Source organism: Numenius arquata, chromosome 16 (genome assembly GCF_964106895.1).
Source record: "Numenius arquata chromosome 16, bNumArq3.hap1.1, whole genome shotgun sequence".
NCBI lineage: Eukaryota > Metazoa > Chordata > Aves > Charadriiformes > Scolopacidae > Numenius > Numenius arquata.
Genome location: NC_133591.1, coordinates 12,934,318 through 13,074,573, shown reverse-complemented (window position 1 = coordinate 13,074,573; position 140,256 = coordinate 12,934,318). Strand labels below are relative to the sequence as shown.

Below are 140,256 nucleotides of genomic sequence, written 5' to 3'. Positions count from 1 at the left end.
GCCTTATGGAATGGCACTGCTCTATTTCTTTACTTAGAAAGCAAGCTTTTAGTAACCAAAATATCGATGTGTTATTTCTATGCAAAAGTCTTGTGCTAAAGAAAAGTGTGCCTCTAATGAGCCAGCTCTAGCTTGAAATTGGTAATGAATATAATCTTCACCACAGTGTCTGAGTACAATCACCTCTCCCAGTCTCTCTGCTATTTACAGACAATGATGGCAGCATTGACCTTGGTCCACGAGGTCCTTTGACCTGAAACCTTGATGGAGTTGGGTGAGAAGAGCTCTCTGAGGGCACAGGTTTAGGGACGTGGAGCAGGATAAGGTGTCTCACCTTCTGGAATTGCCTGTTTCTCTTCTTGGAGCAGCTAACGTGGAGATCTCCATAAAGTCAGGTGAATTCATATGTTTCTGCTTTTTTTTGGTCCTTTTCCAATGCACTAAGCACCAGTCCCACTGGTGCCAGTTTCTCAGTTTTGAGCCGTGTTGTCATTGCAGCAATGGCTGGGAACCTCTCCATTCCCAGACCTTCATGAGCACGGTGTCGTGCTTAGATGCATCTGATTCAACAGCATCCAGAAATGTCGTATCTAGGGTAGCTTTGTGGTTTCACGTAGCGGTAATGATAACACAATAATGAAAAAGTGACCCTCCAAAGAAATCCTGTATCTTTTCTGACAGCCACCCACAGAAAGAACATTAATTCCCAACCTGTTTCTAAACATACTGACAGTGGGTGATCCTGGGAACAAGGGAAGCAATAAACTGGGTAGTTGGCCATAAATGAGGAATTAATTGAACACTTTCTTTTAATTTCCCCCCCTTACCCAAGGGTGAACCAAACTTGCATCTCTTTGCCTGATAATGTGCTTCCTGGTGGAGGAAAGGTGAGCAGTGATTCTTTTTCCTTGTTGGTTGGTGCTTCCATCACTTTCTGCTTGGTTTGGACAGTTCTTTGCCAGTTCTTTGCTCCTTTCACACCAGCTCTGGCTTCCTCGTGCTCCTTTTCCAAGTACGGTAGAGCTAGGAGGAAGGTTTGAGTGTCTTACAGTTAGCGGTGATGGTGTAAAAGATGTTTTATTCATGGTATCGGCTCCAGGTAATGGCAACGTTTAGTCAGTACTATGCCTTGTTGTCCAAGGCATAGTATCCTTGTTACCAGCTGTCCGCATCCTGTGTGATACCTGGAGACCATGGGCTGCAGCAGCCCTGATTCTGGAGGGTTGCCTCTCCCATATCTCCCATCACATCCCTTCTTTCAGCTGTGGATGCTCCTGGTCTGGACCTTGGTGTGACTTTGGAGAGATGCTGTCATCCTTGAGCTTGGTAGCAGGTAACTTGCAAGTTAAGCTCCTTTCCCCAGGGGATGCAGGCAACTACAAAAATGTATTTGCTGCTGTGAAAAAAATTAGCTTCTTAATGTCCCTGAGACTGGGAATCTCCTGGCAGCAGAGCAGTGTTCCTGGCTGGCTCTGCAGCATCTTTGTCACCTGCATGTTGGGGAGAAACTCAGAAGCAAATATAAATAACTGGTTTTGGGAAAAGTTCTCCTGAAAACGATGGGAAAAATGAATACATGTCCAAGGAGAAACAGAAACAAAGTGTGACCAGCTTAGGTGTTTTTCCTCCCCCTTTTCTCCCCACGTATTGGTAAAAAGGACCCATGGACACCTCTGGGTCTCTCCCATGGGTCTTCCCTTCCAGCTCAGATCTTTTCAGCTGAATTAGTCTCTTTGCCCTCAGTCCTGGGCTTTCCTGGTGTGACCTCGAACACCTCTCCCAGAGCAGTGGGTACCATCCCTCAGCCTGAGCACTAGGCAGGATTTGACCCTCCTTTACCACTAAGGAGATCCACGGCCTGATACTCACCATGTTGCTCCTGATTATCGGCAGCACACAGGACCAGCTGCCCAGTAGCGCATTTTGCAGCAGAATGCGGATTTAGGGAGGAGATCTGTCTTTGTGCAGCGTTGGGAGACATGAAGCTTTCCTTTCCCTTTTTGTCCCTCCCTCTGGTCCCCTGACCATTGCCTGGCCCCAATTACAGCCTGGGTGCTCTCGCAGGAGGCGCAACAAAGCCCCATCGTGCACCGTCCCGCCAGCCCCACAAAGGCGACATCTCCTGGACTTCTGCCCTAATGAGAGCAAATTTTTTGTCCAAACATTTGAAGTGAGGAGGTGCCTTCTCTTGCCACCCCCTGCCGGGATTAATGTTATTATCCAGTTCGCTCTGGTTAGAAATTAAAACAAGGGCATTTGCTTCTTTTAATGAGAGGTGACAGTGGCTCCAGCACTTCAGAAGGGAATTAGGAAAGGAGGGATGGCTGCGGAGCCCGTCTCCACAGAGTCTTATCCACCAGCCCTTCTGCCCCGGGTGGCATGTGGGATCAAAGGCCATCTACCTGCTGCTGAGCACAAAATCCCCCTGGACACCCCCTCCGGCAGCCCTGCCCCACGCTGGAAATAACGGCTTTAAAGGGCAGCGTAACGCTGGGCTTCGCTTCCCTGGGGAGGACGGGGCAAGAAGGCAAAGAGCACCCCGTGGAGCTTCTGGGCATCACAGAAGTGACTGCTGAAGTGGGTTTTTTTCAGTGCTAAACCTGGCCAGGTTTTGGCTTAGGACTTTGGTGGAGGAGAGAGGTGTTGGAATAGCTGGACTTCAGGTAAAACTGGTAAAAATGCAGCAATTGAAGTGTTGTGGAGAGAATTTAATTTTTTTTTTTTAATGAAAAGCTTTGAAATTTAAGTTTTCAATGGGACCTTTTGACTTTAGATAAGTGTTTCAGATAAAGGGTTGGGGTTTTTTTTTTTAAGGAATTTAAAAAATGCTTATTAGAAATACCCACCAAAGGCTCCCCATGACTGACAGTCTTATCGCTGGAAAAAATAGCGAGGTAAACCCATTCTTATATCTCTCTCAGGATAGGTTTGATTAGAAATGTCAAAAAAATATGGGGAAAAAAAGTGAATTTTTAATCCCATTTTAAAGGACCTTTACCCATGCGTGAACTTTTCTTTTGAAGTGCTGCAGTCGGCTCTTCCCCAATCTGCTCGGAGAAATGCCGGCTTGCAGGGGAAGATGGCCCGCGAGCCCAAACAAAAGGTTTCTTGCCAAACCCTCAAAACAGACGGCATTGATCACTACTTGTGGCAGGACGCCGGAGCGCCAGCTCCTTCTGCTGAGCCAGGCTGGGCACTGGGACACAGCCAGTAAATCCGCTGGCTGGAATGCCAGGGAGGTTGCTGGTGCTCTGGAGGTGGAGAGGGATGGTGGGGAGCAGACACTGAACCACGTAACACAGACCCCAGGGTGCAAAAACGGATGGAACAGCCTGTGATTGCAACGAATTTTCCTGGGTGTTTTTTTTAGGTGCTGAAACAGCTTATAGTTGTCATAGGGAAGGGAACAGAAGGGGAAAATAATTCCCCATGCGCAGATCACACAGAGGATGCTTTTTGTGCCCCTCTGCTGTGGGGCTGGAGTTCCATGTGCCTTGACCATGTCTAAATGACTTCAGTAGCTGATACAGAATGAGTTCAGCCCAAATCCCACCCTGTCTCATGTGATGGTGTTCTCCTTGGGAGCACCCCAACTTAAAATCCATGCGTTGTATTTATTAGCATGAACCTGGGGAGGCGGGATGTTTGATGGAAGTAAATTGGAGAGAGCAGTCAATGGTCGTGTGGATATTCCCTTTCCCAAAGAGTTGGGTCAGAGGAGCTGTTGCCGGTGGCGGGGGACCTGCTGGTTATTGCTGTCCCCTTGGTGGCACTGGGAGCCAAGGGACAGCAAATAACAGCTTCACCAGGACATTCACCACATCGGGAAAACATGAACAAATATGTCACAGCTGAAGTTGCTGGGGGGAAAAAATATCCCTTTCCCTCCATCGCCACTACAGAGGAAAATTTCTACTTTTTTTTTTTTTCTTCTTTGATTGGAAAGCTGAAAATGGATGCAGTTTTAGGTTTCTGAATGAGAAATTTTCAGTTTTCAATGGATATGTGACATAGCTTAGGGAAAGCTGACCCTCTTAGGTAGAAATCAGCCTATTTTGGTGCTCAGCTCTGGAGTGGGGCAGGACCACGCTGCCAGGAAAAGGCAGAACTAATGGTGTGAACTCTCCTGTCCATCTCCATCAGGGCTGGGGGCTGCCAAGAGCAGTGGAAGCGGATGGGGCCATCATCCTCACTGACGGCTGGGAAGGGGGAGCAACCCCCAGGGAGCAGAAACATCGCAGCTCTCCAGCACAGGTACGCTCAATAAATAGAAGCGATAAAACAGCCGTCTCCATCAGGAAATCAATTAGATGTGAAGCCTTTGGGCTGGGTGGTTTTTTTTTTTCCTCCCTTTTTTCCCTCCTCCCTTCCCCTGCTCTTTTTCCATTTTTCAGGCAGATGTCTAAGGTGAGGGTTGTGGAAGCAATTGCTTCTCGAGGCAGTTGCTTTTCTGTTCTCTCCATTCACAGCTAAAGTGCAGCAAAGCCCATCGCTCTGGGGCTTCGTGCTTCTTCCCCGTCCCCCCCCCTCCATCCACTGGGAAGTTGGGCGGAGAGAGGCTGGAGCTGGGGAGGTTGCTGGGGTCGTGCATGTGAGATGCTCGCGACTTGGAGGAGATGCATCAGCCTTGGAGCCAGGCCCAGCCGGCAAGACCCGGAGCGAGGGAGAGGAGGGCTTGGAAGCATTAGTTGCAATGTGTTTACTCTGTGTTTGGATTTTGAGCTTGCTCAGAGATGAGGAGAGGCTGAGAAGGGGGTTCAATCCAGCTCTGCTCAGGGTAAAACAGCAGGGTTAGCTGCTGGTCCTGGGGATGTGCTGGAACACAAGGTCTTTGGCAATAAGAGACTGAGCAGAGCGGCTCGGGTGAGATGGGCCAGTGACTGGGGAGACGCAGGTTTCCCCTTGACATGTCAAAGCTTCCTTGTGGCCCATCAGCCCAGCCCTGGGGCACCGGATGGCTTCTCCGGGGCTTTTCCTCTCTGCCAGGGACTCCAGGACCTAAGCTCCCATCCCCTCCCAGGCAAAGATGTTGCATCTGCATTTTAGCAGTGATGCTCTAAACCCCACCATGTTCCTTCCCCAGGCCTTCTCCTCACCTCACATTTACAAGCATTTCTGCCCTCTCGGCTGATGTCTTGGTCTCCCTCGTGCATTCACAACATCCACCCAAACTGCTTGTGGTGCCCTCTCCAGCGCGGCGAGAACCACCAAAACCCTGGTGTGCATGTTGGGATAGAACTGGAGCTCCCCCTCACCCCTAAAATATCCAAACAGATATTTCTTGTAAGCATAACGAATGAAGATTTTACAATTAGTATGATGTGTCTGAAATAGCTCACTTTTTTTTTTTTTTTTCAGGCAGTAACAGATGTTACAGAAACCTCAGCCCCTGAGTTCATCCCACCTTGAGAGCATCCACTTGTGTCCTGGATGAATTCGTAACTGCAATAAACAGGTATTCGAAGCTCTGCTTTGTTCCTTACGCTTTCCTGACTTGTTCCTTACACTTTCCTCATTTTACCAGAGTTGCAAAGTCCTTGAGGAATTTTAACTTGTTGAAATAGTCCTGGGTTAATTTCTTTAATTTGGATTAAAGAGGAGTTGGAGATGGAGTTCCAGAACATGCCCTTAATGACAGAAAGAAAATCCAGTCTATAGAGGTGGAACCCAGAGGTCCTGGGTTTTTGGAACTAGAAGTTCAGGTTGAAGAAGGGTGACCCAACTTTGAGACACCGGCTATGAGACCAAGTCTTGATTTTCTTGGTTATTAATTGTCCTCTTTGTAACTTGTCCTTCTCAGTGGTTTATGACCTTTTTGCCTGGCTTCTCACTTAACTGTCAGAAGCTCAAAGCTGCCCAACCCTTTCTGCGGCTGGTTGCACAGAGACCTGAGCATGTGAGGAAGCGATGGTGTTGGCTTAGCTGAGGAGAGTCAAGCTGCTTTATTTTCAGGTCTGTATTCTTTGCAAAAATGGAGATGAATCTAAGAGATCAAACACTGCCATGCAGTTGAATTTTGAGAAACTTCCCGCTTTGACAACATCCAAATATTTGGTGGGCTGGGTTTTAACGACATGCTTTCATAAGTCAAAATATAAGCTCCTGAATAGCTACTTTGCTAACCTAATTGTCAGTGGAAAGGGTAATTCAGCCTAAGAAGTCATAATGAAGGGAAATGAAAGAGCAAGGGCAAAGAGAAAGGCTGCTTGGCTGCTTGAACCAAAGCATTTTGCTGTTATTTGAAAGAAACAAATTTCTCCTGGTGAAAATTTCGCCAGCACTTCTGTGAAATATTGTGACTTCTGCAAATCTGCTTTTTCTGCTGGTAATCTGTGTCACGGAACAAGCAGCAGCCTCCTCCCGCTCCAGCGGAGGGTGAAGGGGGTTTTTCCCGGAGAACAGAGGATGCTCTCCTGGTGCTGCCTCTTGCCAGGGACCAAGAAGAGGACAGATTGCCTCGAGACTGAGATGTGGGGAGCGGGAGAGACCTTGATATATCATCTGTCCCTTTGAACAATCTCAGGTCGGCCGGGCGGGTTCATTCATCTTGTTTCCCAGAGGAGGAAAGGAGTAAATTCTCTCTGGTCTGGATTCCAGATGTTTGGGGGGGTGGGGGGGGAAGTTGGTCAGTCGTGGCAGTACCTGGGGTGCAGAGACAGTGTGTTGTATCCGAGTCCTCGGATCTGAAGAGCACTGGGTGCTCCAGCAGCAGCATGTATGTGTTCACGGGCAGATGATGTGCGCAGGCAGACCTTCTCCACCCGCCAGAGCATCATGGAGGGGATCTGTCCTGTCTCCTGGTGGGTCACCACCCATCAGCTGAGCAGACATTGCTGGCTGCATGTGTATTCCTTACCTGTTGCAAATATAAAGTATTATTTAAATGATTTCTCCGACCGGATGGCTTAAGCTGATGGAGTTAACTTCCAAGCCTCGTCATTAAGGCTCAGCTACCAAGAGATGCCTCAGCTGCTTTTAATCGTATGGACATCCCCTGAGCTCCCAGATGCCAGACTCAGGCTTATTACCTTGCAGGAACTTGTTAGGCTGTCAGCCCTAAATGTTCAAATATCCCAGGTGAACCACCTCCCATATTCATTTAATTATCTATCTACACTCATACAGTCTTGTAGATTGTAGGTTAAAATAGATGACTTTGAAAGGACAGGATGAAAGAGTATGTTTACTTTGCCTTTCTTTAACCATCAAACGTAGGTTTTTAAACCACATGTAGACAAAGAGTTTTAGGATTCAGTAACAGGGGCTCATACATTTGCTGCTTGCAGGTCTGACCCGAGGAGAAGTGTTGAGCTGGTTAAGATGTGCAGTTTTTTGCTTGCTCTGTTACCAGGTTTGATGTTGGGAAAGAGAATGTCATTCAGGTTCATAATTTCAGTGAAGGCTTTGGGAAGGGGATAAGAGGGAATCGAGGGCGATGAATGTCACCTGGTTTGGGCAGGGGGATATCTTTCACACTCCTTTTCTGGAATTCATTGGGATTCTGCAATTAGCACAAGGGAACTCTGTGGTTCTGTTCAAACCAAAAGCAAATGGAAATAGTATCATTGGAAAGCTTCAGAATGGCTTGGGTTGGGGTTTTTTTGTTTGCACGTATGTGATGTAACCTTTTAAAACTTGTTTGTGTAAAGCACCGTGTCTGCAGTCACTCAGCCCGTTGGGGCTGTGTTGTAGCTCATGTTCAGCTCACTGGGTCCTCAGGTTCGTCCCCGCGAAGGAAAGATAAGACCATGAGTTATGTTCCTACCTCTCAACCGTGTTTCCTGTTCACCCCAAATTAGCTGAAAACACCTGGGAAGACTTCTCCTGGGGTTTTTCTCCAGCTGGTTGTGAGCAGAGACTCTGCCCAGGCTTGAACGCTTGGAGCATCGTTGCTCATCACTGCGAAGGTGCCCCTGGCTCTTACGGGGGATCGAGGGCTGGCTGGAGAAAGGGGAGGGGGGCTTGGAAACCAAGCACACTTCTTTTAACACTGGCTGCCTCCGTCGCGGGTCGTTCCCTCCCAGCCCATCCTGTTTCAATCGCGCCAGCCCGGCAATGTTATTTCAGCAATCAGCTGCAAGACAAACCAGCTGGCCCCGTCAGCCGGCGTGCGGAGGTGTGGAAAGTCCACTGGGGGATTAAGCTGGTCTTACCATCAGTCCTCACTTGTGAAAATACAACCTACTAAGTTTTCCTAGATGATGCAGTTTTCAATTGCTTTTGTTTGCTTTTCAGACAGGTCTTAAATCAGGCTGTCAGTCAGCCTCCCTTCCTCCCCCCGCCTCGCCTCCGAGGCGGCTTCCAGGCACTTTCTGGGAGGACCTGTAATATCTTTCCTATCGCCATTTATTTATGGGGCTTTCTCTTCCTCCCGGTAGGAAGGGAGGTGCTGTGTCTCACACGGTGAAGCGTGTGCTCTGTAACTCATTGTTCAGAGCCCCCAAATTGCCATCAGCCTCGGGGTACCCGGCAGTGATGCTGCAGGGGGGCAACATCTGTGGGGAAGGACTAGGGGACACCCTGCCCTGGTGCTCGGTGTCTTTGCATCATAAATCCAACCTGCCCTCCAACTTTCTGCTTTTCCGTGTGCGACGCAGCAGACTCGGGAGGGCGGGGAAGTTGTTATCGGTGTCCGAGGAACCTCTCACCCCTCTCCTCACGCCTGCCATGGGGGATTTCCCATGAAGGGCTAGGTTTATCTGCGTTTCCTCTCCTTCCTCTCCTCCCTCGGCTGTTACATCCATCTTCTTGGCTGCAAAAGGTATTTGCGTAGTGTCCCGCGGGTAGAGTGGAGCTGAAGGCTCATTAGAGCTCATTGCCAGGGTTTTCTATCCTGGCCAAAAAGGGTGCCATGGTTTTTCGGAGGATGAAGTACTGGCTGAGATGTGGAGGAAGCAGGTCTGCAAGGTGCAAGCCTGCAAGTTCAGGGGGAGTCAACCGCTCCATCCCGCTCTGTCCCACCAGGCACATTTTTATATATCTTTAGGTGCTTGAGTACAGTCCTGTCAACACATGGGGAAGGAGGTGGTCCTGTCTGCGTGTACACAGCAAATCCAACACAACCCAGGCAGAGATTGACTCTGCTTGACATATGGAGCAGGTCAGTGCCTTCGGGACACGGCAGCCCCGTGGCAAATGTAACACTGAGCTGCTCCGCATGTGTCCAGGGGAGGTTGGTCCAGGATTTCTGACCATCTGGAAGCAAGCCCCGATCCAGGTCTCTGGGCATCAAGTGACTGCTCCAAGCCATGGTGCGCAGGTCCTGCTGGCAGAGGTGGCTGATCTCCAAGGACCTCCTCAAATCTGGCCCAAATCTCCTAAGCAGCCGTGGCAACATCTCTTCCCCCCACCCCGGCCTCAACGTTCCAGGTGTTTTCTTCCGCCTTTGTCTCATAACACAATACACAAAGGACAGGCCTCTTCCAGATATGGGAATCTGTGCGCCAAGTCCACTCCCAGCAGCCCACTAAATCCTACCCCTCCATGTAATTTAAATCGCAGTGGTTGTGCCTAGAGGAAGGTGGGGGAGGTTGCTGGATTTGAATGTCACCTGGTTAATGAATGCACTGTGATACCTTTTTCCCCCCTTGTATCTACAGCAAAAGTCCCGGGGATGGAGGGGTTTTGATCAGTGCTGCTGGCTGAAGGAGCTGATTCCTCTGGCGAAGCTGCTGTGGCTGGTATAACGCAGACCCAGCGAGCCGGGATGACGTGAGCAGACGGGGCTTGCGGCTCTCCCTGAGCTCCTGGGGGAGCGCAGTGCTGAGCTGCTGGCAACTCTCATCTCAGATAAGGAAAAAGGCAGAGAAAACCCAGGGCACATCCCCGTCCTGGAGGGGCTAAGGGCAAGCGACTGGGTTTCTGCATGGTGCAGATGCAGGAGAACAGTCCCTTCCTGGCAGAGATGTGTCCTCCCACCTAACCTACAAAAAAATGGAAATGCTGGTCCTACATGCCCCACTGCTGCCAAAGCCATGCAGGGAATCATCCCCAAGTATATTTGTTAGTGAAAAGGGTGGATAGCAGGGCAGATCAGCAAGTCAAGGAACCCTAAAGCTGTTTGAGGATAGGGGAAGAGCTGGGTGTGATTTGGGGGTGCATGACAACCAAGTGAGCGGTGATACTGTCTGCCTGCTTGGTACTGCAGGACGAAGGAAGGGGCTTCACAGGCTTTCCCTCTGCTCTTGTTGGTGTGTTAAAGGCTTGGGGAATTGGAAGGCCCCTGAGAGTCATTGTGCAGACATGTGGTCCCCTCAAGAAGGGGACAAAAGGTGGCCACCTCTTTGATTTGTGCAGCTAAATCCACAGGAGCTCCTCGCACAAAGGCTTGAACTGGTTTTACGTCTGATTTTTAGACAAGCCAGAAGAATGCTGGCATCTAGAAAAAGGCTTTAGTTTTCTTCTCCTCTTTGCATCTCCTGCCAAGCAGCCTGGAGACACTTGGAGAAAACTACATCTTCCAGTACTCTGGTGAGGCAAGAAGGTCCCAAATTCCTGTTCTTAATGTTAAGTAGCCAATCATAAATCAGGCTGGTCTTGATCTGAGCAGCAGCAAGAAGAAAGAGCTGGACAGAAATGTGAAAGTGTCTGTGCTGTTAAAGGGTCCAGCCCGTGGAGTGAGGGGAAATATGTTTTCACTTGGGCCAAAGCAAGCTGAAGGACCGAAAAATCCCTCGCCTCGCAAGCCTGATGTGAAATCCAGGTTGCCTTCCCTGCACACATCTGCAGTGCTGTTTCTTCTGGTGCCTCCGGGAGAAAACAAGGCAGGAACAAGCCATGGCAGATGGTCTCCAGCACAGCGTGGTGCCAGGGCCTCAGGTGCTTTGCAGGTGAGGAAGGCAGGCTGTGGTGCACAGCACGGTTTGAAAGCCTTTGAGGGATGGTCTGGATGAGAGTCACCTTGCTGTCCTGCTAGCAGCATTGCTTGAATAGCGTCATCACCAGCAGCTTCAGTAGGGGCTTATCCAACTCCTGAGCTCCCCAGGGCCATGGCGCACTCCTCTGTCTCAGCTGGAGGAAGGAAAAGCATCTGGCTGGTGTCAGGGTTGTTTGTGGCTGATAGAGCAATGAGAAGTCACTGCACTGTTCTTTGAACCGTGCTCTGCTGGATCTGGGACCTCCTGGATTCATTGACATTCTGTCTGCTCTTGGACTGTACTCCCAAGATGTCCCCCAGCCACTGCCGCTGGGCAAGGAGAGGATCAAAGAACGTCCTTCAGGCTCAAGTGATGGGAATCCATGGCCCTCTCTTGTCCTGACCTGGCTCCTTCCCCTTTGCATCTTGCCCCGGGGGTTTTAAAGATGCCCAACTGGCAGCCCTTCAGCGCATCTCTGCAGAGACAGGAGTGAGCTACAGAGCGAGGCATCAGACCAAGAGCTCCCCGCAACCCAAGATCATGAGTGTGCATCAGCCTAATGGAGAGGAACAGTATCCCCCCTCTCCCAGGGCTCCCGGAGGAAGGATACTCAATTGGATATCTGTGTGTCCATCTCTGGAGACTTCACTCCTGGCATTAGTGAAGACCTGGTGTTGGAGAGCATGGCACAGAGATCTGAGCAGAAGATCTCACAGCACCTGGAGCCATTTGGGTGTCTCTGCACAACTGGCGTTGCTGCTAACTTGGAAGCTCTACCTGGTAAAGATAGTGGCTGTTCTCATTTGCTCTGCCTTGTCTAGGGAGAAAATTATGTTTGTACCTGGGAGTGGGGTTTTTGGGCTTGTTTCATCCTTCCCTCTTGCAGTCCAGGAAGCAGAATAGCTGGGTGGTACCCTTGCAAAACTACTGGATTCATGAACAATGTGTTGCTTGGAAAATGCTGCTCAGGAGTCTTTATGTGTGAGCTTGGCTGGGGTTAAAATAGAAGCATCTCAAGTAAAAAAAAGATTCCTCAAGGGATTCCAAAATACCTGCCATCAGATGTCAAAGGGCTAATGTTTTAGCTGAACTCCTCCTCTTTCCATGCACCAACCTCCCCGGGAAACAGTTGTTTTTTTTTTTAACCCGATAGAGAAAAATTTAGAAAATGGCACACGCTTTATATTTGAGTGGGATTAATCTAGCTGGGAGCATCCAAAGCCAGCACCTTTTCTCAGAGGGGTTCTGGTGGGGAGAGCTGGAGGGAAACCAGGCTGTGATATGTGCTACAGATGGCATTGCTATCTTGCCTGCTGGAGCAGGTCCTGCAAGGGGATTTTGGAGCAACTGGAAGCAGATCTGGCTGAGAACATTTTTGTTAAAACATGTGCTGGGGTTTCTTGGTCAGATGAAACTTCTCATAGCTACATGTGGTGCCTGCCAAAGCTGAAGCTGGGAATGGTTTCCTCCAAAAAATGGGGATCCAGGCTTTGTGCAAGTATGTCCAGGCTGAGAATGTTGGCTTCAGTGGTCAGAAGAACAAGGCATGGCTGCCACTGACACCGGGGATGTTGGACCTCTTTCCGCACCCTGATGTGATACCAGGACCCACCATGTACTGCTTGAGGGTGTGTATTTCTCAGCAATGTGATGCATGCCAGAGCCTCTTGTCCTGTGCATGGTGTCTTGGATGAGCCACCAGTGGACAATGCTCCAAATCCCCACCTCAAAGCAAACTCTTCAGCCCGAGCCAGGGGATGGTCCGAATCCCTGAAGCTCTTCCTTCACCTTTCTGTTTTCAGTGCTAACAGAAAAAAGTTGGAGGTGGCCCCTTCCACGTAGTGGGAAATAGGAAATTCTTGAAAATGTCCCTTGAAAATGTCGGCAGCGTTTCTGCTGCTCTCGGCACACCGACGCCAGCCCGGAGAGGCCGCAGCGATGGTGAGCTCCTTACAGCTGCTCCTCTGGTATAAATCTGAACCGCGAGCTTACCCAATTCATTAGACACTGCCTGTTGAAAAGGCAGTAAATCAGCTAAAACCTCAGTCAGAACTGGCTTTGGCATGTTTTATGGTGGAATTAGAATAATGAATGAGGAGCCGGCTGTTTATGTTAGTTTTGGCTTCCAAGCTGAAGAAAAATTCTGGTGTTGAACTTCATGATAAACTCTCCACACCAGCGGGCTCTGAGGTTGGAAACAACTTTTAAAAGCCTCAAGGGCCCAAGAGGGTGAGAGGCTGGCACATCACAAGCTGAATGATCACTAAGGGCTTAGATAAGAGGCATGGGCTTCTTTTGGGATGTGGGGCAGGATGAGACCTTGCTGCTGGAGGGGCTCTCCAAAGCTTGGGCACCTGCAGTTTCTGCTCCTTGGGGTTGGTCTCCACACCACATGCTTGAAGAGCAAAGTGAATTAGCCAAACCTGCAAGTGTCCAGCTATTTCCATGCTCTGACTACCTTGTTTATCCCTCACTTGGATGCTTTGGGACTCCTCCACACCTTGTGATTGGTCACCTGTCATCTGTCCTTGGTGGGGTTTTTTCCCAGTGTTGCTCTTGTACCCTTCCTTACTTGAGCTCATCTGCATAAAATGGGCTTCGTGCTCTGAATCTGCCAGAGCTGCAGGAAAACTGGAGTTGAACTTCACTGTGGTTTTCTCCGAGCTTCAACATGGGCCCGGATGGTTCATGGTGGAGCTGGTCTCATTTTCCTCTGGCTGAGGAAAGATACTCTGGAAAACCTGATGCGTGGTTAATGGGACACAGTCCAGTTTGATGGACAAATGGGGAGCATTTCTGTATCAGTATTGATAACCTAATGATGCAATTACAATGCCTTATCCATAATCCAGGCCTGCTGCAGCACATTCCCAATTTTTTTGAGCACTCTGTGTCCAGGCAGCCCCTCTGAGGCTACTGGGAGGAGTGAGTATCTTGATGTGCTGAGCTCCCTCCATCCCATGACTCAGCAGAGCTCTCCAAACAGCATAACCTCCCACTGCTGAATCCAGGGTTTCATTTCCTGATGGTCCTCTTCTTATCTCTGATGATTCTTGCTGTTTGGCTCAGAGTAGGACACTCCTTTCACCAAACTTTAGAGGACCTCTCTGTAGCAACCCTTCTTCCTCAGCCAGCAAACAGTGAGCAGATGGACCCAAATCTCTGTTTCCACAATTTCACTAGTGGACAAAACTTGGCAGTGTTTGTGGTCTTGTTTTTGCTTCAGCAGTTGATTGATGTCTTTCCAAGGGCTGGAACACACATCACCTTTCCAGCAGAGGAACCCAGGTCTTGTCATTGTTCATCTTGTTGTTTTTCCTGGATTTTTGAATTTTCCTGTCTCAAATTGTCTAAAAAGAAGGTGCTTGGCTTTGCCATGGGAAATTAGAGTTGCACAAAAGTCTCTTCCACCAGGTGAACAATGAAATGCAATTTGTAGATGGAGTTTACCTCATTTGTACGTGCTGCTTGGGCAGGCTGAAGGCTTTGTGGAGGGCTGCTTAGGACATGGAATTTGAAGCATCCTCTGTCTGAATCCAAGCTACAAAATTTGTAAAGGGGGGGAAATCTGCCTACAGCTTTCTACCATGCTGCATCTTCTATAAGTAGTCCAGTGCAAACAGTCCAGTCATGGACTTTCACGGCAGCTATCACAAGATCCAAGGATAAGATAGTTCTCTCCCCATCTAAGAGATGATTATGGTCTTTGCACGCCCATTTTGTGCTCAGAAGCGTAAGGCATGTACCATCTCAGCTCACCTCTCTTCCATCCCTTGACTGTCATCCCCTGGCAGCAGAGTGCCCTGAGGACTTAATCTGAACTCAGCTGGAGACCATTGACTTCAGGGGGCTGTGGATGTTACTGCAGGTCCAACCACAGCTGGTCATTGGCAGTCACAATTTTTTGTCTTCTAAGCTGTTTTGAAGTCCAACCGGGCATATGCCTGGCAGGAGAAGCAGGGCTTGGAGGGAGAAAAAACGCAATGAGGCTTCTTTTCATGCCCCTTGGTGCCACCACAAAGCCCGGGGCTCTACCAACAGCCCCACAGGCTGTCATCCACCATGTCCTTCTGTCCCCTTTTTCCTCCTTTCCCGCTGAACCCAACCACGCCCAGTTCAAGTTTATCTCAGGCATATTTTGTGGCTGGATTCGCCTCCCTGATCGCCGGGACCACGGCTGCCTCCTGCCGGAGCGGCTCGCTCAAGGGCAGCCGCCCTCCTTTATCTCTTTGAAGATTAGGGGGCCTTAACGTGTCTTTAAAGTGAATTTCTTTCCCCCCTCCCTCCTCTGTTTTATTATTATAATTGATGACCAGCAAACTTTTCTTTTCCTTTATCTCTTAAATATGTTTCTTTACCCTTAAAAACGCAATATTTCTTTTAACTCGGAATATGGATGGGTCTGTGCGTAGCGGGGCCGCCTTTGAATCATCTGTCAATTTGATCGTGTAAAGCCTCTGTTTTCAGCTGGCATCCAGCGCAGATTTCAAAGCCGTGACTCACCCCTTCTTGCAGAGTTAGGACCAAAAGGGAAGGTAAAATTAAAAAAAAAAATAAAAAATAAAAAAAAATTTAAAAACAAAATGAGCCTTTTCCAAGCAGTTAATAACTAAGTTTTATTTTGTCAGGTCTCTGTATTGGGGAGTTGTGCGTGTGCAAGTGCAGGAAGGATTAAAAGCGTTGCAGGATTTCAGTAGCGAGGACACCGAAATGAATGGTTGCCCCTTGGAAAGAGTAGGTTGGATGAAATTAAATGGTCATAAATGAAGCCGGGAGGCCAAAATGCAAACTTTTCATGAAGCGTAAGGCGGGAGAAGGGGGAAGGCACTTGAATCGTTTTATATATAGTCAAGACATTGCACTTACGTATAACGTCTATGTGCTTATGTAGCAAATGCTTGAAACTGAAACTGCTTTTTCTCCCCATGCACATGTGTATAAATAGCTAAAACAATTCCCCTTTCAGAATGAGACGATCTGCTGAACTGAAAAGCAGAAATTCCCTTTCCTCTGAAAATGTGAACATGATTAATTTTTTTTTTAAAGAAAAATCCACACACATTTATATTGTTTTACCAAAAAGCTCTTTTCTTCTAAATGCTATTTTTATCAGTGTGATTGCAGCCCGACATACCTGCAGCTGGGACCCGGCCTGTATTTTCTGGGCCTGATCCCCCAGCCCAGGGTTACGAGGCACCATGCCCCCCCCGGGAGGTGACAGGGTGCTGTGCTCCTGCCACCGGCAGCTTCTGTTACAGAATCCCAGGCTTTCACCGAGACAACTCTGCAAATACTGTCAAAAGAATATGCCTGTAGCAGCTCAGTGTTTCCTCTCTTGTCAGATATTTTTATGACACCTTATCGTATGCATCTTAAATCCACGTGTAGAGAAAGCAGGCATTAAAAATGAACATTTGTAACCGCCTGACGAGCGCTGGTGCTGTCTCTGGGTCAGCGGCAGGATGCTACCAGCAGAGGGGACGTCTCCTGAGGGCAGTCCCCGCTCGGAGGTAGGGCAGGATTCACCACACTGTGCCTGACGGTGCCAGCTTCCAACCCTGCTTATTTTAAAACATCACACTCCAGGATGGGGTGAACCCAACTCTCCGCAGGCTTTACCCCATTGGCTTTGGAGATGGGGGACAGGGTGGTGGTGTTGGTGAGCGTGCAATGTGGGTCCCATGGATGTCTGTGCACCCGGAATGCTCTGAGGCTCCCGACGGGACCACCCTGCACTGGGAGCACATGGCACCCATTAAGGGAGAGTGATCTCATGGTTAAATGCCACCTTATAATGCCACTGGGCACCCCAGAGAGGCTGAGTGTGGCAGCAGGGCCATGGTGGAGCTGGGTAGTCAGGAGGTGGGTGGATCATGGAGGCTCTTAAAGCACGGGTTAGTACCTTTCCATCTTTACAATGCTTTTTCTTGTGCTGTAGTGGAGCCTGGGAAGAGGGTCATGGTATTGCCCAAGGCACTGGTTCAGTACATTGTCTAACAAAGGGGGATGTAGAGAGGCGGGGGGGTCGGTCTCTTCTCCCAAGTCACAGGTGATAGGACAAGAGGAAATGGCCTCAAGTTGCACCTCAAGGAGAGGTTCAGATTGGATATTAGGAAAAACTTTTACACTGAAAGGGTTATTAAGCATTGGAATGGGCTGCCCAGGGAAGTGGTTGAGGCACCATCCCTGGAGGTATTCAAAAGACAGGTTTGCATAGTGTTTAGTGACATGGTTTAGTGATGTTTTTTTTTTCTATCAGAGTTGGGTTGATAGTTGGACTAGGTGATCTTAAAGGTCCCTTCCAACCCAGACAATTCTATGATTCTAACTCCTTGTTCTTTTGTTCCTCATTCCCAGTGCGATCCCAAGCAAGCTGGGTTTGAGGTGATGGCTGCTACAGCATCTTGTGGAACACAACACAGTTTTAAAACAAAATTTGCAAGCAGCTGCTGGAAGAAAGCACTTCATGATCTCAGGCACTGAAGAAAAACTGGCGTTTGATGGTAGCTCATCTTTTGTAGGTGAGAGTAACGCAGCAGCACAGGAGGGGCATGAAGCACAGAGCCCACGTGTGTCCAATCTCATCTACTGAACTCACTTTTCCTTGCACCAGCCAGTTTCTGTAATTATTCCTTTCCTCAACTGTCAATATTCTCCAAAGTGTTTTGCATATTGGCACCTCCAGCCTCTCTTCTGGCCCCGTGTGGGAAGTGCTACCTGACCAATTCCACTGGGTCTTCAGCCCACCATTACCATGTGAGATGGGCCACATTCACCCTTCCTTTGGCAAGTGACTGACGCTGTTTCATTGTTAAAGACCCTTTGGTCAAAACTTGTTCAGCACCAAGTTCCACTTGAAAGTGGCCTCAATGTTTTCTTAGCCTCTGAAGACCAACAGCTGGCCACCGGGAAAGGTGTGCCAGGGGCACTTAAACCATCCGAATGTGGCCTTGCAGGTCAGCCTGGAGCAGTTGGCAGCTTGAAATTAGCACTTCTCAAAACCTCATCGTTCATCACGTGGTTGTAAAAAGTATGAGAAAGGGAAGGGAATGTTGGAAGGAGGCGGTGGGGCAGACAGGAAGGAGGCCACTGGCGCTCGGTGGCCATTGACTATCTTCCTCTCCAGAAATACAAGTGTAATCCCAGAATTTAGGTTGTTTTCCTGGTTTCAGGCTTTGAGAACAGGAGCTTTGTGGTGACTCCAAGTTCTCCAGCTGCTCCCAACTCGCAAAACTGAACTGGTAGTGCTGACATGGTCCTCCATGATGTGGTCCTCCTGCAGACGCCTATCTGCTCCTGGGAGAGGCAACAAGGATGGAAGGAGACAGTTTTAAAAACAGAGCGTGAGTCACTTGGAGCTGGGGAAAAGCTCTAAGCAGAGGAGTCCTTGCCCCACCAGGCACCTACTGCTATGGGGAGGCTTTTAGGGGCATCACCAGCGGTAGCAGCTGGCTCAGGCTGGATCTGAGCCTGTGAACCGAGAGATGAAAAGCTGCGTTACAGGTCCGGGGAGCCCACCCAGGGCCCTGCAGCCGGCCAAGCGCCAGGCGTGAGGATGGATATGGGGGCCATTGAAAGACCTCATCCAGCGTATATTTGGTTTGTCTTGTGTGACACAGAGAACCTGAGTTATTATTTGATCCTGCTCTGAGTAATAACCAGATAAATGGGCCTGTGGATTTCCAAATAAACATTTTAATAAATGATGGGTGAATTAAAGGAGAGCTGCTCCCCCCCACCCCTCCCCTGCTCCCAATATTAATGTTCAAATGAAGGCAGGCAGTGTCTAACAGAGCCCCGTGTACTGTAAATACATTTCTTGCACTGTCACACATAAACACTGGGGAGACGGAGATCAAAAGGTCTCGCTGTGCCGAGCAGAGCCGTGTGATGAAGTGAACATGTTGCTTTGTGGCTGGGGTGGGGTGATGGGACGCCTGAGAATAACAGACTGGCTGGAGACGTAGGAACCCAGAAGGCCTGGGGGGCCTCAAAAGGGGGGAAAAAAAAAAAAAATCCCCTCTAGCAGCAGGAAAAATAAATAATTCCGTTATCTCTGATGAATTTCTGCCTTTGATCTAGTTTTTCCTCTCCCTCGCGCTGCCTTTTCGTTCCCTCTTCTCCCCCCAGCTCGTGGCCCCCCCCACACCTCCCCCTCGGACACTTTTTCCCCCCCCTTCTCTTTCTCCTCTTGCGGTTTGATTTATCCCACGGCCAGCTCGGGGAGCCTGACGGGCCCTGATGAATGGGCAGAGCTCGTCTGCCCGTAGCCCTGCCCCGGCGTCTGCCAGGACATCCCTGGCTTCTTTTCATTCTTCGAAACCCGGCGTCCCGCCGGGCCAGCCCTCTGCAATATATTTGGTTCGCGGGTTCTGCTTTCCTCGGCCGCTTCGGGGAAGATGCTTTCTGCCTCTCTTCCTCGTACACACACAAGAGCCCAGCCTTCCCCATCCCCTGGGGTTATTTAGCTTATCCTTGACAGCTGCTAAATAATTGGGTGTTTCTTCCACAGCCAGTACCTCCTTTCTGAGCCAGTGGAGGCCACATGGGTGCCTCTGATATTTCCCTGCAGCATTGCCAGAAAAAAGGAAAAAAAGAAAAAAAAAAAAAAGACGGGGTTTTTGGAAACAGAGCAGAGTGGAGTGGAAGTGGTCTGAGTTGGGATGGTGGCACGGGAGGGGGAACAGCCCCCCAGGGGGAGCTGAACAGGGAGCTGTGATGGGAGGCAGTGGGTTTCCTCCTCTTCCTCCTCCTCCTCCTCTGGGCTGGCAGAGACACTGGGCTTACCCTTGAGAGGAAAGGAGAGAGAAATAACACCAAAATGAGCTTATTCTCAGCTCGGCTCTGAAATTCTGGTCCTAGAAAGGACCCAAGTCATGACACAGGTCAGCACAAGCGACCAACTTGGGGCGCTTCCGTTTCAGTGCCCAGATGAAGATGTCTTTGAAAAAAACCACCCTGCTTTTCTGACTCTCCGTGCTCGACAACACCGTGAAAATGCATCAAAACCATACCATGGGCCTTTTGTAGACCACCGCCTGCTCCCCGCAACCACTTCAGCATAGTCTACACAATTTTGTAGCTCAAACTAGAATAAGAGGCCAGTGAGATGCCGTGTAACAACCTGCCCGGGCTGACAGACCCCTGGGTTGATGCATCAACCCTTTCCCATGGCTTGAAGCCAACACTCATACAGTAGCTTGACCATTGGCTTGTTAAAAGGTCCATTAAAAAACGTCTGGCAACTCTGCTTTGACATGTCCTCTCTCCCAGTCCGGCTGGTTAAAACTTTTGCTTCCATATGACATTTAATATTAATGATTTCCATAAAAATCACAGTGAAATACATGATATTTCTGCCTGATTCAAGCCCACAGATCCAGCCCAGCTTCTCAGTCAGATTCCACCACCCTCCCCTTCCCCCCGCCTCTATTTCTTTGTGCCTGCAGTGCTGTTCTGGTTGATGGTTCCTGATTTTCCATCCCCTGGAGATGTCTCAGTAATGGCAACCTCCCCCTTTGGGCTTCTTGGCCCTGAATGAACTCATCCTTCTCCCAGACGATGTTAGCTTAAACATTCATGCTCTACCCTTGCTGATGCACATTTGAAGCTGTTTGTATATTGATGCCGAGGTCTGCTCTCTCCTATACTCTGTTCACTGATACACTTCCTTCTTCAAAGTCCTCTGTCCTCTAAACCTTTTCTTTATCTAATTTCCTAATTTTTTTTTCCCCATGAAAACAAGTTTTTGCAGGAAAGAATTTTAAGAGTTTTTATTCAGTCAACATGTTCATGAAGCAATGAAATACCTCCAGGCTTCTAATCCCCACCAAAAGGTGTGTGACCCTTGAAAATACGTATAGAAAACATGTCTTAGGGCCCTAAAATCAAACCCACCCATCAATCTGAGCACGATACAACCCGTTGTGCAAGGCATTCTTGCCCCAAACACTCCCTGCCAGGGTGAGGAGCTGACAGCCAAAAAGCACAGAGAGATGAAATAACTCTGAGAAAGTCACAGAGCGGGTCAGAGGCAGAGCTGGGAGGAGAAATTGGGTCTCTAAGTCTGAGTTTCTTTCCCTAACCTGTTACCCAGCCCGTGTCACCAATGGATCTTGATGAGGAACCGGCCTCTGATAATTATGCATTTGTATATTGAGTAATCAGGAGCTCATACACCTCCCGGCGGTGTTTTTTGGGGGCTGTAAGGCCAACAGTAGCAATTGCGATGCCAGGGAAGGTGACATCCAGCCCCTGGGCTGGGTTTCGGGATGGGGCTCCCAGGGAGCATCCAGCCGCCGTTTGAAGACATCCAGAGATGGCAAATCCATCACTTCCCATGGTGGGCCGTGCCAGCGGTTAATCACCCTCACTTAAATATGCATGCCTCGTTTCTCACTGGAATTTGCAGAGCTTCAGCTTTTGAGTTGTCTTTTGCTTTTCCTTGCAGAGACGCAGACCCTTCCGTGGCCAGAATTTTTCTACAGCTCAATACCAAGCTCTGTCCTCCCATTATGATCTCCTCATATTAATAAGGAATAAACAAATATGTTTCTATTATAAATAAATAGATATATTTCCTTATCCATGGATAGGAATTTTAAAAAAATATTCTCACTTTGAACGGATTTTTTTCCCCGGCTATATTTCCCTAAAATGGTCATTTACAAAAACGATCAACAATCAAAAGGTTGCACAAGAAATAAGGTGCCCTCTGTGTTTCTGTAGCATCACTTTCGTTCTTTAGTTTTTCATTTGTCTGTGCTATTTAAACGTAATATGCTATAATATCTATGATAAATACTACGTCATTTAAGGAAACACTTTTAAAGTGTCATTTTGTTCCCAACCACAGACCGCAAACACGCTGCGGGGCTCCACACAGCAGAGACACAAGTAAGAAGATTTCCACTCTGATTTTCACAAGGATTGGGATGTCCTTGTCAGCACAGCTGGCAAAGACTCAGGAGTGAAGAAAAGAAAGCTAATTAGCTGAACAACCTGCCGTTAATTAGAGAAAGGGCAGGACTTTCCCTCCCTGGGGCGGCAAACCCTATATAAGCTCCAGCACTGGGAGGGTTGTGTTAATGCTGGTGGTGTTTGGGTGGTGGCAGGATGTGCTTTCTGCAAGGTATGTGGAGCTTTTCCATATGGGGAGAAGGGTACATAGGGTGGGAAGGTGTTGTTTGCTTATTTGCATTATTTGGGGGGGCATAAATGTTCTGCTCTGGGTGCTGCTGGTGTTCAGGGAGCGGTGTTTGGAGGGGATGTCCTGCCATGCAGATATGGTGGTCCAGGATGCACCTAGGGGTGTGGAGCTCTGGGGCACTGAGGGGCAGGATTAAATCTCTCCCCAGCCTCTAGAGATGAAGATTGCACTGAGTCCCATCATCAGATAGAGGTGGTTTCATGCTTTTTAAAGGGAAGAGCTCCTGTTCCAGCTCCAGTTTTGGAGCTAACACAGTAAACCTGGTAGATAACCTCTAAAACTCTGAAGAGCATCTAACTTGGGGCTTGGCTGTCTCTAAAAGTGGAAGAAGGAAGGAGAAATGGATGTGTTGAGTTCTGGCTTCTGGTTTTTTCCTTTCCTCTTTCTCCGGAAGTGCAGTGGATAGAAAGCTTTCAGGTGGCCTTACTGTAGAAGTGAGAGGTGAGGCAACTTCTCTGCTGGAGTGGTGTTAAATAAGGAGGGGTGAGGGCTCACATGAGCCTGGTGCAGCTCAAGCTCTGGTCACTGGGTGCCCTGTGCCCTGACTGGGGACAGGGAGCGATGGACACTGGGGTAACAACTTGTACCTTCTCTCCTGGCCTGAAGAGCGCTTCTTCTGGCCCCAAGAGGGATACTGGCTTTGGGGAAAGCTCTCAGATGTTTCAGGTGAAGCAGCCCTTGATGAGCAGAACAGTAGCAGAAGCTACTGCCTGGTCTATAAAATTTAAACTCCTTTGTTGCAGATTTCTTGGGTATTGACTTGAAGTAAGTGGAGTTTTAACTCTGTAGAGTTTTTTTTTTGCTGTGTGCTTCATCTCTCTGCTTTTAACCGAGGGTTTGTTGCCTCCACACTCGCCTGCCTGGGCTCTCTGATGTTCTGCCCAGCCCTGCATGTGGGGTGAAGATGGACGGGGAAGGCTTTGGGAGACGCTGGGGACCGGCAGCCTTGAGCTGGGCGGGCTGGAGCTCACCTCCCAGCACGGGGTGACTGGCTTGTGAGCAGCAATATGAGGAGGAGGCCGTTGATCAAACATTTCTGGGAGACCAGATTTGTGTGTGCTTTTGCTGAGTGACTCACAGAAACAGCCCAGGCTGCCGTCCCTCCCGGGGAGCGGCTGCGGCCGGCGATCGCCCCGTAGCCTTATCTTTCCCCCAAACATCAGAGAACCGATCTTGCTCCCAAGGCCGGGACCTGACAGCCTTGTACATTAGCACTTTTTTAAAGTGATGTCCACTTTTGAAATAGTACCTGTCCCGAGAGTGGTCACTTCATTTGACAAATGCCAGTGATGACAGCTGGACGCCACTTTACAAACTCCAGCCTTCTGCTCGCCCTCGCTCCAGCCCTGCTTGCAGCTTGCCCGCCCCAGGAGAGGCGAGGGAGGAGAGCTGTGTTTCCCTCTGCCTTGTCCAGATATTTGTACGTAGTGTCCTCTCTGAGCTTCCAGCCACAGGCTGATGTCTTTTGGGACCTTGGCTGCTCCCCGTGGGACATGTGCCCAGCTGCCACCAGCAGCATGGTGCCCTGAGCATCACCAAACGGGGCAGCTGAAGGCAGCGACCAGGTAGATGCCAAAAGGTTGGTGGGGTTTTGTCACCCTCTAATGTCTGCCCGGTGCAAGGAGGCAGAGAAACCAGTTGTCTCTTCACTATGCAGAAAGATTTTTGGCTGAAAACTTCTGGCTGAGGCTCCTGGACTCTTTGTGTCCCTGCTTGGCTCAAAAGCTGTCCTTTAAAGCTGTGGTTTTTTGCCCTGGAGAGACCTCGCTCTGGTGCCCAAAGGGACTTGTCTGGCTTGATATGATTGCTGTAGGCACCATGCTGAAGAGCTGAGGCAGCCTGGGAAAGAGGAGAGAGGGCTGAGGCTCCTGGTGACCACACAGAGGAGGGAGAAGGGAATTAAATCCCTGCTCTGCTTAGCCTGGGCTGTCACTAGAGCATTACCCAGCAGGACAAGTCACCCTTAAAACCTGCACTGAAACAACGTTACTGAAGTGACAAATCAAGGAAGATGGGGAAACATTAGAATTTGGGTTGCTTGAGTGATCCTCTGCCCTTATATTTAAGCAGAATACAGGTGCATAAGGAAATGCACCCATTTCCTTAGATTGGGGTGTCCTGTTGAGGACTTCCCTGGCGGATGCCCGGTGGTGCCCAAGTGATGTGTGTGTGGGCAGTGCAGGTGTGTGGCACTTACTGTCCATGGGCTATTTGCAGCACCAATGTGAGGATGTAGGGGAGCAGCTGGGATACAGTGGCAGCTTCCCTGCGCTTCTGGATGCCCACCTGCTGCTGGAATGACAGCGGGCTGCAAAATTTAAATCTCAGCCCTGTAATTCAATGGGGATAACCTGTGGGTAGGAGCAGAGGGAGCACCAGGGAAGGCTGGGTGCCAGCTGTGCTCATCGTGGTCTTCACTGTCTTCTGTGGTTCAGTGAGGCTTTCGAGTGGCTCCCAAAGTTGTGTTTTGAGTGTTTCCCCAAAGTTTTGTGCTCGGCAGGATTTCCCAGAGAGCAGCGAGTGCACGTGGGCAGCATGGTGAGCATGTGTTGAATGCTCTGCTCTGGGAAATACCAGCTTTGCTGCCTGTGCCTGACATGCTTCATTCTAAAGCATCTTGCACGCAGCAGTGTGTTTGGATCATTGCTGTGGTTCACAGCTAGTGCCCAGGTGGGCATTCAAGACCTCAGGGCAGTCAGCCAGGCACCCAGAAATCCCTGAGCCTGGTAAAATTTTGAAGCAGAGAAAATGTATTCGGGAAACTCGGGCATAGCTGAACTCTTCTGCTGATGTATGGAAGTAAAAGCTCTTAAGTGCTCTTCAGGTATCTCCTTGGCCACTCTCTCTGCTCGATAGGTTGGTGTGTGTTGGCTTTCTTCTCTTCCTTAACTCTGTGGTTCTCCATCACTTGGTCCCGCCTCTCCATGTGCTTCTGCCCCCCTTCCCCTGCACATCATCTCCTCTGCCAGCCCTCACTCTCTACTTTTCATGTAAATCCTGTTGGACAGGGAAGGCCTGGCTAGACCAGCTTGATGGGGAGCCGGTCCCTGCAGGAGGATGGTTGTCTCCTGTTAAATGGCACAGGGAAGTGCTCCAGGCTCATTCATGCTCCTAGAAAATGGAGGGTCTCTGCAGCTGGTTCCCAATTAATCAACTTTTTGGTAATTGTGGGGGCTGGGTGGATGGGGAAAATAATTCAGATGAATTCTCCTTTTTCTCCCTTGACTGGTTTTTGGACGTTTTCTTTAACCACCACCCGATCTCTTTCTGGCCATTGCTCTGAGCCATATCTTGGTGCCCACCTCTTGATGGGGGTGACTGTCTCCTGCGGCTGCCATCTGTCCCCATATACATCTCCCTCCATGACTCCACTGAGACCCCAGTTACGACGTGAAACTTGGACATGTATGGACAACTGGCACAGCCCAAGCTGAGCCTGTAATTTCCTGGCTCATAAAAACATGAGCTTCCTTCAGGCCCAGGTCCCCACCAGGTCATGCTGATCAGAGTCCCACACCTCCTCCCCAAGGCTCCCCCACCCCCAAAATATTTTGTGACACCAGCTAGGAGTTAGATTTTATTTTTTTTTATTGCTCCATATGTTGGAGACACATGGAAAAACGCATAGGAGAAATCCCCTTAGCGAGGGAGTGAGAAGCCACCGAGTTTACAGGGTGTTGCAAATAATCTGAGGCAAAACAAATGTTTTAGGCTGACTTGACTGCCAATTTTGAGCACATTGTTTTAAATCCGGAAAAACAGGCCAAGGGGCAGTTGTTAATGGGCCAGTAATTTTCTTCCTTTCTGGACACCCCAGAGCAACAAATATCAAATATTCCTTGGGAAAGAAATCAAGTGTGGGGAGGCTTTTTATTCAACGTATCAAAAGGCATCATTGACTCGCCCTCATAGGGCGCCGCTCCTTCCAGCGAGGGGCTTTTACAAGCAATAACCTGTTTGCAAAGCGGAGCGGTGAAGCCACACGGCCAAGCTGGCGGCTTATTGTTGGTGCTGACTTTTATAAGACACTGTGGGGGCTTACAACAGACGTGCTTTTTGTAAAACCAGTCCATTAAACAACGCAACCCGAGCTAAACGGCAGTGGGGGACGGAGCCTCCGGGGACCTTGCCGAGCCGACCCCTCTGCTTCTGTAATAAACTCAGCAGCATCCCACTTATGGCTCGAGCAGCAAAGAGCCTGTACAGAGAGGCTAATGTATTGCTGCGGAGAAGGTCAAGTATGAAAAGACCCAGGTTGGGGTTTTTCCAGAGCGTTTGGCCGTTGCTATGGGATCACTTGGCCAAAACGCTGCTGCTCCATGTAGTTTTACTGCTGGTGGTGTTTTGAGGCTTCTGGGATCCCTGTTGGGAAGGTTTCTCTCTCTCTCTCTCTCCAGGTGTTGGTGTGATCTTGTGGGTGTTATACTGGTCTGCAGCCCAGGAGAAGGGGCTGTGTGCTGGGCAATGGTCCCCAGCCTGCCAGGGGACCACGGGTTTCTCTCTGCAGCTTCATGTTCCATCTCTTACTGGGCATGGTGTGGCTGCAGTGGCTCTGGGCACCCCAGGTAGATGGCTTACAGTGTCTCCTGTTACCAGGGATGGGATCACTTCCTGGGAAATACCTCAAACAGAACCAGCACGAATTTTGATGATAAATTGTCTCTCTCCTGGCCTGTGAGAGAAGGAAGGACCTGTTGCCTTTTATTATTGAGTGCAGGACTTGTACTCCTCTGGAGTGAGAGCATGGTGGCACAGGAGCTCCAGCAGCAATGGCTGGGGTCTCTGCTGACACTGGGGAGGTGTCTGGGTGCTCACTCGAACAGCAGGGGTGAGAGCAGGGGCTAGCACAATGATGCCATATGGTTTGGGTGAAAAATTCAGTTCTGAGAGTGCAGTCTAAAAGTACCCAAGTCAAAAGTCCCCATGGTCTTGTTTGGACCAAGGAGACTGAGGAACCCCAAAGCTCGCTGCGGTCAGTGTGTCTTGTACCAGTCAGCAGCTCCTGAGCAGGAGGGGAAAGAGTCAGGGAGGGTGTTTGGTGTATCATTTGTAATTAGCACTAATGAGCACGTTGCTGAGCTCAGCCTCCTCTCCCCCTCGCTGCCCACGAGCCCCTGATGCTGTGGGTGGTGATGGTCCCAAGTGCAGCCCTGCTGGGGGTTGTGTGGGTACTGTTCCCTGGCTTAAGCTCCTCTGAAAACCCATCGCTCTTGGGTGTTCCTCTTGGTCCTGGTACAGTCACCACCTGGTTCTGCCGAGGTAGGCTCTGGCCACAAGGCAAAGCCTGTGATGCTGGAAGAGCAGCAGCTGCTGTGGGAAAGCTGCAGCTCTGTGGGGCATAGGGAGGGACAGTGTGTTCTGGAGGGATTCAGGGAGGAGGAGGGGGGGGGTCACCTTCCTGGAGGCATCACCGAAAAGGGGCTGTGCCTGCTGTCTGGGCAGGGACCACAGCTAGCAGCATGAGACCGATCTGCAGCCAGTCTCTGCAGACCCTGGTGGCACGTGGCTGGGGACATCAGCGGATGGATGTCCCAAGCTGGAGAGGGAAGCCAGCCCTTCTTTGAAATTCTCAAATCTTTCTGAGCTCTCTGTGTCCATGGCTTGTGGCAGGGTGTTCTCCAGCTGGATTACAGGTTTAAAAGAGAAAAAAATATTTCTCTCCTGTTCAGAATCTACCACTGGATCAGCAGCTTGAGGTCCTCTTCTTGCACTGGGAGAGAGGATGAGCGGGTGCGCCATCTGCTCTGGCTGCCCATGACATTGCTGGGGGGGATGCTGCTGGGGGTGGTAGAGCAGCAAGAGCAACTCTGGGTGAAAATGTGACCTTCTGAAAGCTGGAGACCCGAGGAGGGGTTGGGCTCCAGGTTTGAAACCGGGCTTGGTGGTTGTGAGGTGGGAAACAACCACCCGGCATCTCTGCCCCATCTGCTTTTCCCCGCCCATCTGGGTTTGCTACGGATGAAGAGGAGAAGGGATGAAGCACTCGCTGTTCCCAGCAGCCAGGAGAAGGTGTTGATGGGCAAAGCCCCCTTGAGCGCAGCCCCTGGCTGCATGCAAAGGGTGCAGGCACTTGCTGCTGCCTTCTCTTTCTCAATCTGCTGGTGTTTTCTCCAGAAAAAGCCATGCAGAGCACTTAAACAAGCTCTCCCCTCCCCTCCAGCCCTTCCCCTTGCAGGCAGCGGGGTGGAAATCCTGGGGTGCAAAATGATGCAAAGCTCAGGGTGGATTTAAACTGAGGGGGCGGGGGGGGGAAACAAACAAACAAATCAATAATTCTCGTTAAATTTTGGCCTTGCTGAACCCCACTGGTGTCCTTTCACTGCAACGGCTGCCCTTGGTCCTCGGCTGCTGTCACTTGCTGTGGTCTGAGCAGCTTCAGGCCAACCGGGGAGGCTGGAGGCAGCGAGGGAAGACCCGTGGCTGCTTCTCCTTCCCTGGATGCTTTCAGAATTTCACTTTGAACTTTAGGCTTTTACCTGTTGGCAGGTCTTCTATTCCCTACCAGGGCTGGGGGAGGAAAAGGGGTCACCATAGAAAACGCTTGAGCCTTCCTGCTGATCTGAGGCGGAGGGTGGTACTGGTTGCCCTTCTCAACAATATTTTTAGCTGGAAAAAATACAGACGTGGCAATATGGGGGTGTTGTTGTGGCAGTTCCAGGCTCTCTGTCACGTTGCTTTAGAAAACTCAATTTCCCCTCAAGCCAAAACTGCTCACCTCTTTGTATTTGCAGAATAGCCCTGTCATCTGTCTGGTTTGGAGCAATCTTTCTTTTTAATTTTGAGGTTTTTTTGTTCAAACTGAATGAATTATTTTGGAGCAAAGTATCTTGATGAGTCCATGCTTTAAAGAAATTTCCAATTCACTTGCAAACTCAGGGTGTTTTGCTCTGAATCAGGATAATACAAGTCAAACCCTCTCTGTAGTAATTCGGCTGAACGTTTTCTTGCGGGGATACCTACTATTGTGCTCCAGAGCCAGAGAGATTATAATTATGAGTTTGAAAGAAATTTATTCTACTAGGTTTTGATCTAAAAAGTCTGGGTTGCAGGTTTCTGGATGGATTAACAATTTAGGGACAAACAATTCCAGTTTACGAAGGGGTTCAGGACAGGGACGGTGGGGGCTGGACCTGCTGTACTGTGCTGAGCATCCCCTGGTCCAGCGCCGGTCGCTGGGGGGATGCTGCAGCCAGGCGGTTTCCATGGAAACGGCGAGATGCTGAGCTTGAGATGCAGTTTGGTCCCCATTGATGTCGCAGGGGACGAGGCGGCATCCCGGGGGTGGGGGACCCCTCGGGGTAGGCTGCCCCCAGCCCGGCGGGGGCTTTCGGGGGGCTTCGGCCGAAGGGTGCGGGTGACATCTTGTGGCGACGGCTCCTCGCCGGGGCTCTGCAGCGATGGGGACGGCAACGGCAGAGGCTGCCCGGTCATTCCGGCCCAGATCCCGAAGCCTGGGGCGGGGAGAGCTCCTCCGTTCCCCGGGGCTGCGCTGCCGGCTCCTTCCCGAAGCTCCCGCACAGCTCGGCCTCGGTCGGGGCGAGAGGATGAAGATGATGGCGAGGCAGCCCCGGTGCCTTGCAGGAGGCTAAAACCTCCCCTTCCCCCCCCCCCCCCCCCCCCTTGCCAATCAGCATCTGTGCTGGCGAGTGACGATCTCAGCCATGCTAATACGCACAGATGTGGCCAGACTTTCCCGGGTTCGTGCCTTGATGGGGAGGGACATGGGGCGCTCCGTTTAGTCTGTCCTGATGCTCTGAAACAAAACCTCATCCTACCCAGCGGAGAGTCTGTAATCAAATGAGAACTCACTGCTGTGAGATGCTGTGGAAGCCAGAAATATCAGGGAGTTCAAAAGGGGTGCGAAACCTTTGGAAAAAAGAGGGCTGTCTATCAGGGGATGTTAAACACCACGGTTTGGAGATAATTTGGGATGTCCCTAGACCACTGACAGCTGAGGTAGGAGTAACTCCATGGATATGTTGCTTCCATGCCTGATGCTGACTGGTGTGAGGAGGATGAGCCAACTGGGTGTTTGGACTGGCGCCTTGTGGCTGATTTTGACAGACTTCTTGTATTTTGGAAACTTGTTTCAGTCCCACACATTGAGATGTAACATCTGGGCAGAGCTCTGAAAACTCATCCCATCCCAAACTGCAGCCAGTGCCTGTCCTTGCGCTCTGCCGTGCGGAGGAGGGACCAGCACCCTATTTTCTTGGGAGATGGGGAGGGTTTAGAAGTGTTTGGCTCTCTAGGGCTTTGCTCTTGTTAATTATTCTGTGGAAGAAAAGGTTAACCCCTGAGCAGAAGTGATGGTTGGGACTGTGCTACTGCTGAGCAGCTTGTGGATTTTCTTATTCCCCTTGAGAGCGGTTTGTCCCCTGGCTCCCAGCCCCCTCCTGCCACTGTCCTGGTCCCTGTGAGTGACAGGACTTGCCTCCTCCGAGCTGTTGTGAGAGAAGCCTCGACCTTTGCAGCCAGCAATACCCAGCATGTCCTTGGCCTGTCCGTGTCCCCGGGCACCCAATTCTGCAGAGCAGCTCCGGCAGCAAGCAAGGAATAAAGTCACCCTGGGGGGTTTGGTACCTGTAGGTCACTGAGAACCTGCTCTTTGGCTTGAACACCCCTTCCAACATGAAGCAGGGTCCATCTCCTGCTCTGTGTCTGTATTTTTGATGGCACGAGGTCCTTGGGTTTGAGTCCCCATGACTTTTTGGGGTAGGACCTCGGTTTATACAGCTCCGAGTGGAAGCAGGACACAAGGTGCAGCTGGGATTTTGCATATGATGGGGGGGCTGTAGGTATTTCGATGTTGTAAAGTGGATTTTGTAGTGCTGTAGGGAAGGAGGTGTGGGGTGAGCCCCCATTTTGGGGGTCATGGCTCTCTTCTGCCCCCATGGACCCACGTGGGGGGTGGGTACTTCCCATGGCGGCTTTTGAGAGCCCCTCTTTGGGCGGCTGAGTTGATGGAGGGTTAATGAGTCGAGAAGGCCCCCCGCTTCCTTGCTGGATGGAAAGGTTTAACTCTACCCTGCCTCAGCCACCACTTTTCTGGTCGGGTGGGCAGGCAGCTTAAAATGCCACTTTGGCTGGCAGAAAGATGGGGGCCAGGGGCAGGGTGAAGAAAAAAAAAGCTTTTACTTCCAAAAATAACTCTGGAACAAAATGGAGAGGTCGGAGGGTGAACAGGAAAACGGAGAAGTACCTTCCCCAGGGGCCAGCACTGAAGTTTTCATCCTCTGAGTACCCCAGGAAGGAGAGCTCGGCTCTATTAAAGACCATTCCTTGCTGCCAGGGCTAAAAGAAGCTGTGGCACGGTGAGCACGGGCACGTGTGAGAGCAGCTGGGTGATGGTGGCACAGGGCATCTTACTGCCCTTCCTCCCCATCAGCTGTTTGCAGTCGAGCCTCCCCCAGCCTATCTTCTAACCAAATCTTTCTCCTCTGTGCAGAGCTGGGACAAAACGGGGCATGGTGTGGGCAGATAAGGTAGTGGTGGCATCACAGTGTTGGCCATGTCTCTGCTGGTGGGACCCCTTGCTGCCTGGGTCTCTGGTTTTGCAGGGTGATGTTGCAGCTGCTTCCCAACCCTAGGACTGTGGCGTGGGGGCAGGAGGGGGGACCAAAGGGTTCCTCTGCTTCGCTGGTCCCTTACCCACATGTGTCCATGCCCAGGCACAGGGCTGGCTGTCCTTGAGATGAAGGTGGGACAGGATGGGGTTGCCCAGAGAGTGGAAGCGTTTGTGGTGTTTCACCAGCTCTGCCCACACTGGAGAGGAGATCAGCAGAGAGGGAGAAAGGATTGGGGTCTGCTGTGCATGAACCCAGGCAGAGGCATGAGGACATCTGACATCTCCTCACTGGGGAACGACCTCCAGCTTCCCAGGAATTCATTCAGACAGAGGGAGGTGCTGAGACCACATCTCTGCTGGTCATGGGGGAGCTCTGGCTGGAAGAGTTACAGGTGGTGCAAGGAGGAACTTGCTGCTCTGCTGGCTTTCCTCCCCTGACTTGATCTAAACACCAGTGTTCCACCCTGACACCAAGCTCAGGGCTCCTTGAAGAAGCCGTTCCCTCCAGCTTGGTGCTGAGTTGGTCAGAGGGAGCGCCTCTGCCACCAGTCCATGAGAGCCAGGAGCTGGTACAGACCTTGAGCACCAGGACGCAGGGAAATCCTGTACCAAAGTGAAAAAAAATTCCAAAATAACTCTCAAAAGGGTGTCTCCTGGCCAAGAGCAGGCCATCCTGCAACATCCTCACAGGGCACTGTGACCTTGCTGCCCAGGGCAAGGTGACCACAGGGGCTGTCCTTGCTCCCCACCCTGGCACCCATCCCTGGACCCAGCACCCATCCCTGCCCCATGCAAGGAGCTTAACCTCTGGGTCCCAGCACCTGCAAAAGCCACCTCTAGTGCATGGGTCCCTCCCCAATAAAAAGGGATTTAGAAAAGAAGATGATGCAGAGGGTATTTCCCAAAGCAAGTGTTGGGTGCGCATTTTATCGCTGGTGGTGGCCGGTGTGCCAGGAAATATTGTTATTTCTTCCCTTTCCGAAGCTGGGAGATGATAAACACTGGGGTCTGCCTCCATTCAGCTGTGATCCATCAAGGCTGGGGGGGAGACTCGCACCAGAGAGCGGGTGAAGGGAGGTCAGTGATTGTGTAAACAGGCACTTTAGAGTTCACCCCGAGCTGGTATTACTGTAATTCATTAGAGGTGTCAGCCCTCTTTGTAGTTCCATGCTTGGAGAGCCCCCTTGCCTTGCCTGGCAGCTTCTAACAGCCAGCCTTGCCAGCAGGAAAATAAACGGCACGAGATGGCTTTGCAGGAGGCGAAGTTGCAGCTTCGCCCTGAAGAAAAAAAGGAAAAAAAAAAAGGTGAGATTTAGCATCTCTGCATGTTTTCAGGCCAGGCTGTGTTGCTCTAATGAAGGCTCCTCCTCCACTGGGGCACCTGGTGTTGAGGAAGCCCTATTTGCTCCTGCTAAGTGAGATGCAGGGTGGTGCCTGAGCACACCCGCAGCCGAAATTACAGAAATTGCTTGGGGAGGGGGAAGAATTACAGAAATTGCTTGGGGGAAGACATTAGGGCACCGAATGCACTGTGTTTTCCTGCGGTCATGATGTGGATTTGCTTTGAGGGACCCCAAAGTTTGGGGAGCACAGGAGCCTCTCCCTGCATGCTGGGACTTCAGAGGCTGATTGGCCTCTGCGGAGCATCCTTTCCCGCTCGGATCAAGCCCCTTGCACAGAACCCCCACCAAATAGATAACCCCATTCTGCCCAGGGTGGTGTGGGGTTCGGGGAGCCTGCGCTCTCATCCACGGGCTGCCGTGCTCGGTGTGAAGCTTGGTACCTCTTGTCAGCATCCAGGGATGGATGCAGGGAACCTGCCGAGCCTGTGTGCTGGAGGAGGAGGAGGGCTGCATCGTTCTCCTGCATCAGAACAGCTTGTTCCCATCCCCTCACCAGCTTTCTCTGCTGCAACACTTCACCCAACTTAAAAGGGCACTAAAATTCCCCCTCCCAGCAGCAGAGAAGCCCACTATACAAACTGCTGGAGGTGTCCGGTGAGCGGTTCATGCAGTGGCTTTCGGGGCTGTAGACACCGAGGAGGATGAAGGACTGCGAAGGGCAGCCCTGGGGCTACAGGAGCTCTGGTGGGTGCTCTGCCATGGTGGTGGTGATGCCGAAGACTGATCTGCAGGGAAAGGAGGGAGCGATGTGGTGTTTTGGTCTGTCTGGGAGATGTTAATACTCTCTGGGCAGGACGAAAACTGCTCCTTTCAACCAAAATATCCCTGCAGGTGCAGATGAAAACCTCAGACGGCTGCTCCTGCACTGGCTCCGGCACATTGCGGTACCCAGGAGATGCAGCACACTCTCCTAAGAAGAGTTATGGGCTCAGCTGTGTGTTGACAGGAGATGAGCTGAAGATTGTGAGTCCTCTGCAGGCAGGGCTGAGCCTTTCTGTGCTCTCTGCCTCAGTGGGGCTGCTTGGGGGTGACCCTGTGTGGGACCACAGCATCCTGGTCAAGTCCAAGGTCGCCTCCTGGTGCTGTCCTCGGGGGATGTGACAGCAACAGGCAGATAAATGCAGAGAATTCAAATCTGCTGCCAGATCTGGGTACCCGCTGAACCCCTCCAGGGAACTGGGCTGCTTTGTCACCAGCCTGTAGGTGACACAAAAGCTGGGTTTTCTGGCTTTTTCAGCATCAGGGGGTTGGAAGTAACTTTTCTATTTGATGGTTGAGATGTGCAAGACGTCAACAGTTGGGGCTTAAAAAAGGGATACACAGGAGTGAAATCACTGGCAAAAAAAAAAAAGTGAGATTTTTTTTTTTGCATCTCTGCAAAGCCTAATAGGTCTGAAGCTGCAGGAGAGGAGCTGGTGTGGGGAGACAAGCTAATGGCCTTAAACATGCAATGCCCCCTAAATGTTTTGTATATTCGGTGTGAAAATCTTCTCGTAGGATTACCATGTCTCTTTTTTATTTAATGCTTCAGATTGGCATATTTTCTGGCAAGGCTCTGTTGCACTAACGAAGGCTCCTCCTCCACTGGGGCACCTGCTGTTGAGGTCCTATTTGCTCCCACTGAACCGATGTTAAATGAGATGCAATGTGGTGCCTGACCATGCCGGTTGGGCAGAGCCCACCCACCGCTGTAATTCCAGGATTTCCTTAGGAAAAAGAGCGTGAGGGCACTGGATGTGCTTTGGGTTTGGCGAGGATGTTTGACTTTGCTGCAAGTCTGTTGAGAACCCAATGGTTTGGTGTCGCCTGCTAGAGCACAGCTGACTCCCTAGGGATGGGACATGTGCTTTGGATGGGACGGGAGGAAGAAATGACCCTGGGATGCGATGGAGCTGACATCACTAGTGGGCTTTGCATCAAGCTCTGATGCTCTGCTCGGTGAGGAGGGGGAGCGATGGGTCGGGGGCAGCCTGTGGTTCATCACCTCATTTGGCCTTTCACGCTATGAACAAATGATTATTAACCCAGGTGACAATTTCCATTTCTCCCTTCTCTGCCCCCCTCAATGCCACGACCTAATCGAATCCCATCTCTCCACTGGCTGAACTCATTACTGCCATATCAGGGTGCCGCGTTTCCAAATAAATCCAACCTCTCCTGCCCCTTTGTAAAGGGAGGAGGGGTACTGAGGGGGGGAACATGGCAGTGATAGACCCGCTTCTGATGCCTTCGCGCTGGAACAAGAAAACAAGTGTCGGCGCCCAGCTCTGTAGTCGCTAATAAACCATCTGGCATTGCTTATTTTAATTGCATTGTGCTCCGATGGAGGGTCGGCGAGGAGAGAGGGTGCCCTACATTCCCGCACGCGGCATTTGGTCGGGGATAATTGTGCTGCGCGAGCGGCAGGATCCCAGCACCGGGGCCTTTGATTCCTGGCCAAGGGAGGCAGGTGCTTTCAATATTCACCCTGCTAAGCCTCTCTGATAGGGAAAAGTGTTTGCAAGATGCATATGGTAAAGGAGAGGCCGAGGAGGGAGTTCAGCCCGGGTAGGCAGCGAGTCCTTGGTCTGGGCTGCCCCATGGCCCCGTGCCACTGCTGTCCCTTCTTGTCACGTTTTGCCCTTCCCGTTGTGCCTGGTGACGTGCTTGCTGTGTGTGGCTCTCCCTGGTGGCCTGTCACCCCACACTGCCTCTGAGCAGCTTGAAGAGTGCCCGATGCTTTTCCCCTCCCTGCCCCTTGCTGCTGCCTCTCTGCTCTCCCAAATCCTCCCTCCATCCATACCCAGGCACCGGATCTGGTTTGCCTGTTCGGGATGGGATGGAGCAGCTGCATCCCTGCACCAAGGGCTGTTTCTGCAGCTCATGGAGCCTCCGCCCACCTCTGTAACCCACACAAAAGTGAGCATCTTGGCGTGGTCCTTGGGTTGCTCCCAGTGCTGGAGCAGAAACAAGCCAGATATGGTAAGGGGAGGCTGCGGCTGCATCCCTGGCTGCACCACCGGGCTTTCCCCTCCCTGTGCCTCGGTTTCCCTTTCTGCTCTTCAGTTTTCATGCTCAGTTTCAGAGTGCTGGGATGCAGGACTCCGTGCAGGCATGGCTGTGGAGGATGTGGGTCTTTGGTTTGTTACCAGGTGGGGAAAAAAGAACTTTTTGGCCTCTGGGATATTTTGCCCCTTAAATCCTTTGGTCTGAGGCTTGTATGATGTGACGATGTCTGTGAGGATGTGGCAGTACTGATCAGGCCATCCCTCCTGCCTGATTTCTCCCTGCTATGGACCTTGTTTTTCTTGCAAACCTTTCCTAGGGGTTTCAGCTTCACTTGCTCCTCGGGGACACCCAGCACCCCCCAGATCTATGTTGTGCAGGCACCAGCAGGGAGAATAAAGCAGGTCTGGCACGGGGTGTCGCATGGGGCATGGCACTGCCTTGTCCCATCAGTGCAGAACTGGGGCTGGTCCCCCCTCTCCCTGGCTGCCGTCCATCCTGGTCTGGAGTGGGACATTTCAGTTGCCCCTGCTTCCCACAGCAGCTCCTCCATGTGTCTGGGGCTTGCTGTGGGGATGGCCAGTAGCACCATGGCACAGAGCATCACCGCTCTGGGAGTAAACTGGGATCATAACCCTTGAGCTGCTGGTCCATTCCTGCTGCTCTTTGCCTCCTAAGTCCCCTCTCCCTTCTGCTGTGCCAGATCCATCAGCTCTTTAGCCCAAACCCCTCCATCCACACAAAAAAGGCTGGTCCCTGCTGGATCCCCCAGCCTGCTGCGTAAGCAGACATTTTCATGCCTTTATTTTCCCAGGGTTTGCTGATAAATCCTGTCTCCATAACCCCGGCCGTGATTGACTCATTATCAGGCAATATGTGGTGAGGAAGCGACCCGTGACCCTGCCTGGGGAGATGGGGTGACCCCGCAGGAGTAACCCTTATCGGCCCTTTTTAAAAGCTTCCCTTTTTAACATGCCAGAGGAACCTCGGCCGAGCCAAGCAATACCTAAATAGTGATGGGGTGTGGAAGGTGTGTGGAGGGTGAGGACAAGGGGGTGCAGGAAGCATCAGGCATGTGAGGTGGGATTATTTCTGCAGGCAGAGCCTGAGGGTGTTTGCTGAGGTTGGGGAGAGCCTCTGCCTGGGTGGAAACATCCCAGTTCCCATTGAAAGAGCTGAGCATCGTGGTGGAGGGGGGCTAGATGCAGCTCAGGGTGGGGGCTGAGCTCACCCAAGGCCTTGCCTGGGTCCACCTGCTCCATGTGGATGGGCTTCCCAGCTTCCCATCAGGGTTATCAGGAGAATTCCCACAGATGCTCTTACCTCCTCGTGGGCTAAGGTGGTGTGGGACAGTCTCGGTGTTGGGGCCAAGCCCCCAAATCAGGCTGTCACTCACCCTGCCACCTGTGTTCCTGGGATGGAGGGGAGGCTGTGAGCTGCATCCTTGCTGTCCCCAAACCCCGGGTGTGTATCAGGAGGGGGCTAATTTATCTTCCCTTTTAGTCCCAGCTGTTTTTATAGGGAGCGACCTTTCAACCCTTGCCTCATCTTTACAGAGGCGATAAAAGGCGATAAATGTTAGGGCATTACTGACCCGATTTCCCTTTGGAATCCCCTCCTGGGGGGCGCAGGAGCTGCAGGGTTCAGTGTGTGCTGGGCTGGTGGAGATGCTGGCAGGGGGAGGCAGGGATGCTCAGAGTGTGGAAGCAGGAATGAAGCCACAGAGGGCAAAAGAAGAGGTTGAAATCCCATTTCTTGCCTTGTTGCAAAGAGCACAACACCTTGCTCGGGACAGAGCCCCCCTGAGGCAGACAGCAGTGACCCTCCTGCCCCTCACCCTGCATCAGGGCTTGGGTCGCTCCTTTCGGTGGGCTGCAGGCCGGCTTGCCTGTGTGGGTCGCTGATCCGACCCCCCAGCTCCCTGGCAGGGATTAGCGGGGATGGGTTTTTGCCAAGTCCTGGCTGTCACTGTGTTCCCACCTTTGATCAGGAGTCGGCATTCCTGAAGTGCTCCATCTCCCACATGTTGCGCTGATCAAAGGCAGCTGTTGCCTGGACCCTCCCCTGAGTCCATTTACACACACACACACACCCCAAAATACAGAAATACAAAGGAAACTGAAGGAGGTGGAAGGGGTGATGGATGGAGGAGAGACCAGGCAAGGGGCAGCAGCCGGCAAAATCCTTCTCCCTGGTCTCCTCACGGAGGGTCCCATCCACAGCCATCGGGAAGGCTGGTGGGGAATCTGTCATGGTCTAAAGAGAGATGCTGGAGGCTGGCTCGGGGCACCCGGGGAAAGAGTCAGACCTTATCTGTCATCTGGAGGAAATGGTGTCATTTGGGGGGTGACAGCACTTGCCTGGGCCAGATGCAGCTGTGGCAGAGCATAGTCAACATCTCCCATGACTTTAGGTGGCATCAAGATGGAAACTGGAAACCTCTCTTTGAAAGCCTCTCTGATCCCAGCAGCTTGCGTGTGCTCAACGCCAAGGTCCACGTGGTCCCCTCTGGATGGCTCTGATAGGGAGAGAGGTTGCTGAAGGCATGTGGGCTAGTGGTGATGTTCCTCACCAGCCCATGGGCAGAGAAATGCCATGAGGGGTTTGACCTTATGGACCACCTCCAGCCACCAGCATCAGCTGCTTCGGAGGGAGAGGAAGGAGGTCTGAGACCTGCTCTGGTGGTGGCTCCTCTCCAGGGCAAGTGTGGCTCCGTTGATTGTGTTCTGGCAGATGATTTATTGTTCATGCACACGATTTATCTCAGCTCAGGTAATGCTAAGGACTTGGACTATCTGGGTTTCCAAGTCCTTTCTGAACCCTTCTCCACAGCAAGCCTAGCTGACATCAGAGACACTTTTGTGCTCAGAAACCTGATGGAGGAAATCTCCCCTGCCCTTCCTCATCCCCACACCCATCTGCTTGTTACTCAGCATTACAGTTTAGCTTCAAGGCATTGAAAAGACGCAATCTCGGCACCAAAACTGCATATACAAAGAGGACAGAGAGCAGGACCACGGGACACGCTTCCAGGCTGTTTCCTTACCTGAGGCAGGCAGGTTCAGGTGAGGGTTTATCTGGTTGAAAGCCAGATTCTGCTGCCCATAGAGACGCTGCAGCAATCACATCCCCCAGGCAAGGACAAAAGCATCCTTCTCCCTTGAGCAGAGGGTCCGGCAGACCAGGCTGGGCAGAGTCCAGGGATGAAGCCCTTCAGAAGGACAATTTGTCCTCCTGCTCCTCCCTTGACCCCATCTGGTTGTGCAGCACACGAGGGGTAGGTGTATCAGGCGCTGCATTCCCGAGCACCAGCTATATCATTAAAGGAAGCCTTTTCTTTCCTTCCTCCAAGACTGGGCAGGACAATTTGCTCATACAAGGAGGGTCCATCCATCTCTGCTCCCAAAACCTAACGTCTCCAGCAGCAAAACCGAGGAGGTTCAGGCAGCATTTCCAAATGTTATTAATATAATGTTATCCTCATAAAGAGAGTGCCTTGGTGGGGTGTCAGCACACCAAAAAGATGCAGTGAGAGTTGCTGGGTCACATCCATCCCTGTCCTTGTTGGCATCTGTAGGTTAATTGAATCAGCTGGAGAAGGTCCTCAGCCAGGTTACAGACCTCTGCGGTAATCCCCTGAGGCTGCATTTTGCTCATGATCCACATCTAAAAGAGAAGAGAAGGACTCAAGGTCTGAGTGTCAAGGAAACTAAGCATCATCTACTGCCATCGAGAGATGTGCTCAACCCCTAAAACCCCCAAACCTGCTCAGCAGCATCCCACAGACACTAGAACAGCTGCCTGACAAGGCGGCACAGGGGATGCTGTCCCAGCAAGGGTGACCCCGGCTCAGACAGATCTTACCTTTCCTGTTCACCTTGAGCAGGGTCCAGCGGTGGCCGAGGCACTCCCAATCAGACAGGCATGAAGGGCTCCTTGGGGCTGTGCTTGTCCTTCTTGGGCAGGGCTGGTAGCGCCTGCTTCCAGCCTGGGGCAGTGGAGGGCAGCCTGGCTTGTCACCACAGCAGCCATCCCGGCTCGGGGTCACAGCTCTGCCTGCCTGGGATGGCAGGAGTGACAGGCTGTGCTGTGGCACCTGGGGAAATTGGGGAGAAACCTCTGGTGGCTCTTTTGGAGATCACAGGGGTATAGACCAAGAGGAGCATCTCTCCAAACGATGGCAGTAGACTTTGCATCTGACCTCTCTCTTGTCATACCTAGGGATAGATGGGATCTGTGGCAGCTTCTTTCTTTCTCTCCTTCTCAGGAGCACTTTACCCCCGGTTCACCTCCCAGAACTCAATGTCAGGGACCCTTTGCCCCTCCACCCACACCAGCCTCTCCCCACTGAGAGATGCCCCTGACACTGCGGTCCCTTGCCCTAACCCTGCTTTCCAAAGTTCAGCTGCTTGGCTGCAGGCAGCCCATAATACCCTTTTACAGCAAGGTGACCCCTGCTCTTTAGCGCTGTGCAACCCCCTGTCCGGCCGACCGACGAGCCGGCCACCTAACGCGTTGTGACAGCTCGACTGGAGGGAGCTCGCGTGGGGACCACATCTTCCCCCTCCTCTCGGCGGTGGGGTTGGCAGAGCGGTGGGGTTGGCAGAGCGTTGGGTCCCCCCCTCTGCTGATCATGGACTGGGGGAGGATTTGGAGGAGTGAGGGCAAAGGGACAGTCATCGCCTGGACCCCCACCACCGGCCCATCAGACACCCCGATACGGAGCTAACTGCGGTGACAGGAAGGCAAACCTGGTGGGCTGGTGTTGTGTCACCTTTGTCAGGCACGTCACCTCCCAGTTACCCTCTGCCTCGCGTGGCTATAAGCCAGTATAAGACAGAAAACTTGGGCAAAGTTGCTGTTTCTTCCATTTCCCCACCCAGTTCCCAACACGGCTGCCCGCATGCATCCCATCCGCTGCTGGGGACCCCTCACCGGGAGCAGGTCTGGCACTGTTGCGGGGACAGTTGGTGGCACAGGGACAGGAGTATCTCACACCGTCATCATCAAAGGCAATAGTTTCCGTGGGGAAAAAAACACCCCAAAACCAATTTATTCAGTCTCTGCTTTGGAGTGCGGGCTGTTTGACCCGCACCCAGTGAGCCACCCAAACTGCCTGTACAATACCCTGTCTGTTCCTTACACGCTCCCTGTGCCAGCAGCGGAAGGGTTAAGGATGATCTTTGGGATGGATATTCAAGCACTGGGAGCTGCTTTCCAAAACCTCTTTGGACCCTCCTCAGGACAGGGCCTCCATTTCCCTCTTATCTGCCCAGGACTGGGATCCCTGATTAGAAATGAGTCTACCTTGAGGAAGGACCTTCCACGGCACGGCAGAACCACCGGCTGAAGGAGCAGCTCCCTTATCTCTCTGATGCCCCCAAAATCTCCAGTTATGCCAGAAAATCAGGATGTTCCAACTCTCACGTTTGTAAACCTAAGATCGTGACCCACCCCTGGGAGCAGAAACCACGAAGGAAGTAAAGTCTGAAGTTGGTATTTGTAAAGCTTGTACTTCTGTATTGCATCTGGGGAGGGCTAAAATACGTTGTTTTCAAAGAAGCGAGATTAGCAAAGCCGAGCATCTCCATGGGCTTTGCAAAACTCAAATCCCTCCACGGACACTGAGGCTTCTTTGCTGGGATCGAGACTCAGCTTGGCTACCCGGCGCAGAGCCTGGCTTGGTCGAGCACCTTCCTCCCAAGCTTCAGAGGAGAGCTGGCTCTTTCTGGTCCCAGGCACCCTCAGAGGACACGGCCTCAGCAACCGAGAGCTGGGGCCAAGCTCCTATCTCAGGAAAATCAACCCCAATGGCGGGAGAGAGAGGTTGTTCAGAGGGAAATTGCAGCCCCAGGTGAAGTCATGGCTGGAGGTGAGGACCTTCTGAGAGCAGGATGGGTGTTTATGGCCAGGGTTCACCTCTGTCCCTACTGTCCCAGCAGTGCCCGATTAGGAGGCAGGGACAGGCAAGGACAGTGCTGCCTGGCCAGCGTGGGCAGGAGCTGGGCAGCGCTGCCGGCTGCCAGCAGCAGGTGAGGAGGAGATGGGGAGGGAGAGAGGGGGGCAAGTGTCTTGGAGAGGACGAGAGTGACAAGGGCAAGGTCTGGATGTGTTAGTGATGGTGCGAATGTGGTCCTGTCAGTGCCAACCTTCATCCCAAGTGACAGCCCTGACAGCCTGGCCAAGGACAAGGCAGGAACAGAGGGCAAGGGGGGGTGGGGGAGCTGGGTCCCTGGTACCGTGACACCTCAAGGAGACCCCTTTGAAATGCCAGGTGAATGGGAGCAGAAGCATCTCCCCCTGCATGCCCTCAGTCGGGGCTGTGGGGTGAGAGGGGTTTGTGCTGCATGTTTTTCCCTCAAGCAGAGTCCTGGCAGCATCCCACCCTCTCCTGTTTCTTGTGTGCTGAGCCCAGGCATTGCCCTGGCTCTCCTTCCCTGGAAAATGCAAGTATTTCCCTTGCTGCTCTCTTGGGAGAAGAACGTAGGCTCAGGCTGGGCTCTCCAGTTAACAAGCCTGCATCCCAGTCCCACCAAGACACTGGGATGTAGCAGTGTCTCCTCCAAACATCTTTCTCCACGTGCTCCCTGCTGCCTTGAGCCATCAGGATGGGCACAGCCAGCTGGACCAGCCTCAAAGGGGCATCAGGGGAGTGTGCCCCTGGCCATGCTGTTTGCGGGGTGGAAGAGCTCCGTGCCAGGGTGGCTTGGGCTGGGCAGAGGCAGCCTCCACCCCTGGGGTAAATCAGGCGTGGAGCCCAGCTGGGGCTGGAAAAACTAATGAGGGCTGTGGTGAAGCTGAGAGCTGTCCTGAGCATCTTCCTCTGGGAATGAAGGTGTAAAGCCAGATTTTGGGTCCAGACCACTGCCCCTCCTGTAAGAGAGGCAGAGCTGGACTGAAGGGCTGTGAGCAAGAGGAGATCATAGAATGGTTAGAGTCGGAAGGCACTTTAAAGATCATGTAGTTTCAACCCCCCTGCCCTGGGCAGGGACACCTGCCACCGGCTCAAAGCCCCGTCCAACCTGGCCTTGAACCCCTCCAGGGAGAATAGTTCTGCTTCCCCAAACATACTAGCCCTCGAGCAATGGATGTTGAGGGCAGGATAGGACCCTCAGTGTTTAATACCCCTCAAGGGATTTTTCTTCCATGATTTTTGGCCCTTTTTTCCTGTGAGAGCTCCTGCAACCACAACATCCACAGGTTCGGGGGTTCCTGGGAGAGAAGTCGCTTTTCCTTGCCCCCGTTTCCTTTCCCTCGCTGCTCCTGCTCCAGCTGTGGGACAGCAGGACGGGGGGCATACGGGGGGTTTCCCCCGTGTTAAGCCCCACTCCTCGACAGCTCCCCCCCCGCGGGAGCTGTGCTTCGGTGGGCGCCGCCGTGCCCGGCTGGGGGCTGCGGAGCGGGCAGCGGCGGGCGCCGAGCTCCCTCCTCCGGCCCCGCGGAGCAGCGCGGCCGGGCCGGGGGGGGGGCTGCAGCCGCACATCCCGGAGGAACGCGAGGGTGGGCAGAGGGGTCCCCTCTGATGGGGGCACACACACACACACACGGCATCACCGAGGGGGTTCCAACGGCGGCCGGGGGGGGACGCGGGGTGACTCCCCCGGGGAGGCGCTGCCGGCTCTCCCCGCGGGGGGGCCCCTAGTCCCCCTCCCTGCCACCCCCCCCGCCCCATTCTCCCCCCTGCACTGCCGGTCCCTGCCCGCTTGATGCTCCGGTGATGCTCCCCGTTGTCCCCCCCGGGGGGGTCCTCCCGTTGCTAGGGGCCCGTTGCTAGGGGCCCGTTGCCAGGATGCGGGCCCCGCCCCTGGCGCCTGCGCGCGGCAGCCCCGCGCCCACGTGACTCGGGAGGAAAGATGGCGGCGCCCTCCGAGCGGCGTGTACGGCGCTGAGCGCGGCGGGGTCTTGCGCTGTCTCGGCTGGTTTACTGTCGCCGCCTGGGGTCTGTCGCCGCCATGTCGCGGCTTATCGTGAAGAACCTCCCCAATGGGGTGAGGCCGCCGCACGGTTGGGGCGTCTGCGGGGTGGAAGGGGCCTGACGGGCCTAGAGATGGGTCTGAGGGGACGCCCCGGGGAGACGCGGGCTCCTGGGCGGGGAGAGGCCCCGAGAGGGGATGGGAGGGGGTCCTCGGTGTGTTGGGGACGGGGGTGAGGGGGGAGATTCCCTGGGGGAGTCCTCGGTTCGTGGTGTGTGGGAGGAAGGTGTGTTGGGGGAGGGGAAGGTGTGTTGTGGGGGGACCCGGGAGGTGTCCCGGGGGAAGAGGCTCTAATGGGGACACGTACTGGGGGGGGTTGACCTTGTGGGAGAGCGGGGAGGCACCCCTGGGGGTCGGCTGGTGAGGGACTCTGGGCAGGGAGGTGCGCCGGGGCGGAGGGGGCAGAGTGGGCTGGGGAGGTGGCCCAGGGGAGGGGAGCTGGCAGCCCCTCAGGGTGGGGGAGCAGAGCTTGTTGTGGTCACTGCCCTCGTCTCGCTCTCCAGGAGCTGGACACAGGTGTGCACCGTGCTGCTCTGCTGCCATCTGGGTCCCCCGTGAGCATGTCACCATGCCTGTGGTTGACCTGGGGGCTTGGCTGTGGCAGGACAGTGCTGCGGGGCCCTGGGCTCCCGGAGAGCTGGGTGCAGCCTTTAGCTGTGGGGACACTGCGGCCAGAGATTTGTACATGTAGTGGATTCATGGAGGAGGTCATAGAATCATGGAATGGCTTGGGCTGGAAAGGACCCTAAAGACCACCCAGTTCCACCCCCTTGCCCTGGGCAGGGACACCTCCCACCACACCAGGTTGGTCAAAGCCCCCTCCAACCTGGCTTTGAACCCCTCCAGGGATGGGGCAGCCACAGCTTCTCTGGGCAACCCGGGCCAGGGTCTCACCACCCTCACAGCAAAGAATTTTTTCCTAAGATCTCATCTAAGTCTCCCGTCTTTCAGTTTAAAACTATTCCCCCTCTTGTATTGCTACAGTCCCCGATGATGGGGATGGGATGAAAATGAAGGGGTTTGGTAGCTGATGTGTGGGGTTTTTTCATCAGCGTTGCTACAATACGGTGTGGTTCCTGCAGCACTTGGGAAGCCCTCTGGTAGCAAATGCTTTGCTTTGGATGCGAAACGTCTCTCCCTGCGTTGCTGATTTGCCTTCCTGTTGTCCTTCCTCGTTTCCCAGATGAAGGAAGATCGCTTTCGGAAATTGTTTGCCGCCTTCGGCACGCTGACCGATTGTTGCTTGAAGTTCACCAAAGATGGCAAGTTCCGGAAATTCGGCTTCATTGGCTACAAGTCTGAAGATGAAGCTCAAGCAGCACTGAACCATTTCAACAGGAGTTTCATAGACACCTCCAGAGTCACAGTGAGTTGATATTTTAAAATATCTCCTTTTGATTCTTCAGAAATCTCATTGGAGATTTTGGTGGTCTGAGAGGTGAACAGCCAGGGGCCAGGAAAGCCTAAAGGTTAAGTCCTTTGCGGAAAAACAGCAAAGCTCGATGCCAGACCTCATTGCTGGAGTTAGATGGGCTGCGTTTGTGCACTAGCAGTGATTTCAGTGCTGGCTGGAACAACATTGTCAGGGTTTGAGCTGTCTTAATCTGAACTTCTGAACTTGAGCTCACTTTTTCATTTCAAGTCATTCTTCTGTTGTTCTGGGCAGAGAATGATTCACGATAAACAGGACAACTTACTTGACTGTGCTTAAATAAGCACAACGGACTTCCCCATGATGAGTGAAAATGTAGCTCTGTGCTTTTAAAATGAGTGTCTGTGTATGAAGTTGCCTGTTCTTCTCCTGCACATCCCGCCTCCGTCCTGTCAGGGTTCTAAGAAACGTTCCTGAACGTGGTTTATCCAGCAATTACAGAACCAGACTGTTGAATGTATGTTTAAGTAAAGATCTGATTGATTTTTTTCAGGTCGAGTTATGCAAGTCTTTTGGTGACCCTTCAAAACCCAAAGCATGGAGTAAGCACTCTCAGAAGGCTCCTGCCTCAGAAAAACAGCCTGAGAAACCTGTGGCAAGTGCAGCTCCTGCAGGCACAAAGAAAGTGAGTTTTGCTTGTTTCCTGAAGGCCCTGGTGCGTGACAGTGACTTGGCAGAGAGAAGCGTAGCCTGGTGTGTGGAGAAGGGGACAGAGTAGTTGGGACAGCGGATGTTGGAGTCTTGGTTCTGGTATTTTCTGCCTTAGGATCTGTGTTACTTCTCTACCTGAGAAATGATCCTGGCTGCGCTTCTAATAAGCCTTTCTAAAAATGATTTCTCTTCCTAGGATAAAAAGAAGAAAGATCCAGCGGAAAACTTAAAGGAGGTGAGTTGAGGCTGAATTGCAGTCCCATCAAGAGCTGAATAACTTTCCTGTACTGCTTCCAGTGCTGTTAATTCAGGCAAGGTGTGTGATTTAACCAGCTCTGTGACAGCCCAATTTCACTGTAAGAAACTCTGATTTTTAACAACCCCAACACTGGGGACCAGTTTTTTTAGTTGTCAGCTGCTCCTCTGTGACCACACACTGGGTCCAGGACAACCCCGTTTCAGCAGTTCTGGTTTTTAACCATATGTACGTTTTGTCACGCTTAATTTTTTAATGTTTTGTTTTCTTTAAAGTGCTTTCTAAGCATAAATTACAAAAAAATAAAGAGTAGGACTAGGAGATCTTGAGATCTTTACTCACTTTAGGTGGTCTCCTCGTGAGTGTAAAGTGGATCTTAGGGATTTTGGGGAAAGAATCTTAGGGATTTTAGGATCTTAAGGATTTTTTGACATTGCTGGAAATGAGATGATATCTTTGTATTAAAACTTACTACTAGCTCTCCTGTGTCTGTCTTCACCGCTTCTCTGCTTGGTTTCTTTTTCAACAGCTGGAAGAAGATAAGAAATTCCAGGAGTTCTTGGTGGTTCACCAGAAACGGTCTCAGGTGGCCACTTGGGCTAATGACACTTTGGCAGAGGAGCCCAAGAAGGGAAAATCAAAGCCAGCAGCTGATTATCTCAACTTTGATTCAGATGAGTCTGAGGAGCTGAGCGAGGGGGAGGATGGGGATGAACCCTCTGAAGATGAGGAGGAAATGAAAGGTACCGAAAGGAACTGTCACCCTTTGCTTGTCTTTGTCATGGTGAATGCAGGAGCAGGTGTGATCGGACTTGACCCAGAGTCCCGCCTCCAAATGGAGACGGTGTAATCCGGAAGGTGGTTTCTCAACCATGAGACTCATTCTGTGTGCTGTGGATGTATATGTTGTTTTCCCAAATTTGGGGAAACATGGGAAACGCAGTTTCTGATATTAAGGGGATGGCATTTATGCTTTTCCCTGGGTCCTTAAGTCAGTGTCTAGGGAAGAGTAACAGGGCAAACATTTGCTTCTTTCCCTTAAATGCTCTCCTAGCCTGCAGCCGCTTTCATCGCCAGGATTTCCAGAGCTGGATGAGGTTTCTGTTTATTTAGTAACCTGTAGCTGATGTCTGTGAACTTGTCTGCTCTGCCCTTAATGCTTATTCCTGGAAACGTCGTTGTGTCCTTGGGCCTTGTGTCAGGGTTGATGGGAAGGGACAGAGTTCAGTGTCTTGGATCCTGAAAGGAAAACCGTATCCAGTGGAGTAGGGGGTTAACTTAGACTGAGAACTCTGGGCTGCAGTCTGGTGTATGTCTTTTTAGAACCCAGTGGTGGTTTTGGAGCCTTTCTCCCTCCTTGTATGGTGTTTCCTTATGCTGTTCTTTTGGAGTAAATAGCATTTCCCTACTGCTTTTCACTCTGTTTGGGTAATTAAAATGATCTTTGGTGGGGAGGAGTGTTTTGGAGAAACAGCTTCCTCTGTCCTTTACCTTGCAAAACAAAACTGAACAACTGAAAACCTTCTCTGGGGCCTATTTGAAGTGTTTGGTTAAAATTGAGACAAAATGCTCTGTCATGGAGTTCCTTGAAGTTCTTTCTAATTTGTTTGATATGTGAACTGTTGCTTTGAAAAATAATCATCCAGACATGTCAGTCTGGAATTGCTGAGTTAAAATTGCTCTGCTCTTCTCAAGCCTTTCTTCGGGGAGACGAGAGGGAAGTGGTTCTTGTGATTGTGCCTGTTCTCAGCTTTTACCTGTCTGGGAGAAGAGCAGTGGCTTCTGTCTGCAAAACTTCTCTGGTCTCTCCTCTCTGACAGCAAAGAAAGGAGGGAAGAAGGCAGCTACCAGCAAAGAGCTCTCGGATATGGATTACCTGAAATCTAAAGTGGTGAAGGATTCTTCCTCCTCATCCAGTTCAGAGGAAGAAACAGAGAGTGAGGAGGTGGAAGAGGAAAGTGAGAGCGAGGAGGATTCGGGCATTGCAGAAACCATTGGTACCCACACAGATAAAAGGGGGAAGCCAAAAGCCCAACAAACACAGCAAGAGACGCCAGCGGAGAAGAAGAAGAAGAAGAAGAAAGGCTCCACGCTAGAGGTATAGCAGAATTAGACTTCTGTCTTATGTAGAGCAGGAGCTTTATGGGATAGTGTGTGTCTGTCGGTCACTCCAGGGGTGAGCTGAAAGCTTGATGTCTGTGGGACCCCATAGGTACCAGCTTTCTTGGTTCGCTGGGCAGGAGCCATGAAAAAAGTTTGCTGGATCTCCTCTTAGTGCTGATTGAATTCACGGAAGAAGGGGCTTCCAAACCAGTGCTGCCAGTGCCCTTTCCAGAGGCTTTGCTGGTTTTCCCGTGTCTGTCTGTCTCTGCAGCAAAGGCTGTTCTGCAGAACTCAGTTTTTTAGCAACTGGATTTGACTCCCCCAGCCAAACCTTGTACCTTCATTGGCATCTTCTGCCCAGGCTCATGCAGTTGGGAGAATCTCTTGATATTCTCTCCCCTTTTTCAGCCTCCTGTTTGTTGGACAAGACCAGCTTGTTGTGCTCTGATTTTTTTTTTTGTTGTTGTTGTTTTACACTCAACTTTTCTCCTTTTTTTCACTTTTTTCCCCGATCCTTCTGGCCAGAACCAAGGCGGTTCAGCAGAAGCCAGCACACCACACACGGTGAAACTTCGTGGTGCTCCCTTTAACATCACCGAGGCAAGTTTTGGTACCGAGCTGGGAAGGGAGGCTCGAGAGTGTTCTCGGGGTGTAACTCGGCACGATCTTTTCCAGAGGCTTCTCTCTTCACTTACGGAGCTGTTTTGAGGGTTGTATGGGTGCTGGGGGAAACTTTTCAACTGCCTTGTGCAGAGATGTCGTATGTTGCTTGTAGTGTTTTTATAGTGTACATAAAAAGCAGAAGTCTGAAATGTGCTGCTTCCTCTATCTGAGAACTCATTTAAACAATTATAATTCTTCCTACAGGAAAAGATTCATGAATTCTTCTTGCCTCTGAAGCCAGTGGCAATCCGGATAGGAAAAAACGCCCAGGGGAAGAATACAGGTAATGTCCAGGTGTAGAAAGGGGGTTGGATCTGTGAGTTAGAGGAGCTCTCAGTCACACCCTGGCTCTTTCCGTCTGCAATTCCAAATTGCTGGCTCGCCGCCCGATTCTTGCAGACCTTTCTGTGACTTTGCAGCTCTCCTGCCCTAGTTCCCGTCCGGGGCAGAGTAATGTTGGCTGAACTCCCTTAGGAGTAGCAGCAGGAGCCTTTTCTTTGATCTGCCTCCAGAACTTTGCTAAACATCCCAAAATCATTCCAAGAAAAGGCCTCTTCCTCTGGGATAGCTGCAGCAGCACCCAGGGGCTTTGCTGACCTGTGCCTCTCAGCTGCAGAGCAGTTTTTAGCCAGGGTGGGTCTCCTGATAGGCTGTGGTTACTGGAGGTACCCAGCAGAAGGAGTTGGAGCAGGTCCTCAGAGCTGGCAGGGAACTTGGCTATATGCTCTTTTCTTTTCACAGCCTGACAGCGGATGCACCTTTTATTTGCTCTTGGAGACACCTGTGAAAGCCTACTTCAGCTGTTAAGTCAGGCTTCTTTGGTTTGCACATAGAGAATAAGCTTTTAAAAGGCAGCCTTCCTGTCTGACTTGGCCATTTTCAGCCTGGATTTAAGCTATAATGGGAGTTGAATACTTTATCTATAGGAATCTATATTAAAGAACGCCTGATTCACCCATAATTAGCCAATTAGTGGTTGTGCGCTCCCCACATGATGCTCGGTTGAACCTTTTCCTTCCTCCAAGGTTGTATCTTTGTTGACTTGAAGAGCGAAGCAGAAGTGCAAAGGGCCTTGAAGCGAAAAAAAGAATACATAGGTAAGGGCTGTTTGTTCCTCCTTGTTGTGGCTGATGTCTGTGGCAGGGAGCTCAGCTGCTGAAGTGCTCGCTGCAGAAATACCTCCCCTTGTTCTAGTTTTTCCCAGGCAGATGGTAGGGGTGGTTTTCTTCCACTCAGCTGATGGGGGATAAGCCAGGTGCTGTGTCAGGAGCAGCACAGAACTGGCAAGTGACTGAGCTCTGTGTCTTGCTTTTTGGCCCTCGTTTTTTTGTTGTGTGCTGCAAGTGTGTCTTGCTCTCGGTATAAAAATGATATTGTTTAAATCTGGTTGGGACAGCGTAAGGGATTTGTACAAATGATTCTGTAAGCCTGTGTTTGAAACCTGTTCTCAGCCTAGACCTTCGCTGAACTGCTAGAATTACATTCGCAAAAATCCCACACAGAATGGGGGTATCTGCTTGGAAGCCTGTGGACTAGGTTGGCACAGGCAGAAAAGCTGGAGCTCTCTGTGGAGCTGTCGAACAAATGTTACCCTGGTTTTTATGACGACTGATCTCTTGCAGCCCCCACCTCCTCTTTCTTTTTTTTAAATCAGGCAGAAATCTGCTCAAAGCTTGTGCGATTGTAATTGCCTGTGTCACTGCTGTAAGCCCAGGCTCTTTGCGCATTGATATTGATTGCTCGTGTCCTTGGGAAGCATCTAATGTGCCTCTCTGTGTGTTTGTGGATTAGGTGGACGATGTGTTGAGATATTCCGATGCAGGAATAACCCAAAAGAAGCTGTTACAGCAAAACCTGATAACCAGCCATGGCAAAGAAGGAAGAGGGACGATGAGGAAGAAGAGGACTTGTCTGAATCGGGGAGACTCTTTGTCAGGAATCTTCCCTTTACCTCCACTGAGGAGGACCTGGAGAAGATCTTTTCCAAGTATGGTAAGTATTTGCTGCAGGACTAGGATTTGCAGGGCTACGTCTTTCCTTTGTGCATGCAGAGGTTTTCCTGCTGGGTGGGAATGGACAAAACTCTGTGTCCCACAGCTCTTGAATGTGTCCCATCACATTCCGTGTCCCATCATCTTTATCACCTGGTGTGGTGGTGTGAGATACTAATCACACAGATTCCTAGGTGCTGTAGGTAAGAGGTGAATCATAGAATGGTTTGGGTTGGAAGGGACCTTAAAGAATGTACAGTTCCAACCCCCCTGCCCTGGGCAGGGACACCTCCCACCAGACCAGGTCGCTCAAAGCCCTGTCCAGCCTGGTCTTGAACCCCTCCAGAGATGGGCCAGTGTCTTGCCACCCTCAGAGTGAAAAATTTCTTCCTGATATCCAACCTAAATCTACCCTCTTCTAGTTTTAAGCCATTTCCCCTTGTCCTGTCGCTCCACTCCCTCATTGAGAGTCCCTCCCCAGCTTTCCTGTAACCCCTTTAGGGACTGGAAGGCCACTGTAAGGTCTCCCCAGAGCCTTCTCTTCTCCAGGCTGAATCTCCCCAACTCTCTCAGCCTGTCCTTACGGCAGAGGGACTCCGGCCCTCGGAGCATCTTTGTGGTCTCCTCTGGCCCCGCTCCAACTGGTCCGTGTCCTTTTTGTGCTGAAGACTCCAGAGCTGGACACAGTATGGCAGCTGGAGCAGAGGGGAAGAATCGCCTCCCTTGCCCTGCTAGCCACACTTCTGAGATACACCCCAAATTCATGTTCATGTTTGGCATGTCAGGTGGAAGCTTGAAGCTTCCCTTTTGTAGTTGAAACTTAAAACAGATTTAAGGTTGTCTTGGCATTGGTGTCCTGGGGGGTAGAGAGGGTTAGGTTGTGGAAATCTTTATTCCTTTGGGCCAGGAGGTGCCAGTTCAGGGCGTGTGCTGGCTGTGTGAGGACATCTTTCACGGAAAGGCCTTGCCTTCTGCAGGACCCCTCTCGGAGATCCATTTCCCTATAGACAGACTGACCAAGAAATCCAAAGGATTTGCTTTCATCACCTACATGATTCCTGAGCATGCGGTGAAGGCCTACGCAGAAATGGATGGGCAGGTGTTCCAGGTATGGTGACTGATGGCTTTCCTGTGCTCTTCGACTGCTGCTGGTCGGAATATTTCTTAGTAACACGGCCAAGAGTTTGCTTCTGTGCTTTGCTGAAAAGGTTGAGTTTCTTCTGCTTTGTTGTATGGGAACAGAGTTGCTTTTGGTAGACCAGTCTGGCAGGTACCAAAGCCTGAGCTAGAGGTGGAGAAGACCTGAGTCTCAGTCTCTCACATTGTGTGGCTACTCTGACTTGTGATGATGTCTCCTTTGGGAAGGAAGGTTCACTCCTTCCACCACAGCTGCTTGACTAGGAAAGGTGCCAGAAAATTTCCTTCACTCTGCTTAGTTCATGAACTTCTGTGGGTTATTTCAGAGCTGCTGGACCTGTCCTTCCTTTCTTCCAGGGTAGAATGATGCATCTTTTACCGTCCACAATCAAAAAGGAAAAAATTGAAGACGTAGATGCAGAAGAGTCATCCTCCTACAAAAAGCAGAAAGAGGCCAAGGACAAAGCCAACAGTGCCAGGTATGGAGGTGTCTTGTACTGGAGCAAGACAGCACAACCTCCCAGATTCCCAAGGGGCAGGAACACGTGTAGGGTCTTTGCAGGGGCTGCATAGGTTACCAGAGTCAATAAAGCACTTGCTGTGCAGCCTCCGTTTCCTTTATCTCTTACCTTCTTGATTCGTCTGTCCAAGTGGCTCTCATAGTTGTGAGCAGCAGAAATTGAGAGAAATGTGATTTTGAATGGCTTTGTGTATGAGTTTATTTCTTTGGTGTCTAATCAAAGTTGGTCTGATGCTGTGATTCTTTAGGGTATTGGTTTCAGGTCAGTTGGGTCTTTCTCCTTTACTTGGCCACCTGTATTTCTGAAACTTGTAGGAACTTTATCTTTCTATGTGACAAATTAGTTTGAAAGAAGTGGCTGATACTTTCTAACTGGAAGGGAAAGGAATGCGACCTTGCTTGCGTGGGCTTTGTGCTTTTAGGAAACCAGTTGAAAAACTCGTGTGTTCCTCTGAGCCAACATCTGAACTTCCAGCTGTAACCTCTGGGGAAGGAGAGCTCAGCTGCCCACACTGTGGCCTTTCTGTTTGCCCTCCAGTCATGTCTCCCTCATCCTGTCCCTTCTCTAAGGGTATTCCACCCTTCTTTCCCTCTGACTCTTCACTCTGGCTGCTAATGGTGGCATTCAAAGCTGTTTTTTCCCAGGGCCATTGACTAGAGAGACAAAGTGGAAGAAGGGATCACACAACTCTGAACCTGGCTCTTCTTTCTCTTTCTAGCTCTCACAACTGGAACACCTTGTTTGTGGGGACAAATGCCGTGGCTGATGCCATTGCTCAGAAGTACAACGCTTCCAAAAGCCAAGTGCTGGATCATGTGAGTTGGGTTATTGGTGGGCTGGGCTGGGAGATCACTTTCTTCTCCGTTTCCTCATGCCCAGGGCCTTCCTTTGTGCATGAACAAGCACCACGTAAGCTGGGAGATTGTTGGTGCTGTAGCTTCTCTGTGGGATCTGAGCCTGACAATCCCTTTGTCTCTAAAAGGCAAAGTGACACTCCCAGCCCGCTTTCCCACTCTGCTTTTCTGTGGCTGAATTTTGCGTTTCTCCATAACTAGAAGTTGATGGGAATTTACCTTCTAAAGCTCAGATCCTTCTTGGAAACTTTGCCTTGGGAAGCGCCCTGACTTCAACAGCAAGAGTCTTGGCAGCTTCAGAGGAGCTGGAGCATTTTACCTTCAAGCTTTCTACCAAATTCCCTTTGCATCTGCTTCCGAGAGCAGCAGAAACAACACATGACTGACATATTCTTGCCTGCAGGAGAGCAAAGACAGCGTGGCAGTGAGGGTCGCTCTGGGAGAAACCGAGCTGGTCCAGGAAATTCGACGGTTCCTCATTGAAAACGGAGTCAGCCTGGATTCCTTCAGTCAGGTGAGATGCCCAGCTGGAGGCAGCGGTGTGAACCTACCTCTTCTAGATGATGGCCTAGTCCTAGTGTCCACAGCTCTCTTTGAAATTAGTAATTAAATCCTCAGCATCTTGCAGGATTGAACCCTTTCATGGGTTAAGAAACGTTCTGTCCATTTGAAAATGTGACTGCCCTTGGGGTGGTTGAAATACATAGTATAATAGCCTATAGTATGACTTGTCAGCTTGCTGTAGGCAAAGGAGGAGTCCTGGGTAGATCTGGAGCTCCTGTTTGTGGAACAGGGAGGTTGTACGGGGGTGTGGATCGTATAAGAAGTGTTTTCTAAATTGCTTTTGGCCTTCTTGGGTCCTGGAAAGGAGTGATGTGGAGTGAGAGGGCATGGCGTGTTGGATCTTCAGTTAATAAGATACTGGGTTTTGGTTTTTTAAATCCCATCTCCCCGTTCTTCCCCCACCGAATGTGACAGGCTGCTGGTGAGCGGAGTAAAACGGTGATCCTGGTAAAGAACCTCCCGGCCAGCACGAGTGTAACGGAGCTGGAGGATGTCTTTGGCAAACACGGCAGCCTGGGCCGGGTGCTGCTGCCAGAAGGAGGCATCACGGCCATTGTGGAGTTCCTGGAGCCAACTGAGGCCAAGCAAGCGTTCACCAAGCTGGCCTACTCCAAGGTGAGCATGGCAAGGGGTAGGCAGCTGCCCGGCTCATTGTGAAGCTGCAGAAAGGAGTGCTTGTTACATATGTGGGGGGCAGAGGACTTTTGAGGGAAGTGAGTTATCCCAGAGCCACTGTTGTTACTCTGTCCCTTGGATTTAGGGAGATGCCTGCTGCATCCTTTTGCAGCAGGGGCTGAGTAGGGCTCTCAACCTGCAAGGGATGGCTGGAGGAGGGGACTGTGACACATCTAGAAAAGCCTCGGTGGCCTGGAGAGGGTTTCTTTTACCTTTTGTGATACAGGAGTGTGGTACAGGGTCGACTGTTGTCCTGTGTGAGACTGGATACAGACTCTGCTTTGGTGAAAGAGAGTTTAGCTGGCTGAAAAAGGTGCTCAGCTTCTCCACTGCTGTTATTTTCCATTACAGAGCGAGAGGAAAATAAAGCTGAGAGCAGAGCTTTCTCTTCAGGCCTTGCCCTCCGCTCTTCATTTCTCCCCTGTGTTCTCTTTACAGTTTCATTCTGTGCCGCTATATCTGGAATGGGCTCCAATGGGTGTCTTCTTCAGCTCAGCCCCTCAGAAAAAAAACCTCGAGGCTCCAGAAAAGGAGGACAAAGCAAGGCTGGCACCTGGTAAGAACTTTGACTTGGGGACAGAGGTATCTCTGGTTGTTCCGCCTCTCCTTTATGTGTAAAGCAGCAATGCTGATATTCCTGACCCTTTGGGGATGGAACCAGCCTCACAAAGTCGTCTGCACGGCCCTTATGTGGGTCCCTGTGCATATATTTCTTTTGTGTCGAGCTCCACTCTATGCTTTGTCTGGATGATTTCCCATTGTGAAGATGTGACATTCCCTCCCTGAATATAACCTCTTTCTCCCCGTCCCAGAGGCTTTAAAAATTAAATCTAGCCTATATATTTAAAACCTCTGAAGATCCTTTTTAAAAAACAAAAAGAAGTGTGGCTTTATGTAGTTTTTGCTAGGTGATATTTCAGGGCTCTGAGCTTTGGGGAGGGGGGAGAAAAGCTGATGAAAAGCCTCTTCCCGGGCTGCCATTCTGCACCTCGGATGCAGTGGGAGGCTGGAGCCAGGGGGAGGTCGGGGCCGCTTTATCTCCCCATAACTGAGACCCTTACCTGGAGATAAAGGGCTTTAAGCGCAGGAGCTCCTGGAAGGCTGCTCCGGGCTGGTAATGGTCTTTGCTGCCAATCTCTGGATCCGAGAGAGGGAAAGGAGGAGATGTGCAGTGAACACCTTGCTCACAGAAGGGCTCTGGGCAGCAGCGTGTGGCTGTGTCACCCTGTGCCGGCCACAGACGGAGGCACCTCTTCGTCCCCCCCTGTCTCACTGAATATCTTACCTCAAACGAGCCTTCTTCAAAGGTGAGGGGCTTTTTCTGGTCGCTGTTGGCAAATACCCCCCTGGCTGGAGCAAGGAGGGTCAGACCATCTGAATAAAAAAGGCTTGGGCTGGGTGCTGGGGCAGGGAGGGTACCCAGATGGAGCTGCGTGGGGAAAGACGGGCCTTGGGATGCAGCTGCAGGCGGGCCTCTGTGCAGCCCTGGTCCAATGCAGGTTCTCCTCGTACCAAATGAGGGAGAATTAAGCCTAGAAAAATCACCGAGGGGGATGTTAATGCCAAAGGGAGATGTGTGGTTTGCCCCTTCCGAGCACAGCAAAAGCTGGGCTGTAGAGGACGAAGCTGCTCTAAAAGACAAGCGGTCTGCTGAGGAAAGGGGTTGGTGGGTCAATGGATGAGAGGGAGAGAGAGCACAAGCATGCGCTTGTGTGTGTATTCTCTGATGGCTAATAAGAGCCTAGTCCCACTGCAGCCTCTGCTTCCAGTGGATCCAACAGATCTCTCCCCACGCTTCTGCGTGTGCCAAAGCTTGGTAGCTTTGAGGCCTCTTAATTGCGTTAAATATACTAATTTTAGAAGTTGGGAAGAGAGGGATAGGAAGGGATGGATGGATATATGGATGGAGAGAGTCAAAATGCAGTTGCCAAAGTCTCCCTCCTTGGTAAGACCAACTGCGAACACCAGCCCATTGATCAGCTGTACAATATCCAGGTTTCTCTTACCTTCCCAGCTGTGGGCAGGTGCTCACAGCTCCACCGTGGGGCTTGGGTGCCCCAGAGGAAGCCAACTGCTGAACTGCAGCTGGATCATTTGGTTTTCTTTTTACAAGTTTGTCTTTGCAGAATCCCAAAGCAAGATTTGGACAAAATAGTGTGTGTTGCTGTTGGCCTGAGTGGGGAATTATAAACTCTGAAAGTGTGAATGCCACGGTGAAGTCCTTTAAGACCACAGCCCCTGTGCTGGGGGCAGTTCTTGATTGCCCTTCAGTATGTGTTTGGTCTTAACAGACCATTTTCCTTCCATGTGCTGATGGGGAAACCATCATTTCAAGTCCTGTGGATGCATATTGGCAAGAAATGAGACTTCAGGGCAGCAGCACAGAAGGATGCTCAAGTTTGGGGCTCTTGCCCAGTTCCGCAGGTCCTGGCTGGGTTTGGTGTGATGGTGTCTTGAGTGCTGGGGAACCAGGCTTGTGGAGTTTCTACGCTCAAAGAATAGGCAATATTTTCGTTTTCACGAGGACATGTTCATATATTGTGTGTTGAGTTTGCTTCAGTCCGTGTCCACCCGCAAAGAGCTAACAGAGGAGTGGCCTGTTCCTGCTGGGGTAGCGGGCAAGCTCCCCCCAAAATTTGGCTTTGTTACATCTTACAAAGTTGGGTTTATTCTTTTTCTTTAAGATGAAGCCGTAAAGGGCTCAGAGGAAACAGCAGCACAGGAAGAAGAGGAGGAGGAAGAAGAGGAGGATGACGAAGAAGAAAGCATTCCTGGGTGTACCTTGTTCATCAAAAACTTGAACTTTGCCACCACGGAAGACACACTGAAGGAGGTGAGCCATAAGTAAGGGGAGGGGACTGGGTTTTGCTTAGCATGGTCTACTCGGATGGAGCTGGAGGGGTTGAGTGTGTGGTTGAGACCAGACTGAGATGTCTGGTGGAGTAAAATCCCTACTCCCAGCACGGGCTGGAAGAAAGGGCTCTACTCTGCTGCAGAAGGCAGGGGACAAGCTGTTCTCCACATCTCTTGTGCTGAGGATAAAGTGTTTAAAGGAGTTAAATTGCAGCCAATATGACCTAATGGGAGATGAGGGAGCACTGGATTGGACTGGGACCAGGAACCTCTGCTTTGGGGTTTCAGGCATCAGTTAAGACAAATGTATCTGAAATGGTTTTGGTGGGGTTTAATTCCACCTTGGAGCAGGTGGAGGCAGTGGGAAATCTTTTAAAACTCCCATTTCCCGTGCTTTCTGTAATGCTTCTCCTTGGGACAAGCACTTCTACGGCCGTGATACTGCTTTGTGTGTTAAGGCAATAAATAAAACCACGATGGTTTCACCGAGATGTGCTTTTTCATCTAAGCTGCTATCAATGTTGAGCTGTCTCTGCTGCTTTACCTCAGCAGAGCACCTGTGAGGGATCGTAGCGTTTCTAAAGCCATGTGAGATGTGAGCAGCAAAACAGGGAAAAGCAACGGGGAGTTCATGTCTCTGCCACTTTTTGTAGCCACGTGAAATGCCACGTTTCATGGCCCATAAATGCTGGCGCAATGTCAGTCCATCCTGGGCCTGTGCTCCTCTACCTTTGGACTGTGGTACTTTGTAGAGACCATGGTCATGTTGGGTCGGGGGACAAATGTAAATGTTCAGAGGAGGACTGGGACTTGTCCCCTCTTCTTTTTCTGCCTCCTGGCTGCATTTTTACAAGGGATTCGAATAGATGGTTTGCAGCTCCTGCCACCCTCCAGCCCCTCCTGCAAGTCTTTGGAAAGGGGCATCTCAGGAGTTGTCTACCCCTAAGGTGGCTGAGGGCATCCTACAATCCATAATGTTCCTCCAGAACCATCACAGGTCTCTGCACTGTTTCTGAGGAGTGGGAGAGGACTTCTGGGGATGTGCGTATTGATATCATTAACAAATCTGTCTGTGTGTGTATATTTGGACAGAAATAATGTTATAAGAAAAGACACAGCTGCACTGACTGCTTCTCAGGTGTGCACTGGGGGGAGGTGGGCTCCTGGCTCTGGAAGAGGGCCACATTGTCACTCGAGTTGAGCTGTAAGCCTGTGACAAAGGGAACTGAATCACGTGTCCCAATTCCTTGCAGACATTCTCCAAAGTGGGAGCCGTGAAGAGCTGCACAATATCCAAGAAGAAAGACAAAGCAGGTACTCTAGATGTTGCTGTTCAATTCCTTCCCTCGGCTGGTTGCTGAGGGCTCAGGTGTGGCGTCGCTTTAGCATTCATCTGCCTTCTCGTTGGCGAAATCCTTAATATTTCTCCAAGTGTGCCTGTTGAAATGGCTGAAAGCAGCAACCAAAAATACCCCCGGGGTTCGGTCTAGAAGGTTAAGCTCAATTGTGGGATTTGTGGAGACGTGGCCTTCTCTTAGATCTTTAGATAGAGAAGCCAACTCCTTCAGGATGACAGAAGAGAGCGGGATGCAAGTTGAAAGGAGCCAGTGCCCCACGATGATTAAACCGGCGCATGAAGTGCTTTATCCGCAATCATGGCCAGGATTTTCAAGGATACCTGGTGGAGCGCTGTGCTGAGTGAGCTTGGTGGGCCTTCTGCCCGTCAGCTTCCGACCCAGCAGCTTGCGGTGATGCCTGTTGCTTTGACTGGGCTCATCTTCTTGGGTGGTTGGCCAGGGAAGAGTTTGCTCAAGGCAAGCGTTGGCTGGATGGGCTGTGTCTTCCTTCTGGGTTTCAGACGAGGGAGTTGCACGGCTTCATGGGATTTTGCCTTAGCAGGGTTCCTTTTGCATGAGGTGCTTGAAAACTCAGATCCACTGAAAGAAAAAGAAATAAAGCAAACTCTTCAGTGCTGCTCGCATGTCTGGCTGTAGGCCTGCTCATGGCCAGACATTTGAGTCTGGGCTGATCTCGTACCACCTACCAAAGCCATCCCCTTCTGTCACTGTGGGGTCACCCCTACAGTCGGCTACCGTTGAAGTCTGGAAGTTGGAAACTGGGTGTTATGTTTTTGCATATGCTTTTGCATGTAGATTTTTCCTCATCCAGCCTCGATTATGGCTCTTGTGCTAGTCAGGGTGTTCCTCAGAAGCATGGCGTGACTGTGGGGGCTGCAAACCTTTGTAGATGTCTCCTCCTTTGGAGTGGAACTGGCAGCTGCCTGCCCAGATTTATAGGAGGAGTTTGCTCCTTTTGTGCCTTGGAGATCTCAAAGGGATTTTCTCTCTGAACTGGAACACAGAGCTTGTGCTTTGCGATGGTGGGAAATGCAGCATGTGTCAGTCCAAACTGAAACCCATCTCAAATCGTAGAATCATAGAATGGTTTGGGTTGGAGGGGACCTTAAAGACCACCCAGTTCCACACACCTGCCTTGGGCAGGGTCACCTCCCATCAGACCACGTTGCTCAAAGCCCTGTCCAACCTGGCCTTGAACCCCTCCAGGGATGGGGCAGCCACAGCTTCTCTGGGCAACCTGGGCCAGGGTCTCACCACCCTCACAGCAAAGAGTTTCTTCCTGAGATCTCAGCTCAATCTCCCCAGTGTCAAACCCTTCCCCCTCGTCCTGTGGCTCCCCTCCCCGATCAAGAGTCCCTCCCCAGCTTTCCTGGAGCCCCTTTAGGGACTGGAAGGGGTTCTAAGATCTTCCCGGAACCTTCTCTTCTCCAGGCTGAACCCCCCCAACTCTCTCAGCCTGTCCTCACAGCAGAGGGGCTGTAGCCTCTGATCATCTTGGTGCTTGTGAGGAGCATCGGTGCCAGGGCATGGGTAGCCTGGCCCTTTGCCTGGGGTACTAGTTCCAATTCCGCTCAGTTTTGGCAATCGGTGCTTGCTTCTCTTTTGTTTTTAAATCTTCTGCTTAATATCGTCACTGCTTCCTGCTGGCTTAATGAGTCCCCTTTATATTCCGACAGGCGCTTTGCTTTCGATGGGCTTTGGATTTGTGGAGTACAAGAAGCCGGAGAGTGCCCAAAAGGCCCTTCGCCGGCTCCAGGTGAGCTTGGGCGTTCTCGGTCCAGATTTCTTTCCAGAGATGGTAGGCAAAGGCTTGGATGGACTGTAAGATCCAACATGTAGCTGAGGATGTCGGTGCTGTGACTTACGCTGTGCAGACGGAGAAGCCTCTAGAATGGGCCAGGAAAGAGGGTTTGTAAAGGGACAAGACCTCATGAGAAAGAGAGCATTTCCTAGCGCTGATCCAATACGGAGGTGGCAGAAGATACGCAATGATTGAAATTTAATGAGTTTATTCTGCAAAGTGTCCTTTGCAGAGGTGACAGAGACCCAGGCTCCCACTCGCAATGAGAATAAATATTGCTTGGTATTTAGTGCTGCAGAGTCTGGCCTTCCCCTCTGTGGCTCTGCCGTTGCTCCAGGGTCTTCTAGCCTCCTGCCTGCTCCATGGCACAGGCCACGGGGTTTGGCTGCACCAAAAATAAGGAGTAAATCACACTCTGCTGCTAGAAAAAGGAGTGTTTGGTCCTCGCTACCTGGGTGGTGTGGGCCAGACAGCTGGAGTGATCCCTTTCTAGGCAGATGTGAAGGAATTACTCTGTGTAATCATGTTCAGTGATCACAGTCCATGAGTCCCACCTTCAACAGGTGGGATTTTCCCATTCCACAGCCTTGGGGAAGCCTTGGGTAGATGTGTCTCCTCCATCCTTTTGAAAGGCAGAATCCTGGGGAAGAGAGAAAGCAGGGAAATGGGTATTATTTTTGTGGAGGGAATGGGCAGGAGGGCTCCAGGGTCCCAGCATAGCGCCTTTGCATGTCGTGTACCCTGTCGGGGTGATTAGACAAGAAGCTGCTTGTTTTCAGTGCTGAACTGTAGGAAAGTTCTTTGAGGAGCAGGAAGCAAGAGACAGAAGACCCTCACCGTATTGGCTACCGATGGCCAATAAAACATCCTTGGCTCATTCCAGAGGAAATCGTAAGCCGGTGAAGAGTTTGCAGTCTAGAGGTAGAGGAAACCATAGCTCAGAGAAGCGAAGTGACCCATCTTTGCCAATTTAGTGGCAGAGCTGAGATTGATGGACAGCTAGAGCTGCTGCTTCAGTCAGTTAAGTGCTCTCCAACCTCCTATCGGAAGCCTCGGTGTTCAACAGAGAAAAACTTTGGCAGGGAGAAAGGGAAGAATATACGGGAAAGAGCAAGATATGAAATGTTTCGCTTGTATTCTGAAAGCTTGGAAGCTGTTGTGATTCTGATTATTTTTATTATTTATTTTTTCTGTTGTTTTTCCTTTGTTTTAACTTTCAGGGCTGCTCTGTAGATGGCCATAAGCTGGAAGTGAAAATCTCGGAGCGAGCTACCAGGTAAAGCTTATGTCTTGCTTCTAACCAGGTTACGTTTAAGGTACAGCAATGCTTGGTGGGTTCTTAAGTTCTTGATTTTTTTGTTTTTACTTAACGTTTCTGCATCGTGAGGGATGTGATCAGTGGTGCTCCGACTGCTCAGCGCATCAGCCTTCCTTGTGCTTCTCTCAGAATCACTTTAGTCAATCTTACTTGAAAAAAATGGCGAATAGCCAACGCGAAGGTGTTCACTCGCTAAATGATGTATTTCCAGTTAAAACCCCTAAGCAGCGTGCAGTAGTGGCACCCCAAAAATGAGCACCAGGCACTTGAGTTTTCTTCCACCCTCAAGGAAAAGACTCCTCTAAAACCTCTCCTTTGATGACAGTTTGCTCAACGTTGCAAAATCAACTGACAGCCCAAGTTCCAGTGGGTTTAAAGAGTTCTGGAAGACAAATATTCTCTGGGCAATGAAATCTTTTAGCCTAACTCATTGGGAGGAACAGCCGCTTAAGAATAATGTTCTGCTGCCAATTCTCATCAAATCAAGACAAAAACTGGGTTCTTTGGGGTTTTTTCTTGCTTGAATAAAAATTTGGATTTAACTTCTTTTGTTTGGGCTGTCAGGTGCAGAGGGGATGGTTAATTGTGGGTGAATTTACTTGGATTTAGGGTTTCCTTCCTTGTTTTTATCCAGTACAGAACCTTTTAAGTCCAAAGTTGAAAATTAATCCAGACGTTTAAAGGTGAACGTTGGCACCTAAAACCTGTCCTATAGACACTTTGGAAACCCTACTGAAGAAGGTATCTCTAAAATGTCAAAATTTGCTTGAAAGTCTGGTCCCTGAGGAGCAGGAACAGTGTGACAGCTCCCTGTCTGCACTTCCGATTTCAGTTCTTTAAAACAGATTAAAAATGGTTTATTAATTTCTAAAACCCCTTCGGTAGGTATCCAGCCTACAACGTGGGATGCTTTGCTTTTTGAAATAAGCTGCTGTGTTTTCTATGAGGTAAATTCTTACCTTGTTCAAATGCGATACAATTCTGAAGTTAAAAAGAAAAAAAAAAAAATTAATAATCTATTCAAAAACTTCATTTGCTATTTTCTAAGCCAGCAAGAAGAAGAATCAAAATTAGGTTATGTTAAGCTGTTTTTAAAAATATATTAAATAGTACATTCTCCTGACAACTGAATGGAGAACATTTGATGTCAAAACAGAAGTTATTGGCAAATCTGAGTCCAGGCCTCCTGCCCGACATCAACTGAGCTGGCAGTCAGCAAGCTGGAAACTTTGATTTTCAGATGTAGGATTTAAATCGCTTCATTCCTTCTCCATGTGCTGTGTGACATTCCCATTGTCACCAGTAAGATGCCAGCGATGATGTCGGTGTGACCCTCGTTGGCTAATTTTTCTGCATTCCTAATTTTGAAGGAGCCGGGATGCAATGGGTGTTTTGCTGCACCGTGGTCCTTACCCCCCCCCCTCTTTCTCTTGACTTCCTAGGCCCGCTGTGAAATCCTCCCGAAAGAAACAAACCGTCAAGAAGCAGAAAACTTCCAAGATCCTGGTCCGAAACATCCCGTTCCAGGCCACCATCAGGGAAATCAGGGAACTCTTCAGGTAGGAAAGCGCTTCCCATCGGGTCTGCAGAGTGCTCCAGGCTGGAGCTGGGGTGATTTTCATACGGGATCTTGCTGTGTCGGATTGTAAATGAGTTTTGTTTTCTTTCTGGAAGTAAAGAAGCCTTTTGTTGGATGTAAATACAAATGGCTTGGCAGGTTATAGCAGTGTAGAAATCCTACTGGTGAGACAGGGATCACATCAGCCAGTGTTTTGGCTGGAGCCACTGTCAGACCGGTGGCCCGTTGCCGTGCAGCAGACACCCACGGAGCTTCAGGATCTTCCCTGCCTGTCGAGTAGATGACATAGGATTGGATTTATTTCTTTTTCCTCTTGCCTGAGAGGCGTGCAGCAGCTTTCCTGATGCTCGGCACACCTGGATGGGGAGGAGCACCGAGAGCCGCTGCAGACAGCAGCTCCTCCATCTGTCTTTCTCACGTGATGGTTTGGCTCCTTCCCATCGTGGAGGGAGCACTTAGGTCTTGTTTTCCCTTCCAGAAGTGTTTTCCTGCCCTTGCTTCGTATCCTCTGTGGTCGGCAGCCCCGTGTCCCTAAGGATGTGGGACTGTGCTGTCTGTAACACCCCCTCCGCCAGGAAATACCACGTCAGCCGTGAGACCTGTCTGGGAGAGGGCTGAGCCTTGGGTAGGGATTTTGGGATCTGCGTTCTTCTGTGGACTGGCTAAGCGCTGTTTTCTTTGTATCCTTAGCTCTTATTAAGCCTTGTAACGCATCCCAGAAAAGAGGTGAAATTTTGTAAAATACAGTATTTCTTCATCTCCCAGGAGGAGAATCTCTTGCTCTTTGACCCAGGCCATGGACCCAGCTCTGCTGCTGGTTTGCAGAAGGAGTTTGGGGGAATCAGTGTCCAACTCTGCCCATTGTTTTTTCCCATCTGGAAAATGAAATGGGGAAGTACTGTGTTAGGAGGTGGGTTTTCTTCTAAGCAAAAGGCAGGCACTTTCGTCTGGTCAGGGCCGTGGTGTCTCTTCCCAAAGGGACCGAGTTGAGGAATCACTTAACCCTTTGACACCTCCCCAGACCACGCAGTGAAAACCTCCTTGCAAGGAGCCGCGGGGCAGTGATTTGTTGGTTGTGGCAGAAACGGTGAGTTTCCCTTCGTACAGTGAATTTTACCTACTTTATGAGCGTGTGATGTTCTCCTGCCTTGCCCACAGGCAGGGACAGTGGCTCCCACGTGGCTCGTAGGCTGTTTCCTCGCGAGGTGGGGAGGAAAACTGGATGTTGCAGCACTTTTTTGGGGTGGGCTCTGGAGATTTAACTGGATGCAGACCGTGATGTGGCTCTTGGACACATGTCGGGGAAGGGTGACGGTAGGCACAGCCTAGAGATCCCTGCAGAAGAGCAAAAGGTTTTTCTTGCTTGTGCTGTGCAGGTTGGATGCTATCGTTTCAATGCTGCCCTGAGAGGTTTTAGTGAAACACAGCAAAAAAACAAAAACCAAACGTGGGCTTCCAAGTCACTGTGGTGAGTTTTCTTAGCACGTGGGGCACCGCTGCTGTAAAACCCAGCACCGTGTGGCTACAGACGTGACCTTCGTAAAGCTGGAGCAAACAAAACCAGGGGCATCTATTTACCTTCTAGGGCCCTGGGTTCAGTTGAAGGAGCTGGAAGGTTTATGTATGTCACGAGGATAGACAAGCCCAGCAGAGACTGGAGGGGGGTGGGTTTTGGTAGGCTTTTTTCCTCCTGTCTTGTCTCGCACCTCGGCGCTGCCAGAGGAGGGGTAGAAGAACCCTCTGATTAATATTGCAAGGAACACGCAGCTCCCAGCCGCCTGCGCTGGTGACAGCGCTCTCGGAGCGACGCGTGGACATCCGTTTCATTTACCTAAGATATTCGGAGATGCGTGTCTTATCCTCAAAACAAAAGCCAGCGGCTTGGGGCGGGGGTGGGGGGGACCCACAATCCTCCCTCCACCCCTGCCATCCCTCCTTTCCTTCAGAGTGGTGAAAACCAGGCATGACGGAGCGCTACTAAACACTTCATCCTCCTAGATTGCTTTTCTTTTTTTTTTTTTTTGCGTGTTTTTAAATCAGAAGCCTTTGCTCTGGAGCTTTTAGCTCATTCTGCATTTAGGAACCTGTCTGATTTGTATTTTGTTATTTATTTATTGGAAGTGGTGAACAATCGCTCGGCAGCGGAGGTGGCACGGGCGGCTGCAGGGGGCACTCTTAGCCTGCCCAGGAAAAGCTGGCTGGGGACCACCGCCAGCCTGGGGACAGCAAGGGACAGCCAGCCTGGGGACCACCGAGCTATGCTGGGGGGGCATCGCCGTGCAGGGCAGCAGCCCCCAGGCGTGCGGAGGTGGGGGGCTTTGCAGGGCCAGCATCTCCTCCATTGTTTCACAGGCTCAAAAGCCACTTCCCAGCTGATGTCTCCCAACCTGCTTCCTTCTGTGCCAGCTTTTTTTTTTAATCCTTTCTGAATTGCCTGGGCAGGAGAAAAATTAATAAATACACACAGACAAACAGTTTATATATATATTTATGTATATATTACTGTGTGTATGTATTACCCCAGAAAAATACATATATTATACAAATATATATTTCCAAATATATATCTATATATATTTGGTATTTCCATATAAATATCTATTAATATTTGGCGATATAGACATTTATTTGGAAATACATATATGTATATATTTTTCCATGTTTTGAGCTTTGCCAGGGAGCTGAGTCGTCTTTTCAAATGGACCCCCGGTAGGTGTTAATGACACTGGAAGAGCAAAACAAGGGGGTTGGGTGTTTTGAATAGCGAATTTTGCAAGGCCTTCTGAAAGGGCAGTTCAGGAAATCCTGCCCTGGTTGTCTTTGTGCTTTTTAATGTGTTTATGGATCCATTGCTTAAATGTTTTTAGGCTTGCCCCGTGCCGTGGTTGGTGTTCTCCCAGCAGTGGAAGGTGGACCGTGGTCATCCTGTGTGTGTCCTCCCTTGCTGGTGCCCTTCCCCAGCTGATCCAGTGATGGGTGCAAACCACGAGGAAGGGTTCTGGACTGTTCTTTGGAAGCGCTTGGGGACACATGTGCTTCCCATCGCACGTGTCCTCTGTATCATGAGCATACCCGTTCCTCCTGCCCATCCCCAGCGGCAAGGCAGATCCCAGGGAGGAAGAAGACCAGGGAGCCCCTTGGGAAAGGTCTGTGGCTGGGTCTAAAATTCACATTGATTTCCCCCCCCCCCCCCCCCAACCTCCCAGTTTGCAGGAGATTCGAAGCAAATGCGTTTCATTGAATTTTGGAGTTTGGGGAGTTCTAATTCTTGGGCTGGAGAAAGGTGGTGCTTATCTTTCTCCGTACGGGAGTCATGAATGCTGTGGTTAACAGCTAAAATCCTCTGCCCGGAAAATAAATGTCTTCTTGCAGGGTCCGTGAGCCTCAGGTGCTGCCCACCTTCCACACCAGACCCCATGGCCTTCCTGGGGTGCACGGGGCTGGTTCAGAGCGTGTCTTGCCATCTTCTGCGGGAGGTGTTAGCCACTCTCGCACCTTCGGGGCATTTTATTATTTATATTTTTTTTTCTCGAGACCTGATAGGTGTTATTTTCTTCAGAGAGAGAAATGCTTTTCAATTATAGGGGCTGGTTTTGGGCTAGGTGTGAAGATTTAGCTTTTGTGGGTGTGGTGGGGTTTTTTTCCCCCTCATTTTTGTTCCTTATTAGATGCTACTCTTATCTTTACTACCTGGAAAAATAACAAAAGGCAAATGGTCCTTAGCTCTTCCAAAGAGCCGTAGTTAGGGGAGGAGAGACAAAGGGATTGATATCCCATGAAGCCTGCTAATTTTTGCTACCAAATTGGGGGGCTTTTATGGCAAGATTTTTATTACTTTTTTTTTTTTTTTTTTTTTTTTCAAAAGGAACTCTAGATGTGGCAAGCTGAATTGGAGAACTGAAAGGCCACATTTTCACAGATTGGAGCTCTGGCAATTTCTGAAAATTAGGCTCCTTTAAAATCTATCGCATTAGATCCATGCAGCCTTCATTGGAAGTTCCAATTAACTATTTTGTTTCGCAGCATCCTCTTCCATCCTCCTTCTCTCTCTCCGCACCAACTCGCCTGAATATTAAAAACAAGGCTGTTTTGCAGTTGGCATGTAACATTTCAAAGAGGTGTATGTTTTATTTTCCCTAAAGGGGGGACGATTAGATTTAGAAAAAGACTTCTTAAAGATTTCTAGCCCAATCAAATGCAACCTGAGGGGTAGAAAATCTGCCTAGACTTTGACATGCCTGATGCTTGTACGGCTGAAGGAAGCAGATACTAGAGTTGCATCTCAAGTAGGATGTTTTGGGGCTGGCACCGCTTCCTCTTTTCTTTGCAAAATATAGCTGAGAACTTACCATTGGGTCTGTATCTATAAATTCTCCAAAAATTGCAACTTCCAGCCTTCCTCTGCCAATTAGTTGCTGTAGACCCTAAGCCTCAAAATTCGGAGGGAGATCAGATGGCAGGTCTGTGAGTGTGGAAGTTGTTTTAGTGTCCCTCTTGGCCGTCCTTTGCTGTTCGCCTGCAGGAACCAATGTCAAACACGTGGTGTAAAGCTGTAAAATCATAAAAGTATTATCAGCTGAGACACTGGACTTGAGTTTGCCTAAAGAAGCAGCCAGCAGAAGAAGCAATGGAAAGGTGTGCCAGAGTAGGGAACAGGTTATCGGGTGCATTTATCTCCATATTCTGACTTTCCTACAAAGAAAGTAATGTTGCTGCTTGGGAAGACCTTCGGGGATGGGTGTCTCTTTTAATTTTAACTACTTTGCTGACTATTTTCTCCGTCTTGACAAAAGACGTGGCATTTATTGCATCTGGCAAAACAAGTGCCTGGGACTGATTAGGAGAAAACAGATCTATTCCCTCTGATAGAGGGTAAAAGTGAAGACAACCAGTAGGACAAGACTTTGGAGTCCTGTCTCTTCTAGAAGAAGAAGGAAAAAAAAAAAAAAAAAAAAATCTCTGAAGAAAGATACAGTGGATAAACTGGCAGAGATTTATTTTTTTTTCAAGCCAGTCTTTATGAAGTTAATTTTATAAGATGATGCCTTTCACTTCTTCTGACCTATTATAATAAAGTGTAGTTATCAGAATGGGCTTTTCATTTCCCATTATAAAGGACACGGTGGTATAATGAATCCGTCTGCCAGACACACTTGCTGTTCACACCTTTCTCCCAGTAATGGAGTCTACATGACTGGAGACAATTTCTCCTTCCCAGACTAACGTTGCCCTGTTGAAGCCGTGGAAATCTTTGCTACTGAAAGGTGGAGGAGGAAGAAAAAAAATTAGTCCCTTCATAAACATGTGAGTTCGTTAAGCAAGTGCTGGGTGGTATTAATTAGAATATACAGTGCAAACAGCCCTAGGATGCACAGCGCTTCAAGCATCGCTTGCTCAACAGTCTAAGGTCAGATTATTCTGCAAGTGATGCTTTTGCTTTAAAAGCCCAGGATGTTGTGCTAGAAATATTTCGAAATCCATTGCTGTTTCCTCTGAGCTGCTTAAAATTTTCTTTCCATACTGTCCCCCTGCAGTTGGATGGTCTGTGGCTGCGGGGGGAGCTGCAGAAGTCACAGCAAGCACCTCCTCGTGGTGTAAGGGGCTGCTGGGGATAGGACAGGCATGGAGCTGGTGGGTGGGATGGTGGGGAGAAGCCCCAGGAGCTGCTGAGGCCGTGCTGGAGGTCCAGTCTGGAGACGGTGGAGAAGCTCAGTGATTCCCAGTGACCACTGGTCTGCCTGTTCCTCCTGCCATCCGACCATATCAGCAGACCTGTCCTAGGTGAGACGTCTCCTGGCCGGATCGCTGGTTTAGCTCCTCACCGTCTGCTGGGAGTGATGTCCCCCAGCGTGTGCTGTGTCCTCCTGTGGAAAGCCAAAGTGCAGATCTTTCTCTGCTGTTCAACAGCTGGAGACTCCCCCCAGCACCCTACAGAGCCCCGGTCAGGGCATGCGCATTGCAAACACAGTTGTGATTCCCAGGACTACAAAAACTCCTATTTATTATGCTCTTAGCCCTTTACAATCAAAACAAAATTAAATTGACATAGATAAAATATCGAGACTATTATTTGAGGGGCAGGGAGGACAGGGCAGGGTTGGTAGATGTGCAGGTGTTGGTCACGCTGGGCTATGGTACTGGTGGAAGGAAGTGGAGCAGATCATCAACCCTTTCTTGTGGTGGAAACCGCTGTTGGGTTCATTCCCTGTTCATCTGGGTTTTCTCCATGAGCAGGTTAAGCTGCGTTTCTGAGTTGTTTTATCAAGTCTCCAACTAGACCCGGTCTGGAGGACTCAGAAAAGGGCAGGGGGAGCTGTTTGGGTACTGAGCAAAGCCCATCATCTAAATGTCTCTTGTCCTACCTGTGTGTGGTTACTGGTTTAAAGCGAATAGTTTCTGCTTCCTTATCAGTGAATACGAAGATGTTCCCCAAAGCAACAGGCCACTTCTCTCCAGGAGGCTACTTCTGCTGAGGAAGAGCCTCTTGGTCTTCCACAGTCTGGTACCTGTGGCCCAGCAGCCTCCTTCATTGCTTGGATCCCACCCTTCTGGCTTCCCCTGGTGCCTGCACACGGAAGGACTGTGGAACGTGTATCTTGCCAAGAGGCACACATTCAGGTGGAAACCTGTCAAAAACACTTTTGAGGAGCAAGACCTGGAACATGGCTCATTCCTGCTGTCAGAGCTCTGACAGCAGGAATGATGCCTCCGAGTTGGGTTTGGCGTTGAGTGAGATTGCAGTGTCGGGTTTGTGAGGAAACAAATGGGTGGGTTAAGAAAGTGACCCATAGTTCTTTGAGATCCCCAAAGAAGACATCTCTCTTTGGATCCCTGGTCCCAGCCATGGAGTGCCCTGAGGTTACAGGCACTCGATGACATGGTGATTTGCATCCAAGTGCACATGCTGGTGCTCTGATATCTTTATATCTTCATATCTTTATCTTTTAGCATGGGTGGATTCCCATGCTAACAGTGCTTTTGCCCTGTTTTGGTCTATCTCCAGGGATAGAGACCCTTCTTGTTTTAAAGGTGGCTTCCCAAAACCATGGTCCGAACCCGGAGCATGGCAGGGCTGCATGTGTGGGAAGGAGCATCAGTGAGATGGTTCAAGGCCACATCCTCAGGAGATGGGAATGCAAGCGGTTTCCAATGATGCCAGCAGATGATGTGGCGCTTTGTGCTCGTTAATGCTGGATTTCAGCTTCCTAATTAGGATGCAAGGTCTGTGCCTTGGGCTGCTGAGCGTCTGAGGAGGAGCGTGTCTGGCATGGGGGGGCTGCAGGACGCTGCTCTGGATTGAAGCTTCCCAGCACTTGGACGTGTTGTCTTCAGCGTGGTTGGGAAGCTGTTTGGTTGATTGCTCCCTCCGTCCTGGCTGAGGAACTCTGGGTTTTTGGTTTGCAAGGAGAAGATGGAGTTTCTTTACCGTGTCCGTGGCAGTGTCTCCTCCCTGCACCCTTCCAGCAGACCAGGGAATGGTGTTTGCACCAGGTCCTGACTCCTCAGTGCCCTTTTGCTGAGCTGCTGTGGTCCTCCCATGCTCCCACCACATACCTGACTCTCCTCCCACCCCTGGTCTCTGTTACCCCCCCCCCCATTTTCCCCTCTTGTGGGGTGCTGTTGGATGACTTAGGTCTTTCCCCTTACGCTGGGCTGCTGGACCACCCTGTGTCATCTGCCTTTGCACAAAGCTCGTTCTCCTGCCCATCCTGCCCCAGGTGCATCCTTGCAGCCCGGCTCAGCGCGGGGGATTTATGAATCCTTGTGTGCTCCCGCGTCCAAATTGTGGGTGGAGAGGGAAAGGCAGGGTGCAGGTGCTTTTCTGGGCAGCAATTTGCGGATGCGCGCACCAGCTTCGTGAGTTGAGAGCTCTGGATGAGAACACAGGGATCTGCTGGGCTGGTTTCTTTCTTTCGCTATCTCAAAAATTGTAAATTAAACATATTTTCGTGGTCCTTCTTCAAGCCCTTTCTTTATGTGCTGGAAACCCAAACACAGCAACGTTGGGCTGATGTTCAGAGACCAGAAATGTAACCGGCCGCTTTAATTTGACTATCCAAAATGAGCCATGGGGCGGGGGGGGGAGCGAAATAGATTTTTCAGCGCTGTTTTTCAGTTTGAATCATAAAGGTGTTTAACATAGATAAGGAAATGTTTAACTCTGCGTTATCTTGACAGGGTTGCTTTAAAAGGTGGATCTCCCCAAGAGCGGGAGGAGGATAGTATTTTTTTCAGCACATCTTTTTCCCCCGTCTTGAATATTCATTGCAATACTTGATTTTTATATGTATTTTTTTCCCCTCTTTTCTGCACTCCGCCTACTTCATACCCTCAGGTCCCCTTTTCTGCTCGCCCCAAAACTCTGGTGAGGAGTTTTCGGCTGCCTGCTTTGGCGCAGTCCAGTTGTCCGATGTGAACGAAGGGAGTTTTCTAGGCTGCTTCCGTTCGACTCCTGCCGGAGCATCTCTCGCCAGGGCACTAAGCCCGAACCTCCTGATGGAACTTAATTAGTTTTCCACCCAGGCTCCGTTGCTCATCAACGCGGAGGGGCTCGGGGAGGGAGGTGGGGAGCAATGGGGAAGGGGTTGCTGTTGAAATGTCTTACTCAAATGTAACTCTGGGATTTTGTTTTGAGGTTTTTGCCGTTTTTCTGTGCCGAGTGGGGCTGGCACACGTGTGTGCGTACATGTGGGCTTTTTCTCCTTGATAGGAAGCAAAACCCAAAGCCCAGAGGAGCTGCTGTCTCCTGTAAATAACCCACTCGGTGCTATTAATATTACAAGGTCTCCTTTTGTCTGAATTGTTAAGAAAAGTGTCTGCGCATCTATGTATAAGGAAGGCAAAACATTATTTTTTTGCCTTATGTTGTAGCCAGTTCTTGTTCATTTTCAAAATTGTCCCTTGGCCACTGAGGCTACTTTGAGGGCTGGCAGCTGGGGGGTTGCAGAATCTACACTGTTGAAATGACGCTGGACTAACTTGTGAGCTTGTGTCTTAGCCTTTAAGTCAAGGAGCAATCAAGATGATTATTTTTTTCATTTTACAATTCTTCTTTCTGTTGCATTTCTATAACTAGAGTTCTTGCACGGTGACATTGGTCCACCCACCTTCCTGTCTTTCTCTGGCATATACGGCATATATTTTTCAGTCTCACTTCATGAGAATGTCCTGAACAAGCCTCTAATGAATCACAGTTTTCTCCTCAGGATGACATTGTGTCCTTTATTTGCATCTCTGTTTGCGTTATTATGGGGATTTTTAACCTCAAGCCTGCTACAGCATTTCTGCCTCTTCCGATCGGCGGATTTGAAGCCTTGGGGTATGATTACAATTAAGGACCTTTCATCGCCCACCCTCTTACCTCCCCTGGGGCAGACCCCCTGCCAAAGGCATTTGAACCTCGTTGGCTTCTGCAGCTGGTGGCACCATGAGCATTCTTGTCTGTGCTCCTGCCCGCGTGTGGCTTTCCCTGAAGAAACCAAGCTAAGGCGGATCGAGCTGACCATCTGTCTTCTCTCGTCCCTTTCCTCCTCTCCCAGCAGTATCTTGACCACTTCCAGGCATCTGGAAGAGGAGAGGCGATCTTAAAATTGAGAACTTGGTGCAATTAACTATAGGAGGAAGCTCCTGAGGCCACCAGGAAGGTGGTGTTATGGGATTGACCCTTACTAGACACCCAGGAGTTCCCATAAGCTGCCCTTGAAGATGGGACATTTCTTTCTGACCAAATTCTCATTTTATTAGATACCCGGGGACCTGACTCTGGGAAAACTATCTCCTTTCTTCTTCTTCTCACAGCCCTGCCTGTGAACAGAGAGGCTGCCCACCGGTGGTCTGGGCATATCAGGCTGTCCCCTCATGGATGACCACCTGGGACGTGCCCAGGGGTGTTTGGAGGACAGGTTTGGTCCCCCTTATTTATTTATTTATTTATTGACATCTCCCTGTGGACCCTTGATTGGAAAGGCAGCGGTGATGACTTTTCCAAGCCCAGGAGCGCTGATCTCGGGCCTGATGGCAAGCAGCACCCTTGGGATTTGTGTCACAACTTGTCCTGCAAAGTCACTTGTCAGGTGGGCTGCGTGACCCCTCTTTGGTTCTCTTTAACCTAGGTCTTAACTCTTCCCACCCTTTGATCCCGCTGCTGTGCTAGCAGCCGAAGGGTTAAAAGAGTTCGGAGGGGGTGAGGGGGTGGAGACAGGTATTTCAGATGCTCATTACTCACTGCCAGCTTCCCCCAAAATCATATTAATTTCACGCTGTCACGCAGGACTGCGCTGTCTCTCTCGTCAGCATCCAGGAGGGTGACGGGGATGGGGGGGAGCGTGGGTCCCCCCCCCACCAGGCTCCACATCACAGCTGCGATGTGGAAAGCTCATGGGTAACCTTGCTGTGGGACCGGGCTGGGGCTTCTCACCTTGAAAGGGGGGGGATCTGGGGAACAGGGGGGTGCTTTTCCATGCGCTGCCTCCCGATGATCATTTTCCACCCCGCTGCTTGTGCAAAAACCCCATGAAATTAGGACTGCTGCAGTGGGGAAGTCTCGGGGAGGGATGGAGAGAGGGGAGGGGAGCTGCCAACCTGCCCTGCCCTACCTGTGGGCACCCAGGATGATGCTTAAAAGTTGTCTTTTAACCCATAACCTTCCTTTCCTTTTTTAATACAAGTAAGCTCAGCCTGGCTCTCCCTTGCAGAGATCGCTTCCCCGGCTGCCATTGCCGCCTTTATCCTTCCTCCCCCTTTTTCTGCAACGTTTTCGGCTGTTTTGCTCACTGCGTCTGCCAGAGCTGTCACCTCTGCAGGGACTTCTCACTGTCACACAAGGTAGGGCTGGGACTCTCGGGGCTCCTGGGGGCAGGCAGCTCGTTCCCCGCCCCGTAAGGTTCTCTGACAGTGGGGATTCTGCACCATCCCCAGCGATTTTTGTTATTCTTATCCCTAGAAGGTGTCTCAGCTTTCGTCCACGTGTGCTTTTATAATTATTTTTTTTTTTTTGTGGGTTAGGGCCAGAAGGATCATCTCCTCCCCTTTTCTCTCATCACGTACCCTGTGGTCGCTCTTCTTGCAGCACTTGGCAAAATACAGCAGCAAAAAACCAGCTGAGGTCTCCCGGTTTGCAGAGCAGAGGAGGAAATGGCACGTTAGGAGGCTTTATAATAAACCTTGGGAGGGGAGTTACCTGCCTGTGCAGGAAGAGGAATCCCTTGAGCCCTGAGGGACTCATGGCTCTCCTGCCCACAGACCCCTGGACGCTTGGGAGTGGAGGACAAGAGCGACAAATCCTGTGCCAGCAGCAGCACCAGCCTCTGGTACCCACAGCCGAGTGCCGGGTGTTATCACTGCTAATTAAACATTAGAGAATCTATGAATCCAGGCATTGCTCCATTTCTTTAATCAACTCTGCTCGTGCTTTTCTGGCTCTGATTCCTTTCCGAGGTCCTCTCTTCCTCGAAAAGGCCATCCTCTGTGTGAACAAAGCAGGTTCCTCCTGCATAGCCACATCCCTTGGGGATGTTGCCATCTCTCCATGATGCCATGTGTTTCCCCCACCTTTACATTGACCTTATGAGCAGTGAGTTATGGCAGAAAAGCTCTTTTGAACCTCCTTTTGCAGGGCTAACACTGGGTGTCATCTGGCACGTTGTATGCGACCAGCCTGTGGTGATGCTTCTTAGATTCAAAGAATCAAAGAATGGTTTGGGATGGAAGGGACCTTAAAGACCATGCAGTCCCACCCCCTGCCCTGGGCAGGGACACCTCCCACCAGACCAGGTTGCTCTAAGCCCCCTCCAGCCTGGCCTTGAACCCCTCCAGGGATGGGGCAGCCACAGCTTCTCTGGGCAACCTGGGCCAGGGTCTCACCACCCTCACAGCAAAGAAGTTCTTCCCCAGATCTCATCTCCATCTCCCCTCTTTCAGTTTAAAACCCTTCCTCCTTGTCCTGTGGCTCCCCTCCCTGATCCAGAGTCCCTCCCCAGCTTTCCTGGAGCCCCTTTAGGGACTGGAAGGGGCTCAAAGGTCTTCCCGGAGCCTTCTCTTCTCCAGGCTGAACCCCCCCAACTCTCTCAGCCTGTCCTCACAGCAGAGGGGCTCCAGCCCTCCCAGCATCTCCGTGGCCTCCACTGGAGCAGGTTCAACAGGTCTATGTCCTTCCTGTGCCAAGGACTCCAGAGCTGGACACAGCACTCCAGATGGAGTCTCCCAGAGTGGAGCAGAGGGGTAGAATCCCCCCTTTCGTCCTTCTGGCCATGCTTCTTTTGATGCAGCCCAGGGTGCGGTTGGCTTTCTGGGGTGCCAGGGGCACATACTGAGCTTTTCCCCTTTCCCGTGTAGGGGATCTTCCACTTGAAGCAGAGATGTTTCTTCTGGGGGGTACGTGGGAGGTTGTGGCCGTTTAGAGGCAGACAGGTGATGGTGGGAGGTGGTTTCCCAAGCCCTGCTGCTTGATATCAGTGCAAGAATCAGAGGAAAGCTCGTGACTTGGCAAGTGCCTCTATTCAAGCAAAGCGTCTCATCCTGGGGAGTCGTTCCCTGCTCCCATCTCATTTAATCCATCAGCTCCAATACGGGCATGGCAGCTTGTGTACCAGCTCGGAGAGCTGTATCTATCTGTTTTGCCTCGAAAAATTAGGATCTTCTGTTGAAAGCCCCTGGCCTGGAAGCCTCACAGCGTGGAGAAGTGAGGTCCCTGCTCTGCCTCTAGCTCCATGCGAGCAGGGTGTCCCTGCCCAGGCAGTCAGCGGTCAAAAGCTGGTGGTGATGCCACCTCTGGGGAGGGCAAACTCCGGCCCTTTTGGACCCCGGTCAGGCCTAGCAGGTTATTTTGAGGTGTATCATTGCTCCTTTTTTCTTATTTTCCTCCTGGCATCTGTGTGTGTATTACAGCTTGTTCAGGTCAGCCGATGCAGGCATTGCCGGTGGATGAAGAGCGCGGTTCCTCTTCCTCTTCTGCAGCCCCTCGTTTCTCCCTCGCCTTCCCCTTCTCGGCCAGCCTGCGGCTGCCACGCTGCGTTGACAGCATCTGTCGGCAAGGTGTACAAGCGTCTGCTCTTGCCTGCAATCGTCTGTGAACACCCAGGGCGTTGTGATGAGCCTTCCTGAAGGTTTGGGTGGAGACAGCAGAAGGGGGAGGATGGGGAGAGCTTGCACTCCACCACCCAGGTGCCCTGCTCAGCTTTCGGTGCTGCCTTGGACCTGTCCTGCCCAGCTCTACCCTTTTTTCTGCATTTTTTTCTGTCTCCTACCGGAGAGCAAAGCTGTAAAACACTCAGGTTGTGGGGTTTTTTTTGTTGGGTGGTTTATTTATAGGAAGAAATTCTTTACCATGAGGGTGGTGAGACCCTGGCCCAGGTTGCCCAGAGAAGCTGTGGCTGCCCCATCCCTGGAGGGGTTCAAGGCCAGGTTGGAGGGGGCTTTGAGCAACCTGGTCTGGTGGGAGGTGTCCCTGCCCAGGGCAGGGGGGTGGAACTCAATGATTTTTAAGCTCCATTCCCACCCGAACAATTCTATGATTTTGTGATTTTTTTGAAGAGGCTTTAAGTTGGGAGGGGGTGGGCAGGGCTGAGGCAGGGGGATGGGGAGCGCTGAAGCAGACACTTCGCCTCATCCAAGTCCATTTATTAAATAGTTATTAATGGTTTGCATCCTGATAACGGCGAGATGCTGGGGGAGGACAAGGCGGGGAGGGATGTTCTCCCCTCTGAGACATCTCCCTCTGTTGAGAAGGTGATAAGTGCCCGGTGGTGGCTCAGTCGGTGCCTTGCAAAGGTCCATCTCTGTGGGGAGGACCTGCCTCGGCTGCAGTGGTGGGATGCCCTGGGGAGCGTGGACTTCAGCTTCCAGACACGTGGGCACACTCCAGGTCTCTTTTCCCAGCAGTTCCCATGGGTGGATCAGCCGGAGTTGTCAACTTCCATCCTTGGCTCTGCTGCTCTTTGCTGGTTGCAGTGGTCCAAATCTCCTCTTCATCCAGTCCTTCCAAGCGCTTTCTGACACTGGGGAGTGGAGAGCGATGAACTTTCTGCAGAAATGAGTAGAAACGTTATCTCTGAGTCCCGTGATGGCTCAGTTAATGGTGGCACCATGTGGTTGCTCCCCGTCCTCCTGCCTTCTGAGTGTTTTCCAAGTGACCTGTAAAGACGTGTCCCACGGCATAAAGTCACCTCAGAGCTTCAGCGGGTGTTGTAGTTGTTGGAGTTTGGGAAAGGGTGACAGGGATCGAGAAGACAGCAACCATCGTAGCTTGGGTGGCAGCGAATCAGACCATTATTGGAGTAAATACTGTACATTTAGGAATGCTCCTCTGCTCACATTGCTTTTACAGTACAATGAGAAAAATCTAATGTTTTGGCGTTGGTCGCGTCTCTGGAGAAGGACGGTGGTGGTCAGGGGAGCATGACGGCCCAGTGACTCCCAGTCTGCTTTGCTGGCAAACTGGTGTGTGCCTGGTTTTAATGCTTTGTCCTCTTCTGATCCTTGGCAGGCCTGGGATGTGGCCTGGCTGGGTTCAGGAGATCTCCCCATCCTTCTTGTGTTTGAGTCACCCACAACAGAAAGGCTTCACTCGAGCTCCCACGTCCTTAGTGCATTTGCATGCATTTGATCTCCTCTTATGTGTTTCTCTGTTCTTCTGATGAAAATAATTAATCTGGTTATTTTTCTAAGTCGTCCTGCAGCTTTACAGGGACAAGACTTAAATAAGGATTCTCTTTAAAGCAGAGCTGTATTAAAATAGCTGTCTGCCTATAAATATCTCAATGCTTCTATATTTATTCTTCTCCAGCTCCATGCAGGAGGTTCTATAGTTAAATCTGAGATTGGGGAGTGGGGGTGGGGGGGAGTTTGTTGATGCAGCCAGGATCTTAAGAGCAAGGCTGCTTTCTCCAAAGGATGCCCTAGGTACCCCTTTGGGGTGGCTAAATCTTCCTCCTCCTGTTTACTGCTTTGCTAGTTGTACAAATTTCCTCTTGTCTCTGAAACAAGCTGACGACTCAGAATCCTGGAGGAGCAGAGATTTGTACCGGGCCCTCCCATGAGCACTATTTTAGCATAACTTATTTCTGACCGGAGCTGCGCTCTGATCAGGATTTTCAAAAGAGCCCAGGAAAGATAAATCCCCAAATCTCAGCGCTGTCGGAGCTGTGGGTGCCTTTGAAATCCTGACCCGCCGGTGATTACTGGGGTGACTTGGTGGCTTCTAAGCCCTGGTCCTGCAAGGTGCTGCCTGCGGGGAGAATTGGGGCTTACGAGTGCGAGCGGTGGAGGCTCTCATTGAAGTCCCTGCAAGGATTGAGATTTCACAGGGTTTGGGATAGAAGGGTCACGGCTGTGGTGGTTTGTACATCTCGGTGACAAGCCACCAGAGGAGGAAGGGGTTTATCAGAAGCTGTAGTTTGGTCCTGGTGTGGTCCTTGGAGGTAGGTGTGATGGGAGGCTGGGGAAGACTCAAGAGAAGTCCTCTTTCAGTTGTCCTGGCAGAGGTGGCCCTTTCTCCACTATACTTGAGTGTCTTTTTACAGTAACATCAAGAAGGCAGCAGCTGGTTTGGTGAAATCACAGAATTTGAGAGTAGCCATAGATGAGGTGGAGTCTCGTCAGGGGCTGGAGGGAAGAGCCCTGTGGTGACAGGGACTGGGCGCGGAGCTCAACTCTCTGCAAGATGGCAAAAGAGGAGAGAAACAGTGGCAAAACCTAAATAGAGTGGGATTTTTGACCTCTCTGCTGGTTTTGAGTGACCTCTTCAATCACACATCTCCAACAGCGGTTACTTTTAAGTCCTCTGAGTCACCAGCTCGCTCTCTTTGGGACCAGCAGGTGACTTTGAACGGCCAGCTCACTTGCAGCGTTCAATGCAAGGCCATCAGAGCTGTTCCTAAAGCTTATGGCGTTCCCTGTGCCAGCTCTGAACCTTCCCCTGGGCCTTGGGAACGCGCTTGGAAATTTTCAGTGTTGAGATGTGAAGTTTTAGAAGGAAATCTGTCCATGCTTTGACTAAATAGTGAATCATCGTTGTCTTGAAAGCATGAAAATGAATGTGGATAGTATGTAGGTATCTTCTCTGGGAGGTATCAGTGGGCTCAGTGAGTTTTTCTTTGATCTTGCCAACAATAAAATAGATGTATAACAATAAGTAGATTTAAAAAAAACCCTCCCCACCCTATGTTAGACCCCACGGCACGTGCTTCTCCACCAGTGGGGACCAAGAACCAAAGGCAGGGCTGATGTGGACAGATGTGAGTGCTTGTGCAGCGCCCCGGGGGCAGGCAAAGGGAGGAAGGGACCTGTGGAAGAGCCGAGATCTCGCTTTGAAGACCAAGATCTTGCTTGGAAGAGCTGAGATCTTGCTCTGCAGTTGGACCGGGTGGAAGATGGGAAAAAATCAGGAGACGGATGGGTCCATCCCTCTGTCCGAAAGTCATGTGGGAAGGCTGCTGGGTGGTTTCTCCACGTTAGCATCTCCTGCTGTTGATGTTCATCCTTCCCCGGCTCTCCCCACCTTTCTTTTTGCCCTGTTGCCCCATTAAATTCAGCCGTGGGAGCCAGCTCTATTGGGCTAAATGACTGTGACGGTCCTCCCGTAGCAACTGTACCTGCCTGCCCCCGCCAGCCAGGAAGCTGTTGGAAAATAATCATCATTTGGGAGGAGGTGGGGGCCAAGGCGGGGGGACTGCGAGGCAATGCGATGCCGCTTCCACCCGCACAGCAAATCTGAGCCGACCGGGGAAGGGAAAGGCCCCTTTTAACAGGAGCCTTTAAAGCAAATCTCTTTAAGGAAAACTGAATCTCTCGCACGACGTTAAACCTCCCAAAGTAGGATTAAACGCAGCAAAATTAAGAAACCAAACCTGGTTGCGGCACCTGTTTAAAAATGACTTAAGTGGTTGGGATATTAAAATTTTAAGACCTGCCGCTGTGCTGGTGATGGAGGATTTAAAAAATAATAATTACTGTTGTTTTGGGTTTTTTCTCCCCTTTTCTTTTTGCTTGGTTTTCAGAATTGGTTTCCTTCTGTTTAGCATGCAGCCTAATTGCGTAATTACACGATAGACTGGAGTAGAATTTAGTGCGTGTAATACCAGTTATAAAGAAGAGCCCTAATTATGTATATCTTCTCAGGTAAATAATACATCAGGGGCATGGAGTGGCCTAATTACTGTTCTGAAAACCTGCCTAATGACTAATTTACTTGGAATTTCAGAAAGCTTTTGATAAGGTCCCTCATAAGCAACTGTTAAGGCAAATAAATCGAGAAGGGGTAAAATGTTTTGCTACGTTTTTAAACAAGCCGTTTAAGCGATGGGAAACAGCCCCTGCCTTGGGGGGGTCTTGCATCTTGAGGAGGGGGAAGGTCCCGGGGCTGCGTGTTGGTCTGGGACCAAAGCTGTCACGTTTTCTGATCCCGCTTCCCTGCAAGCTCCACGGGAGGCTGCTGCTGAGATATCCACAAAAAAAAACCCCGGGATTTAATATTAGCGGGAGTCTTGTGGGTTAATTCACAGCTCCGTGGAAGAAGCACATCTGTGTTTGTGTGGTCTCTGGCAATGGATGTGATGTTGAGCATCTGAACGGCTTTTCAAGATCTGGCCCAAAATTGCATGAATCCAAAAAGGGCTAAACTCTGCTTAATTTTCCCCATACAGAAGACAGGGGGAGTGAGGGCAATCCGAAAGCCGGACCAGCTTCCCCAGGGCTGGTTTCTAGGTGGATCTCGTGGGCTTTCTCTGCGTGCTGGAGCTGGGACCAGTGCCACCGTTATTCTGGGGAGCACGTCGGGGAGACACCACAGTGAAACGTGACTGATAGGATGGATAAGTGAGTCAGCTGGTGGTCCCTGGTGAGAGATGGGCACTGAGCTGACAAGGAGGGGTAGGAGACGTGAAGGCAGGAAAGAGGAGAGTCCCAGCGAAGCCTGCAGCTGGGACAGAGGAACCCTGAAGCGGTGAGATGATGGGGATGAAGGAGGAGAGATGGGTGAGGACTGCCCAGTGCCACGAGGCTTGTCTGAGGCAGATGTGCCAGGCCATTGTGGTGGCTGGAGAGGAGAATCTGGGATGTTGGCATGGGGACAGGGATGCAGGAGCCTTGTGGGCTCCCCTCTGCTCCTGGACTACATCACCCTGGCTGCTGTGTCTACTGGGATGACTATTTTGGTGTGTATTTGTGGCAAAACATCACTTTATTCTGCCGCAGGCATGGTGCCTGCCTCTTCCCCAGATTAACAATTTTTTAAAAAATAGATAAAACACACTCTTCATTTGCAAGACCCTCTGCAAAGTGTATCGCGACACTCCCCGTCACTCCTGGACTTGGGCTCTTCACGTACCAACCTCTGCCCCCTCCCTTTGCAACCCCCTCTGCTTCACTTTTGGGTCTTCTCTGGGAGAAAGCAGGGACGTGTGTTGCCAACCGGAGGAGCCGAAGAGCTGCGGGAGGGGAATTAGCACCGAAGGATCCTCAGCTGAGCAGCCGCGGTGGAGATAAAGCAGGAGGATCTCTGTGCCTCGCCGACGACATGCTAATTGGCTTTCCTTCCCAGCGAACTTCGCAAATGATGCTCTTTAAGTCGTGGGCGAGATAAACAGTTGCTGTGGCAGGTGTGCCCAAAGCGCCGGCTGGCTGTAATTAGACGTGTTGAGGAGAGAGCATCCCGGAGACATCCAACGGTGCCGTTCGTGCCGGGCGCATCCCGGGGAACCGGTCCTGCTCCCCCCTCCCCTGCCGCAGGGCTGCTTTGGGAAGTGCTAGTGCTTCCAGCCAAATTCGGCGGGGGGATGCAAGGTGGGAATCTGGCTGGTGGTGATTTCCTGCGAGTCTAGTGGAATTAAAGCTTGAGAAAAGGGGAAAGGTGTTATTACAGAATCGTAGAATGATTAGAGTTGGAAGGGACCTTAAAGACCACCCAGTTCCACCCCCTTGCCCTGGGCAGGGACACCTCTCACCAGACCAGGTTGCTCAAAGCCCCCTCCAACCTGGCCTTGAACCCCTTCAGGGATGGGGCAGCCACAGCTTCTCTGGGCAACCTGGGCCAGGGTCTCACCACCCTCACAGCAAAGAAGTTCTTCCCCAGATCTCATCTCAATCTCCCCTCTTTCAGTGTCAAACCCTTCCTCCTTGTCCTGTGGCTCCCCTCCCTGATCCAGAGTCCCTCCCCAGCTTTCCTGGAGCCCCTTTAGGGACTGGAAGGGGCTCAAAGGTCTTCCCGGAGCCTTCTCTTCTCCAGGCTGAACCCCCCAACTCTCCCAGCCTGTCCTCACAGCAGAGGGGCTCCAGCCCTCAGGGCGTCTCTGTGGCCTCCTCTGGACCCGCTCCAACAGGTCCATGTTCTTCTGATGTTGGTGGCAGCACTGCAGGGGCGTCTCACCAGAGCAGAGCAGAAGGGTAGAATCCCCCCGCCTTGTCCTGCTGGCCATGCTTTTTTTGATGCAGCCCAGGATGCAGGTGGCTTTCTGGGCTCCAGCGCACGTTGCCAGGGCGTGTTAAGCTTCTCATCCACCAACACCCCCAAGTCCTTCTCCTCAGGGCTGCTGTCAATAAATTGTGCTGTGGTGGCAGAAAGGTGGAAAATTCTTCTCTATGACACATCAGAGAGTCTCCACTGGGGCCAGGGAGGGGATGGCCACCCAGGCTGGACACCACATGTCCCATCACCGCAGTCCATAGAGCAAACTGCTTCTTGTGCACCTTTCTCTGGCCCTGATCTCCCGTCACCTCCCAAGGTGACTTTTCTCTCTTGCAAGGCCAGGTCACCCTTTTGCAGAGCTTCCAGCTTTTCTGCTGCTTTTGCTGTGGGGCTTTTGCTTTCTCTCTCGTACCAAAGATGCTCACATTCATCTTTTTTTAAAATCCCGAGTCCCTCTGCTGCCCTTGTGGATTGACTGAAGCGTTGGATGTCCTTGGGAGATTGGCAGACAGCAGCACGGCTGGAAAAATGGGAGAGGTGCAGCATCGCAAGGTCACTTCTGTTGGGGGAGCAGAGGTTGTAAAGAAGCCTGGGGTCCCCACTGTGTTCCCCAGCGTCGCTGCTGAGCTCCTTGGCGGTAGCTCAAGAGCTGCAGCATCTCTTGATGCTTGCTCCTGCCCCATAGATTCATAGATTCATAGATTGGTCCAGGCCGGAAGGGACCTCCAAAGGTCATCAGGACCTGCTGCTCATCACTGACCCCGGAGAGCCTTTGAAAACACCATTCCCGATTTTTGCGGACCCTTTGCGTAGGACTGCGTTAAATGTCGCTCCTGTTTCAGAAGCCTCGGAGTTTCTCTGAGAGTCCTGGACTCCAAGCCCAGGAGACTCAGAGTTTCGTTGAGACTTGGGAGTCTTTCCCCTTTCCTTCACTGGGTTGTTTCACTGCCCTGTCAAGCAGTTCGTTAAAGCTTCCAGGGAATGAGTTGCAGGTGTTTTTGGGGGGAATACGAGGCTTTATAGTGTCTGGGATGAGATCGCAGCCCCCTGGGAAGGCAGCTGGGCCTGCATGACCCTGTCCTGTAGGGAGGGACAAGTGGGAATCTCCTGTATCCGGCTGAAGATGTAGGAGGTGTTTGAACACTCATGGTCCTGTGTGAGCTGAGGATACCGGCTTGAATAGCTTTGAAATCTTGTCGTGGTGAGGCTTCCCACAACTCTTGTTTGTGGAAGATGGTCGCATGGTGTGGAAGCGGTACCCTATGGCATCCACGAGCGTAGCGCAACCGGCAGCTCCTGCCTGGAAACTCTCGGTGCCAAAAAGAGAGAGATCTGTGGTGAAACGCCATGGCTGAGCTCAGACACGTGCCATCGGTGCTTGGCTTCCCCTGGTACTGGTGGCCAGGAGGGGAGCCTGGCTTTAGCCCTGCCATAGGAGGCTCTCTGCAGCCTGATCAGGTCTCCTCTGGAAAATTGGCCTCGAAAAGGTGTCCATCGCATGGAAGCAGCTGAGCAGCTGAGCTCAGAGAAGGCAGCAGCACTTCTGGCAGTGAAGAAGAGGAATGACATACAGCAAACCCCAGTTTTGCTGCCACAGCAAATCAAGAGGCCTCCAAACAAAGACTATGGTCCTGGGCAAAGAAGAGAGGAAGCTGGAAAAAACTTGATGATCCATGTATTGGAGACCAAGGCGCAGATGTGGCTGTCCTGGCTGTTGAAGGTGATTTGATGATCCAGCAGGAATGTCCGGTGCAGGTGAGGAGCTGCTGTGGGAGTGAAGGATCAGCTTCGCAATGGAGCCAGGGCAGGCAAGGACCCCCTTTTCTTCATCCCCATGGTTTGGTGGTCCATCGGGACACGTGATCTGCTGCAAAGTCCCTCCACCCATCATCTCCTGCCCCCTGGCTCTGCTGGGGATGGAGGCAGCGGCAGTTTGCTCTGGGTTCAGCGTGTTCAGGAGGCTTCGCTCCCTCCTCGCCCTCCCGCCCATTCATTTGCTAATTTTCAGAGGTTACCGAGGAGACGTTATTGATGATGATGATGATGATGATAATGGTAATAGGGGAGATAGGTGGCAGATTAATTCCTGAACTCTCTAACGGGATTTAAGCTAACAAGAGAGGAGGGCTTTTTTTCCTCCCTCTTTCCTTTCCCTTCCTCCTTTCAGATATTTCCTGTGCTGGGGATAACAACACCAAGGAGTGTTAAATTGGCTCTGAATGTCCACCCCTGGCTGTCCACATTCTTGTAACGATTTCATTAGCTTGAATTATCCACGTTATTTTCTTGTAATGGGATTAGCCGTACTGGAGTCAGCTGAAGTCCTGGAGCGGGAGGCGGGAGGGACCTTCCGCTGCGTATTTCATTAACTCTCTCATGCAGGGGGTGGAACTGGCCACGGCTCAGCCCAGGGGCAAAACCATTTGCCAGGGTCCCCCGTTCCTAAAGGAGGAAGAAAGAAAAAGGACCATTATTATTATTTCCTCCCCCCACCACCCATAATCAGCAAATCGGCGCAGAAGCAGAGTCTGGCAGGGAGGTAATTTGTTGGGGGAGGGAAGGTCCTGTTTGGGGGCGAGGGGAGGGAAAAAAATATAAAATAAAATGAAGGCGACCATTGCAAAGCGATTGAGTGAATTCTGCTGGGCTGAAGCGTGGCTGCAGCCTGCTGCTGGGGAAGAGGTTGGGCAGGAAGGGAAGGGAAGGACTTCTGTCTCTTTTGGCCTCCTCGTCCCCTGCCCAGAGCCATTTCTGATGAGCGGTTCCGCTGCCTGGCTGATTTGCTTGAGCTCTGTCCTAGGGCTGCCAGCAGTCACGAGGGGGGATTTAGGCAGCGACAGGACTCGGGGATGAGAAGACAGCGAGAAGAGGAGGTGGTGGCATTAGATGGCAACCCACGAGAAGGTTGGGCAACCTCGCTTAGAAGTTTTCCTGATCAGCTTTCCAACATAGTCTTTGCTGGTTTGTTTTTCTTGAAGGAAAATAAATCAGAGAGAGGGATTTAGGACTGCCCCATGCAGTGGGACATCTGTACATGTCTGGAGAAACCTAAGGGCGATTTTCTTTGTTTGTTTTCCAAGATCTGCTCTTCTGGCAATGGACAGCAGTTGGTCTTTCTAACCATGCGCGTGGATTTGCGGTGTTGGTTGTGCTTTGCCCTGCAGAACTTGGCAACCCAAGAGTCCTTGAGCTCGTAGCTGAGGGCGTACCAAGATCAAGCATGAGGAACACATCTTTGTGTTTGGGTCTTAAAAATAATGGTCAGGGCTGGACAGGTCTTGGCCTGTCCTGAGAAGCAGTTTAAATGCTCCTATTTGAGATGGAGGGGACATTTCCCAACTGGAGTATTCTCCAGCCTCATCTGTAGGTACCTGTCCCATGAATGAGGGTGTGTGAACAGCCGTTGGGAGCTGAGGGAGGTTGGGGAGAGACTTGGAAGCACGGGGCAGGAATTCAAACAAAACCCGATGGGAAAAGAAGAGCTGTGAAAAGAGGTGGTAGAATCAGGGGCAGGAGATGGTGCTGGCACTCGTGTGCCTGGCGATACTGGGATGGAAGCTCAGAGGATTTGGGGCTGTGCCCACGGCAGGGTGATGGAAGGGGAAGAAGGAGCTGCAGGGTGGGAACATGGGGCTGGTGGAGAAGGGAAGAGTTTCTGGAGACCGCCTGTATCCCCGTCCTCCTCTGCTTGGCTGTGTTGATGAAGGATGCGCAAGCACCTTCTAGTAAACAGGCAAAGCCAAGTGAGCAGTGTGGTGTCTACCAACTCGAGTGTGCTCTCTTTAATAGCAATAAAATGTCCTATAATTAGCAGGCAAAGGACTTGCCTCCCAGCTGGCCTGTGCCAGAAGGATATAATTACAATCCCAAGGAGTGATTTTCCTCTGACCTGCAGCCAGCCTGCAGCGTGGAGGAGAAATCTGCTTCTCTTCCCTCCGCTCAGCCAGGGAAGCGCGGGGATGGCTGGAGCACCACTGGAAGAGCTGCCAAAGCATCGGGAGAGCGGCTGGTACCCGGCAAAGCCATGTATAAGTGCTGGATCCCTCGTGGGTGGGAGGGAGAGGATATCCCTTCTGGCATCTCTGGGAACATCCTGTGTTTCTCCTGAGCGTGGGGCTGGTGACTTGTGGAGGAAAAGGTTGTGGATGTCTGTATTCTGCATCTGTGTGGATCATTGCTCAGCCAGGGCCAATATGGGCTTTTACTGGTTTCCCCTCTGCCTTTGTAAATCTGGATCGGCACAAAAAAAAACGGTTCTCATTTGGGAAGTATCTTAGTGGCAGCATTTGTTTGGGGCTGTCATCCCTTCCAGCCAACGGCGTGAAAACTTGCCAAGCCTGGGGGAGCGAGCGCAGGCGTGAGGATGGATGTTGCCAGCCTGGCTGGCAAGCTGCCTGCGGCACAGGCAGAGGGAAGCCGGGAGAGACACGTCCTCCAGACCCACCGGGCCCCAACCCCACTCAGGATTTCACAGGACTGCTGTTTGGACACCGTTTTTCATGAATACATGGAGAAGGAAACTGGGAGGTGACAGAACAACCGTGTTCATGGCAGGTTGCTGGGGGCTTTGCAAACCTGCCACCCCCGTGGCAAAGTTCTTGCTCTTTGCTTTCACTCCCAAACTGCCTGTTTTAATTGTGAGCAGCTCCATGGGGACATTTGGTTTTGCTGCAGACCTTGGCTACGCTCGTTACGGATGAAATCTCAGCCTGGTACGGTGCCACCAACAACCGTGGGGTTCAGAAATGGACCCGGCATGTGGGTCTGGTGGGGTCAGGACTGGCCAAAAAGGAGGTTACAGTCTCCTGCACAGTTAAGCTGGGCTGACTGCAAACCAGAATGGTGGTGTCTCAAGAAGGAAGGGGCTTTGCTCCCACATCTGCCAAGTCCTTCAGTGCTCGTGCTGGGGCTGAGCACTGGGGCTCGGGAGCACTTGGAGAAGATGTGGATCGTGGATGCCGGTGGGTACCAATCCAGAAACCGCTGAGGTTTTTCACTCACGCTGACTCCAGGGACTTCCCTGTAAACCCTCGTGCCCAGGGCGAGGAGCCTGGCACGCTGCTGTGCTCCCTGCCGGCAGTGGGGTCTGGTGCCAGCGCTTTCTGGTCTCCATCCAGTTTGCCACAGAGAGAGGAGAGAGACGTCAGCTCCAGGAGGAACTCCCACCCCTGAGGTGCTGCGTTTTCACACCGTTTGCGCCCATCTGAGCTGTGTGCTGGAAGGGGAAGCTGCTGTGAGCCTCCCCACCTCCACAGCCATCCCCACCCCTGGGGAAGCACGTGTTTTAAAGCAGCTTGGTGGGATCTTAGGCGAGATGCAGTTTAGCAGCCTGGATAAAAGCTGCTTTCTTCCCTCCCGTGTCATCTGGGCTCAGATTTTGCCCAGGTGATGAGCTGCATCCCCTTCCTTTCCACCATCCCCACGGGGCGATCCGTGAGCTGGAAGGCTGCGGCATGGATGCAGCCGGCATGGGAGGGTACCGGGAGCCTGGCACCGCGGGGGGTAATTGGGTTCCCTCCGCCTCTGCCTCTCATCCCCCCAAAATCCAGAAGAAATAATTGGAAAAGAGAGGTGTGAGTCTCTGCCTGGCGCTGGAGAGGAGAACATTAAAGGCCCGAGCTCTCCACTTCATTCACAGCTCCCGGGATGGTAATTGCTGTGTTGTGGTTTCTAATTAGCGCCGCAGTGGGGGGGAGAGTGTTTTACTCTGCATCCCTGGTGGGGTCAGCCCTGTCTCTGCCGGCCCCTCGGCTTTCCTGGCCCCCCCGCTTTGCCTGCTCCCCGGTGGGAGCTGGGCTGCAGCTGCCTCCTGTGGACCCATCTCTATGGGAGCCCTTGGTGGGTACCGCTGTCCTGATTCCCCCCGACCTTGTCCCCAGGGAGATGTCTATGGCCAGCCCCTCCCCAGATCACCCAGCTGGGGAGGGAAGAGATAGCTTCTTCTCTCCCTGCCGGGGCTGATGTGGGTCACCACGGCTTCTACCTGGTACCCTGACCCCACGGTCCATGGCTGTCTTGCTCCTGTTGGACACCTTGTCCATCCTTTGTCAAAGGGAAACACATGGTGTTTTAGTGCACAAAGCAGTTGTTGTCCGAGACCTTCTCCCATTTAGCAAATATTCTGCTCCCTTCAGGGGATGTTTTCAACAGAGCTATATGTTGGAGCAAAACCCCACTTGCCCATACCACCCACCGCCTGCCTTTCCTAGTCATCTCCTTGCACCAGGAGCTCTCTCATTACCTCTCCCTTACCCCAACTGGGCCATTTGAGATCCTACAGGGATGCTGCAAGCGAGAGGAGCCACCTGCAGAGCTCCTGGGCCCCCCCCGGCATCGCCCGCACCCCCTTGCAGGAGGACCCTCCTGCTGCTGGAAACCAGGCGGCGTTCCTGCTGCTCCCGGTGTCGAGCATCCCCGCCGGCCGAGGCTGCTCCATCGCCTCCCCTCGGGTTTGTTTGTTTGTTTGCCTGGCGCCAGCTCGAAGGGGGCAGGAGGGAGCGAGGGAAAAGGGAAAGCGCCGAGGAGGAGACGTGCGGATTCATTTTGAGGCTTCATCATGGTGCATTTACACACCACGTTGCCTAAGGAAATTGGGGAGATGAATGCCTGGTCATGCTGCCAGTGCACCAGGTTAACTCCCAGGATTTAGCTTATATCATTTCACGAGAGCGTTTATGGCCTTTACCGTGTTTATTCCCAGGTGCTCTTTGGCACCGCCGCATCCCAGGCTCCTTTTGTGTACGCGCGCCTGTGTGTAGATTTTCAAATAAAATAACGCATCTATTCAGACCCCGGTCCACATTAAATATTTATCGCCCGCAGTTTGTGCATATGTGGTGGATAAATGGGAGGGAGGGGAGGAGAAGGGGAAAGCGGGAGCTCGGATGCAGAGAAAGCACCGGCTTTGTCCTGGAATCTCTCCAGGGGGCGGCACTGTAGGGGGGTGTCCGGCGAGCGCCGCCTTTGGGTCTGTTTTCAGGCTTTTTGGAGAAGGTCCGAGCTGGTGGGGTGGCCGGGTGCTTTGGTGCTCCAGTGACAAAATTCCATCTGCGGGGACAGGCGTGCTGTGACGAGGTTTGTGCTGGTCCATGTCCCAGAGTGGATGCTGCCAGCCCTATCCCACACACCCCCCCAGTTAAATGTGAACCCCTTTTCATATCCCTGTTCCTGACTTTCTGTCCCACTGGCGCTCAGAAACTTGTCTGAAAAACACTGCTGGGTCTGGCAGTTGTTGTCCAGGACCTGGGTCTGCTGAATTCACCTCTTTCCCCTTACACATTCAGCCGGTTTAAATAAAACCAGTTTATTCTAGCTCATGAAAGAGGCTGGTGGGTGGGTGCGGGATGGGAAATGCAGGTACCCGAGTGCAGTGTTAAAGCGAGGAAATCCAGTCTAAAAAATGATCCCCAGCATCCGTGGAGCACAGGGATGACACCTTCGTGAAGGCAGCGCCTACAACAGGCTCTGGGGATGGAGGAGCTGTTCTGGAAAGAAAATAGGTCCCCACGGAGCTGTGCTCTGGCTTGTTCCAGCTCTGGCTTGGGCCAGCAGGGTGAGGGAGGTGATTCTGCCCCTCTGCTCCGCTCTGGGGAGACCCCACCTGGAGTATTGTGTCCAGCTCTGGTGGCTTCAGAACAAGAAGGACACGGACCCGTTGAACCCGGTCCAGCGGAGGGCCATGAAGATGCTGTGAGGGCTGAAGCCCCTCTGCTGTGAGGACAGGCTGGGAGAGTTGAGGGGGTTCAGCCTGGAGAAGAGAAGGTTCCGGGAAGACCTTTGAGCCCCTTCCAGTCCCTGAAGGGGCTCCAGGAAAGCTGGGGAGGGACTCTTGATCAGGGAGGGGAGCCACAGGACAAGGAGGAAGGGTTTTAAACTGAAAGAGGGGAGATGGAGATGAGATCTGGGGAAGAACTTCTTTGCTGTGAGGGTGGTGAGACCCTGGCCCAGGTTGCCCAGAGAAGCTGTGGCTGCCACAGGAGGTGGCATCCCTGGAGGGGTTCAAGGCCAGGTTGGAGGGGGCTTTGAGCAACTTGGTCTGGTGAGAGGTGTCCCTGCCCAGGACAGGCAGTGGGACTGGATGATCTTTAAGGTCCCTTCCAACTCTAATCGTTTTATGATTCTGTGATCCTGTGCCTCTCTTCAGAGGTGCAAATAAATCTGTTTGGATGGTGGTCAGGAGCAGCCCTGGTAACCTGGAGATGCTCTTTGCCCACCCTGAACAGGACATGGCACTGCAGATCTCCTAAAGGGAGGAGAAGAATAGCATTTATATTAAAGAAGATTTTTTGCTTTGTTAAGATTCGCAGCTGGAAAGGATGACCCTTGAAGTCCAAGATGAGTTTTCAGGTGTTCCTAGGTCCTTTGGACTTGGGGCTTACAGGGAAGCGGAGCAGCTACAAGACACCACTCACCCGAGTCCTCAGCAACGTGGGTCTGTAACCGGTGGTGCCATGGTTTGTGATAAAATGATGGTTCTTCCCGTGATCTCACAGTGTCTTTGCTTTTCCCTCTCTAATTCACAGCACCTTTGGAGAGCTGAAGACCGTCCGGCTGCCCAAGAAAATGGCAGGAACGGGATCCCATCGGGGCTTTGGTTTTGTGGATTTCCTCACCAAGCAGGATGCCAAGGTGAGATACAGTCCTCCTCCTTGGGCACCCTCCCAGGGCTTGGGGCAGAAGGTGAGGGAGGGAACCTGGAGGCTCTGTCCCACCAAGGCTTAGCCCAGATTTGGGACAGGCTGTTACTGTTCACCAGCAAAGCTGCCCTGAGGCTAAAACCCCCGTGTGGGCAACCACCGGAGGTTATGTGAGCTGTAATGGGCAGAGGTTTGACGCAAATGATACAGTGGATAAAAATCCTTGTAAAGTAGGACAGGGATTTGTCAGAAGGAACATAAGAAGCTGAAAGAGGTGGTTTTGACCCAACATAACAGATGAGGAAACCTGAGTACGTGTCCTATCTCCACCACTGCCTTGGTTTTCAGGGGAGTTTTACATTTTGTGGGTGTTTACTGCTTTGTAAACTGCACAAGGCCCATCTTCATCAGTTCCTCCGCGTCTTTTGAGAACCCTTTACCCCGGTGTTCTTTAAATAGGGAGCGTAACAGAGGGGCAGTAGTTGTGAATTGGTGAAAAGGAAGGGAGAGCAGAGGGAAAGGTCTGTGCTTTGCCTTGCTGAACACAAGAACAAAGATCAAGTTCCGTAACCGGGTCATAGACTTGGTCCAAAGAGGGGACGTAGCTGTGCTGGGATGGCCAAGGATGCTTTCTCAGAGCGGTTTGCACTGGTTATTTGACCTCAATGTGGAAAATGTCAGCAGCGGTGCCTAGGGAAGCGCCTTTCTCAGCACCAAGAACTGAGCTCCTGAGTCCTGCAGGTTGAAAACACATTTTGCTTTAACCAAAAGATGCAAAACCCATCGTTCCAGTACCGTGATATTTTTGCAATCTGTATGCAAAATATTTGTGCTGCAAAATATTCCATAGCATTTTAAGCCGGGGTAGATTGCTGTTCAAACTGCTTAGTTAATTTTATTTTTTTTAAAGCTTTCCTATATGTCCAAGTTCCATACTTGCAGAAGAAACAAGGAGATTATAACCTGTCTGATAGTATTGTGTTCTTACCCTTTGCCGGAGGTCCAGGAACAAGCAGGACCAGGCGGGGGGCTCTCCTGCTGTGGGCAGGAGAGGGTCCTCAGCCCTCCGTAAGGTGCTGTGTGGGCTCTCCCAGCACCGGAGCAGTGCGGGTTCCATCCCCACTGCCGGATCCTGGCGATTTGCACAGTGTCTGGAAGAGGAACGGTTGTGGGCACAAGCCCAGGGATGCTGTTTTTAAAAGGAAGGGTCCACATGGCTCCGCTGGCTCCCTGAAAATCCAGATTTTCCAGTCTGTGGGCAGAGATGCAGGAGAGAGGAGGGGGGAGCAAGCGTAGCCCGTGTTTATGTTTTTAGACAGGATTCATTGATCCGGGATCACAAGGGACTATTAGATCACCCGTTCCAGCCTGACCTCCCGTATAACGCAGTACATGGAGTTCCTTTGTTAGTCCTCTATCGATCCTAATTCAAACTTCCTTCCCCTCGGCGTTCATCCTCCCCTTGGGGGGCTGGCTCGCTGGGCAGCGTGGGGTGCACTGAACCCCCCCAGGAGCGTCTCTGCTCAAACCCCGGCTCCGGGCAGCTTTGCTTTAACCTCTGCTTCACTCCAGAGTCGTTCGGGCTTCGTTCCTGGTTTTTGAATTAATCTTTTCCTAGCGAAAATTCAAGCGTTTGAAGGAAAGGTGCACACAGGGACCTGGTTGGTTCTTTACCGCTGCCATTTTGGGGGTGAACAAGACAACACCCGCTTTTCTGCTTGGTTTTGGAGGAAACAAGGCACAGGTCTGCATCCAGTTGCTCTTCAGCCCCATGGGGACACGGTGGCTGGTTCCAGCTGCGCTGGACAAATAGAGATGTCAATGGTAGGAAGCCCATCTCTCGCTGGAGCAGCCGGAGGGGAGAGAGCCCAGTGGGGCGCTTACATCGTTCCTAAAGCTCACAGGGAGCGAGATGCCCCACGGAATATCCCTCAGGAACCAGGGGAGGAGTCTTCTTTTCTAGCAAAGCAGCTCTTCTTCCTCCTTCTGCTTCTTTTTTTCCCGCCCTCGTCTCTTTGAGGGATTTAATTGTCTCACAAGTGGCACATCAAGTACACTCCATTGGCCGTCTGGAGAAGGATGTGCTGTGTATTGATGAATAGGATCCTGAATATTGTAAACACGGACATAATTGGCTTGGAGTTTATCGCTAAGTGAAATGAGAGAGGAGGGGAGTGGGCCTGGAGACCTCTGAGCTGAATAGCTGTGACTATCAATGACGTTTTTGCTCAGAGTGGTAATCTGGAAATCGCTTATAAGCGATAAAACATGATGGTTTTGTAATAGAATAGTTAGGGTGGCTTTGTTGGGCATTTAAAGCCTGTGACCTCCCGTGTTTGTCTTTTTCTCGGAGCAATCACTGCTGCTGTGGGAGTGCAGATGGAGATTTTCCAAAGCCGGGATGGAGCTGTGGGACTTCCCCTCCAAACTCCCCGGTGCTGTGCCTGGCAGAATTGTCTACACTGGCCAGAGTCTCATCCACCCTGGATGCTCTGGTGCTCGCCCGGGGAGAGCCAGCCCTGCCACCCCTCCTGCCTTTGTGGGAGGGGTGAGGGCCTGAGCCTCGCTCGTCAAGGGAGGTGACATCCAGGCAGGGCGGGGGACGCTGCCGGTGGTAGCATCTTCTCCTTCAGAGCTGGAGATGCTCGTCCTTCTGAGTCCCAGTCTCACGCCTGCCTTTCCCACGGTGACATCCGCAGCCGGGGCTGTCTCTTGGGTCGTTTGACGGCTCCCAGGGTGATGGATGGAGCTGGACCGGGAGTGTTACACTGCCATCAGATGGAATTAGCAACCCCCTCTCTTCTGTGTCGCTTGCATTTAACACATCACAGCATGCCCACGTGCAAAGCCGGGAAACGGGGAGGAACCCACGTCAAAGACAGCAAACGGGAGGGACAAAGTAATATTCACAGCGGGTTTGCATACCCACTGGTCAACCTGGGAGTCCGTGGAAGCTGGGGGATGAGAAGGGGAACCTTGATCCACTGGCAATAACAGATTAACTCCCGTTAAGGAGGCATTAACCATTTGACATGTTTCCCGACGTTTCCTGTGCAGAATTGTTGTGGGATTGTTTTTATTTTTTGAACTATTAACTGGAAGCCGAGTTTCCACTTCTCTCCCCTGTCGGTGTAAAAATACATCTGGTCTCCAAATAGAAATTGCCCATTCGGGAAAGACAGTCAACCCTTTAAAAATGCAAGCACACGGAAGGAAAAAATCCTTGTGTGCAGCTGGCATCGCTGAGAGCATCCTCAGCTGGGACTGGTTCTTGCGAGGAAGGGAAATTCATCAATCTCCTAATGTTGTTGACCCTTTGTCCCTCTAATGAGTCCAGCCCGGAGGCTCTTGGGCTTGAGTATTTAATAGGGCAAGGTGGGAATCTATAGGCAGAGCAGCGCTGTCCTCCAAATTAATACGGCATTTAGGGATGGAGCCGTAGCACTGGGGGGTGACGGACGCAACGGTCCTATCCCTTGATCTCTGCCTTTCCAACACCCCGGCGCAGCAGGCTCTGCCTTGTCCCGCCAGCCTGGCCTCCGGGTGAGTTAATCGGCCACCCTTTAATTTCGAAATTCCCAGCTTGAATCCCACAAACAGCTGCCCTTCCAGCCTCTCCCCTTCCTCTCTCGGTTTTTCCCTGCTCTCTTTGCCTCCCCATCCGCTGTACTCGGAGCTAGCGACGAAAATCCTGCCGCACAGAGCCACGACATTAAGCTCCAACCAAAGTCTGGGAAATCAGACTCCAGAGGGTTCAGAAATGACATTTTTAAGCATGCTCGCATCCTATTTTCTAGGGGGAGAAGGCCATAGGGTTTTTGTGCAACCCCTATAGCATTTGGAAAGCAGAAGAGACCTGTGAGGAGGTTTGCCAGGTGTTACCTGGCAGTGGGGGTGTTACCGAATGCAGCAGCTTTAATGAAATCCTTTTTCAGTATTTACGGATCCTGAGCCCTGTGTGGTGGAAGCTCCCCTTTTCTTAAAGGTGTAGGATGATGCGAAGCTGTCGTAATTAGAGGTCTTTTCCGGTGAGTCTCTCGAATGAGCAGACACCAGACCTCTCTTTATCCCTAGTTCGGATACAACTAAACAAACCTCTGGCCGGTTGACGCTTTGTTCTCCAAAGGAGGGTCCTGGGAAGGCAGATACTCAGGGGGAAGACCTGCACCCCGAGAATAGCTCCTGCCTCCAGCCCCAATTTCTTTGAAAGCCAGCCCGCTTGTCCTCATTTTATATTTCTCAGGCAATTAATATGTATTTTTTCCCTACCTTTCTTTTCATTGGGAATAGCAGCAGTGACAAATTTCCTCCTGGCTGGAAGATCTCCAGCAACTCGGATGTGTGGGGATGGCATTTCTCTTCATCCCTTTGTCTTGTAAATCATCAGTGGGTTTCCTTTTTTTTTTTACCTTGAAAAAGTCTTAATTTTTCTTGGAGCAATGAAGAGCTAAGTTTTATTTTTAGTTTTTTTTTTTTTTTCCAAAGGAAGTGACATCCACTTGTTTTTCCCCTGAAATGGGTGGCTTCTGTTCTGCAGCCCCAGCTCTGGGAGGGGACCGTGGGGAGCAGAGGTCCCAGCCCACCCTTTCCTACCTGGAATGGAGGCATCCCTGGGATTTCACCCCATCATCCCCAGCTTGGCTTCATCCTGGGTGCAAACCAGCTCATTTTGGGAGCGTGTTCAGCTAGGAAGGGCCAATGTCACCCGGCTGCTGGCAGATGTGCCTCTCCCAGCGGGTTTCTTTCATGCGATGCAACTTGATGGCAGCATCTGCCTTCCCTCTTGCTCCGTGGCCTTTCCCGGTGCTCCCCGCAAACCTAGAGGATGCTTCCTCCCAGACTGGGCTGCGTGTGCCTGCCAGGGTGTGGAATTAATCCTGCAATGAGGAGGACATGGCAGAGCAAGCTGTTTTGAGGACGAGAGCCCACCAAAGCGCCGCGCTTTGCACCGTGATCGTGGATGCGTTCGGCACGGTCTGCCCTCCTCCGTGGTTCCGGGGGCCGTATCCCGTCTTCCGACCTTCCTCTTCCTCGTGCCGTGGGGGAAGTGAGAAATTAAAAAAGTATAAATTAACAAACGAGACCCGGCGGTATAGAGCTGCAGTCGTTTATGCCAGGCTTTTGGAAAAGGCTCTTTGTGCCAACGTAAACAGCCATCACAACTCCCTACTGCCGCCTCCCCCTGAGTGTTTATTTAAGCCAACACATTGCTCTGCTAATTGGATACCATTCCGAGGGAAAATAGGCCTTTAAAACAACAGCAGCGGCAAATAAAAACAGCTGTAGCTGCAAAAGCACCAGCCAGGCTTGCAGCCCTTCCGAGGGGAGCGTGTCCCCCGAAAAGGAGACACAATGCCCCGCCGGGGTCGGCGCCGGGAGCTGGGGAATCTCAGCGGTGCCATGGAGGAGGTGGAGCCGGTGCTCCTCCTTTCTCCTTTTTATATTGGATGAGAATTATAGGAGTGAAAGGGAGTCGGAAGGAGGGGAGAATGCAGGATACTGAGTACTGGTCACTGGAAATGGGGCTTTTTTTGAGTTTCATAACCCAGCAGCTCAGGCGGGGTCGTGGCTACTGAGGAGCAGCCCTGGGCAACCAAAGCCCCTTGCAGGAAGAGCCACTCTGCCCGGAGATGTGACATTTGGGGACAACCATGGGGGATGAAAATTGCAGTTTGGCAAACGGCTCAGAGGAGAAGTCTGGGCTTCTCCAGGATAACGTTTGTGCTGCTTTGGTGGCCTCCAGACAGGAGGACAGGTTCCTCTAGGAGAGCAGGATGTGTTTCTGTGGTCCTACGGCTGCCGTGTTTGTTCCTGGGATACGAGTCTGAGAGCTGATAACCCTACTTAATCCCAGCCTTAGCTGGGGTTTTTTAAAGAGCATTTGGGGCTCCTTTTCTCTACCCCTGTGCCCAGCCATGTCTCACGTTGCTGTGCAGCACTTAGGGTGTCTCTGGGAATGAAAATATTTGACCGACGTGTTTGTTTATTTGCATTTTGGACCCAACCTTGCTCGGTCCTGAATTTCCTTGAAAATCTGTGGGAAATGAGGACAAAGTCAACCTTCCCTGTGTTGAGTCACTGTGTCCTTTAATGCCTCTGCTGGTTGCTTACAGATAGAGAAAGCCATCCGAGCTACTCTGAGTCCTGAGGTGGCTCTGCAGGTGCCACCCTGCCCATGGGGGTCCTGGTTTGACCCACCTAGTGCTGCCCCAAATCTCCACAGCTTTTCCAGCCTGCAGCTTTCCTGGCTCAGGTGTGGTCCCAGGGTGATGCCAGGCTGCAGCCACCCTGGAGCCGCTCGCTCTGCTGGATCTCCGCCTGCTCCCTAGCGAGCAGCAGCCTGCAGGAGTGGCAACGGGTTTTTGCTCTGCTGCAAGGATGTAGAAGATAAATGACTAAGTCAAAGCCACTGATGGAGATGAATCCTGCCCCATCAGAGAAAAGTGCTCCGAGTCGGATGTTCTCTGGTGGCCTTTTAGATTCAGGGCAGAGGGAGGGACATCTTTGTCTCAGCCTGGTTTTATTTTCTCCCTTAAATTTTTTTCCTCTTAATTCCGCAGAAAGCGTTCAACGCCCTGTGCCACAGCACGCACTTGTACGGCCGGAGGCTGGTCTTGGAGTGGGCAGACACGGAGGAGACGGTGGAGGCCCTGCGACGGAAAACGGCAGATCATTTCCACGGTAACGTAGCAGCATCCTTCTGGCCTGTGGGATGCAGCCCCAGCTGGCACCGTCCCATCTTGGCACACGCTGCCGGTCCACGCCAGCCCTTTCCTCACCGGGGCTGGCAGGTAGATGCTGGAGGATGCTTAGGATGCGGGAGCAGGGAGAAGGAGGAGACATCCAGGCCATGGCTTTGTCCGACAGCTCTCTGCATGTCAGCTGGTTAACTCTCCGTCTGCCGGCACTGCCAGGGCACCATGATGCCACCTGCAAGGCTTTTGCTCCTTTCTCCTGCACCTCAGGGTGCTCTGCAGTTGGGGACAGGCTCTGTGCACGCCTGATTAAAAGGGACAAATAGTTTGGCCGTCGGTTGAGATGGGGAGAGGGCTCTTTGGATGAGCTTCCTGAGAATGACAGCTCCGCAGATAACAGCACTGCAGGCTCCTATTGACAGCCATCGACAGGCACAAATGCATTGCTTGGCAAATATTTATGTAGGAAGGGCTCCCCTGGGCTGGTGGGCTAAGCTGGAGATCAATGCTCTTCCCCCTGCACCCCCTCCCAGCCTCCCTTCTCCATCACGCACGTGCCCGTCGCCCGGGGGGGGGTTGGCATAAGCAGTTCTGGGGCTGCACGTCGCAGTCCCCGGTGATGGAAAAAGCAGCAAACCTCGCTTATTTAGCGAGCCTGACTCCAGCAGGACCCGGCCTCGTGTTCGTGGTGTAGCGTGCGCTGATTAATACGGGCTGGGGAATCACAGAATCGCAGAATCTTCTTGGTTGGAAGGGACCTTTGAGATCATCGAGTCCAACCACAAAAAAAACCCAAAACAAAACAAAACAAAGAAAAAACAAACCACAAACCAACAAAAGACCAAACACCAAAAAACAAAACAAAACCAAAAATCGCACAAAACAAGCACCCACAACCACACCCCACCCCACCCCCAAACAGACACAACCCAACAATCTCGGGCACTAGAGCATGCCCTGAAGTGCCACGTCTACACGTTTCTTAAATACCTCTAGGGATGGCGACTCCACCACCTCCCTGGGCAGGCTGTTCCAGTGCCTGACCACTCTCTCAGTAAAGTAATTCTTCCTAATATCTAATCTAATCCTCCGCTGCCGCAACTTTACACTATTTCCTCTGCTCCTGTCATCATTCCCTTGGGAGAAGAGTCCAACACCCACCTCTCTACACCCTCCTTTCAGGTAGCTGTAGAGGGCAATGAGGTCCCCCCTCAGCCTCCTCTTCTCCAAACTAAACATGCCAGTTCCCTCAGCCTCTCCTCATATGACTTGTTCTCCAGACCCCTCACCAGCTTGGTGGCTCTCCTCTGGACACGCTCCAGCAGCTCAATGTCCTTCCTGTAGTGAGGGGCCCAGAACTGAACACAGCCCTCGAGGTGAGGCCTCACCAGGGCCGAGTACAGAGGGACCATCACTTCCCTGGTCCTGCTGGCCACGCTATTCCTGATACAGGCCAGGATGCCCTTGGCCTTCTTGGCCACCCGGGCACACTGCTGGCTCATGTTAAGCCGTCTGTCCACCAACACCCCCAGGTCCTTTTCTGCGGGCAGCTTTCCAGCCACTCTTCCCCAAGCCTGTAGCGTTGCCTGGGGTTGTTGTGACCGAAAAGCTGCAGTTTGGTGGTGGAAGGGTTGAGGGTGGGTACGACTGGGCAGAGGAGCGTGGAGCAAAGTGGGATGTGCTAGGATCCAAGGGCTGGGATCTCCAACATGGTGCCAAAAAGGAGACCAAAAGGAGCCCAGCGGTGTCAAGGTGCGTATAATAGCCGGGGTGTAGAGCTGTGCTGTGCTGATGGGGCCATGGGTGAGGACATGCGGCTGCTGGGGGATGGATGTGCCACCCAGAACCCAGCGCTGGAGGGGGTACACGTGGTGCTTGATCGCCGTAATGTAAATCTCCACCCAGGTGAAGGAGGCAGTGGGTGTGATGTTTCGTGCACCCCGTTTTATATTCCTTTCTCCCTTTCTGCTCTGCTTAGTCCAGGGGGGGAAAAGCAGTCTTGGCTTTACGGTGGCTGCAGACTTGCAGCAGATGCTGGCTGCTGCCTGCGAGCTCTGTCGCTTCCCTTTTTCCCCCAGCCTCAGCTTGCTTCCCGATTTCTGTCTGCTCTTGCTCCATCCCCCTTCTCCAGGGTCTTCCTCACCCAGATGGGGGCTCTGGGAGAGTGGCAGAAGAGCGTTTTCACGTCCCAGGGGTGATGCAGCCTCAGAGCTGTGGTGGCTCCAGAAACTCCAAAACTGCAAAACAGGAGCAAGGTTATTGCTCCCCATCTTTAGGGTCCGAAAATGTGATGGGAGGCGACAGTCATCGCTGCTCCAGCCCATCTCGAAGGGAGAGAAATAGCATCCAGTGACTTCAACCCCCGCCTGGTGCACAAGTGAAATGGCTGGGGGCTAATCTTGCGGCAGAGCGGGGTCTGCCAGGAGTGGATCTCCATGACAAAGCCCGTCTGGGGCACACTGGCGGGACTGGGAGCTGCCTGGGACCAGGTCTCAGCCTCTTGGTGGCTGAAGCGTCAGGGGTGGTATTTGATTTCTTAGGGAAGTGGCCTCTCCTGATTTCGGGGCGGGCTTGCTGCGGGGCTTCTGTCAGTGATGCCCAGTGGCCCCGAGGAGGGGAGGGAGCCAGGCCCTGTCCCTTTTGCTGTGGGTGTGCACAGCGCGATAGTGACAGCGATAAAGAGGGAAAATCTGCACCTCCCACTCTGCCTTCAGCCCTCGTGGAGATGCTCCTTTGCGCTTCCCCCGCCTTGGTGTAGGGGGAGGCTGATTTTCCTGCATGGAGCCGGGGTGGAGAGGACACAGAGCTCACACAGCATTGCTGCTTTGCCTTGAGTTCTCCCCCAAGCAGCCAGGCTGAGCCCACACATCTCATTTCACTGGTGATGCAGGCTGGATTCTCTTAACCAGAAACTAAACCCACTTTTTCCTACCAATACCCATTTCCCCCCACTTTCTTCCTCTCCCCACCAGGTGCAGGAGCAGCTCGGACATCCCCGTGCTTTTCATGGATGTCCCTGTGAGTTTTCCCCTCCCACCTCAGTGTGGAGGACTTGTGAGGGTCTTGCCACAGCTTTGCAGGCTACAGCCGTCAGGCCCCTCTGGTTCCTTATCTCCAAGTAGGAACAAACTGATCTGGAGACAGGAGAGAAAAGATAATTTTGAGTCTTCAAGGCTCAGGAAACAGAGTCAAGACAAAGGTCCCTGGTGTCTTCAGCTACTCTTTGCCACCAAAAGCCTCTGCTGCTGTGCTCACGTTGGTCCCTCAGCCAGCAGTGTCTGAGAAGCAGGACACGGAGGCAGATGCCTTCAAAAGTCACAGCGTGGTAGATGAGGTGGGTCTTATCCCACCATCCAACTCAGCTTATTCCTTGTTTCCTGCCCTAAATTTCTTTGCGGAGTTGAGCATTGCCATCCCGTGGGAGAATCTTTTTTTTTTTTTTTTTTCTTTCTCTGAAAGTCTTCTGTGATCCTTTTGGACCTGGAGAGCTCCAACACCACAAGCCCCCCCCCGCTCCCCGCTGTTTGGAGAGGCTGGTCTCGCTGCAGTGGCGTCGCGTGTTTGTACCAAACCGTGTTGGCGTTGCTGTGCCATCAGTACAGGGTGACGTGTGGCCTCTGCTGCTCCTGTCCCTTTTCCTGGTTGTTCCACAGAAATAAAAGCAGACGGGGAGCATGGCGAGGACTTCGCACATACCAGAAGAGGTGGAAGAGTTAAAGCAGGACAAAGGACTGCCCATCTCATGGTGCTTTCAGACTCGTTTCTCCCAAGTTTTGTGCAATTGGAATTTAAGTATTTTCAAAAGCTCCTTCTTTTCCTTCTTCCGTTTTCTCTTTTCTATGCAGTTTTTGGTTTGCTGTGGCCACAACAGTGATGTACGATGTTTCTGCAGTTGGCCCGTGGTGGATCTGTGTGGAGGAAAGGCTGCAGAGTGCTAACAGAGGGTGAGAAGGTTGCCCTGAGGCCTTGGGGGAGGTTGCTATCACCCAGGTCCAGTGGGACAACTCGGTGACCTGCACTCCCCTGGGTCTTATGGCGAGTTTGACTTGAGCGATGAGTTCATCCTGCTCCGTCTCGCTGCCATCACAGCCCATTTCTGCATCTCCAGCTTTGATAGACCTACCTTGATCTTTCAGGCTGGTGTCTTGGGTAGCAGCGGCCAAATCCCCTCACCCAGCAGCTCCAGTGTCAGCCCCATCAGTTTTGTCTTAGCAAAGAAATACTTTGTAAAGTCTAAACCTGGGCTGCAAGAGACACATCCTGCCTCTGACTTCTCTCTGCTACAATTATGCACTTTATTTCTAGACACCATTTATAGAGATTTGGCTTCCAGTTCCCGGGTCTCACTCTGCTGTTATTTGTTAGGTTAAAGAGAGGTCTGGCCTCCTAAATCTTTTTTCCGTGCAGGCGTTTTGTCATGGCAATCAAGCCACTTCTGAGCCATCTTTTCAATAGGTCTAATAGGTGGAATAAAATGGAATCGGCTTTCTTCCCATTTCGTGTAGTTTTCAGGTCATCCTTTATGGCTCGTTCGGAGTCTTTGCAATGTTCCAGGAGAAAGTGAGGACCCCAGAAATGGTCACCGGCTGCCAGAGATGGTTTCAGAAGTGCTGTCAGGAGGGAAGCCACAGCCCAGCCCTGACAGCTGGGACTCCAGCACTGCACCCTGCGCTTGCTTTCCTCCTGTAAGAGGTTTAAATCTTTTGGCTCATTCCTGAGCGTGTCTTCTCTCCATCCTGAGGGTCTTACATTAGGAAAAAAAGCACAAATCACTTTCTTTGAGTTTTAATTGCACTCCACTGTGGATTATTAATCCGTGGGACCTGCAAGGTGGCTGGAGAGCCCCAGAGCTTGGCCAGCTACAGGGGAGGATTTGATACTGCTGTGGATAAAGAGACTCCCCTCCTGTAACATGGTAAGGAGAAGCCACAGAAAGATTGGCCAACAGTTGGCCTTGGGGTCTCTAATCCAGCCCATAATTGTAGAATTGTCTGGTTGGAAGAGACCTTTCAGATCATTGAGTCCAATCAATGATGATGGAGATAAAACAATAAACAGTAACGTGGAGAAAGGTCATGGCAAACGCTACACCAGGGCGGCGAGGGATGCACGAACCCTGCCACCAGCAGCATCTTGGCCCTCATTTGGGGAAGGGAGATCCTCCCTTTGGAAAACAAGGATCACTGACATCTTTGAAACCAGCAGGGAGAATATTTTGGCTCTGCTGAAACAGCCACGAAGGGATCCCAATGCCTTGCAGCTGAATTTCCCAGCCCTGGGGCGAGGGGTGGACCTGGATCCGTGCCCTGCACAGGAGAGGATGCTCTGGGGGTGGCATCCAGACCCCCCAGTGCAGAGCTGCACGTCTCCCCCATCCCCACCATCACATCCCTGCACCTCCCCAAAGGTCTGTGAGCAGCTCGACCCCCCTTTTCTTCCCTCGCTTGCCCGGCGTGGGCCGACGGTTGCCAGCGTGGCTCCATCCTGGCCAGCCCTCCGTGTGTGCCCTCCCTCTCTCCTGGGAGCCTGCAGTCCGTGCGGGGAAGGTACTTGCTCCCAATCCAGCTAAATTACTATTGACTTGTGTTCTCTGCACTTCGCAAACATTGCACTCAGCCGTCACCAGCGGGGCTGACGGTATCCTGCCAGGGCTAACTTGGGAAGCCAGCTGTGCCGGGCCGCTTTTTTCTGCTCTTTCCCATCGATCAAAGAATTAAATTGACAGATGGGGAATTTTTGCGCGAGAGGCGGGAAGGGGAAGGAATGACTTGCGGGTTGTTGGTTTGGTTTTTTTTTAATAGGAAGGATGGGGTGGAAAGAGGGGATGCGGATGGTGGTGGGGGGGGTGGTAAATAGGAAAGAGGTGCGTGGGGAGGGGGTCTGGCTTGTATTCTGGTTGTGAGAGCGTTTCTGGTGAGACCCCCCACCCGGTCTCAGCAGGGGGCTGTGGCGGGGGGGGGGTGGAAAGCAGCAGAGCCCCACTGGTTATTTACTGTTGTTTGCTGGAAGCAGAGGGTGTGCAGGGGAAGGTGTGCTCCACTCCCGACCTGATCCTGGTGCCCTCCCCGGTGGCATGGGAAGGGTCTTCCCCATCACCTTTCCCAGGTTGCTCCTCCGTTGGCCAGAGACCCCAAAGCTGCTCCTTTTATCTCTCGTCTGCGTTACAGCCCCGCCACACTTGCCCTCACCTCTCAGCCCTTTTGGGCTCCCTTTTTTCTCCTTTCTTTTTCTTTTTTTTTTTTTTATGATTTTTTTCTTTTTTTTTTTTTTTTTTAGAGAGCATCTGTAACTAATGCAAACACATGCCGTAGCCGGAGAGTAAAACCCTGCAGGATTAGCGTGGCATCCGCAACCCTGCCACGTTCTAATCCCGTGGTAATCCCCCTCTCGGCCCACCCCCGCCGGCTTTGGCTATTGTTTAAAGGAAGCAAATGGGATCGTTAGCGGGCAAACCTTAACCAGCTTGGAGCGGCAGAACGGAAGTCGAACCAATTCCCTTCCCCACCCTCCTGGGGTGTGTGTCTGCGTGTGTGTGTTTCCCCCCTTTTCCTCCTTGTTAGGTGGATGGGGGGATGCTCGCGGTGCTTCCCGACGGGTGCTGTGGCTGAGCTGGTGAATCTGGAGCCTACGGTGGGGGCTGTTTGCCCCGCCAGCCCCCCCTGCCCCATGGGGGCACCACACTACTTAGGGATGCTCCCTTAGCACCCAACATCCCACATCCAGCATCCCACATCCTGCATCCCACATCCAGCATCCTGCAACCCCCGTCGTCGCCTCCGCGTGGGCTCTCTCACATCAGGGTCTGGTGGGGAAGGGGTGGCAGGTGGGGGACAAACTTGCCCTGGGATGGATTTGGGTGCTGAGACCACGTTTGATGCCGTTTCCCAGCCCCAAGTGCGATGCCGGCCGGGGGAGCGGGAGCCGGGATGGAAAACCTCCAAGCTGGCACCTTCCTAGCAGGATGGGTTGTCCCTTGTGCCTGTGGATGTTTGAACTGGGACAAGCCGCTGGAGGGTCCTGGGGTGGCACCTCAAGGCCCCCCTCGACTCCCCTGAGCTTGGCAGGGTGGGTACCGAGAGGGGAGCGGGGGCTGCCGGCACCCCCCATCCCCCTGCCCGTCCCCGCAGCCCCCGGCGGGGAGGGAGGCGGGTTCTGGCGCTCTGTCAAGGAATTAATTGAAAAATAAAATCATTAGATGGGAACTCCAGAAATGCAAAATTGTTGGGAGCTGAGGGGGGGGGGAAGGCGGAGGGGGGGGGAAGTGAGCTTTTGTCAGGTTAATTTCTTCTGTATTGATGTTTTGTGACATTTACTTGTTGTTTATCTCCCGCAGCAGCTGTAATACTAAAAGAAAATGCACAGCTTGTTCCATTTATTTATTTTACACCTTTTCTTTAGTCCTATGGTATGTTTGTTTGTTTGAGAAACCCAGCGAGGCTTTTGATGTCTGAAAGCAGGATTTAAACAGCTGTTCTCCATGTGCTGCTCGCAAGCGAGAGCCGCTGGCTGGGGAGCGAGCGGGGGGAGAGGGGGCTGCACCGCGGCTCCTGCCGAGAGGCCACTTCTTGCCCGGCGGAGACATTGGCCTCAGCACAAGGGACCAAATGGCTTTGTCACCCCCCAGCACCGATGCGGAGTTGGGATGCTCGCTCGGGTGCTGGCAGCCCCCCGGGGGGGGTGGGTTTCTCAACCTCCTTCATCTATGGGGAGGGATGTGTGCATGGTGCTGCACCCCACGGCAGTTTTGGAGTGTGACAATGCCCAGTGGGGGGTCACAGGACAGTGCTGTCGGTGTGGGGCAGGAGAAACAAAGCAGGGACACTCATGCCTAGCCTCTTGCCTTCACCCATTGCCAGCCGAGGCTGGGCTGTGGGGCCAGGCAATGATCCAGCAAGGACGTTGGTGGGTCTATATCCTGCCAAGAGCCTTCTTGAGCCACGGCTGGTGTCTAGATTGGTCTTGCAACCTCTCTTGGACAGGGGATGGGTGAATTGGGGTCGGTGGGAAGGGCTGGCATCACCAATGAGCATGTTTGGGTGCTGGGGCTGGTTCCTTCCAGCAGAGCCTGTGAACTAAAGTGTGGGTGGTAGGTATGGAGTCCCACCTCCAGCCATGATGCCCTGCTGGGGCCTGGCTGGTGAGAAGTAAGTGATAGTTGGGAGGCTTTACCCGGGACGGGTTGAGGTGGTCTGGAGGTAGCAGGAGAAGATCCAGGGGTGGTCATGCGTGGGCCTGGGTTGTAATCTTTCCTTTCCTTCTCTTCCCATATCTCCTTTGCTACCACCTGGACCTGGACAGACTCCCCAAAGAAGAGAAAACAATCAGAGGTTTTGAATGAAATCCTGGAGCACCTGGAAGAGGAGGAGAGCAACCAAGACGAGACCATCTAGCAGCTTCCTGGCATTGGCGAGGTGGGTACCAGGGCAGTGGGGCCGTGGCAGGGCACGGCTGGCCCTGAAAGTCAACATGCCTTGGGCTACCACAGGGTCGGCAGTGCCAGGAGGAGGAGAAGGTGGCCTTGCAAAGGCTCAGCAGCCCCCGAGCTGGGGTCCCACCCTCTGACTCTCCTCCCTGTCACCCCGCAAGCTCTTAGCTGGGGTCTCGGGGGGTACAACCCAGATCTGAGCTGGGTTTAGGCTCCGTGTTGAAGCGAGTCCACGCACTGCGTGTGTTTCCGTGTGCTCCCCAGCATGTTTGCTTTCCTGCAAAGAGAAGCCAGCAGAATTGCTGTCGCAGCAGAAATTGCTCTCAAGTCGCGAATCGGCCCTCAGTCTGGTTGGGGGAGAGCGGATGGGCTGCCAAAATAAAAGAAAAAAGCACCTGTTTGGAGACCAACCTGCAGCTGCCACCACAAAACAGAGCTTGGCAAAGGCCTTTTCCCTGCTAGCACCCCCAGTCTCCCCAGCTTCGCTCTTTCCCAGGCCACCAGCCACCCCAAGGTCTGGTTGGTGCCATCTCGAGTTCTGGCTGGCATCACTCCTCCTTGGCATGTGTCTTCTTGGAGTAGCATCTCTCGAGGCTGGAGCAGAGGTTGGTGGGAGGGAGGCAGGGATAAATAGCTCCCTGCGGTCAAACACCATGTAGTTCAGCCAGCCCCCACCTCCTTTTGAGGCCACTTTGCAACCCCCTGTGTGGGTTGAAGAGAGGTGAGAGAGGCTCGTGGGTCTCCTTTGCGTGGGTTTGTGGCCACGGTGAAAACCTCAGGTTGCCGGTAGGAAACCTATTCTCCAGCCACAGCATCTGGAGAAGTGTTATAAAAACTTCTGGGAATGATTTTGACATGTTCTGGCTCTCGTTTTTACAGTGGCAGAAATGGTGCCGGCTCTTCAATCTCATCAAAGTGGCCCCTGGTTTTTGGGGTGCTGCTGGGGCTGAGCACTGTATATGTCCAAAGTGGTGTTGAGCCGAGCATGCCAGGGAGAAGCTGGGGCTGCCCTCTGTGTACAGGCACTGGGAGAAGCTGGGGCTGCCCTCCGTATATGGGCACTGGGAGATGCCAGGGCTGCCCTCTGTGTACCGGCACTGGGAGAAGTTGAGGCTCTCCTCCATGTACTGGTACCAGGAGATGCCAGGGCTGTGCTCCATGTACCAGCACCGAGAGAAGCCGGGGCTCTCCTCCGTGTACCGGCACCAGGAAGCCACCCCGCTCTCGCTGCCGTGTGTTTGTGTGCGCGATGCACATTACGGCCGGAGAGGCTGTTTTCCTCTCAGCAATATCTCCCTGTCGCTGCGAGGCGGTACCCAATACACCGAGCAGTGGGATGCTCATAACCTTACTTATTACCGGACTTTTGTTCAACCCACAACACCGCTGGCTGCCTGAATAGCGAGCAGATCTGGGCCTGAAGCCGACCAATAACCCTGCTAATACCTCTGCCTTCCCTGGCTGCTGCAAGCACCGGGCACAAGCGCAGCGCCGGGGCCCTCCTGATGAAAGGGAAGGTACTTCCATGACGGCAGGAATAATCCGAGTTGGGTTAAATAACTGCCTGCTTCATGCGGTGCCTCTGCAGTAAGTGCCGGGGCCTCGAGATAACATTTGTTCCCTTGGAACGGCTCTGATTTAAGGATGCCTCGAGGTGGACGTGCTGTTAACACCTTCTCAAACAGCTGGGAGGGATGGAGGTGAGGAGGGATGGAGGTAGGAGGGATGGAGGTGGGAGGGGTGGAGGTGAGGAGGGATGGAGGTAGGAGGGATGGAGGTGGGAGGGATGGAGGTGAGGAGGGATGGAGGTGGGAAGGGATGGAGGTGGGGAGGGATAGAGGTGGGGAGAGACGAAGGTGAGGAGGGATGGAGGTGGGGAGGGATGGAGGTGCGGAGAGACGAAGGTGAGGAGGGATGGAGCTGGGGAGGGATGGAGGTGAGATGGGATGGAGGTGGGGAGGGATGGAGGTGAGATGGGATGGAGGTGGGGAGGGATGGAGGTGGGGAGAGACGAAGGTGAGGAGGGATAGAGGTGAGGAAGGATAGAGCTGGGGAGGGATGGCACTGGGGAGGGATGGAGCAGCGCAGGAACGGTAGGACAGACAGCATTGCTCAGAGCCTAGGCAAGCCTGGCATTTTTGGATGCATCCTGTCCCAGCTCCTCTGCAAACCCCCTCCCTGAAACTGGTCCTCCTGTGGGGCCCCGGACTTGACACCAGCAGCTCCCCAGCTCTTTGTGCGGACCCTGGGAGGAGGCTGAGCTCAGTGCCCAGAGCTGTAACACCCTGTGCTGGTCACCAAAACCATGCTGCAGCTCAAAAGCCCTTCCACTGCCTCCAAGCACCTTCCCAGCCCCAAGCACTGGGCTTTGTTGCTGTGGGGTGCTCAGGAGAGAGACCCCCAGAGTTCAGGGGTGTCCCCTTGGGACCTCTGCTGGGCCAGGGTATGAAATGCTCATCCCTTTCGGCAGCTCCAGCGCATCGCCCTGCCCTACAGAAGTTGTTCATGCTCGGTAAACGGGTGGGTAAACTGAGGCACGGGTGTCAAAGGGGGTGTCACTGTGTCACCCAAAAGGGTGACAAGTTGGTTTTTTTCCCTTTTTTGCTTAGCGTTGATGAGTGCCGTTCCCATCCCTGCGCCCTCCGTGGCTCCCCGCTGCCTTGGCCATCTACACCAGCACAGGGGGCAGCAGCGGTGGGACCAGCGGTGGTCCTGGGGTGGCTTTGTGCTGATGGGGGGGTCACCGCGGGGAAACGGGGGTTTTAGCATCCCGGGGGTGCCGGACCGACCGGCCAACAGCCAGCAGAGGGGACAGAGGAGCCGGGCAGGGTCCCTTGCAGACCCGTGTATCACGATTCCAGCACAGCTTTGCAGCATTGCAGGTTGGGGTTGGATTTTCCTGGGTTTTTTTTTTTCCTGTTGTTTTTTTTTTTTAATATATATATTTTTTATTTTTTTTTCCTCTTTCCCTTCATTGTCTTTTGTGGCGGGGCAGGTTTCTTGCTGAGTGTCTCTGAGGTCTGCAGCGGCGACGAAAAGGATTAGCGCAAGCAGAGCATGTAGGCTTTAGAGAACAGAGCAGAGTTTGGTTTCAACATCTAATTCAATTTGTTCTGCCGAGATTGAAATATGAAATGGTTGCCAGTCAAACGTTCAAAGGGGGAGGAGGGAGGAAAGAAGAGAGGGAGCTTTCTCAAATTTAAATTTTAATGAAAATTAATTTAACCCTTTGATATGTTTTAAAACATGTTATTTCCCGGTCTGGAAACAGGCTGGAAAACATTCACGAGGGTTGGGTTTTTTTTTCCCTGTACCTTCAAACATAATGAAGATTTTCTTTTTCCCTTAATGATACTTATCTTGTTGAGCAGTTTGACATTGGTTAATTTTTCAGGCAATTTGGTATCAAGGAAATCTGTTTGATGTGTGCGGGGGGGGGTGGGGGAAGCTGTGTATGTGTATACAGAGATATATATATATATGTATATATGCCCGTACATTAATTATGAAAGTGCTGATCACAGCTCTGGAGAACAGTTTGAGTTAATTCCTGCTCCGCGAGCAAAGGCTCGACTCCTTTGTTACGTATTGAGAGTCCCACACATTGCATCCCTAAAATTAGAGGGCTTAACGGGAATTTTCTGAAAACGAGCGTATACCTGCTAATTACCCGGAATTAAAATGAATGCCTAAGTAGATCCGCAGGAAATTCATCACTCCCCACTGCCTTTTTCTTTCTATTATTATTTTTTTCCCCCAGATCTGAAACAATCCTAATGATAAAATAATGCAAACTCTCTCAACTGCCCACGCAGTTAAACCTGGGGAATGGGCTCCCCCCAGCCCTTAACCCCGGCGGAGCTTCTGCAGCTGAACACCCTCGCAATACATGATCGTAGTTTCTTTTAGAGCTAACTATTATTCAGAAAAGTGGTATCTATAACAATTGATTGCGCGCTAATTGTCGTAATTGGGCTGTGACGAGCTGAAGCCCTGGCCCCTCTCGTTTCGCTGGGTTTTGGCACCACCGGGTTGGTGTCACCGTGGGCTGGTCGCCCCTCTGTGCTCCTCGTGGAGATCTGGGTGCTTATAGGGTAGGATGCTCGTCTGCTGCGGGTGTCCTTCTTGGGGTGGGTGCGTTGTATCCGGGCTGCGATGGTGGCAGAGGGGACAGGCAGCCCCCTCCAAGCCTCTGCCCCCGGCTGGATCATCACCCGTCACTCTGGAGATCACAACCCTTCTGGGAGCTTTGGGAATTCTCTCTGGGCTTGTGCAAGGCACATGTTCACGCCATCAGAAAACTGAAACTGGTGGATTTTGCTCAGTCCTGCCTTCTGCAAGCCCTGGGATATGGTGCAGAGCCCCCTTGGGGTCTGTAGACCCCGGGTTGAAGCCCACTGCCCCAACGGGTGGGCTTTTGCCAGGTGGTGATGGCTTCTTCCTGGGTGAGATCCTGGCGAGCTCAGCAGGAGCGGTGACGGCTGCGTCTGGTCCCCAGCCACCCGCCGTATCCCCCTCCCTGGGGCCGGCTCGGGAATTGGATTAGGATATTATTCAAATGCAGCCTTTTTACTGAATTAGAGGGTTAACGGGTTTTAATGTAAAACTAGCTTTACTTTATTGCTGCCTGTTGCCAGAGGCCTGTGTGGGCTGTGATCTACTTAAGGGGACAGCAAGCAAGTCAGCGCGGAGAGAATATCCCGCAGGCCCTGGTTTTGCTGGGTGCTGCGAGTCCCTCTGCGTCCAGGGCTGGGTGTCTCCGCTGAGCGACGCTTCCCACCGCTCTCGGAGCTGTGCCTGTGTCCTCTTTGGTGGCTCAAAATGACTCATCGCCTTCAGAAAACTCTTATCATAGAATCACAGAATGGTTTGGGTTGGAAGGGACCTTAAAGACCATGCAGTCCCACCCCATGCCCTGGGCAGGGACACCTCCCACCAGACCAGGTTGCTCTAAGCCCCCTCCAACCTGGCCTTGAACCCCTCCAGGGATGGGGCAGCCACAGCTTCTCTGGGCAACCTGGGCCAGGGTCTCACCACCCTCACAGCAAAGTTCTTCCTGATACCTAATCTCAATCTCCCCTCTTTCAGTTTAAAACCTTTCCCCCTTGTCCTACGGACCCCATCCCTGATCAAGAGTCCCTCCCCAGCTTTCCTGGAGCCCCTTTAGGGACTGGTAGGGCCTCTGAGGTCTCCCCGGAACCTTCTCTTCTCCAGGCTGAACCCCCCAACTCTCCCAGCCTGTCCTCACAGCAGAGGGGTTCCAGCCCTCTCAGCATCTCCATGGTGTCCTCTGGAACCACTCCAACAGGTCTATGTCCTTCCTGTGCTGAGGACCCCAGAGCTGGACACAGCACTCCAGATGGAGTCTCCCAGAGTGGAGCAGAGGGGTAGAATCCCCCCTTTCGCCCTTCTGGCCATGCTTCTTTTGATGCAGCCCAGGGTGCGGTTGGCTTTCTGGGGTGCCAGGGGCACATACTGAGCTTTTACCCTTTCCCGTGTAGGGGATCTTCCACTTGAAGCAGAGATGTTTCTTCTGGGGGGTACGTGGGAGGTTGTGGCCGTTTAGAGGCAGACAGGTGATGGTGGGAGGTGGTCGCCTTCCTCAATCTTGACCATGATCTGTGGTGTTTGTCTCACTGTCCCGCGGGAGGGCCAGGGGATTTGGCACAGGCAGGTCACATCCTGCTCTTGTTTTCCCAGCCTTGAATTGCTGCTGCTTACAACGTGTCCCCGTCCCTCTGCTCAGCTGCAGGGGGGGTTCTTTTCATCACTGGTCCCGCCTACGGCTTTGGATCCCGAATTTCAGCTCTTTTAGTCCCTTCTTGCCTTTGCAAAGTCTTCCTCCCGGGGAGCGGGGCCCTGGGAAGCGCCGTGGGGCCGAGCAGTCCTGGCTCTTCCCACCGAGCACCGTGGATGCCATTCCCTGGCCTTTCGCCGGGGCTGCGGGAAGCGCTCGCGTCCCCCTGTGTCACATTTGCTGTTTTCCAAGCCCAGCTGCCGGCTCCAGGCAGGAGCTCGGGGATCTCGAGCCTTTCTTTCTGCCTCTCGGCGTTGGCAGCCGTCCCCTTCTCCCCGGCAGCTCCACCGGCTTCGCTTGGCTGCTCGCAGCAGCAGTAGGTGCCGTGTCCCTGCCTGCTCGAGGTCATCTTCCTGAGCAAGGAAACAAGCAGGAAGGGTTTGGGCTTGAAAAAACACCCAGTGCTTTGGTTGTTGCTCCCCTGAGATGGGAGAAGCAGCGTGAAGGCAGGTGTGATGCTGGTGGAGCCATGTTCTCCCACCGAGACCTTCCCTCGCTGCCTCAGTTTCCCCATTTGCGAGGTGTAGACCTGCACAGCTGTGTGCCGAGCCCGTTCCTGCATCCCTGCGGGGAGCATCCCAGCTCCCTGCCGGGCGTGCAGGTGTGCTGCAAACTCCTCTTTTAACCGGTTCCTAATTGTCTCCTTTCCTCCTTCCACCGGCCTTTTGCAAATTCAGACCCCGTTTGCTTCTCCCCTGCCAGAGGATTAGCCAAGAGATGCCGCTGCTGCTGCCCCATCGGTTCCCCACCTCACACGGAAACCTCCTTCACCTCCCCTGCAGCCCCCATTAAAATATCCTGACTGTGCCTACGGGATCAGACCAGTTGCCACTGGGTAACCAGTTGCCACGAATCAGCTGGGCTCAGCCCCGGCCAAGGTGACTCCCGGTCGCTGGACCCCATCGTGGAAAGGGACGGCACCAAATTGGCATCGCCGTAGGCTGCAGCCACCCGTGGGGTTGGATGCTGGCAGGAGGATGCTCGGGATTTGGGGAGCATGAGCTTCTTCTTAGTATTATGGCGTGTCTGGACCTTACCCTGGGTTGCACCATGACCAGTGCTTGGCACCGCCACCTTCTAGCTTCCACCACCACCTTCCTCCTTTCACCACCACCACCTCCCTCCTTCCACCACCACCTTTATCCTTCCACCACCACCTTCCAGTTTCCACCACCACCTCCCTCCTTCCATCACCACCTTCCAGCTTCCACCACCACGTCCCTCCTTCCACCACCACCTCCCTCCTTCCACCACCATCTTCCTCCTTCCACCACCACCTTCCACCACCACCTTTATCGTCCCACCACCACCTTCCAGCTTCCACCACCACCTTCCACCACCACCTTTATCGTCCCACCACCACCTTCCAGCTTCCACCACCACCTTCATCCTTCCACCACCACCTTCCTCCTTCAACCACCACCTTCCTCCTTCAACCACCACCTTCCAGCTTCCACCACCACCTTCATCCTTCCACCACCACCTTCCTCCTTCAACCACCACCTTCCTCCTTCAACCACCACCTTCCTCCTTCAACCACCACCTTCCAGCTTCCACCACCACCTTCATCCTTCCACCACCACCTTCCTCCTTCAACCACCACCTTCCTCCTTCAACCACCACCTTCCAGCTTCCACCACCACCTTCATCCTTCCACCACCACCTTCCTCCTTCAGCCACCACCTTCCTCCTTCAACCACCACCTTCCTCCTTCAACCACCACCTTCCAGCTTCCACCACCACCTCCCTCCTTCCACCACCACCTTCCAGCCTCCACCACCACTTTCCTGGCCAGGAAATCAAACAGGAGAGCAAAGAGGCAGCTTTCCCTTCCCCGGAACGCGGCTGCGTGTGACTAAGACACGCTGCCTCCTGTTTTCCCTAAATATATGCATTGGAGGGGGAGAGAAATCGCATGGCAGGGCTTGAGATTCCAGACTTAGCCATTCATGAATAATAATCAGGCTCAGTAATTCACAGTAAATGGGTATCCAAATTGGCTAATAAGGGAGGCTTTCACCCCAAACCGGAGCTGGGAGGAGAGGCAGGGAGAATATCAACAGCCGTGGGCTGAGGCGGGTGTGTGCATGGTGTGACCTGAATCGGTGAAACACGGGCAGCGGTGCCAGCCCGAGAGCAGGGAAACCGGAGAGCGGCGATGGGGGAGGACCCTGGGGAAGGGTCGGCATCCTGGTGGCAGCCAGGACCTGCAGGAGCACGGATCCCTACATTCCACAGTCTGTAATTAGTGCTGTGTAATTAGGCTCAGCTCTCTCTTCCAGCCCCAGGACCGTGCTGGGCTGATGGCTGTTAACATCCTGGGTCCGTGCCTCCTGCCAGCGCTCCTGCCCCGCTGCCCACGTGGACCGGGGGGTACAGAGCCAGTGTCACCATGTCCCCACGCGTGATGTCCCCAGCCCAAGGCTTAGCAAAGCTGCTGGGACAGCGATTGTGCACGGTGCTACCTGTCAAGGAGCAGGAAGGGAAAAGGGAGGTCTGTGGCGTAGGTCAGGACATAGGTCAGGAGAGGTGATCGGGGCTGGGGGGGGGAAGCTTTTCTTTGTGTTCACTCAACTAAAATTCAGGTTTTGCTTTCTCTGCTGGTTAATTTTCTCCTGCGAGAGGGAGCGAGGCAGCGGCAGGAGCTGCCTTCAGGCACGGTGAGGTGGGCTATCGGTCTTCGGGCTCTGGTGAGGAGGAGGGGGCTGCCCCACGGACACCCCCCTGCTTGTGGGAAAGGGCTCCCCGAGCGTATTGGGCGCTCAGGAGGTCACAGAGTCCTTCCCTACCACAGATCTGCTGCCGCTTCCCAACAAACATTCCTCTAGCAGCATCTTAAGATGATGTTAGAGTTAAGATAAAGAAAAAAAAAAAAGGAATGGAAAAGCACCTCTGCAGATCCCGGTCTGTGATTTGAGCTATTTAAATAGGCAGGATAGAAGCCGAACGTGCAGCTGATGAGTAGCTGAAGGAAGGATGCCCCTCCGAGGGCCGGCTGTTGCCAGGCGGTGTTTTGCAGCTGCTAAATGACTTTTTAAATTGAGGAGAAACCTACAGCCACTTTTACAGTCCCCATAGCTCCTTTATATAGGGCAGCCCAATGGCTGGAGAGCACCACGCTGCCGCTTGGCTGAGTTACCAGATATTACAGCCCCGCTGTCCTACAGCAAGGAATCGCAATGGATTCGGAATAAACTGCAGCAGCTCTGGCCAAAGGCGATTTTCCTCCTGCCCCTTCCGCTCCCCTTCCCCACCTCTCCCCTCCCTGCGCCGCCGGATTGAGGACGCTCGCAAAATTTAGCTCCCAGGTTAGCACGGAGCAAACAAACCTTTAGGTTTCGAGTTTTTTACCGGTTGCTCGAGTTATTTAAGCGCACTGGGAAGTGGTTTTGGGGTGTGCGGAATGTTTTGCCCTGGGGTATGATGGATGCTCTCGATGCCCCAGCGGCACCGCAGAGCTGGTTGGCCAGAGCCTCCCCCCCGCCGTGTCCCTCCGTCCCTTCCCTACAGCATAAACTGTCCCTCACGGCCCAAAACCGGAGGTGGGATTTAGCAGGTGTAATGAGGACAGCTTTATAAGCCACGAGAGATGGAGAGGAAATCGTGCTCCTGCCTCTCCTGCGCTTGGTGACCTAAAAATCGTTTTGGAGTTAAGTGTAGCCCGCGTTCGCAGCCGCCGTCCTGGGGATGCTGGTGGGGCCGGGGAAGTGCTGGGCTGCTGCCCTCCGGCCGGGCCGAAGGTTTTCTGCTTCACCAGCCTAGAAATCGGACCGCAAAATGTGAAATAAAGCTTCCCCCAAAGCGCCAGGAGAGATCTCTGCGCCGGCCATACACCACGTCTCCGGGCAGCCATCCCCGTGGGGCCGTACCCGGCTTTTGCAGGGTCCACCCTGCTCCAGGAAAAGCATTTTAATTTCTTTTCTCCCCCAGGCTCTGGGAGGGTGTGCGGGACCCCCTTCCAGCCCCTCCGCTGGCACGGCCACCCCCTCGGCTGTCCCCGTCACCACCCGGGGCTGGGAGCATCCCACCGGGGTCTAAATAAACCCAGGTTATGCCAACAGAGCCAGGGCGGGCAGAGACAACGCGTGGGGCGGTGCTGGTGGCTCCAAAGGTTCCGTAACACCGCGGGGGGGGCAGAAGAGACAGGCAGATCGTGGGCAGGAGCTGGTTTAATTTCCTTCTCAGCCAAACCCAGCCCCGTGTGTCAGCCTGGGCTGAGAAAACCCCGGGAAACAGGAGGGCAGACTGTCCCAGGAGCAATTTTAAGGACGTGTCAGAAGAAGTGATGCAGGGCTGTGGAGGGCTCGCCCCGGGAAGGGGGCACGGCTCAGCATCCTACCCCCTGCCCCGGGCAGGATAAGCTGGACAGGCACATCCCCCCCCAGGCAGTTTCAAAGCAGAGCGGGTGCTCCTCCTTCCTGAAATTGGGGCTGAAAAAAGAAAAATGGGAAGTTTTTTATGTTTTATTTTTAATTTGAAAAAAAAACAAAACAACCCAAACCCACAACACCCTACTCCGTGTTTCAGCTGCTGAGCCTGGAGCCCCGTGCGCCCGGCAGTGAGGGGGGCGGCGGGGGCGACGGCAGGCAGGAGCCTCGGACTTCGTTAGGATTCAGCCGTTAGATCTCTCCTTTCTCTCTGATGGCTGAGTGTGATTGACACTTACAAATTACCCAGCCAAAAGTGTCGAGTCTTTGACCCCTGAGTAACATCTTTGGCAAGCCTGAGATTTGCCAGCATTTTGTCATCTAATTACTACAAATCCCTTGAAAATTCACTGGCTGGTGAATTTTTAATGCGGGACAATTTCAATGTGATGCATCGCCCAGATGGGCACGCGCGCGTGCTCCGTCCCTCTCCCCCCGCCGCCCCTTCTCCTTCCCTTTCTTCTCCTCTTCCTCGCCTTCCTTTTCTCCGTTTCATCCCCCCATCCCATTTCTTACCTCCCTCCTGCCTGCGTGTATCCGTATTCATGGGAATCGCCCCGGCATCTCGTCCCTCCCAGGGCTCTTCATCCCGTGGGAGGAACCAGCCGTGCCTGGGATGGAGCCGGGTACTTCATGGCCCCTTACCCAGCCCAGCAGCAGCATCCTCGAGTCCCCCTTGCTGGCAGGGAGCTGCTACGTGGCATTAATGCGGTTTTTTTTTCCCATCTTCTCAGATCTCTTGCTGATGGACGGAGAGGGAGAAGCCTCGGCGGGGGACTCGGTAGCCAGCACACTTGTTGTCGACGGAGTCCGTTTGTCCTGTGAACCCGAGGGCTGGTTTAAGCCGTACGTCCAGGTCTCGGTATTCCCAGTTTTTTAAACAGACCTTGAATTTGGAGTGGGAGGAATAGTCTTTCTCTGCCCAAAGATCTCCTCTTAAATCCGGGCAGGGATGCGGTTCCCCTTTCATCTCAGAAACCGCCCAGCCTGGTGGCACGGAGTCCTGGGGACACGGACATTTCCCCTGCTTGACCCCAGGGACTCCAGCGGAACCCGCTCTTAATGTCTGAATCAAACGATCATTTCTGTACATTAAAACCCACGCGTATATTTTAAAGAGTTTTCCAAACTGAGTCACGTCTCACGTTTGTTGGGATTTGTTTGTTTAACACATTTTCGCCCCAGCGAGGGAGTTATTTTGGTCCGATGGGGAGATAAGCATATTTTAGGAGGGAGGCCTGGGGTTTGCTGCGTTGGGCTTTGTGCCTGTGTCATTTCTGTCCCCGCTCTCAGGCAGTCGCCTCCCGTCTCTCCCTTCCCCGGCTTTCAAAGGGAAAGAGGCTTTGCTTTTCAACCAGGGTACCGCTTTACATATGTACGCAGCTGATAAAGTATTTTCACTTCGCCCCTTTCCCCTCTGGGAATCGCTGTCTTACGGCAAAACTGTTTTGTCTGACAAGGGCTGCAACAGATTACACGTGTTGGCTGCAAACACAGGGCCTTTTTTTTCTTCTTCTTCTTCTTCTTTTTTTTTTTTTTATTTTCTTTTTGAGAACCACATACCTTTAAAAAAAAATAATAAATCTCTATCTCTGCTCTGCCACGGCAAGCTCTGCCTTTTGCCTTCTCTTCCCAGGAGCAGCCCCGTGGTGGGATCTGCTGGTGGCGTCAGACCTCCCCGGGGGGATGCGCCTCTCCGGGCTGTCGTGTGTCCGGTTTGTTTTTTCTCACGTGAGCTTCATTTCAGCCTGAATCCACAAAAACGCTGGGGCTGGAGCACTCCAGTTGGTCAGGCCTAGGGCTTCGGCTGCAGTTTGGGGTGGAATTTCTTGGGACCCCTCAGTATCAGCATCCGCGGAGATCGGCGGGACTCAGAGGAGCGGTGTCCTCTTGCTGCTGAAGACCAAGTGCCAAGTTTCACGCTGGCAGGGGACCGCCTGTGATGGACTCGGTGGCTTGGGTACATCCAGGACACCCCTTTCCAACCCAAACGTGGGCCATAGATTTCTCCCATCTGGGAAAGCTCTGGGCTTTGTTTTTCAAACAGGTTGTTCAGGGGTTAAAAGGAAAACCTTAAACTCCTCGGCTGGCTCTAGGAGGAGAGGGGCAGAGCCAGGAAACCCCTGCCCAGGAAGGGGATCTCTCCCCTGGCTCCATCTCCCGAGCTGCCCCTTCCGGAAATGTCCCTTGTGCTCCCATCAGGAAGTTGGCACTTGCACCCGGAGGGGAAGGGCTCCGAGAAGGTGATTTTAGGCGCTAAGGATCAAGGGAATACCAAGGATTCACTGGTGTTTCGCTGTTCAAAAGCTGCTCACCAGGGCTGAGATGTGCCCGAATTTCAGGGGGAGAAAAATGAGGGCTCTGCAGTGTCTCAGAGAGGGCACCCAGAGCTGGAGGTGCCCGAGGATGCTGTGGAGGAGAGGAGATGTTCTGCATGGGCACCAAGGGAGGGGTTCAGTCTGTGTCCTCATCGCCAACCAATCTTGGTTGCAACCAACCTTGCATGCTTTAAAGGGAAAATACAAGATGTTTAACAATGTGTATGAAGAATTGGGGTACATCACTGTAGGTGGAAGGCAGCTGAGGAGAAAGCTGTCCCCCATACTGGCTGGGGGATGACATCTGAGATGGGGAACCCAGACTGGATGCCATGGGGAAGCATGACCTGCTGAAAGGTGAAGTTAAGGCTTCAATTTGCCTCCAAGCAAACTGAAACCAGAAGCCCATCCTTTTACCCCAGGTTTTGTGTGTCGCAGAGAACCCCGAGTCACACCAGGGTGCCCGGAAGGGACCCGCAGGGTGAGCAGCTCTCCCTGTGCCACCACCGATGGATGCTAATCCTGCCTGCTCTGGTGACTCTGGCACTGAGTAGACTTTGGACCTGGGCAGCATCCATGGGTTGTATCCCTACTGGGGATGCTGAGCTGCGCTTGCCTCAGGTGTTGGTGGTCTCACCAACTAACCTGAGGGGTTTTCACTGCGGTTTCTGGGGGAGAAAGTCCCACCAGCAGCACAGTCTGACTCCAGACAGAGGACTCCATCCTTCTGGGCACCTTGTGGACGGGCATTTTCATGCCTGAGGATACCCAGAAGCGATGTGGTGCCTCACCTCCTCTTTTCCAAGTTAGCGCTCTCTTTTTCTTCCCCCATCTCTGCATCTTTGCTCATGAAATCCCATCAAAGCAATGGGTCCAGGTCCAGGGAATACTTTGCTTCCCCCGAGTTGTTTGTGGAGATAATTAACTGTGTGCTCTCTCGGCTGAATCCTGCCACGTCTGCACTGAGCGAAGGGAGCCCGAGGCCCGCGACATCGACGGGGGCTGGAAGGGGGAGAACCACGAGTGGAAAATACACAGAAGGGACCAACTGAGAGCGACCTGAGCGTTTGCCCAGGTTGGGACCAGCCACCAGCCTGACTTGGCCCTTCTCCTGGTCTCTAATCCTCCCTCACCCCAAGGCCGTTCAGTTTTGGGGACTTCCTTTGTGCTCCTGGTGCCTTTTCCACCTTCTCTGGGCCCTAGCGACAGATGCTGCATCATCTGCAGATGTGGCCGCAGCTCAGGATTATACCTTGATGTAGCAATGGTCCCCTGGGTCCTTTTCCTCTTTGGTTTTGGTGTTTGGTGTTCTGGGATTTTTTGGGTGGGGTTTTTTTTTTTTGGTGGTTCTTTTTTTTTTTTTTTTTTTGTTGGTTGTACTCAATGATCTCAAAGGTCCCATCCAACCAAAAATATGCTGTGATTCTGTGATTCCCATCTTTTCCCAGTAATTTCTAACCTTCAGCCTCCGGTTATTTTCCCCAGCTCCTGTTTCTTCAAGAAAGTTTGGTGGCCTGGAGGTGCTCCTGGTGGTCGTGGGGGATACAGTGGGTGGTGCTGCTGGCCCAGACAGGGCCACCCGCTCACCGACACCTCCCCAGGGTCTTCCCAGGCCTGGAAACATCCCGGTGCCCACCGGCAGCCCGTGGCACTCCATAAACCCCCTGCTCCGGTCGCACTGCGACGCCTGGATAACTAAGAAGTAATTAGTGCCGCTTGCTACAGCGAGTAAAACCCAAATGTCAAAGAACAGCAAAGCTATTAAGGTCTGGTTTTACTGCACCTTTGCAGCTGAAGTCTCTGTGTGTGTGGCTGAAATTTGGGGGGGATGAATCTGGCCCCGAAGCACTGGGCAAAGTCCCTTTCCCTGGCTGTGCTGCCGACCTGGCAGGTCATACCCTGTTCCCTGCCTCAGTTTCCCCTCCATCCCCTCTGTAAGGGACCTGCCGTGACCTCCATGGGGAAAGCTGTGGATGGGAGAGGCCAGATCCTGCTCCTGTGCTGCCGACCTGGCAGATCATCCCCTGCTGCTCCCTGCCTCAGTTTCCCCTCCGTCCCCTCTGTAAGGCACCCTCCGTGGGGAAACCCACGTAGTTGAGTGGATGGGAGAGGCCAGATCCCACCCCGGGGGGTGCAAGGCAGGGTGTCACCAGCTGGGGTGGGTAAGAACATCTCAGCAGCCAGGGGAAGCCTTCTGCTCCGATTCAGATCCTAAAAATCAGGGGGGTTCTCTCTCTGGGTACCCACCCGGGCGCTCCCACGCTCCCAAACCTCTGTCTTGTTGCAACCAGGTTTTTGGGGAGCAGGCAGGGGAGCAGGCAGCTTGGCAGGGTGGCAGGTCCCACAGCAGGACCTCCACACACCAGCCGGCTTCCCATCCCTGCACGGAGCAGGAGAGGGAGAGAGCGAGAGAAAACGGGAGGGAAAGGACATGTCAAATCAATCATATTTAAACAAAAGCCTCTTCGGCCCAAGGGCCCTTTTAAAAGCTGCTTATTTAATTAAAAGTCCCATTTTCCATATTTATGGCCCTTATTCAGTTAAATATTAACCGCCTGGGCCAGGGCTGGTTTATTCTTTGGGAAGAGGCGGTGTTGGGAGGTTCATTAGGGGTTTATCAGGCGGGCGAGGTGCCCGGCAGATGGATGGACAGACGGATGGATGGAGGATAGATGTGGGACGGTGCATGTGGGCTCACACGGGTACCCAGGGACCGCAGGGACGGCACAACCACTGCCCAGCTCTTTGGGGCCACCCCCCGTCACCTTCTGGCGGGAGGCGAGGAAATGGGGTTAAAAATAAGGGAATTGGGACTGTTGGGACAGTGTGAGAGATGGACAGGCACAGCGTGTGGAGTCACATCGGCTCCTGTAGGAAACAGCCTGAAAGCCACCTTCTGGGCACAGCTTATCCTCCCCAGCACCCCTAAGTTGTGGCAGAATAATCATAAAAACACCCCAATTTTGCCCTGGGGTGACTGGACCATCGCTGGCTCCTGGCCAAACCCTTCCCAGGGTTATGGAAACAGGACTGTTTGCCCCCAGGATCAAATTCCCAGCAGCTCAGTGGGCAATCCCTGTTGGTGTGTGATGACCCTGGCTCTGCTGGACCCAGCTTGGGTGGGTTTTGACAGCTCAGAGCTGTGCAAGACCTCACTGAAGATTCCTCAGCCAACCATGGCGTTGATGCACCAGCCTTTGGGAGCTGGAGGCAAGGACCTCTGTTGGGGGGGAGGTGGACCTCGCTGGTAGACACAGCTTGGAGGAGGGCCAAAGCAGCACAGGTGGCTGCAATGAGGTGGCAATGCCTTCAGAAGATGTGGGAACAAGGGGAACCTGAAGCTTATATAGGTTCCTCTGGAGGAGAGATGCCCCTGCTGGGGTTGAGTTGGGTTGTCGGTCCTCCGAGGTGAAGCAGCATGTCCTGGCCATGACGGTAGCAACAAGAGAAAGTGATGTGACCACCACGATGATGAAAAGGTGCTGAGTTGGGGACAGATGGGGTCTTTATGGCTATGGGGCGGAGGGCTTTGTTTGTAGGTGATGGCGGCTATTGAGGAGCTCATGCTGTATGAGGTACCTGTGCACTTTTTCTGGGGACTGTTCTCCTTTCCTGATGGTGGTTGCTTTACCTGGCTGTGTTGGACAAGTGCTTGGCTCAATGGGGCTGTGACCTTAGTGAAAACTGTTGATTTGATGATATCTGCCTGCTTCAACTTGCTCCCCCTTGGTGCTGTGCAAGGGGCATGGTGGGTCTGCCTTGGTTGGGTGGCTTATAGATCGTTATCAAGTGGCTCTTGTATGTCATTTTACAAGGCAGTAGTGAAACAAGACAACCTGGGCTCCATAGCTTTGCTGGAAGCGGGGCTGGTTGGAAGAACTTGGCCATGTAGCTGTGGATCTGGACCTGGCTTGGGAGGACCACTCACAGACCAGCCTACATGGAGGAGTGGGGTAGCTGGAAGGTATCTTAGGCCAGAAGTTTCTCCATGTAAAGGTGCTCTTCCTCTGTGTGCTGCTTGTTTTCCTCCAATAGACCCATGGGCAGCTCTCACAGCACAGGGCATGGCTTTGAAGTGCCACCATCAAGGTGAGCTTCTCCAAGGGGAGCGCCATGGAGTAGAGGAGCAGCCATGCTCCTGAAGATGTCCATGGGCCTGGATGGGCCTCAGTGCTCACTTCTGCCATGGGGCAGGCTTTGGAGCCCTGGCAGGAGAAGCCACAGTAGTGTGGGATCCTGCTTTAGATGTGGTGGGAGATGCCCTCAAGAGGAAAAGTCCCTTGCAAAGGCCTCGGGAGAGCGGGGCTCACCTGGGTGGGCACAGCAGCTTGCTCTGAGCTCTGTGTGCACCCTTGGCCCCTTTTTTTTTTTTTTGTTTTTTGGAAGTCCTTCACAGACCCATGGCACCCTGGCACGTGGGGTACCACGATGTCAAGGCAGGGGATGATGATGGGGGCGACAACGGGAGCATCTTCCCCTCCACCCCAGTGTGGTCAACCCAAACAAACCAAGCCCTCTTCTTCCTCTCCATCCAAAACAACACCACGCTGGCCCAGGTGGTGGAACCCAAAGGAGACCCCACGGTGGGAGGGTTGTGCTGGCAGGAGAAGGAATGAAACAGAGCCGGCGATTTCCTCCAGAGAGCGGGGCGGTGACGGGGGGGGGCAGGACACGGCTGGTGTTGGGGGGGGGTGGGGTGGGGGGGTGGAGGGGGGGTGGCAGGAGAGGGAGAGACACCGGGTTATCAGAGAAGTGTGAAGACAATAATGCAATCTGACATTTCTGAAATGAGACCCCCCGGTTGCCCTGGCAACGGCTCACGTGGGACCAGCTCCCGGGAGACGGCTCCGAGATGTGCTATAAATGATGTTTGATTAGAATTTAAATCATTTAGGCGGAGAGAAGATAGGCCTTTTGTCAGCGCAGGGACCCGCTGGGGTCAACCACCCAGCAGCTGCCTGGGCGCCCGTCGGCCCTGGGCAGCGCGGGGACCGGGGCGAGGGGTGGCCTGGGGCACTGGGGGGGGTTGATTGCCCCTGCCCTCCCCTCGGCCGGGGGAGTGCCGACCTTTCCAGCCGGGTGAAGCGGGAGCTGGAGGCCAAAGCAAACCACGACGGGGGAGGAAGATGCTGCAGCCCAGCCCTGGGAAGGGAGGTGGCATCTGGGCAGCGACAGCGTCACTGGAGGTTTGGGAGGGTTTTTGCCCAGCTGGTGTGAAGGCACGGAGATCCTTCCATGGCTTCCACCAGAGAACCTGGCCCCTGGCTCTTTCAGCAGTGGCAAATGCACGCTGTAATTAAGATAATAACACTTCAGAACCAATTCTGCCTCCCTAAAAGTTTCCTTAAGGAGCAGGGAATGAAGCATGTTATTACCTCCAAGTGGAGTGCCCTTCCCAGGAATCTCTCCTTCAGGGATGGGTCCAGGTTCTCCCCACCACCTGCAGGCATGGCCCAGGTAGGCTCTCCAGCATCCATGTTTAGAGGAGCTGTCTGGGGCAGGAATCTTGTTGGACAACTGTACACTGGGCGTTTCTTGCTCTTTCCAGCTCCTTGATGGATGCAGTGAAGTCCTCTTTGCTGTAGAAAGTCTTCCTCATGATGAAATATTTTGCCTGGGTCCAGGAGCCTGGAAGATTTCACGCATGGAGCAGCCGAGATTGAGGCTGGGGTCGGCAGCCGTGGTTTATGTTCCTGTCATGCCGAAACTGCAGTTACTGGGTTTATGGAATGAGGTCTCCAGGTGGTGGTAATGAAATGCAGGAAAGCCTCAACTCGTGTGCAAGGTCTTTGCTTCCCAGCTGTCCCCTGGTGCAAAGGCGTTGTGGGTCACTCTGGTTCTCAGACACCACTCAGATCAACCCAGTCTTGCTCATCCAGTTCAGTTAGATGACAAAAACATCTGGACCACCTTCTGAGGTCTCGCGAGCGGGGTGCAGAGATGGCCACCATCAAAATCAGGAGGCAGCCCTGCCTTGGGAAGGCTGACACTCTGGAGAAGGCTCCTGTGCTGCCTTGCTCTCATTATCTACCCACAGGAGGTGGCTTGGTTGGGTTGGGTCGGGACTCTTTGAGTGACAGTTGCTGGGACAAGTGGTGCGGACCAACAGAAATGCCCCATCAGCCGAGCATGGGAGCTCCATCACCCTGAGCCTGGCCCAGGTGCTTCACCAGCTCACTGCATGGAGGGATCCAGTATTGAGTCCCTCCTCCGAGCATCCCCCATCGACTCAGCTGGAGGAGCTGTTTATTTCCTTTAATATTAAAAAAAAACCAAAAAACAAAAAACAAAAAAAACAAATCTGAGCCCTGGCCTGAGACTGGGTAAGGAAGAAAAGCGACTGATTTCCCAGTCGGTGGGAGGAGGGTGTTAAACACAAACCCAGCGACTGGGCACAGACTTCCTTCTCGGAAAAATTTTTAAATTGCTTGCTCTTTAACGCCACGGTTTAGGCTCAATGAATCTTTAGAGCTTGCTTTTCAGCTTCCCGAAAATGCCATCTGATCATGAAATTAGAGCTAAACTAATAAGTCTCAACAAATATTAATCTAATGAATTTAGCTTCTTTCTGTTTGTGGACCAGCAAAGAGGGAATTGCAATGTTCTCGTATGTATGAATTATTTGAATGTATTCAACAAACCTTTCCCGACTGCTTTAAGCGCGGGGCTTGGGAATGAATATTCTCACTCCCGGTTTTGTTTCTTAGTTGTGATCACCCTGTAAACTGAAGTACAGTTGCCCATCGGTTTGGGTGAAGAATTGAACCGAGGGGAGCGCTGGGTCTCGAGTTCTGGTGTAGGCTTTCCATCTTCTGATGGTCTTTCATCTCAGGTGGCCTCTCTGAAGGTCTGCAGGATGAACTGGGTTGGAGAGTGAATCAGGTCTGGGATCCGCAGGTCCCTTGGTGGTGGTAGCCGGGGTGAGGGACGTGCAGGGCTTGGCTTGGTGGCTGGAAGATGCTCCTTGATGCCTCTGGGTGGCTTTGGTGGGCCTTACCGTGACTGTAAAATCAGTGATGAACATCTGCGGTGTCTCCAGCAAAGGCTGTGACGTGAGCTGTTGGGTTTGCTGGCTTATTTGGTAAATAGAGGTTGGTCTCTTCTCCCAAGGAGCAGGCGATAAGACAAGAGGAAATGGCCTCATGTTGCTTAAGGGGAGGTTTAGGATGGATATTAGGAAAAATTTTTTCACAGAAAAAGTTACCAAACGTTGGAAAAGGCTGCCCAGGAAAGTGGTGGAATCACCATCTGTGGAGGTGTCTAAAGGACCACCTCAATGTGGTGCTGAGGGACATGGTTTAGTGGTGGTTTTGGCAGTGTCCGGTTGATGGTTGGACTCAAATGATCTTAAAGGTCCTACTTAAAGGTGGCATTATTTTAATTAGTGGATGCTTTGCTCACCTTCGGAGTATCTTCTGGGAGGAAGCCTGGGGGGGGGTGACAGCAGAGCTCTGGCTAGGAGGGGACCAGAGGTCTGGCATGGAGGGGGCTGGATTTTCTTCCTCCAGCCCATCCTTTGGAATTTGTGCCCACCCTGCTCGGGGAGAGGGGGTGCTCTGGCTTTGCGAGGGGGGGGTGATGCAGGTAGACAGGAGATGCTGCACGGGGCTGGCCCCGGGCCCCAGCTGTGGGGCTGGGGAGCGAGACCCATTTAATTGGCAGACGCTGAAGGTGCAAACCCCTTACAGGAGTGGGCTTGTTGTCAGCAGGTCCGCGCCCGCCGTGCCACATGGGAAGGTGTCCCGCAGCTCCGTGTCACCCCAGACACGCTGGGCTAGAGCTGCTGTGGGTCCCAAACCCAGTGGCCAGCAGAAAAGTCCATGTTCTGGTGCGCAGGAGCCCAGTCCCTGCCTGTCGCTTGCTGGGGCTTTGGTGGGCTGGTCTGAGCATGCTGAAACTGGAGGCTGGATAAATGTGTTGCTTTTTAAATTAGCACTGCATTGATTGGGTTTGTGATGGGGTAGCTCTGGCTGGCAGCAGGTGCCCGGCTGGTGGTCCTCTTCCATCACCCAGGTGGAGATATGCAGGGGGCTCTGGAGTGGGCTTTGCTGATGTCCAGCCTCGGGGGGGCTTGTGGCGCCTGGGGATGCTCCAGGCTGGGTGTTTTAATAGGGACCGACCGACTACAGAATAGACATAAAACTAAATATATTGCTGGGTCTGATTAAAGACAAATGATTTGGGGCAAATATTTATGTCCTAGGAGTGTCACAGAAGCCACTTCAGCAACCCTGGGAATATTTTTTTATTTTTTTTATTTCCCTTTGGGTCTTCAGTTTGATTTTTAAAACACCCACCCAGGTCTGGTACATCCCTCCATGGGAAAGGCCACTTGGGGCTGGGGACAAGGACAGGGACAGGCAGCCCTTGTCACCTCCCTCTGCCCTGTGGCAGCAGCTGATCCCCTCTTTCTGGGCACAGGGGGGGAAAGCTGCATTTGCAGCTCAGCTGATGCTTGAAGCGTCCAGGAAGGTTGGTGCTGGCTGAGGAGAGGGCTTTCACCAGGGGACAATAACCATGGAGGGAACCAGAGAGGTCGGTGGCTTGGTGTTTAAGACAAACCTCTCGACTTTGGGAAGGGGAGCTTCTGGGTGGGATGGTCTGGCCTTAGGAAATCTTGCAGATGGCTGTGGGGTGATGCTGTGACACTGGTGTCACTGCAGCGAGATGGTGCAGCTTTCCCAGCATCACAGCTCTCCTGAAGTTTGTATCTTGGGGACCACTGGCCACTTGGATGCAGCAGGGCCAAATCCAGCATGAATTAGGAACCCTCCAGGACCTGGAGGGTTAGTGAAGGGGCAGCCCTGGGGTTGGTTTGCAGGGGGTACCTGGCGTCTGCGGAGGAAACAGCGTTGGAAGCCCATGAGGATGTTGCAGGAGAGGGTTTGCTTGGTTATAATACATGGTCCTGCCACAGCTGTGCGTGCCAGCGCTGGTGGGAAGTGCCTCTGCCATCCCTGAGCATGAAAACCACCCGTGCAGGAGACGAGAGGTCCCAGCTCTGCTTCCAGGAAAGCTTTGATCAAAGCACGCAGAGCCGGGAGCCGGCGTTGCCACTGGAGCTGGCAGCGTCTGCATCTCCCCAGACCGTCTCCGCTCGGGCTGGCAAAGCACCAAAGCCCATGACCTCCTGCCAGGGCTTTGCTCCTTCTCACCCGTGACGTCTCCAGCAGGAGGAACAGCCATCTTCCCCCTTTGTTCAGCTCCTGGCAGCCCTGGCTCCGGCGAGCGGTGGCGCAGAGATGACTGATGGCGGGCAGGGAGGTGATGCCGGACACCAGGGTGCCCGGGGACCGAGTGGAGGGGCTTCACGGCATCGCTTCTCTCTCCGGCTGCTTGGCTGGGCTGGTGCAGAACTGATTTCGTGAAGCTCTTCTGCTCCCAGTGTCTCCTGGATGCCCATTTCCCAAGGCAAACCTGTGTTTAACCCTTTCCGCACCCCCAGCAGCAAAGTGACAGTGGCTGTCGAATCAACCTCCTGAACCCTCATGATTTTTTTATTTTTTTATATTCTTTTTTTTTTTTTAGTCTCCAGACATTTTCTGCTTTCCCTTGTAGTATCGGAGGCATCTTCCATCACCAAAAAGCCTCCAGGGCAGAGGCAAATGGCATCAATAGCTCTGCAGCCTGTCAGGAGCACATGCCTGCCAGAGAGCGCCGGGAGGAGGGACGGTGTGACACAGGGAGCAGATGGGGCCAGTCCCCTTCCATCACCCCTTGCCAGCAGCAACCTCGGTTGGTCAGTGACTCCTGGATCAGATGGAGCTTTCTCCACCCTCGTCTCGATCCTCTTGCTCTGACCCTCCGGCACAGTGTCCTCCCTGCAATTCTTCTCAAATTTCCCCTTTTTTTTTCCCCTGAACATCTCCCTTTCTCCCACAGCTGCAGCCATGGCTGGGCTGGTTGCTGGCCCAGCTGTGTGGGATTTTTGCCTCATCTCCTCCACTCATGAATATTTAGCGTGGGAGGCCAGGTTTGGGCTAGTCAGCTCTTGAAGAGCATCATCAGTATCAGAGTGTAATGGTGATTGACCTAGGGATGCAGCGGGCTGGGGCAGAGGGTGATACAGGATGGAGAGGAGGAAGAAAGTGGGTGTCTTGCAAAAAGAAAATAAAATATCCAACAAAAAAAACCCCAAACCAAAACATTTATGTAATTGTCTCGCAGTTCAAGTGAAGAAATACCTTCATTTCTCTGTGGGAAACCAGGAGGTGGCTCTGTGTTGCTGCTGCCTCCGTGGCAGAGCTGTCGGGTCCTGCTGAGCCGGCTGTGTGCGAGGAGGTGTAAGACTGGGGGGGCTGGAGGGGCGTGTGACCCCCATGCCTGGTAGTGGCATAAGGAGGTGGGACCAAACACTGATTTCTTGAGCAGGATCTGCAGAAAGACTGCGTGGAGCCCAGCTCTCTGTCAGGCGCTGATCCTGCTGCCCCTCTGCCGTAGGTGACAGGGACATGGAGGGGTGGCACGGGGGTTAAGTCTGGCTGCTCGGTTGTGGCAGGGGAACAGGAGACCTCCAAAAAAAACCCCATCTGTGGCAAGGTGTGTTGGATAGCCACGCTTTGCTGCTGCTCTACGCTTCCAAGCCTTCCTCCAGGTGAGGAAGACCACCTTAGCATCTCCTACTCGGTTGTCCCCATGTGCAGGGGACTGAGGTTGTGCCACGGCCAGCGTGCCCGGCACAGGGCTGCGGCCACCGCAGTGGTTTCAGAGCCTGTGGGAAGGTATAATAAACAGCCAGAGGATAGTGAAGCTGTTTTGCCAAATTTATACCCCTTTGGCGGTGAAGGGAGGGGGTGGCAGGAGCCGCGGCCGCTCCCCCTTGATGGCCGCATCCATCACGGGGGATAAATGGCCGCGCTCTAGGAGGTATCGAGCGGCGGTTGCAGGGATGGTGGCGGCTGTGTCAGCCCCCCCTCGTCCATCACCAGGGTGGGGAGGGCTCAGGGATGCTTTGGGAGCAGCAAGGATGCGGCCCCCAGCTCTGCATCCCTGTCACAGCAGCCAGGAGGTGACAAGGGTGACATGTCCAGGCAGGGCGCAGCTGGCTGGAGGCTGGGCAGGGGGGCTTCGTCCCACTCCCATAAGGGAGTTTCAGTTCCAACTTTGCAGTGCCCGGTGGGGAAGGGGTGCTGGGGGCTGGCAGGCAGCTGAGGTGGCGGCAGCATCGCTCCGGCTCCTCACTTTTCTTCAAAGCCGTAGTGCCTCCCTCCGTCTTCCAGCGCTTGTTTTGTCTCTGTTCCCATCTCCTCTTTGCACGTACCATTCGAGTGGCTCTTGTCTATTTATTTTCTCTAATGGCACCAGGCTACAAGTGGCTGAACAGTTAAAATGAACACCATCAGGCTTTTTTTTTTTTTTTTTCTTGCTTTTTTTTTTTTTTTTTTTTTTTTTTTTTCCTCCTCACATTCACTCTGGAAATGGGGATCTTTGCTCTTCTCTAGCCAGGTTCCCAAGGGAAGGGACCTGTTCCCTTCTGAGCCCCTTGGCCAAACTTCTACCGAAATCTGTGAATGCAGAAAAGGCCTTAAAATGTGGTGGTCTTGTACCTTCGGGGGTGGCAAGAAGGTGGGTGGAGGGAGATCCTTTGATGCCCTCACCAAATAAAGCTGTAAGGACAAGAGAGGTTGTCACTGATGCTGAGGACTGGTGGCCACCGCTCCTGTGGATGGAGGACCTGGCCCTTCTGCTGGTGCAGAAGCAGGAACCGAGGCGAATTTTGTGCCACCAAGAAGGGGTTTGTGCAGATCCCATCTATCGTGTTGTGCTCCCAGTGCTTTCCTTGTTTTGGCTCTAAATCCCCTCTATCCCATCCTGCTGGGGTGGAGGTGGCCGAGTCACCCTTCTGCAGGGAGCTGTGGTCTCCTGGTCCTGTATGATGGGAACTAGGGCAAGATCTGTACTGTCCAAGGAGGGAAGAGCAGCCCTGGAACAGGGCTCCTGGCTGGGCTGTGACCATGTGTGCTTTGGGGGAGACGGGACGGGGTTTGCAGCTTGAAACCTTAAAAATCCCTGGGGTGTGATGGGTGCCCTGAGCTTTCCCTGCACCATATAAATTCATACCCACACGTTACAGCTGGCTGAGGAATGGCCATTAATGCAGCCGGGCTCCTCCAGGTTTGTTCCTCCTAAGTTAAATTCTTCAGGGGGAAAAAAAAAACAAAAAACAAAGGTTATTTCCCCTTCTCTGAATTGGTTTTCTGCATCAATGTGAGCATCCTGACGGTTGAGCATGGTGGAGCCAACCTGCCCCGAACCACACGGGGAGGGCGTCGGATCTTCCTCATCTACCCAGGCTGAACGTGGAGCAAAGGAGGGAACAACAAATGAGGTTGCAATCAATCCTCTTGTGATCTGTGGGGTTAATAGAAACATCACAGCTGGATTTTAAAGAAATATATAAGGTTGCCAAGCCCAAGGGTTATGAATCAAGTCCCCTGTTTGCCCTTTACTCCCTTCTCCCCCTTGCCCCAAAATGCAAACTTTGATCGACTTCACAGCCATGAGACTTTAATACACTCAAAATTAAATGATTCCTGAATATGGAGCGTGTTTCGGAGAGAGCAGTAAAGAGGAGCCGGTTGTTGAGGTAAACTCCAGCCCATCCAGCCAGCGCTGCCTCGCCACAGCTCGGGGCCTGGGGCAGGAGCTGTGCCCGTCCCCGGTGCCAGCAGGTTGGGGGACAGTGCCCGGGGGGGGCAGCTGCAGGGCTTTTGTGTGGTAAGTCCTCGCCGTGAGCCCTTCACCGTGGCCTCAGGGTGGGTTTGGGAGTTGCTGTAGGGTGATGCCCCAGCCCTGTTGCACAGCAGGCGCGAGTCCCTCTCCAGTGCCGGGGTAAATGGGGTTTTGGGACTGGGTGGGGGGGTCTGGTCCCACCTGGCTGGTGCTGGGGGGTCCCCAAGGGCGCCATGGCATCACACAAGCACAGTGCACCGTCCTCGCTGTGCTCTCAGTTCACGCTTCCCAAACCCCCGTGGCTCCTGTCCCCCCACACCCCAGCTCCTGCTGCCGTCCCCAAACCCTGGGGCTCCCCTGTTGCATGGGGGGGCTTCCAATCGGGTACATGGGCTGGGACCAAGGATGCTCCGAGCTGCTCCCCGCCTCATGCCACCTCTCCCGCGCCGCTGGCGGTGGCTGAGTGTGCTCCATCCCCGTCCTCCCCCACGGCTTCCTCTCCTCCTTCCCTCACAGCTGCTTTCTCCTTCTGCTCCTGCTCCCCTCTCGCTCCCTCCACTCTGCCTCAGAGACATACATAACTCTCCCGTGAAATATATACAGTGTAAATATATAAAAAGCCGGCGTTTGCCTGCTGCTTATGTATTCATGAAATAGTAAATAAATTTTATGGGATAATGTGAAGGCTGCCAGGGAGCAGGAGGATGAAAACTAACCCCTAATGAGCCTCCGTGTCAGTTTGGCACACTCGGGATCGATCTGCCGCTTCCATTTAGCGCCCGAGCGCGGGGGTGGAGGAGGCGCTTCCTTCGGCGCGGCCCCGAGCGTCGCTGGCGCGAGGCCTCGGTGATGGTCGCAGGGTCACGGGCTCAGCCGAGCGGGACGGGGACGGTGGGGTGGGGGGGAAGGGGGCTGTGATGGTGTTGGTCTGGATCAGGCTGAGATTTGGGAGGATGCGAATTGGTGGGGTGTGGGGGTGTCTGGGGAGGGGATGCTCAGACGTGCGTGGAGAGGGATGCAGGGTGAGATGCCAGCTTGCATGGGAGGGATGTGGGGAAGGATGCAGGGAGGAATGCGAGGGGGATACTGGTTTGCAGGGGGAGGGATGCAAGGAGGATTCAGGGAGAGATGCAGGCTTGCACAAGGAGGGATGTGGGGAAGGATGTGGGGAAGGATGCAGGGAGGGATGCAGGATGGGATGCGTGCTTGCACAGGAGGAATGCAAAGGGATGCATGGAAGGATGCAGGGAGAGATGCAGGTTTGCACAAGGAGGGATGCAGGGAGGGATGCTGATTTTCAAGGGGAGGGATGCAGGCAGGAATGCAGGCTTTCATGGGAGGGATATAGGGAGGGATGCAGGTTTGCATGGGAGGGATGCAGGGTGGGATACAGGCTGCTGGGCTGCAGTGAGGATGCTGCCCTCAGCGGGCAGGCGGGGAGGGCTGGGGGTGACAAGGCTGGTGAGGGGTCTGCAGAGGCAGAGGACAGCCAGGTGAAAACCAAGCATTATCTTTCCTGCCAAGGCTCTGGCCCTGCTCTGATTTTGTCCGTGCAGGCAGCCTGGATCAGGAGGGCTTGGGATCCATATTTCCACTGAGATGGCCCCTTGGCATAAGGCAGGTCCTGGGGTTTGCCAGTGAGGCTGGCTGGAGCAAGGGCTGAGCAGAGCTGGGTTTCCTCTCCACAGCTCCTCAACTGCCACCAAGGCCTGCGATCCTCCCCGGGCAGCGCCAGCTCTCATGGGGAAGGAGGTGGGCCAAGGCTGCCCCAGCCACTGACATGCCGTGGGGCCTCCCCTTGCTCCCGTTATCCCACCCCAAGGCGATTAACAGGGACACGGGGTGTAGAGAGCACTGCAGAGGAGGAGAAGGTCTGGATGTCACCATCCCCAAGCTTTGGGAGGACTTGCAAAAGCCAGCGAGACCCTGGGCACCCCACAGGGCTCAGCCTTCTCATAGGGAAGAGGTGCAGCTGGGGGGGCTGTGGGTGGAGGGCAGCAGGGTTTGCTCCGGTGATGGGTCTCCCACCCTCATCTGCAGTGAGTGACAGGTGAGGTCTTGGGGTTATTTGGGGTATGAAAGGGGCTTACCTTCAATTATTATACAGCGAGCAGGGTAGTGTGTAACGGGAACAGCAAGAAAAATTAACACGTGCTTCCAAACACCTGGAGATGCCACCCCTGCACCCCCACTGAGCTTAGAAATAGCAATATGGGGAATCCACCCGCACCCAGGGAGGAATTTTAGGGGGTTTGTAGTTAAAAACCAGCCTGGTGTGGCAGGAAACCAGAAATGTTGGTTTGGTTAAGGCACTCAGCTGGTTGCGGGTCAGCAAACGTGGCAGCACCATCTTGGGCGCTGCGCTACGGCCTCAGCATTCTGGGCATCGCAGCAAAATGTAAGCCTTCAATTTAGAAAATGCCAAAACCTGCTGTTTTGGGAATACCAGGAGGGCTAAGAAATATTTACACAACTAAATATGTTAATGCTTTATCCTCCTTGGTGCATCCACTTTTAGGCCACCTTTGGGTGCAGCACGTGAGAGACAGGCAGGCGCCACGGGATGCGGGATGCTGAAGCTGGTGGGAATTTGGCGCTGGATGGGGTTTTCCATTAAGAACCATTGATTTGCGGGAAAATAAACCTTTCCCGGCAGAGGTTTTGCCAGCTCGTTAAAGCGTTGCGTTGGGTGATGCTGTGGTGTTTCCCCTCTGCTGTCACCCACCGTCTGCCGTCGTCTTCCCAAGGCGGAACCCACCCACGTGGGACGTGGCGCCCTGGCTAAAGTCACAATATTTGCAGTATTTAATGGGATGTTTCATTCCCATGCGGAGGAGAGCTAGAGCCTGGGTGCTGCGCCTTCATCTCTGATGCTTTTCACGCCTTTTCATGAGATGCCTCCTGCAAACCCCTTGCTCAGCACCGGGGGCTCAGCCCCTTTCCCACACCCCCCCCCAAGCCCCTCCAGCTTCCACCCATGGGTGCTGCCACGGGTGGGACTGGCTCCGGGCACTGCCGTCTCCCTTTGCCAGCACATCTCCCAGCCCCAGCCCTTCCCTCCCGCGCCGCCTCTCCCTTCCCTCCCCCCTTGTATTTTTTTTTTTTTTTTTATTGAGGGAATGAGATGGAGAAGTAAAAATTATTAACCCCGAGGTCAGCACTGGCTGCCTCATTCCTCTCTAGCTTCAAGCACTTTCTCCCTCATCTGTTTCACAGACAGCGATGTTCGGCTCAACACATTTGCATATACTTATTGCATTTTTTTAGTCTTTATCTATTTATTTATTTTTAAAGAGACAGAGCTGCTCTTGCCTCTTTTTTTTTTTTTTTTTTTTTTCCCCCCTTCCTCTGAGCTTTCACCAGCCGCTATTTGGGATTTGATTCCCCCGTCGGCAGGGCTCGCTGACGGAGCGCAAGGACCTGCGTGGTGTCAGGAGGGATGCTGGGCTTCACTCTCTTCCTCCCCCCTCAATTTCACCACTGTTTTCTCCGGGTTTTCCCTATAAAATGGCCGAGTTGCCCCCCTCGGCTGCTGGGGGAACAAAAGCACGGTGGAGGATGGCCATCAGGGATGCATCCATCTTGCACTTCACGGTGATGGTTCCCCCCCGAAGCACTGGTGGGGAAGGGCAGAGGGAAGGTCCCAGCGGTCCTGCGCTTGTCCAAAGCAGGATGGAGATGGAAACCCCTCGCCATTCCCGAGACCTTTTCCAGGCTTGTAACAGCTGCCGTGGCTGCTCATGGCCAGGTGCGAAGAGGGGGACCGGCCAGCTCCTCCAAAGCCATCCGGACATGGCAAAACCGGCACCCTCATTTTGGCATTTAGCAGCACCCCCAGTCTCAGTGTCCACCTTCTCTTCAGCCCGACGAAGCCTTTCTCCTCCCATCCACCCTGAGAAACACTGTGAGGGAGGGAAAATAAATAAATAAAAAATTACGCGTGTTATATCTTAAGCTCAGCATCTCCAAAAAATCACTCGCAGATATTCATAATGGTCCGGGAGCTATTAGAGGCGCAAGAAGGAGGGAAGGGAAGGAAATGAACGCCGGGTGAGAAGAGAAAATTCATAGCCCCGCTGATACGCCATGATAAATAATTATGAGTTATTAATTTTAAATTACATCTTTAATGCGTTGCATGATTTTAATTCCCACCACAGTATTAATATAGGGACTCTGGGTTTGATTAATTTAAAGCGGAACAGAAAGGTGTTGATTCCCGGGGCTGCCGGGGACCTCACGGGGCTGCGCAGGGAGGGGGTTCGCCCCAGGATGGGCGCTGGGACGGCTGCTCCTGCATCGCAGTACGGAGGAGAGCAGCCGAGGATGGGGTGCAATCAGCGGGGTGGACCACAGCAGGGTGTTTTAGAGTCCACGGTGTCCACAGAGTCCCGTTATTTTGGGGATGGGGTGGGGGGAAGCTGCGAGGTGCTGTGTTTTGAGGAGGGGAGAGCACCACAGATGGGTTGAGAGAGGCGGGATCACCCACCCAGCATCTCCCCAACAGGGATGAAGGCCACTGGATCGCATCCCTTGACCGCTTCACCCCAAGAAGTCCTTATTAACAGAACTAAAACAGAGACCGTCGTCGCCGAAAGCCTCTGGGGGCATCCACCCACCCCAAGGACCCCCCCGCCACCGCTCTGCCGGGGCCGGGAAGCTGCTCTAAGTTTGCTTTCCGAGTAAACTTCCCCTAAGTGTGACAATCGCTTTAGCTTCCCAGCGAGGATTTACCGGGCTTCTGTTATCTCTTTGAAAGTCGGAGTTCTCCAAATGGGCATGAGAGAGCAGCCGGAGAGGTCAGAGCCAGTTAGGCTGCACAGCCGTTCAAAGCCCCCTTCCAAGCGGCATTAAAGACGGGATTAAGTCTAAGAGGGTTATGGAGGGAGGAGTAAAACAGCCTTGTCCTGCACACAGCGCCGAGATAAGGCTCTGTTCTCTAGGTGTGAACTCCCGCGTGTGCAAGCCCAGGCACTCCGGGGTTTGTGGCAGAAATTGGAAGGATAATACCAGAGGCGGAGGGGGGGGATCAAGCCGGAGCCGAAACGGCCCCCTCGCGGGCGGTGGTGTGGGGTGGTGCCGCTCGCAGCCGCCCTGCTATTTATAGGGTTTTTTTAATCCAGGGAGCGATGGCACAAGCAGCCTGGTTTTTCCACTTGTTCAGTCCCAGCGCGGGCCATGGGAAGGGATGAGGTTGGGGGGGTCCCTGGGTGCGGGACTGGGTGCAGGGGGGGTGGGGGGGGTACCCAGAGCCCCCTGCTCCCATTCTGCCTCCTGGGTGAGCCAAAAGGAAAGGCTGGGCATGGGTCTGGAGGTGAGACTGGGTGGGATGTTGTCCTGAAGCATCACATTGTCCTGCTGAATCCCGGTGGCCAACACATCAGGAGGGTGTTAGCGTAAGGCAAGGTGCTGCCCCCCAACCCCAGTCCCAGGGTTTTCCCCCCCCTTTCCCCTCTCCCAGGGCTGGGAGTGGGTTTTGAAAGGCTTCCCACATCCTCCTGTGTCTTTCCAGGCGTTGGAGCCCAATGTGGCTCTTTGTACCCTGCATCACCTGCCACCAGCCAGGAGACACAACCCCTAAATCCTCGTGCAAGAGGGGCAATCCACTTGGTTGAGGGGCTGCTGTGGTCTCACCCCCCCCCCCCCCCCCCCCCCCATTCATCCTCCTCTGCTTGTTTTCATTCATTCTCCTACCTACCATCACTTCGGAGCGATGCTGAGACCTGCCCAACTTGTGACACGTCTGCAGTTCCCAGCCCCAAAAACCAGTGAGCGGAGGGGACACAGGGAGAACAGCATCCCTCTACTTGCCCCTCCCGCCCCCCCAGCTTGTTAATACCCCCCCTATGTCTCATAAGACATGGAGCAGCCTCTGAGGTCGCTGCCATGTGTCCTTGGGGACAGCCCGACGTGTCCTTGGGGACAGCCCCTGCGTGGCTGTGGGCTCCGGGGGGGGGGGTTGGGGTGGGGGGAGTGGGAGGAAGGCATTTTAGTGTTTACACTAAACCCAGGGATTTTTCTTGGCAGCCAAATTCCTGCTCCTTTTCTTTTCTTTTTTTTTTTTTTTTTTTTTTTTTTTCCCTCAATAGGAAATGTTGGCAGGAATTTTCCAGACTTTGGGGATTTTGCTGGGAAATAATCGTTTTGAAAATGGTCCCTTTTCCCCCAAGTGGTGATATGGGAGGTGTTAAATGCTGATGGGTTGATTTTGTTATCTTGACACGACGGGGGTTGGGGGTGGGTTCAAGAGGCAGTTACAAAGTGGGTTTTTGGGGGTGATAATTTGTGATATGAACCCCCAAAGCAGCAGTGATACATTGAGCAGTGCCTGTAGCCTGCAGCCTGGCCCATTCCAGTCCCGAGGTGTCCAGGTTGGAACTGGGAGGGCTTGGATGAAGGGACATGTCCAAGGCCATGTGGACCTGCGGTGGCAGAGTAAAGAATAAAGTTCCTCTTCCTGGCCTCTTCAGCTCCTCTTCCTCTCCTTAGTGGGTTTCTCTCCCTCCACTGATGGTGCAGAGAGCCGGCGAGTCTGCAATTAGCCACCGTTAATTACCACTCTGCCCACTCCTTGGGCAGTCCCTTGGCAGCAGCACTGCCCTATGGAAAAGGCAACCCATATCCCGGTGGGACGCCGCAGTGACGGGCTTGTCCTTGGTGTGTATAACAAATATTAACAGCTTTATCCACCTCACAGCGTGGCCGAGAAGTAATGTTATCATGCCGTGCCAATGGGGAAACTGAGGCACAGAGACACACGTGCAAAGCCGCTGATGGTGTTGCTCGGAATTGACCATTCTATGGTCTTTATGGGTCCCTTCCAACTGGAGATGTTCGATAATTCTGTGATTTCAGCAGGGATGCAGGCATGGCATGGGGATGGGGACAGAGCTGCACTGGCTGCTTTTACCCTCCCAGCCCCTCAAAACAGCCAGCAAAAGGCCTGACCAAGGGGGATGCTCCTCACCCAGCACCCCCAAAGTGTGATGGGTTCGCTCCCCAACCGCTTCATCTCGCTTCACCGCCCCCAGAGGGGTTTTGCAGCCCCGGGAGCCGCTGCCGGCAGAGGGAGCGGGAATTGAGGGGGATTTGAGCCTCTCCCAAGTACAGTATTTGCGCTTTTCCTTTATTGGCTGGGTCCCGAGGCCGCTCGCCCGAGAGCCAAGCGACAGTGCTCTGTCTGCACGCTCAGAGGCTGTTAAATTAAACAGTTCAGGGAATTAACTGCACGCCGCAAGCTGCAGCAAACCCACTCGCAGCCAGAGACGGCTGGATTTGCTCCTCGCCAAAAAAACCTAGGAAAACAATGCTAATAAAGAAGGATAACAGAGTCCCTACCCGCTGCACGGAGGCTTTTCTTTCTTCTTTTGCCTTTCTGCCTTATTTTTTTTCAGGTCTGCGGGCTCTGTGCTCGGGATGGTGCTCCCTCAGGGAGGGGGTTTGGTGGCTGGGATGGGGATGCCGGGAGCCATAGCTTGGCCAGACCATGGGCTGGTGCCTCACTATTGCTTCTCAGAGCCTGGGAGGGGATTTGCCAGGCGGCTGGCAACCAGGAGCGACCTGGGCGAAGCCCTGAGCTCAGCCCAAGGTCAAAGCTCAGCAGGCAGAGCTCAGCTCACCGTGGCCACACGCTCAGGGGATTTTATTCCTTCCCAAATGTGCCTCCTTTCTCTGGAGCATTTCCCCAATGGCTTCATGCTCATCCCCAAGCTCAGGGCAGGGACCACCTCCCTCATTGCTGCTGATTTTGTTGACCTCCGTCTCTCATTGCCCTTCTCCAGGCTGGGAGGGAAGCCCCAGCAGAGCCCCCCAGAATCAACAGCCTCCCCACTGCTTCCCACCACGGCTTCGCTGGGTGATGGGGCTTTGATGTTTGTTGGGTGCTCTCCCCGGGACACAAGCCCCCGCCCCCAGGTGCCACCCTGCCTCTCGCTTCATAAAAACCAGGAGCTGCTCTGAGGGTGATTTTCATCTTCTTTCTGCCAGCCTCTGGCGTGGCATTGCAACAGGAGCCTGGGCGGTAGTGGGGGGAATCCCTATTTCTCCCCCACCCCAAGGCTTTTGGGTGCACAGAGCATTCCCATCCTGCCTCCCCACTGGGCAGGGAAGACAACTAGCAAATTTTATTTTTTTTTTA

At 52.5% G+C, this 140,256-nt stretch overlaps 1 protein-coding gene across 2 annotated transcripts; it reads left to right on the top strand.

Annotated features, from left to right (window-relative positions):
• The first annotated feature begins 43,834 nt into the window (after nucleotides 1-43,834).
• On the top strand, nucleotides 43,835-118,261 carry RBM19 (RNA binding motif protein 19). 2 transcript variants are annotated; one of them, XM_074159433.1, is made up of 26 exons: nucleotides 43,835-44,009; nucleotides 45,178-45,360; nucleotides 45,920-46,051; nucleotides 46,274-46,312; nucleotides 46,863-47,076; nucleotides 48,154-48,431; nucleotides 48,962-49,036; nucleotides 49,304-49,382; nucleotides 50,125-50,196; nucleotides 50,891-51,091; nucleotides 52,068-52,198; nucleotides 52,585-52,706; nucleotides 53,467-53,563; nucleotides 54,006-54,116; nucleotides 54,581-54,781; nucleotides 55,280-55,397; nucleotides 56,082-56,087; nucleotides 57,526-57,674; nucleotides 58,948-59,008; nucleotides 60,729-60,808; nucleotides 62,074-62,129; nucleotides 63,614-63,730; nucleotides 91,672-91,777; nucleotides 98,346-98,466; nucleotides 106,779-106,891; nucleotides 117,864-118,261. In XM_074159433.1, the coding sequence occupies exons 1-25, from the start codon at nucleotides 43,974-43,976 to the stop codon at nucleotides 106,868-106,870; spliced, it is 2,877 nt and encodes a 958-aa protein (XP_074015534.1). In that variant the 5' UTR covers nucleotides 43,835-43,973; the 3' UTR covers nucleotides 106,871-106,891; nucleotides 117,864-118,261. The 2 variants fall into 2 exon arrangements, with proteins under 2 accessions (XP_074015534.1, XP_074015535.1); XM_074159434.1 differs by lacking the exon at nucleotides 56,082-56,087.
• The last annotated feature ends 21,995 nt before the right edge of the window (nucleotides 118,262-140,256 follow it).

Excerpts from the sequence above, each read along its gene's own strand:
- RBM19 (XM_074159433.1), top strand. The coding sequence starts at position 43,974 with ATGTCGCGGCTTATCGTGAAGAACCTCCCCAATGGG. Across the intron at positions 46,313-46,862 it reads CAGCGGAAAACTTAAAGGAG|CTGGAAGAAGATAAGAAATT; the intron begins GTGAGTTGAGGC and ends CTTTTTCAACAG. Across the intron at positions 60,809-62,073 it reads AGGCCCTTCGCCGGCTCCAG|GGCTGCTCTGTAGATGGCCA; the intron begins GTGAGCTTGGGC and ends TTTAACTTTCAG.